The sequence below is a fragment of the Erythranthe guttata genome, chromosome 13 (genome assembly GCF_056151865.1).
Source record: "Erythranthe guttata isolate IM_541 chromosome 13, IM_541, whole genome shotgun sequence".
Lineage (NCBI taxonomy): Eukaryota > Viridiplantae > Streptophyta > Magnoliopsida > Lamiales > Phrymaceae > Erythranthe > Erythranthe guttata.
The window spans coordinates 687,344-811,331 of record NC_142545.1 but is presented as its reverse complement, the minus strand read 5'-3'; the positions used below and the strand labels follow the sequence as shown (position 1 = coordinate 811,331).

General features: G+C 36.0%; 21 protein-coding genes, 1 long non-coding RNA gene and 1 other non-coding gene across 31 annotated transcripts; 18 read left to right on the top strand and 5 right to left on the bottom strand.

Moving 5' to 3' along the window:
* The first annotated feature begins 11,488 nt into the window (after nucleotides 1-11,488).
* On the top strand, nucleotides 11,489-13,767 carry LOC105952685 (p300/CBP acetyltransferase-related protein-like protein). 3 transcript variants are annotated; one of them, XM_088811953.1, is made up of 4 exons: nucleotides 11,489-11,712; nucleotides 11,880-11,996; nucleotides 12,720-12,831; nucleotides 13,428-13,767. In XM_088811953.1, the coding sequence occupies exons 2-4, from the start codon at nucleotides 11,899-11,901 to the stop codon at nucleotides 13,605-13,607; spliced, it is 390 nt and encodes a 129-aa protein (XP_088668079.1). In that variant the 5' UTR covers nucleotides 11,489-11,712; nucleotides 11,880-11,898; the 3' UTR covers nucleotides 13,608-13,767. The 3 variants fall into 3 exon arrangements, with proteins under 3 accessions (XP_088668079.1, XP_012831724.2, XP_088668080.1); XM_012976270.2 differs by having other exon boundaries at nucleotides 11,509-11,683; XM_088811954.1 differs by having other exon boundaries at nucleotides 11,530-11,659.
* A 2,057-nt stretch (nucleotides 13,768-15,824) lies between these two features.
* LOC105951977 (histone acetyltransferase HAC1) lies at nucleotides 15,825-27,963 on the top strand. The gene is made up of 17 exons (XM_012975468.2): nucleotides 15,825-16,112; nucleotides 16,954-17,279; nucleotides 18,157-18,268; nucleotides 18,499-18,778; nucleotides 18,852-19,295; nucleotides 19,413-21,148; nucleotides 21,914-22,210; nucleotides 22,292-22,570; nucleotides 22,960-23,088; nucleotides 23,607-23,807; nucleotides 23,922-24,064; nucleotides 24,144-24,459; nucleotides 24,715-24,854; nucleotides 25,535-25,613; nucleotides 25,704-26,090; nucleotides 26,490-26,707; nucleotides 27,385-27,963. Exons 2-17 carry the CDS (start codon nucleotides 17,098-17,100, stop codon nucleotides 27,494-27,496), a joined length of 5,055 nt encoding a protein of 1,684 aa, XP_012830922.2. The 5' UTR covers nucleotides 15,825-16,112; nucleotides 16,954-17,097; the 3' UTR covers nucleotides 27,497-27,963.
* Nucleotides 27,964-31,188: 3,225 nt separating this feature from the next.
* LOC105951849 (AAA-type ATPase family protein) lies at nucleotides 31,189-33,135 on the bottom strand. Its single transcript, XM_012975309.2, has one exon. It carries the CDS (start codon nucleotides 33,072-33,074, stop codon nucleotides 31,503-31,505), a length of 1,572 nt encoding a protein of 523 aa, XP_012830763.2. The 5' UTR covers nucleotides 33,075-33,135; the 3' UTR covers nucleotides 31,189-31,502.
* A 3,389-nt stretch (nucleotides 33,136-36,524) lies between these two features.
* On the top strand, nucleotides 36,525-37,598 carry LOC105951870 (uncharacterized). The gene has a single exon (XM_012975329.2). It carries the CDS (start codon nucleotides 36,571-36,573, stop codon nucleotides 37,423-37,425), a length of 855 nt encoding a protein of 284 aa, XP_012830783.2. The 5' UTR covers nucleotides 36,525-36,570; the 3' UTR covers nucleotides 37,426-37,598.
* A 131-nt stretch (nucleotides 37,599-37,729) lies between these two features.
* LOC105951974 (putative UDP-glucose flavonoid 3-O-glucosyltransferase 3) lies at nucleotides 37,730-39,523 on the top strand. Its single transcript, XM_012975466.2, has one exon. It carries the CDS (start codon nucleotides 38,038-38,040, stop codon nucleotides 39,520-39,522), a length of 1,485 nt encoding a protein of 494 aa, XP_012830920.2. The 5' UTR covers nucleotides 37,730-38,037; the 3' UTR covers nucleotide 39,523.
* A 1,025-nt stretch (nucleotides 39,524-40,548) lies between these two features.
* On the top strand, nucleotides 40,549-42,364 carry LOC105955159 (protein FAR1-RELATED SEQUENCE 5-like). The gene is made up of 2 exons (XM_088811778.1): nucleotides 40,549-42,072; nucleotides 42,233-42,364. The coding sequence occupies exons 1-2, from the start codon at nucleotides 40,549-40,551 to the stop codon at nucleotides 42,362-42,364; spliced, it is 1,656 nt and encodes a 551-aa protein (XP_088667904.1).
* Nucleotides 42,365-46,829: 4,465 nt separating this feature from the next.
* TRNAN-GUU (transfer RNA asparagine (anticodon GUU)) lies at nucleotides 46,830-46,903 on the top strand. Its single transcript has one exon. It is a non-coding gene; the product is annotated as a tRNA-Asn (tRNA).
* A 2,530-nt stretch (nucleotides 46,904-49,433) lies between these two features.
* On the top strand, nucleotides 49,434-50,496 carry LOC148765563 (uncharacterized). Of its 5 annotated transcripts, none has more exons than XM_088811648.1 (2): nucleotides 49,434-49,791; nucleotides 49,891-50,496. In XM_088811648.1, exons 1-2 carry the CDS (start codon nucleotides 49,434-49,436, stop codon nucleotides 50,298-50,300), a joined length of 768 nt encoding a protein of 255 aa, XP_088667774.1. In that variant the 3' UTR covers nucleotides 50,301-50,496. The 5 variants fall into 5 exon arrangements, with proteins under 5 accessions (XP_088667774.1, XP_088667772.1, XP_088667773.1 ...); XM_088811646.1 differs by having other exon boundaries at nucleotides 49,858-50,496; XM_088811647.1 differs by having other exon boundaries at nucleotides 49,434-49,824.
* A 3,198-nt stretch (nucleotides 50,497-53,694) lies between these two features.
* On the top strand, nucleotides 53,695-54,372 carry LOC148765562 (uncharacterized). Its single transcript, XR_016029323.1, has 2 exons — nucleotides 53,695-53,808; nucleotides 54,081-54,372. It is a non-coding gene; the product is annotated as an uncharacterized LOC148765562 (long non-coding RNA).
* Nucleotides 54,373-55,873: 1,501 nt separating this feature from the next.
* Nucleotides 55,874-57,765, top strand: LOC105951976 (anthocyanidin 3-O-glucosyltransferase 2). The gene has a single exon (XM_012975467.2). It carries the CDS (start codon nucleotides 56,166-56,168, stop codon nucleotides 57,660-57,662), a length of 1,497 nt encoding a protein of 498 aa, XP_012830921.2. The 5' UTR covers nucleotides 55,874-56,165; the 3' UTR covers nucleotides 57,663-57,765.
* A 7,473-nt stretch (nucleotides 57,766-65,238) lies between these two features.
* On the top strand, nucleotides 65,239-78,353 carry LOC105951973 (anthocyanidin 3-O-glucosyltransferase 2). The gene is made up of 2 exons (XM_088811643.1): nucleotides 65,239-65,573; nucleotides 76,991-78,353. Exons 1-2 carry the CDS (start codon nucleotides 65,306-65,308, stop codon nucleotides 78,244-78,246), a joined length of 1,524 nt encoding a protein of 507 aa, XP_088667769.1. The 5' UTR covers nucleotides 65,239-65,305; the 3' UTR covers nucleotides 78,247-78,353.
* Nucleotides 78,354-78,417: 64 nt separating this feature from the next.
* LOC148765561 (pectinesterase inhibitor-like) lies at nucleotides 78,418-78,966 on the bottom strand. The gene has a single exon (XM_088811775.1). It carries the CDS (start codon nucleotides 78,964-78,966, stop codon nucleotides 78,418-78,420), a length of 549 nt encoding a protein of 182 aa, XP_088667901.1.
* Nucleotides 78,967-79,527: 561 nt separating this feature from the next.
* Nucleotides 79,528-81,111, bottom strand: LOC105951869 (anthocyanidin 3-O-glucosyltransferase 2). The gene has a single exon (XM_012975328.2). The coding sequence runs from the start codon at nucleotides 81,051-81,053 to the stop codon at nucleotides 79,599-79,601; it is 1,455 nt and encodes a 484-aa protein (XP_012830782.1). The 5' UTR covers nucleotides 81,054-81,111; the 3' UTR covers nucleotides 79,528-79,598.
* A 1,663-nt stretch (nucleotides 81,112-82,774) lies between these two features.
* Nucleotides 82,775-85,613, top strand: LOC105951972 (WD repeat-containing protein 26 homolog). Of its 2 annotated transcripts, XM_012975462.2 has the most exons (6): nucleotides 82,775-82,993; nucleotides 83,284-83,864; nucleotides 83,957-84,058; nucleotides 84,297-84,932; nucleotides 85,018-85,211; nucleotides 85,299-85,613. In XM_012975462.2, the coding sequence occupies exons 2-6, from the start codon at nucleotides 83,310-83,312 to the stop codon at nucleotides 85,345-85,347; spliced, it is 1,536 nt and encodes a 511-aa protein (XP_012830916.2). In that variant the 5' UTR covers nucleotides 82,775-82,993; nucleotides 83,284-83,309; the 3' UTR covers nucleotides 85,348-85,613. The 2 variants fall into 2 exon arrangements, with proteins under 2 accessions (XP_012830916.2, XP_088667763.1); XM_088811637.1 differs by lacking the exon at nucleotides 82,775-82,993 and having other exon boundaries at nucleotides 83,262-83,864; nucleotides 85,299-85,482.
* A 1,228-nt stretch (nucleotides 85,614-86,841) lies between these two features.
* On the top strand, nucleotides 86,842-89,693 carry LOC105951971 (WD repeat-containing protein 26 homolog). The gene is made up of 6 exons (XM_012975461.2): nucleotides 86,842-87,072; nucleotides 87,367-87,938; nucleotides 88,162-88,263; nucleotides 88,450-89,076; nucleotides 89,177-89,370; nucleotides 89,455-89,693. The coding sequence occupies exons 2-6, from the start codon at nucleotides 87,381-87,383 to the stop codon at nucleotides 89,504-89,506; spliced, it is 1,533 nt and encodes a 510-aa protein (XP_012830915.2). The 5' UTR covers nucleotides 86,842-87,072; nucleotides 87,367-87,380; the 3' UTR covers nucleotides 89,507-89,693.
* Nucleotides 89,694-90,763: 1,070 nt separating this feature from the next.
* LOC105951868 (WD repeat-containing protein 26 homolog) lies at nucleotides 90,764-93,445 on the top strand. Of its 2 annotated transcripts, XM_088811638.1 has the most exons (6): nucleotides 90,764-90,943; nucleotides 91,209-91,793; nucleotides 91,920-92,021; nucleotides 92,270-92,905; nucleotides 92,977-93,170; nucleotides 93,260-93,445. In XM_088811638.1, exons 2-6 carry the CDS (start codon nucleotides 91,236-91,238, stop codon nucleotides 93,267-93,269), a joined length of 1,500 nt encoding a protein of 499 aa, XP_088667764.1. In that variant the 5' UTR covers nucleotides 90,764-90,943; nucleotides 91,209-91,235; the 3' UTR covers nucleotides 93,270-93,445. The 2 variants fall into 2 exon arrangements, with proteins under 2 accessions (XP_088667764.1, XP_088667765.1); XM_088811639.1 differs by lacking the exon at nucleotides 90,764-90,943 and having other exon boundaries at nucleotides 91,156-91,793.
* Nucleotides 93,446-93,774: 329 nt separating this feature from the next.
* Nucleotides 93,775-95,854, top strand: LOC105951847 (WD repeat-containing protein 26 homolog). Its single transcript, XM_012975307.2, has 4 exons — nucleotides 93,775-94,484; nucleotides 94,561-94,662; nucleotides 94,753-95,423; nucleotides 95,506-95,854. The coding sequence occupies exons 1-3, from the start codon at nucleotides 93,924-93,926 to the stop codon at nucleotides 95,371-95,373; spliced, it is 1,284 nt and encodes a 427-aa protein (XP_012830761.2). The 5' UTR covers nucleotides 93,775-93,923; the 3' UTR covers nucleotides 95,374-95,423; nucleotides 95,506-95,854.
* A 242-nt stretch (nucleotides 95,855-96,096) lies between these two features.
* Nucleotides 96,097-99,715, top strand: LOC105951969 (WD repeat-containing protein 26 homolog). The gene is made up of 5 exons (XM_012975460.2): nucleotides 96,097-96,201; nucleotides 96,654-97,311; nucleotides 97,766-97,870; nucleotides 98,571-99,203; nucleotides 99,297-99,715. Exons 2-5 carry the CDS (start codon nucleotides 96,661-96,663, stop codon nucleotides 99,474-99,476), a joined length of 1,569 nt encoding a protein of 522 aa, XP_012830914.2. The 5' UTR covers nucleotides 96,097-96,201; nucleotides 96,654-96,660; the 3' UTR covers nucleotides 99,477-99,715.
* A 449-nt stretch (nucleotides 99,716-100,164) lies between these two features.
* LOC105951968 (WD repeat-containing protein 26 homolog) lies at nucleotides 100,165-103,097 on the top strand. The gene is made up of 5 exons (XM_012975459.2): nucleotides 100,165-100,298; nucleotides 101,047-101,609; nucleotides 101,729-101,830; nucleotides 101,976-102,611; nucleotides 102,790-103,097. Exons 2-5 carry the CDS (start codon nucleotides 101,076-101,078, stop codon nucleotides 102,946-102,948), a joined length of 1,431 nt encoding a protein of 476 aa, XP_012830913.2. The 5' UTR covers nucleotides 100,165-100,298; nucleotides 101,047-101,075; the 3' UTR covers nucleotides 102,949-103,097.
* A 1,546-nt stretch (nucleotides 103,098-104,643) lies between these two features.
* LOC105951866 (zinc transporter 5) lies at nucleotides 104,644-107,894 on the bottom strand. Its single transcript, XM_012975324.2, has 3 exons — nucleotides 107,254-107,894; nucleotides 105,348-105,497; nucleotides 104,644-105,266 (listed from the first exon to the last, which is right to left on the bottom strand). Exons 1-3 carry the CDS (start codon nucleotides 107,839-107,841, stop codon nucleotides 104,961-104,963), a joined length of 1,044 nt encoding a protein of 347 aa, XP_012830778.2. The 5' UTR covers nucleotides 107,842-107,894; the 3' UTR covers nucleotides 104,644-104,960.
* Nucleotides 107,895-111,951: 4,057 nt separating this feature from the next.
* On the bottom strand, nucleotides 111,952-114,437 carry PSBP-1 (photosystem II subunit P-1). Its single transcript, XM_012975322.2, has 4 exons — nucleotides 114,035-114,437; nucleotides 112,787-113,019; nucleotides 112,587-112,637; nucleotides 111,952-112,325 (listed from the first exon to the last, which is right to left on the bottom strand). Exons 1-4 carry the CDS (start codon nucleotides 114,303-114,305, stop codon nucleotides 112,065-112,067), a joined length of 816 nt encoding a protein of 271 aa, XP_012830776.2. The 5' UTR covers nucleotides 114,306-114,437; the 3' UTR covers nucleotides 111,952-112,064.
* Nucleotides 114,438-117,732: 3,295 nt separating this feature from the next.
* LOC105951967 (Reticulon family protein) lies at nucleotides 117,733-120,518 on the top strand. The gene is made up of 6 exons (XM_088811642.1): nucleotides 117,733-117,870; nucleotides 118,806-118,997; nucleotides 119,281-119,461; nucleotides 119,548-119,689; nucleotides 119,934-120,003; nucleotides 120,195-120,518. Exons 2-6 carry the CDS (start codon nucleotides 118,814-118,816, stop codon nucleotides 120,362-120,364), a joined length of 747 nt encoding a protein of 248 aa, XP_088667768.1. The 5' UTR covers nucleotides 117,733-117,870; nucleotides 118,806-118,813; the 3' UTR covers nucleotides 120,365-120,518.
* A 124-nt stretch (nucleotides 120,519-120,642) lies between these two features.
* Nucleotides 120,643-122,072, top strand: LOC105951966 (F-box/kelch-repeat protein At3g23880). Its single transcript, XM_012975456.2, has one exon. The coding sequence runs from the start codon at nucleotides 120,704-120,706 to the stop codon at nucleotides 121,793-121,795; it is 1,092 nt and encodes a 363-aa protein (XP_012830910.2). The 5' UTR covers nucleotides 120,643-120,703; the 3' UTR covers nucleotides 121,796-122,072.
* Nucleotides 122,073-123,988: the final 1,916 nt, after the last annotated feature.

Sequence of the window (123,988 nt, the reverse complement as noted above, 5' to 3'; positions counted from 1 at the left end):
CCGCGATTCTAACACTCTCCCCCTTTGGCATTGATTGGTCAGAACATTTACTCCCCCTAAATATATGATACATGCATGAACAAGGGTTAGCAAATTCAGAATAACATCTGCACATATAAACTGTTGCAACAGTTTATCAAACAGTTTAAGCTCTTAGCAAAAACAGCTTAGGAAAGCATATAGGTAAAATTGTTCAATTAAGCAGGGAACAACAAAAAAAAAATGCAGTAGCAGAATCAACTTCCCTTTACAATGAATTCCTCCTTAAATGACCTCCTCCTTGAATGACCTCCTATTTTTTTTATTGTTCCAAAAACTGTCGGATGAACTGTCTCAACAGTTGTCTGAACTCCCCATGTATTCCAGTACTGTTCCAGCAATTGTTTAGTGCATTGTGGCAACAGTTGTTTGAACTCCCCCTGTGTTCATGCCAACTTTACTGTTCTTTTTCTTTTCTCCCCCTTTCTGGGCAATCACCATGCATAGATAAATTAACATGGACTAATGATGTTGATGTGTCGAGCAATCTGTTCAAACACTTAACAAAAAGATCAAACGAAGAGAGAATTTTGAAAGTAAGTAAGAAGAATCACCATACATGACGTGCACACAAAATCACAAACTCACAACTCAATACCACACGATAATTGCAATGCGAAAATCAAAGGATAGTGATATCAAATCCAACATTAAATAACAAAGACTACAGACTTTGCCAAACTTCCTAAGAAACGTGGAGATGAGAGGAGTAAACTCAATAGATCCGGCTGCAACAAAAAAATAAATTTAACCGGCACATAAACAAAAATCCCGTCTCTCTTTCTCTCTCTCTCTTTTTTTTTTTTTTTTTTTTTTTAAATAATGCCTAATGCAAGACAAGAAGTAAACATGAGAAATAAACATGAGTGAAGAGACATATGTGAATAGGATACAACATGGGCTAACAAAACATATGGGATTTATCTTCACATTCACGATAAATGCAATCCCCAAAAATCCGACTGCCAATGCAACCAATAAATTTAATAATCCCAAGTCAAACACAAAGATGCTCTTATTAGGTAGCGTACACACACGTCTAATGGTAGCTTTTTCTCATGAAAAATAGAGCAATTAAAAGGAACGAGATTATGGTGGTCGTGCAATGTGTAGTCCCCTGGGCTTTCTAATTGAGCCTTGTAGTGAGTGTTCGGTCAAGTGGTTTACTAGCTCGACTCAACTAGGCTTCGAACTATTCACTGACCATATGTATAATTTATATTGGTCGTGCAATGTGTAGTCCCCTGGGCTTTCTAATTGGGCCATGTAGCGAGCTTTCGGCCACGTGATTTACTGACTCGACTCAAAAAGGCTTCGAACTATTCACTGACCAAATGGTTGTAGATATATATATTAGTAACAGTAGTTCAAGAGAGCTTTCATTCATTAAAAGAGGCAGATTTTCCCTATAAAAACATCCAACCATGACAAGACTATTCAGATAAATAAATAAGTTGGAGCCTTTTAAGTAATCATTTTGGGAATTGGTGAAGTTCTACCCCCACAAAGTTTAGAAGAACACGAAGTATCAAATTCACATTTGTCTCAATCATATGTAGTATGCTTAATGCAGGTCCTATATGAGATGCAAAAACATATGAAGTGTCCTACCACTAAAAGTTGCAAGTCTGGACACACAGACTGTTACAACAGTTCATGCAACTGCATCAGATTAAACAACATAAATTCCCAGCGATTTTCGCAAGGAATCAAATTTCTGTGCATCAAGGGTTTTTGCAAAAGCATCAGTTAATTCATTCTCCGTTGCACCATAATCAATTGAGACAACCCCCTTTTCGACCAAGCCCCTTATGAAAACATGACAAATATCAGTAAGTTTAGTTCTCGAATGCTGAATTGGATTCATAAACTTATTTTTCGCATACAAATTATCACAATTCAGATTACCAAGTTTTTTATTCCCCAAACTAGCTTTGTCACAAGAACTGTTGGAACAGTTAGTACTATCATCAGATGAGTTTAAAGAAGTAATGGCAGATAAACAATTAAGATCAGACTTCTTTACCCAGATTTTTTGTTGAGTTTTATTCACTAAATCAACCTTTATCTTGGGTTTTTGAGACGACACAAAAGTGTGATCAATTTTAGCGGAAAGTGGTGAGCGGGCCATTATTCTTTTAACCATTTTCAAGTACTTAAAACACCTGGGTCGTATATGACCAGGAACATGACAAAAATGACAGGTAGGAACAAAAACTTTTCTTTGAAATGGCTGTGTTGGTGCAACTGTCGCAACAGTCTGTGAAACAGTGGATTGCTTAACAAAATTGATTTTTCTTTTAGGATTTTCTTTCTGTTTCGATGCACCAGTAGATAGCTGGTTACCCCCTATACCTATACGACAGTAGTTCGGCTGATTTTTGTTCAAAATTTCATTCAAAGTTACTCTACCAGTATTAAACTTAGAAATAACATCTTGGGTTTGAGCAAATTTAGCCTGCAAGCTATCTATTTCTCTACTAGAAGAAATAACATTTTGTTCAAGAGTAGAAATTCTTACCTTCAACACTTTATTTTCCTCTATGAGAACATGCTTATCATTTTCAAGGCGCTTATTTACCTCAGATACTTCAAGCCACTTCCGGTACATTTTTTCATATACATCTTTCACCTCTTCAAGGGTTGACTCTTCATCATCACTACTGCTCTCAGATTCACCAGCAAAATTAAATGATGAAGTCAGACTATTGTCCTTATTTAAAGATAATTCATCATACCTGAAATCTGTCGGACAGACTGTTGCAACAGTTCCCTCGGTTCTGCTCATCGAAGTAGTACCACTGAATGCCATAAAGTTAGTGGTTTGATCTCCTTTGTTGTTCTCATCCTCATCACTGTCCTCTTTATCACTCCAAACAGTGGTGAGTGACATCTTATTTTTCTTCAAAGTGTTCGCACACTCGGCCTGAATATGTCCAAAACCCCCACACTCTCGACATTGTTTTCTCCTAGACTTTGCATCACCAAAATAACCATTATTAGAAAACTTTTTAAATTTGTTAGGGTTAACAGACTTACCTGATTGAGAGGAATTTTCTCTATTTTCGATTTTTTTACGCAGGCTTTCGAGGTTATTTGACATAATTGCTAAGGATTCTTCAACATCAATGTCACACTCATGAAATGTTTGGCCTTGTGAGATGCCATGGGAAGCTTCAGCTTGGAATGCCACATTCTTCACCTTTTTCTTTTCTCGAATATTTGCTCTAAAATTCATTTCTTGGGTTTGCAGTTTACCCATGAGTTCATCTAGCTTTAGCGTATTGATATCTCTCACTTCTTCGATTGCTGCAACTCTGTAAGCGAATCTTTCTGGTAATGAACGTAGTGCCTTTCTTACCAACTTTGTTTCCGAGTATTGTTCACCTAGTGCATACGATTCATTTGAAATATCACACAGCTTAGCGTGGAAATCAGCAATCGTCTCGTCCTCCTCCATATGAAGACTCTCAAATTTCGTGGCTAGCATCTGCAGCTTAGATGTTTTAACAGTTGATGTGCCTTCATACGTCACTTGTAGGATCTCCCATGCTTTTTTTGCTGATTCACACGATGCTATCAATTTGAACTGATTGTCACCAACGCCATTGAAAATTGAGTTTATCGCCCTTGAGTTGTAATTGGCAAGTAATATATCTTCATTAGTCCATGCTTCTTCTGGTTTTACCGTTTGCATACCATCCGTTCCTTTAGCCATGGGCGGGGTCCAACCAGTCACGATAGCACGCCAAGCTCGTTCATCAACGGACTTGATGAACATCTTCATCTTCGATTTCCAGTAAGAGTAATTTGTTCCATCCAAGAGAGGTGGTCGTACTGTAGACGCTCCTTCACGATGAAGCATATCTGCACAAAACAATTTAAAAAATTAAATCCCAAAATCTCACTAAGTGTATCTAGTGACAGGCTCTTGATGCCAATTGTTAGAATTTATTTCGTGCAGATATAAATTATTTGTGTCAGATTCAGTTTTTCGTTACTGTTGCGTGAAGTGTTGCAACAGTTCGTGAAGCAGTTCGTAAAAACAGAAATAAACGAGACACAAATTTTAATGTGGTTCGGATACAACTGTACCCTACATCCACGGGGACCTGCAAATAAAATTTACTAATTTTTAGTTTTACGAATACAATAATAGGACTTAATCAAAATACAAAGACTCCCTCTTTGTTGACGCCGTTCTTGTATACTACGCTGAATTATAAATCTTCAATTTGCAGCACGTCCCTTGCTCCGCACGGTTGAACTCCCTTCAACGTTGATTTCTTCAGTCGGCGGATCGATCTCCTCCCGAGATCTGTTTAAGCCCCTCTCCCGAAGAACCGGTCTTCTTTTTGTATAGAAGAAGCAAACTTGTGATACTCGTTGAATCTTGGTGTCTTCACCACAAAGCCTTGAAGCCGATATATTTTCTATGAAAATCACGTATCACGATGGAGCAATAAAAACGAGAGGAAAAAAATATTTCTCTGAAATCTTCTCTCGATAGAAAAACTCCGGAAGAGCAACAAAGAAAAGAGAATTATTTTTCTCTCCAAAAAGCCGCGCACAATCACGTTCTGATGTTTTCCTTTTTATACGTGATTGAATCTTCCTATACAAGAAATAAAGAAACCCATTAGGTTTTATTGTTAGACGTACAAAGAAGAGTTTTTAATAGAAAAGAAATATTAGCCCACTACTAATGAATACTTAATTCCCATAAAATATAAAATACCAATGAAATAAAATCCATTAGGTTAGGGATTCTTATTCACGTAAGGAAAAGGATTTGTATAACAAAGGAAGGTCTTAGTCATAGAAATTCCTTGTTAACACATCACTTTATGTAATTAAATAAATTAATGACAAAATAAGAGTTTAAAGCATTAAGGAAACTTCCCTAGCTTTAGACACACGTTTTTCACACACGTGCTGAAAAACCGAAATTAGAATCCTCTCGGATTCTAACAGTAGTTATTTGAGTTAGCTTTATAATCCAACTTAAATCAACAAGATTGAATATTAGGGGAAAAAATATGTATGAATCAACGAACATTGTTCACAACTTTGATGTTTTAATCAGATATCTAAAATTCAGAATGTGATTTATTCATACATAAACTTTCACCTGACATCGAATCTAGCTGATTCAAGTTGGATTAATGTTTTCATATTTTGAATTTTGCCAAAATTACGTTCAAAATCAATACGATATTAATAAGTTCGAAACGACATTTAACATTTCAGTTGATTATATCTTCCGCTAATTTATGCAAAAAATGTTTTCAAAATGATTAAAATGCACGATTATTTACTTTTGTTTGATTTTTTTTTTTTTTAAATTTGTCAAACTTTAAAACTATTTTCGAGCTCCATTTAATTTAGAGTGAAATATTTAATTAGGTTAGTAACTTAATATGTTTATGTAATGAAACGTTGAAGCTCGATTCATTATATTAACGATCGATGAAATTACATATATTCGAATTCATACTATATATACTTGTCGCTTTTTACGTGTTATTAAATATTATAATAAATATAGGAATTTAAAATAAAATCGAAATAAATTATGCAAAATGTTGGTGAGAGTGACAAAATTAATAGTCCCACAAAAACATTCATTAAAAACTCCGAACTAAAAGGGAGGCCATTTACTGATATTCTGAAATGTATTGTTATTATCGACTGGTCCCTCAAGCTTTTATTTACGTTGTTTAGTGGTTGGATATTTTCTATTTTGGATATTTTCAATTGTACTTTATTTTTTTCTCTTTCAGTATAATGCATCCATTTATTTATTTATTTCTTATTATTTTTATTATTTTTGTTGGCATGTAGAAAATTGTTTAAATTCATAGAATGAATTCAGATTCAGGGATGTGATAAATGTCGTTCGAGCTTTAATAATACTGTTACGACTTCAAACGTGATTTTGATCATTATTTTAATTCCAAATTTTGCCAAACCCAAAAAATAGAATTTGTAGTATTCTGAGTTAGTTTTCTAATCCAAGTTGAATCACCAAAATTGAATGTCGGACGAGAAAGATATACATGAATCAATGGATACTTGATACGCGTAAAACCTACGTATGAAAAACCTTTATGGATCGCGACCTGGTCTTCTGCGCCAACTTAAAATACCGTTTTGACCCTTTTGTATCCCGAATTTGACAATTTTGCATTTCACAAAAGTTGTAGATCTTGAAGTTAGTTTTCTAAGGACACTTGAATCAGCTCAATCGGAGGTCGTATGCAAAAGTTATGCTTGAAATACGAAACAGTGCCATAACCCGCGATAATGCACTTTTGCACGTGTTTGGTTTGATTTTCGGCTCTGCTTCCAAAATCGTTTCGAATCGGCAAAAATAGCCTCTTTTTACCTAAAATATAAATAAAACAAGAAACGCATAATATGTACAAATAAAGCCGAAAACTCGGACGAACGAAGACTAAAACTCGAAGATTCGATAAGTAAAAGTTGTGCAAAATGAACACTTATCAATACTGCCCACAACTTTGATATATTGAGGTTCTAACATTCAAAATGTGACTCATTCATGCATAACTTTGTCACACGGCATCCAATCTAACGGATTTAAGTTGGATAAGAAAGCTAACCCAAAGGACTACAGTTTTTGTGTTTCGAATTTTGCCAAAATCAAAATAGAAATATGTCAAAATCAGGTTCGAAGTCAAAACGACATTAGTAAAATTGAAACGACGTTTAACACTTCAGATTCAAATATCATAAGTGTTCAACTCAAGAAATGATTCTTCATCATTTATTAAAAAAAGAAATCCCTGTTATTTAAATTTTGTAAATATTCCATTGTGATTTTCTTTTATTTTTTATTTATAACGAAACAACTCACATCCAATCATATAGTTAGTTTTCGTAATCAGCACATGAATTATAATTAGTTTTCATATATATACTAACAAAAAAAAAAAAAACAATTATTGACCTCTTTAGAGGATATATAATCATATGATTGATTGCAAAAATGAATTAATTAAAGAAAATATTCGATTGTTTATGATTTGTACGTACGCTTCTATTCCTTAAAAAGGAATCCCTCGACAATATGATTCATTTATGGGGCGTGCTAAATCCCACACTAAAATTTAATAAATCCCGCACATAAATTAAAAAAATTTCTCTATGTATTCATATTCTCTCTAACTTCTCTCTAAGATGATTTTATCCAAGTCACTCAAAAATCATTTTTTTTTACGTGAATAATCATAAAACATGAGTTCAGTTTTAATTAATATTTATTCGATTTCATTAAGCCTATTTAATTATTCAAATATCAATTCGATTTTTTTCCTCAAATTCCAACTTTATTTTAGTTTGAACATGTGAAGATTTTTGTGAAATTCGAACTTGGAATGCTAGGGACGTTTTTAGTGTGTGATTTGGTGAAAAAAGTTAGGGAAAAAGAAGAAGAGTGGGGAAGGAAAGGAAAAGATTTTAGAGAGAGAAATAATTTATAGTTATGTGCATGATTTGGTAAAATTAGTGTGTGATTTAGCATTTCAGTTCATTTATTTGTGTACATAACTCGGTTCAAACTTGACTCGGAAAATAAAACATATATCAAGCATCGTGGCATTTTCGAACAATTACCGTAACTTCTTGAGATATTATAATTATCAAAAAAAAAAAAAAAAACATTTTCGAAATAGAAACATCAAATACAACCCAAATTATAAAACATAAGAACAACCAATGTGCCTTATGAAGCCAATTATTAAAAACAATAAAGCATAATAAAAAAATAAATAATTAAAAAAACTCCGATAAATAAATTAAACGAAAGAAGGGATTGCGTGCATGCGTATCTATATCTCAATGCCCCAAAACAACGACTTCCGGATTATCGTCATCGTCGTCGTCGTTGTCTTGATCATTGTCCTCAAGTTTCTTGAACGTGTCATCGTCATTGTCATCTTCAGAATCACGATGCACCGCGTGAATGGACACACCACCGTCGGTTTTTGGGGTGGGCCCATCGGTGCAAATTTCTTTCGATAGTAGAGGGTCGCAGCTCTCCGCACCGACTTCTCTTACTATGACCGAACAAACCAAGATTGTCGTCATAAAAAGAACGACGAGTCTTGTTTTCGACGCAAACATCGTTGATCTCGTGTTTTAATTGCTTCCTTTATAAAAAAAGTTGGTTTAACTTGGCAATTAGTTGCTAAGTAATTTTGTGTGTACTTTGGTTTGTTTGTCTTAAAGAGGTGGGATTTGAGATGTTGGGGAGAGGCATTTATGTATGTGGTTATGGTGATTGGATTTGTGTTGTTGAGGAGTTGTAGGAGAATAAATTAATTTGGTTGGTTTGAACAATTGTGTGGCTAGACTTGTTCCCACTTCCTATTTTTGGACAAATTAACTTGTCATTTTCAGATAACTATTATATTTCACTTCTTGTGGTTAGATTTAATCACATGGGAGAGGTTATTGTAGTTTTATTTGATGGGTAAATTACGGCCACACGCTGATGTAAGATTAAATTACGATAAATCCCTCGTGTTTGGGTATTTACAACAATTCCCTCAACTGTGAATCTTCTTACATATCCACATTTGCAAAGTTTAATTTACTGGATTTTTTTAGATTATGTGGAATATTCCAGTTTGTACAGGTTTTCGCCCATTCGAGTTTCACATTTTGAAACAAGATGATTATATAAGAGTGTCTTTTGGCTTGTAAATACCAGATTGTGGTGCACCAGAAACTGCATTTTTGTACAAAACGAGTACAATCTAGAGAAAATTTCACGGAATCTAGAAGATTATATTGAATTTGACACCACAAGGCGGAAGTGAAAGAAGATTCATAGTTGAAGGGGGTGGTTGTAATTACCCAACCATGAAAAAAATTTCATCTTAATTTGACCTTACCTCAGGGGTGGTCGTAATTTACCCAAATATTTGATTAAGGGTAAAAAGGGAATATCCAATAAACTAAAAAATTGAAAAGGGTTGAATATAAGAAAAACCAAACTTTGAGGTGGTGCGTGTAATTTCTCAAATCTGATGGAGTCCAAGTGTAATTATATAACCTCGTCGAGATAGGTATAATTTATTCGAAAAATACATATAAACTTTTAATGTCTCCTTAGTTTTGCTCTTAAAAGGTGGAAGTGGGATACTTGTAATTTTATGTAATTATCAACTTAAACAAGATTAATTAAGAAGTATATACGTTTGACCCTAAAAATAATTAATAGCACTTTGTACCCTCAAAACATGGTAAATTATTCACCATGCATCTTAAATTGAATTTTTTGAACATTATATTACGGACAATATAACCACTAAAAATATTAAATTACCTTCATTAGCTCAAAAAATTCAATCGGGGTGCATTGTGCATGATTTATTCTGTTTTGAGGGTGCACAATGCTAATATATTTTTTTTAAGGGTGCAAAGTACCAAAGTACTGTATTTCAAGGGTGCAAAGTGAGATATGATAGATTTTTGAAACTTAGGTCTCGAATTCTCAATCCACAAGAAATCATTGAACGGTTTTCTTTAACTAGTTATTTTAGTCCATAAAAATAACCAATCAAATGAATGGAACATATCTAAACTAAATTAATCCCTACACAAAACAACCCAAAAAATAAAACAAATAATTTATTTCCTAACTAATATAAAAAAAAAACATTTGAAGGTTCAAACATATATATGGCAAGGACGGTGGTGGTGGTTTGGGCCGCCGCGGTGGTGGTGGTGGCAATTGCATTTCTTTCAACACCCGTCGACGGAAACAAAATCATAAGTTACGGTGTGATGATGCCCGATGTTGTTATTCCAAGGCAAGAGCCGACAATCCAGCGTGCGAGAAACTACAATTGGGGAGTCCAATGGACGGCTGAGCCACCACTAGCACCGCCGCCGGAGGCGGAGGGTGGTGCAACATGACATTCGCCGCTAAAGGAAATCGATAAATACAATATTTGGATTCATATATTTGTTAATTAATTATTTGATTGATCAAACTCTTATTTATCTACGTTGTTCAATAATCATAACAATAATTTTATTAACAAGAATTATGGTTCGAGTTATATGAATTTTTTACGTTGCATTTTCTTCTTAAGCAGATACGAATATTGGTTTCGATTTTCGTTTCCATATCCCCATAATTCTTGTTTTATATGTGATCCGGTTGAAATTGCCCGGTTCGAGGAAACAAGAACATGGGCCGAAAAGCAATAGTACGTGGATAATTAGTTTGGCCCGATAAGTAAACACGGGCCGGACTAATTGAATCGTTTATCGTTAATTAGTTCGGGATGCCTTGGAATTGATTGTGCTGGTATTTAGCACGTTGCAAAACAACAAAACACTTTGAAGCATATGGAGAGCACGAAATAATATTAAAAAAATGAGTTTGTTAGTGGACGAGGCAATTTAGGGGTGAAAATCGGCAGGAACGGATCGGAAATAACTTTTTCGGAATTTCCAAAAACAAAATTCGAAATTTTAATATTGACTCTTGATTTCGTTCCAAGCAAATCGGAATTCAAAAACCCGTTCTGATTGCCTCGGAATCGGCGGAATTTCGAAAATTGCATTAAGTTATAATATTATTATTTTCTTTCCAAAATTTGATAAAATGGAAATTTTCATAAGTTTTTCCCTATTTTTTTTTTTTTGAAATTTTCCTACAAAATGAAAGAAAATCCACAAGGGAGTTCGACAAATGCAATAAAATCACATGCATGAACAACAAAATGCAACAGAGAGTTTCTTATACCAGCTAATATTTTTCTAGGATTTTAATTTACTTGGCCATTGGGTATTTTATTTTTCATATCATAAATTATATTATGTAATTACATGATATATCATAAAATTGTAATAATTGCTTGATTTATGAATCATAACCTATGTATTTTTTCTTCTAATTATTTATTTTTCGTCCTTAGTGCTTTTCAAAAGTCGATTGGACAAATCAAGAGTCATTGAGATTATGGAAGTAGAGAATGTCGAAATTCACTTCCACGTGTCCGATGTAGCCGAAGATTAAAAGATTGTTTGTAACGATTAATCTTTTACGTACATTGCTGAAGTTAAAAATAAGCAAAAAGCTTGTAAATTGCGAATTTATTTTTCATTATTGCCAAAGCAGCACGTTTTAGTTTTCATTATTGCCAAAGCAGCACATTTTATTTTTCATTATTGCCAAAGCAGCACGTTTTATTTTTCATTATTGCCAAAGCAGCGCGTTTTAGTTTTCATTATTGCCAAAGCAGCACATTTTATTTTTCATTATTGCCAAAGCAGCACGTTTTATTTTTCATTATTGCCAAAGCAGCGCGTTTTATTTTTCATTATTACCAAATTAGCACTTTTAGTATTTTTATAATTGCAAATTTAACACCCTAGCGCGTTATTATTAAATACCAAATTGCCCTAAAATTCTAAATCAGCCACTCCCTCCCCCCTCCAATCACCGTTTTCCACCACCGTAATCTTCCGCAGCGCTGCTTAGGTTCACGGCGGTCGCCGCCGGCTCGTTTCGTGTTCTATTTGCTTATTTGCTTGTACGTCGATTTGGTCGGAGCTCCTGCTCCTCGCGATTTAAATAGTTCGTCGTGCTCTTTGTTTTCCGGTGAGTGCGATTTATGCTTTACTGAAATTGTAATGCCCTTCATCATTTTGATGAGAAATTACGCCCTAATCTGATTTTTTCCCCAATTCGATTGAACCCTAGCATTTTCCGAGTTTATTGATTTTCATCCCAATTTTAGATTTGTCAAATGTAGTGTATTCATTTTATATAACTAAAACTCTGTATATATTCTCAGGCATAATCAAGCTGGTAATATGGTGCCTGGGCTACCGCAGCAGGCTGGAGATCCTGTAACCACACAGATGCATAATCCTGAAAATGGGGGAACACGCAAATATATGCAATTCAAGATGTAAGTATTTTTTAATTTGTCTATCGGAGAATACGCTTCCGATAATTGATTTAGACAATGTAATTGAACGAACAACGAATTAACGAAAAGACTACTTTCTCTGGCTACCTATGTTTATATTGCATGTACCTATGTTGTCTGTAAGTTGCATGGGATTATATCGTCTCGAATTTCTACGTGATCGTAAAATAACTTGCCATTAGTATATTAATGTTCGATTTCGTACAAGTGAATGTACAGGGATCAAGTATTGATAGCTGGGATTTTAGCCGTTAGGGACACACGTCTCTAGTTTTTGGACAATTGGTTTTTGTTTGTCCAACGTAAAATTCGTCCCCACAATTTGGTTATTGATGTGACCTAGTATAGTAACATTTGATAAAGTGATGATGAATTTGGATCGTAGAAGTCTTCGTAGTTGAAGTTGTTCTAGAAACATTCACCGGTCAATCGTATATGTTCGTAAATTCTTATGTGTTTATTTGCATGTTTTTCGGTTATTTCTACATACTTTACTTAAAACTATTTCCATAGAGGAAATGGCGTATCTTCCCTTTTCTGCTGCCGTGCTTGAATTTTTTTCGTTTGTTAAGTTCTCTATCGCCTATTTACGTTCATTGTTTAACGCACAAACTGCCAACGGTCACTTTGTAAATGCGGTCGTTTTTTGAAATTGCATGCTAACCGTACGCTTCTAAAGTTTTTAGAGTTTATGTTCTGCAGATTGGAATTTCTTCTGAATCGTCGTCAACAAACTCGGGAGGTACCAAAAAAGAAGATGGAGGATTTGGTGAGGCGCTTGGAAGAGGGTTTGTACAAGAGTGCTACGACGAAGGTGTGTTACTTCTACATTCAGTTTCTTCATGCAATTCTGTATTAGACGGAATTCACATTGTAGCTTTTAAAAATTTATAACCACCCCCCCTGGGGTATGGTCAAATTACGAAAACCCCCCTCTTGTTTGAGTAATTACAACCACCCCTCAACTATAAATCTTTTTACACGTCCACCCTTGCGGTTTCAAATTTAGTGGAATCTTATGGATTATATGTAATATTATCACTTCTGTACCCGTTTTATCCCATTCGAGCTCCACATTTTGAAGCAAGATGATCATAAGATGTGTTTTTTTGGCTTGTATATATCGCATTTTGGTACATCAAAAACTGTATTTTTACACAAAACGAGTACAAACTAGTGCACATTCTACGGAATCTAGATGATTATGTTGAATTTGACACCATAAGGGTGGAGGTGTAAGAAGATTCATAGTTGAGGGAGTAGATGTAATTATCCAAATAAGAGGGGTTTTTTGGTAATTTGACCATACCTCAGCGGTGGTTGTAATTTACCCTACTTATATTAAGGAAATTCTTCTGATAGTACTTTTCAAAGTTCGATTTCTCTTTATTGTATCGTTGATGTTTTCAGGACGAATATCTAAACCTGGAAACATTGGGAAGTCGTTTGTCCGTCATTATCAAACCCCTTATTACGAGGAGTCACAACCAGCAGAATTATTCAGCTTCTACAAGTACAATGATTCCGACTCCCGAATTTCAAGAAATTGGTAGTTCGAGCTTTGTTGGAAGTTCATCCATGGACGGCTGAGCCACCACTAGCAACCACCACTGGAGGAACATGACATTCGCCACTAAAGGAACTCGATTGATACAATACTTGGATTCCGTATATTCGTCTCTTCTATCTTTTATCTAACAAATTTTGAGTTGACTTAATCACTTTTACGAATTATTTTATTTGCGTTCCATTTTCTTCTTAGAAGCATATATAGAAATTGGTTTGGATTTCGATTTCCGAATCCCCATAATTCTCATTTTATCGCTATACGGCCAGAAATTTCTATTGTACACGAAAGTTTTTATTATTTATATATAAAATAATAGGGATTTGAGAAATATCGGATTGCCATGGCCGGCCCGCCCCGGCCCTAAGTTAGCTACGCTTGCGTCTGGTCGAGACGTAAAGTGGATGTCTTTTTGGAAGAAAAACAACTACATTGTCGTAGAGGGTTACGTCTGTATTGGATGCAAAGATAGATTACTTTCGTTTTTACTAGACGTAAATATGATTCCTCAATCTGTTTCAGTTGCAATTATGGCGAATCGTGCGTCTGATTCGGGTGGAAAAACTGACCGGAAAATAGATTTTATCATTTTAGTAATAATCGTGCAAATTGACCTTATATTAAACTGCAATTTTGCTTCAAATTCGATAACCCCCTGAACTTAGGCTAAATAACGAAAAACATCCCCATTTATTTGTAGTTACCAAAACCCCCTGAGATTTATTTCCGTCTTACACCAACACCCTCACAGTGTGACTTTTCACGGATTTTTTTTTTATTCCAGGAAATAGATTTTACACAATTTCAGATATTTTGTTTTATTACACAAGGTATAATAGATTGTACACATTTTCTGTTAAAACCCAATAAACAGTTAATCAGAGGGGGGTATTGGTTATTACTGATAGGTGAAGGTGTTTTTTGTTATTTAGCATAAGTTAAGGGGGGTTTCTTAATTTACCCTAGATTCGTTATTTTTATTTACGATGTCGAACCCTTCACTGAAAAATCTCTTCTCCCCAAAAAGCTATCAACATTGCAAAGACTAAAGTATCCTTTAACATCTAATTTACTCCAATTTTATTCTCAATCCCCATTTAATCAATATTACACGTTGACCCCAAATTTTGATCAAATTTAATCACAATTTAACTGATATGCAAATTTCGACCCACAATCCAATTTTAATTTTGTTCATATGAAAGGAACTTGTCTTTTATTTTACATATTCCACTCCAAATTACTACTCACCGGCCTGTTATTAACGACCGGAAGTTAGATTTTTTTGTTACTTTAGGCTTGTTTTTTCTTCTTCAAAAGCAAATCTCGATGTCGTGATCCATCATACCATCTTCATCAATGATCATTCAAAGAACTCGAAAAAGCTAAAAAAATGTGTTTTCGTAATCTCGGAGAACTCAAGCAACTATTTTATGTGTGCGAAAACGGTATTTGTTTGACAAATCTACCGACAAATGGAATATTGTTTTTTACGAGCTTTCTTGAATCAAATTGACAATCTATGTTTCATAGTAATAAATCAAAATTAATCTTTTTATTTATGAGTATTTAAGTGTATTCTACTTGTGAGCTATGTTAAAGTCTACAAATATTACCTATTTTATATTATTTTTTTCGAACACCTCTAACGAAAACATTTGGCGACGACACTGACATTAACGCTTCTCAAAAGTCGATCGGATAACCCAAGAGTTCTTGAGATCACGAAAGTAGAGAATGTCGAAAGTCACTTCCACGTGTCTGAAGTAGTCGAAGAGTAAAGATCGTTTTGTTAACCTACAAAAGAAATGAAAACACTAATAACTCGTGGGAAATGACTTACTGATTGTGCTCTCATTAAAGAAGTATTTCTTCGATATATTCCACGTGCGACGAAAACATTAATATTTCCTTACAAACCCTTTTCGGGGGCTTTTAGTTAAGTTTGAAAGAAGGTTATTAAAAAAAAATTAATTCCTTTATTTGATCATTTTGCTTTTAATAATATAAAGAGTTGATTTTCATAGATATTGAACTATTTTTTTTTTTACTAAAAAAAAAAACTATTTTTTTAGATATTAATATATAATAATTTCTATATATTAAAAATATATATATTAATCCAAATTCACCAAATATAAAATTATAACACATAAGATAAATAAAATGGGACGTATATATTATTAGTGCCAAATTGATATAAATATATTTATATTATATATAAATAAAATATTAATAATATGTAATTTGGTTACAGAAATGTACGGGAAAATAAATAGAGAGTATGTGAAATACCGCCCATTTATACACACCTGGAAAATAGGAGATTTGTCTTAAAATTGTAAATCAGCCCACTCCACCCTCCAATCACCGTTTTCCACCACCGTAATCTTCCGCACCGCTGGTTAGGCTCACGGCGGCCGCCGCCGTCTCGTTTCGTGTTCTATTGCTTATTTGCTCGTGTATCGATTTGGTCGGAGCTTCTGCTCCTCGCGCGTTAAATAGTTAATCGTGCTCTTTGTTTTCCGGTGAGTGTGAATTTTTCCTTTTTAATTTTTTTTTTGTTGTTACCTAGTTGTTGGGATGAATCGTGCTTTGCTGAAATTGAAATGCCCTATATCATTTTGATGTGAAATTACGCCCTAATCCGATTTCCCCCAATTCGATTGAACCCTAGCATTTTCCGAGTTTATTGACTTTCGTCCCAATTTTGGCTTTATCGAATGTAGTGTATTCGTTTGATTTAATTATATTCAGCAAGTATGCGTGCGTGATTGAACTCTGTATATCTGCTCACGCATATGATCAGAATTCTGGGGAACCCAATTGCATTGGTTTAGCTTTTGTTTGACATGGGTAAGTTAATAACCTAGATTTTAATTAAATAAATTGACTTTAATTTCAAATTTGGTGCCCCATTTTGCTCAAAGATAAAGGTGTACTCATGCTGCTCAGAAAATGAGGCTCTTTTATTTCTTGTACAGTTCCTGAGTTATAAAAAAGCTGAGCATTCAGATTGTGCAGTTACAAAAATCGGATAAAAAAGTTCAGTATCAAACGGGGATTGCGAAACTGACTGTATTTAGTTAACTGCATTTGATGAGTGGAACTCTTATTTTATAGGTTCTGCAGTTGAAACTTTCAACTATGCCAGGACATGGGAATAGAAAAAAATGGAGTACGGAGATAAACCGAAGGATTGTACTTTATGTTGGATTTTATGATTGTACTTTATGTGCCTTCGAATGTTTATGAGATGCCATTTTTTTAAAATCATACGGAATTGTTTTGCAATAATTTTCAGAATGTTGATTGATCATGCTTCTCTTTAATCTCTCTTTATTTATTTTTTTGGTATTTGCTCTGCAGGTTTTCTTGCCTACTTCAGAAATTGCCCTTGTTTTGCGTGGGACTTGATACTCGATTCCAACTATTTTATTATGGTTTTTGTATCTACATGTTGGAAGTCTGGTTCCATGTGGTGTATTACATATTTATCGGCCTAAAGTAAAGATGAATTTACAAACGCACCATTCACGACAGATTTCTGGAAAGGTACCTAACCAAGCTGGTAATATGTTGCCTGGGCTACCACAGCAGACTGGAAATCCTGTAACTAACCAGATGCATAATCCCAATATTCATCGCATGGATCCTGAAATTGGGAAAACACGCAAATATATGCAAATGAAGATGTAAGAATTTTTCTATTTTATATCCGAAATATGCTTTCAATAATGATTATCGTAGATAATGTACTAGGAATTAAGCCTCTACAATCTACATTAAAATAATCAAGAGTTAATGAAAAATTACTTTCTCTATCTATGTTTATATTGCAGGTAACTATGTTATCTGTTAGTTTCATGGCGTTATATCCTCTGGAATTCCTACGTGGTTTTAAAATAACTTGCCTTTAGTTTTATCTACTTCATTAAATTTTCATTACAAGTGAATGTACAGGGGTCAAGTCTCGATAACTAATTTCATTTGCAAAATATTGCTTTTTTTTTTTTTTTGTCATCTTTTCTGGATCGTTAACAATATTTGATCCGTTAGGTACATACGTCTTGTCCTTTTTTAAAATTTGTCCCCTCAATTCATTCATTACTAAGACCAAGTACTGTAAGTCTGAACATTTGATACTATGATGATGATAAATTTGGATCATAGTAGTCTTCATAGTTGAAAATGTTCTAGAAAGATTCACTGGTCAATCATATATGTTCTTAAATTCTTATATGTTTATTTGCATGTGGTTGGGTTATTTTTACATATTTCCTTGTGTACATGATTGATGTTTTGTTGTAAATTTAGATAAGTGGATAGTGTAGTTGCATCTGTTTCTAAACTCTGCCACTCTTCTTTCCATCGAGGAAATGGCGTACCTTCCCTTTTCTGCTGCCCTGCTTGAATTTTTTTCGTTTCGTTGATTTTTCTGTCCTCTATTTCCTTGGTTATTTTCATTTGTTTCATGCACAAAATTATGAGGATCAGTTTGTAAATGCTGTCGTTATTGAAATTGCATGCTAAATTCACACTTCTAAGGTTTTTAGTGTTTATCTTCTGCAGCTTGGAATTTCTTATGCATCGTCGTCAACAAACTCAGGAAGTACCAAAAAAGAAGATGGAGGATTTGGTGAGGCGCTTAGAAGAAGGTTTGTACAAGACTGCTACGACGAAGGTGTGTTACTTCTGCATTCAGTTACTTCATGCAATTCTTTTCCAAAATAATAGGCATAGAAGTTTTCTGATTGACCCTGAAATGTAAGAGCTTCCAATATTCATAAGATAATAGACTGGAATTCAAGTAGTAGCTTTTAAAAAGTTGTAAGCATTACTTATCGTAATGAAATATTCTGATGTACCTTTATACAGTTCTATTTCTCTTTATTGTATTACTGATCTTTTCAGGAGGAATATCTAAACCTGGAAACTTTGGAAAGTCGTTTATCCATCCTGATTAAACCCCTTACTATGAGCAATCACAACCAGCAGTTTTCACATGCTAATTCTTCAGCTTCTATCGGTACAATGATTCCGACTCCTGGATTTCAACAAACTGGTACGTCAAGCTTTGTTGGAACTTCATCCATGGACAGTTCACCTGTCGCCATCAATAGCTCCAACGCAACCAATCTCAGTTCTGGGAGTTTATTGCCAAGTCGAAATGGTTCTTTTAGTTCCTCCGATGGTATTTTATTCTTGTCATCTGTACTTGGTATGAATTACCTTTTCGCCATTGCCTCACAAAACGTGTTCTGCAGGAGCTTTGACTAGTGGATTTCAGCAATCGTCACCTGCTTTCTTGGTCAATAACAGGGGTAGTAACACAGCGACACCCTTGGCTGTACAGAGGATGGCCAGTCAAATGATGCCTACTCCTGGAATGAATAATTCTAACAACAATTACATGAATATTAATGCTAATAACCACACACTCATGAACGCAGAGTCATCAAATAGTCGTGGTGTTGAACCTACAAGTGCATCACAGCCTATGCTGCAAAAACAGCATGTGGGTGGCCAAAATAGTCGTATCTTACATAACATTGGTGGGCATATGGGCGGTGGAATCAGATCTACATTGCAGCAGAAGTCCCTTGGGATATCAAATGGGACATTAAATGGAGGGTTGGGAACTGGATATGGAAACCCCACCAAACCCTTGCATCAACATTTTGACCAACATCAACGACCAATAATACAGGGTATTGTGTCTCTCTCTCTCACCCACTCTCAGTGTATATTTCGGAACAGATTATGTAATACTATTGATCTCATCGAGAATTTTAAGATGTATGCTCAGAAGCTCTTCTGCGTGACAGGTGATGGATATGGAGTTGGTGCTGCTGATGTTTCAGCATCCGGAAACTTGTACGGGTCAACGATGAACAACCAGAGCTTGAATACTGGATCCATGCAATCCATGTCGAGAACAAGCTCTCCGTTGATGACAAACAATCAGTCAAATGTATACTTTACTCAACAGGGGAGAGCTATGGAGCCACAGTCAATTGATCAACCAGATAAAATGCATTTCGAATCACAGTATTCGGTAAAAGATAATCTCGTACAACCTCATCAGCACCAACAGTTTCAACACCCATCTCAACAGTTTCAGCGCTGGGAACTTGCTCAGCATCGTGTTCAACAGAAAAAACAAATGGAAGATCAGAGTTTGGCGACGAGCGATTCTTTCAATCAGTCCCAGCTATTATCTAATAATATAGTTTCCGAGGCAAAGTCTATGACTGGAATAGAGCATTGTCATGAAGGTCTACAGTCACAAGTCTCCAACGCTTTCCATCTTTCCGATATGCAGAATCAATTACAACAGAGCACTTTGGAAGACCATTCTAGAGCCACTCAGATTTTGTCAAATCAGTCTGGTCCGCAGGATGTCTTTTCAGCACGACAATTTGTTGCCAACCCTCACAGTGATTCTTCTGGTGGCATCCAACCAGATTTGGGATTCCATGGTCAACGGTATTCCAATTCCCAAGATGTACCTTTATCAGGCAGAAGTGTGCAAGACGAGTTTCATCAAAGAGTAACTGGCCAAGATGTAGCTCAGCCAAATAATTTATCCTCAGAAGAATCAATGATTGGCCAATCTGTTACTTCTAGATCAACAGAGCCTCTCAATACAAATGATGCTGTATGTCAGTTTAATAAGATGTCTCGTGAAAAGCAGTTCTTTAACCAACAGAGATGGCTGTTGTTTTTGAGACATGCTGGACGATGTCCTAGCGTAGCTGGGGAATGCTATGTTAACTGCTTAACAGCTCAGGAGCTGTTGAAACATATGAAAACTTGCAATGACAAAGGATGTGGATACCCTCGTTGTGATGTATCGAAGACTTTGGTCAATCATAATAAGTTATGTCGAGATGCAAAGTGCCCTGTTTGCATTCCTGTTAAGTGTTTTGTACGGGACCATGTACAGGTACGTGCTCGTTCTGATTTCGCTTCTGTGCTGCCTAGTTCAGTCAATGGATCTTGCAAGTCCCATGATATTGCTGAAATTCCGGGAAGGTCAACTGCAGAGACGGGCCTAGTTATAGCTGAAACTCCAGAAGATTTACACCCTCCTATTAAGCGCACAAAAACTGAACAAGGCTCCCAGTCTATCGTCTCAGAAAGTGAACGTCCTGTTGCTTTGACTTCTACAGTAAATGATAGCTATGTCCAGGATGCACAGCATACCGAACAGAAGTACGATCCTCATTTTCCATTGAAACCTGAAATTACTGAAGTAAAAATGGAGGTTCCTGGAAGTGTTGGACGGATAAGCCCCCAAAAGACCGAGATGGATGATGCCTACATACAAAGTCCTGTAGGTGATCCTATTGCACAGAGTAATCCTGCTGGATTTGGTGGGCGGGAGGTCATAAAGTCTGAGATCGAAGTGGGGCAGCCTAAACTGGAAAACAGTTCAGTACCTTCCGAGAATACATCCAAGTCTGGAAAGCCGAAAATAAAGGGAGTATCAATGATAGAATTGTTCACCCCTGAAGAAGTCCGTCAGCACATTATGGGTCTCAGACAATGGGTTGGCCAGGTCAGTCTTTTACCCGCACACATTGTCTATCTCTGTAGACCAGAGTTACATTGTTTTTTGCTTGATATAACTGCTGCAAACACGTTGCATGTAGATATTTCACAAGAAATGACCATTACTGTGCGCTCCTAAATGTCACTGTTAGCACCTCAAAACATTTTCATGAAATGAACATTATAATCGTAAACTATGAAGTTGACATGCAGTTACCTAAGAAAGTCGAATTAACACACCTCCCTTTCTCTTTCTTTTCCTCCCCGCTTCTCTCTCTTCCTCTTGTTTTTTTGTTTTTTGGATGGGAGGTAGAAATTGACAAACTTTCAGAAATGCGCTAGGCTTAGGGTGTTTGGTGAAATATTAAAATGTGCAAGGCTTGGTTACGTTTCTCTAGGAACTCTTACTGATTAAGCGTTGGCATATTAACCAATGAGTCCTTTCTGTCAAGACAAGGTAGCCCGTTGGTAAGCACCTTGCACCTAGGACCTATTTGGTCATGGGTTCGAGACACCAAGGAGGGGAATTGGGGAACCAGTAACTATCCTCCTTTGAATCCTTTCTTTTTTTTTTTTTTTTTTTTTTTTTTTTAAATTTCCATATTTAGTTTTGTTTTCTCTATTTTTTTTCCTCTGTGTTCTTACCCTGTTTGGCTTTCGAGAAGATTCAGTAACCTTCCTTCTCTATAAGAATGATGTGACCATATATGCTTTTCAAATTTGCCAGACACATTCCTCTGATGAACTTTTTAATTTTTGTTTTGGTCCACAGAGCAAAGCAAAAGCAGAAAGAAATCAAGCAATGGAGCATTCGATGAGCGAAAATTCTTGCCAGTTGTGTGCAGTAGAGAAGCTTAACTTTGAACCTCCTCCTATCTATTGTACACCTTGTGGTGCTCGCATTAAAAGAAATGCTATGTATTACACCATTGGAAGTGGTGAAACTCGTCACTGCTTCTGCATTCCATGCTATAATGATGCTCGTGGAGACACCATTGTAGTAGATGGGACTACTGTTCCAAAGGCAAGAGTTGAGAAGAAGAAAAACGACGAGGAAACTGAAGAATGGGTATTTCACATCCTACTTTCAATTGTTAATTATTTTTTGTGAAAATTAGTCCTAGAAGATACTAAAGTTCCATATTTGCAGTGGGTTCAATGTGACAAGTGCGAAGCTTGGCAACATCAAATATGTGCATTATTCAATGGTAGAAGAAATGATGGTGGACAAGCTGAGTACACTTGTCCAAATTGCTATATGGCAGAAGTTGAAAGAGGAGAACGTGTGCCATTACCACATAGTGCTGTTCTTGGAGCAAAGGATTTACCCCGAACAAATCTGAGTGATCACTTGGAGCAACGGCTATTTGCAAAACTGAAGCAAGAGAGGCTGGACAGAGCAAGGTTTCAAGGCAAAAGTTACGATGAGGTGATTCAATTCTACTTGTGTGTAGTAGGATCATATATATCTTCATATTTGAGATTGACTTGCTTAGATATGTTTCCGTCCTATTGTGAGTTGTTATGCATGTGTTGGAGAGATGCTGAAAAGAACATACATAGCATATAATTTGGTGGACTTGCTATGAAAATCCTACTTTCTAATTTGAAGGGCAGTAACTCAGCATTGGATTAAAACTTTTATGACTAATAAGATTTACATCTTTAGCAATATATAAGGGCTGCTAATGTTCATGTAAGTGTACTTTCTTCTAGATGTATATGCTCAATAGTTTTATTGTATTTCATGTATCTACTAGTGTGTATTTATCATTGAATTTATCTTTTAGTTGATAAATAATATGCCAATTTTGCCAGGTTCCCGGAGCAGAAGCACTTGTTGTAAGAGTGGTATCATCAGTGGACAAAAAGTTGGATGTTAAACCACGGTTTCTTGATATTTTCCAAGAGGAAAATTATCCAATAGAGTTCCCATATAAATCTAAGGTGATGCTTATGACTGATGAATTAACTGACCCACTGCCTGTGCAATTACGATTCATGCTTTAAAATTTACTACGCCATAAAAGAATTAAAAAGAGCTATGACCTGGATGAGTCTACTTATCATTTATTGTCTGTTTTTAGAAGAAACATGGAGGTTGTACAAAAATTAGTTGCTGCACTAATAGAAAATGTATTAGTTTTATTTAAATTCTATCTACTAAATATCGCGTATCAGTTAAAATTCCATGATTTATACCATGATTTTGTGACAGAATTGAAGATCTGCACAAACTAAGCTGCACTTAAGTAAAGTTTTTACTTTTTTTTTTATAATTCAGCCTGGGATTTATAAATCAGTGTTTACGTGACTGAGTGACCAGAATTCTAGAAGATTTTACCTGAAATTTGATGCTCCAGACAATTATTTATGGTAGTTTGTCGATTTTTTGTTTACTGAAGCTTGGAAAGGTAGTTCGGGTTTCTATAAAATTATTTAGACCTATATTTTCTATGTTTCAGGTTGTGCTATTATTTCAAAGAATCGAAGGTGTTGAAGTATGCCTGTTTGGCATGTACGTCCAAGAATTTGGATCTGAATGCGAGCAGCCAAATCATCGCAGAGTCTACCTCTCGTACCTGGACTCTGTTAAGTATTTCAGGCCAGAGGTCAGAGCAGTCACGGGAGAGGCTCTTAGGACCTTTGTCTACCATGAAATTTTGGTAAGTTTCTGGCTGTGTTGTTCTCTTGTGGTCATTTTGTTAGCCGATTCATTTGTTAGTGAAAATATTTCTTATCAATTGTTGCTCAAGTACCTTGAATTATGTCTGTTACAGATTGGATACCTCGACTATTGCAAAAGGCGAGGTTTTACTAGCTGTTATATATGGGCTTGCCCTCCATTGAAGGGTGAGGACTACATTTTGTACTGCCATCCAGAAATTCAAAAGACACCAAAATCTGATAAACTTCGGGAGTGGTAAGTTAAGTGGCTGTTGAATATATTGGGTGGTAATCTGTACCATTTTCTTGCCTTTTCTTAATTCTTTCCGTTTCAGGTATTTGTCGATGTTGCGAAAAGCGGCAAAGGAAAATGTTGTAGTTGATCTCACTAATCTGTACGAACATTTCTTTGTTTCGACCGGTGAATGTAAAGCGAAGGTAACTGCAGCTCGGTTACCATACTTTGACGGAGATTATTGGCCTGGTGCTGCGGAGGACATCATCTTTCAACTCCAGCAAGAAGAGGATGGGCGGAAACAACATAAGAAGGGCACTATGAAAAAGAGCATCATCACCAAAAGAGCTTTAAAGGCGTCTGGCCAAACTGACCTTTCTGGCAATGCAACAAAGGATCTCATGTTAATGCATAAAGTAATTTTTTTTTTTCCGATCTCTTCATTTTCTAGTCTCTTTCCAGTGGTAAAAACTTTTCAATGATTTGGTTATGAACTCATTTTGTCTATTTTTTTCACCGAAAAACACATCATTAGGTGCTTAATTTATGGCTATGATTTTTCAAGTAATTATTTTAGTCTGTCCAACCATTCTTTTTCTTTTCATTTTTATGATTCTCTTCTAGTACTTTTGAGATATATGAATATCACTAATTTTTATTTGTTTCCATAGCTTGGTGAGACAATATCACCGATGAAGGAAGATTTTATCATGGTTCACTTACAGCCCGCATGCTCGCACTGCTGCATTCTAATGGTTTCTGGAACTCGTTGGGCTTGTAAACAGTGCAAAAATTTTCAGCTTTGTGATAGGTAAGGATTCTTCCAACTTCTGTCTTATTACTGTGAAACTCCTCCACTCCTCCCAACTTTGCATCTTTTATTTTTCGACCATCGACCCCTGCACGAATGCTGAAATAGAGGTGGTGCTTTGTTGAAATGGTAGTGTTTGATAAGTCTGATATACTTTTGACTGGGAATATTAATTGAAACGGAACATAATGGGATTAAGTTGTGCGGGATTATGTGAGATTTCAGATTTCATATGCAATTTAGAAGTTTGTTTCTACTCCTTTTGGGTCATCGTTTTTATGTCTTGTCATTTAATTATTAGGTCTATCCGAGAGAATATGAAGGGCAATTTTGAATAATTGAACATCTTCTGTTTAGGTTTAGTAAAATGAAGTTTGCTGCAAAATGAATTACATATACAGAGCGACAAGAACCAACGGATTAGTTGTTATAATATTCCCTCAGATGAATGATGACGGATTTCTTCTTTAAAACATACACTTTCTATCTCATCAGATCCTGCTGTTTATTTTGTCATTATTTCAAACTACTATCTAAATATTATTATGAATGCATCGTATAGTGGTGCATTTTATGCTTATCTATTTTCCTTCGCCTTGTATTGTTATTTTTTTTTAATAGTTTACACGGCTCATGGTATGTTATGTCGGTGGACTACTCACTCAATTCACCCTTTTCAGGTGCTACGACGCCGAACGAAAACGCGAAGACAGGGAGAGACATCCTATCAACCAAAAGGACAAGCATGCACTCTATCCCGTAAGTCCGTAGGATCATAAGTTTTGCTGACGTGGCACTCTGTACTTTAATTTCTTCCGTATTAGGAGTAAGAAATTTACGGACCTGCAGGTGGAAACAACTGGAGTACCAGATGACACCAAAGACAATGAAAATCTCGAGAGTGAATTCTTCGACACAAGGCAGGCATTCCTTAGTCTTTGTCAAGGAAACCATTACCAGTATGACACTTTACGTAGAGCTAAGCATTCATCCATGATGGTCCTTTATCATCTTCACAATCCTACCGCCCCAGCTTTCGTGACGACATGTATTATATGTCACCTCGATATAGAAGCTGGGCAGGGTTGGCGCTGTGAGACATGCCCCGATTATGAGGTGTGTAATGCTTGTTATCAGAAGGATGGAGGAAGAGACCATCCTCATAAGTTGACCAATCTTCAATCTAGTGACCATGATGACCAGAATAAAGAAGCTAGGCAGTTGCGAGTTACACAGGTAACCGGTGCTTTTTTTTTTTTTTTTTTCCGTTATTATGTGGTTCGTGTTTTGAGAGCTCTTATTTTTATGGTCCGTCTTTCTATACGTGCATTTTCGCCATTTTGTTGTTCTTTATGTCTCTTTCATTCTTAACTTGAGAGAGGTTATAAAATTAGTTTCGTGAAATCCACTACCCCATTTAAATATGAACGGGCATCGTGAAATGTTGAGATCTCTTGCCCGGATGAATAAATTAGTAACAACTACAAATGTTTGGAAAAGCACCCGTCACTTACTACTAGCATTTAATTTCTTGATTTTTTAAATTGTTAAGATGTTTCATGTAAGATTACATGAAGCATTTAATTCTTGGGGTCAGATTTTGTAACATGAATTTCTTGGTTTGGCCCTTTTCAGCTGAAGAAAATGCTTGAGCTTCTGGTACACGCTTCTCAATGCCGGTCTCCACATTGTCAGTATCCAAATTGTCGCAAGGTCAAGGGACTTTTCCGACATGGTATGGTCTGCAAAGTACGTGCTTCAGGAGGTTGTCCTTTGTGCAAGAAAATGTGGTACCTCCTTCAGCTTCATGCTCGAGCTTGCAAAGAATCCCAATGCAACGTCCCCCGTTGCAGGTTTGTTCTGAAAAACCTTCTTCTAACATAGACTCAAACTTCCATTGTGCTAATAATGATCGGATCAAAGAAAACATTTGAGTAAAATAGTCGAAATGATAGGTAATATAGTTCGAATGCTTGTCATGATAAAATGTTAGTAATTTGATATTCAAACCTCGGGGGGGATTGGAACAAAAGTTTTTGTTTCCAACGATTCCGATCCAAAATTTTCCGACTGGATCAATATTTTTCATTTGGATCTGTACTGGAATATATATATATGAGATTCCGATTTCCGATCCGATTTAAGTTCCAAAACTAATTCTGAAAATTCCGATTTTTTTCCAAATATTACACTTCAATAACAGTATTATTAGGTATTTTATATTTTAGGTGACCAAAAATTGGAAATTTCAAAATTCCTGCGATTTCCATCCTAAATTTTCCAATTTTTGGACTAATTTTTTCTTTCCAATTTCAATTTTTGGAACGGAATTTGACTTATTTTTTCACTTCCGAAAAAATCGGAATTTTCCGGAAAGGGCTAATTCCGATCCGATCCGATCTGATCCGTCCGAAATACACCCCTAATAAACAATTTTGACTATTTTACTCCTTTTTCTTGATCCAATCACAACCCTTTGTTTTTTTACCGGAAATACATTGTATAAAATTTTCTTTCATATTTGATACAGAGACTTGAAGGAGCACATGAGAAGGCTACAACAGCAGTCCGATTCAAGACGAAGGGCCGCTGTAATGGAAATGATGAGACAACGTGCTGCCGAGGTTGCAGGTAGTTCTTGATCGCCCAGTTGTGTATATATAGAAACCCAAATTTATTATAGCTTGTTTTAACTTATTCCGTTTAAGAGTGAGCCAGAAAAAAAAAAACGATTTTCCAGAGTTGAGAACTACAATTTTTGAACTCACAATAGGATTTGAAAATATGTTAATTTTCTCATGGCGCCAAAAAAATTACAAAGAAAAAAAAAAGGAGAAAAGAGGAAATCGGGGGGTTACGTAATCGTTTGTCGTTTGGCTTACGATACATGCGTTTATTTATACATGTCGGTATGAGTTTGGTAGGTATGTTTATAGGTCAGAGACTGCTTGAAGCTACTCTATTTTAGATAGAGAACAGTGTATAAATTATCTCTGTACTTTCTTTTTTTTTGGGTATCAGTAAATTGTAATTTCATTGATCCTAATTGTGTATTATTTTTATACTTTACAGTCGATCAGATCTGCTTTCATTGCAGTAATAGCTAAAACATGAAGTCCAACTTAGACCCGACCCTGAACGAATCTGGTCGATAATTTGTTGAAGTGTCGTTGGTTCACAGTAGACAAAAATAAAAAAATAAACACTTTTTTTTTCTTGAGTTTTTTTAAGGGTAAATTACACGGCTTTGTAGTAAGGTCAAATTACGAAAAAATTCTCGTCTATTTGAGAGATTACAACAAATATGCTATAGTACACAGATTTGTATAAAATTGGTTGAACAATTAAAAACCTTTTTCACGATCAAAATCTCCTAAAACTGTACGCTATAATACACAAATTTTGGGTAAAATTGGTGGAACGTTTAAAAATAAAAAAATCACGATCAAAATCACAAAAAACTGTATCCTATATTACATGGATTTTGGGTAAAATTGGTTGTAAGTCCAAAAACTTTTTAATGGTCAAAATCACCAAAATTTGTATGATATATAGTGCACAATTTTTTTATAAAATTGGTAGATTGTCCAAAAAACTTTTTCACGATTAAAATCATCAAAAACTGTATACTATAATACACAGATTTGGGTAAAATTGGTCGAACGTCCCAAAAAAATTTCACGATCAAAATTACCGAAAATTGTACGCTATAGTATACATATTTTGGATAAAATTGGTGGAACGTCCAAAATTTTTTTTCATGATCAAAATCACCTAAAACTTTACCTATATTACACAGATTTTGGGTAAAATTGGTGGAACGTTCAAAAAACTTTTTCACGATCAAAACCACAGAAAACTGTATACTATAGTATACATATTTTGGGTAAAATTGGTGGAACGTCCAAAAAACTATTTCACGATCAAAATCACCTAAAACTGTATACCATAGTACACAGATTTTGGGTAAAATTGATGGAACGTCCAAATTTTTTTTTCATAATCAAAATCACAAAAAACCGATTCCAATTTTATCAAAAAATTGTGTACTATATAGTATACAGTTTTGGATGATTTTGATCATGAAATAGTTTTTTGGATATTGCACCAATTTTTACTAAAATCTAGGTAATATATTATACAGTTTTTTGTGTTTCTGATCATGAAAAAGTTTTTACACACACTACATCGAAAAACGAACACTAAAAAATACACACACTACACCGAAAACACACACTAAAAAGAATTGCACACACCACCTAAAACACACAATAAACAATTACACACACTAGAACGAAAACACACAATAAATAAATATACACACATTACACAAAAAACACATTAGAAAATATACACACACTACACCGAAAATACACACTAAAAACTATACACACACTACACCGAAAACACACCCAAAAAAAATACTTGCACTACACCAAAAACACACACTAAAAAGAATTACACACACTACACCGACATCACACACAAAAAAATATACACAGAGTACACCGAAAACACACACTACATTGAAAACACACACTAAAAAAATACACAAACTACACCGAAAACACACACACGAACCGAAAACACACACTTAAAAAATATACACTCACTACACCGAAAACACACACTTAAAAAATATACACATACTACACCGACAACACATACTAAAAAATACACACACACTACACTGAAAACACACACTAAAAAAAATACACACTACACAAAAATACACACACTACACCGAAAACACACACTAAAAAATATACACTACACCGAAAATACACACCAAAAAAAATTACACACTACACCGAAAACACTCACTAAAAAAAATTACATACTAAAAAATATACACACACTACACCGAAAACACACACTAAAAAGAATTGCACACACTACACCGAAAACACACAATAAACAATTACACACACTAGAGCGAAAACACACACTAAATAAATATACACTCACTACACCAAAAACACACACTAGGGCGAAAACACACACTAAATAAATATACACACACTACACCAAAAACACACACTAAAAAAATACACACACTGCACCGAAAATAAACACTAAAAACTATACACACTACACCGAAAACACACGCTAAAAAAAACATGCACTACACCGAAAACTCACACTAAAAAGAATTACAAACACTGCACCGACAACACACACTAAAAAATATACACACACCACACCGAAAACACACACTACACAAAAAACACACACTAAAAAGAATTACACACACTACACCGAAAACACACATTAAAAAGAATTACATACACTACACTGGAAACACACCCTAAAAAGAATTTCACGCACTACACCGAAAACACAAACTAAAAAAATACACACACCACACCGAAAACACACACTACACCAAAAACACACACTAAAAAGAATTACACACACTACACCAAAAACACACATTAAAAAGAATTACACACACTACACCAGAAACACACCCTAAAAAGAATTACACGCACTACACCGAAAACACAAACTAAAAAAATACATACACTACACCGAAAACACACACTAAAAAAATATACACACACTACACCGAAAACACACACTAAAAAATACGCACTAAAAAAATATACACACACTACACCGAAAGCACACACTAAAAAAATATACACACACTACACCGAAAACCCACACTACACCAAAAACACACACTAAAAAATATATACACACTACACAAAAAATACACACTAAAAAGAATTACACACACTACACCGAAACACACACTAAAAAGAAATACACACACTATACCGAAAACAAACACTAAAAAAATATACACACACTATACTGAAAACAGACACTAAAAAATATACACTACACCGAAAACACATACACTACACCGAAAACACACACTAAAAAAATATACACACACTACACCGAAAACACATACTAAAAAATATATACACACTGCACAAAAAATACACACTAAAAAGAATTACACACACTACACCAAAAACACACACTAAAAAGAAATACACACACTACACCGAAAACAAACACTAGAAAATATACGTACAATGTGTATTTTTTCAATGTAGTCCATATTTTATTTTTCAATGTGTGTTTTTGGTGCAATGTGTATTTTCTCCAGTGTATATTTATAGTGTAGAGAACATTTCACGGAATCTAGAAGATTATGTTGAATTTGACAACATAAGAGTATACATACAAGAAGATTCATAGTTGAGTGGTGGTTGTAATTACCCAAACAAAAGGGGAGTTTTTGTAATTCAACCGTACATCAGAGGTGACCGGTATTTACCCCTATTTTAAATTAAAAACACGGTTAATCGCCGAAAAGTTGGAATCGGAAATCGACCATCACTAGGCCGTTAACTTAGGTCAGTCCTAGTACAAACGCTTAAATCTTGTAGATATATAAAACAGTACCAGGTGTATGAATCTCATCTGAGTATAGCATCTACAAGACCATAATTCATTTTCCCGGCAAAAAAAAAAGGTAAATTCATTTTCCCTGCAAAAAGCGACACGATTTTCACAATGCAAGTGCTTATACGAACACGTTTTTTTATCTACGAGCACCGCAGACGGAAAATAAAATCAGAAACTTACAAAAGAACACGACGATTTCAATCAAACACCTCACCCGTTTCTCTAAGGCCAATCGAGAAACTTATAACCTTCAAGAGACGGAGGCAAATAACTCTGCGATCCCGATTCATAATTATTATCGGGTGGATAAATATACCCGTCACCGTAACCAAGATCCTTCATCAACTTAGTCGGTGCATTTCTCAAATGCAACGGCACCCCTTCATTCCCACCCACGGATTCCTTCACCACTTTCTGCGCACACCGAATCGCTCGATAAACGGAAACCGATTTACGGGCCAATGCCAAGTAAGCCACACACTGCGCAAGAACCACATCGCACTCGGGCATTCCTATGAAATGGCAGGCTTGATAACACGACACCGCCTGCGTCACAGCCATTGGATCGGCCAACCCCACGTCTTCGCTCGCGAACCTAATTAGCCTCCGGGCGATGTAGAGGGGGTCTTCGCCCCCTTGGAGCATTCTCGCTAGCCAATATATCGAGGCGTTTGGGTCACTCCCTCTCATTGACTTGTGGAGTGCGGATATGAGATTGTAGTGTTCGTCGCCCGATTTATCGTAGGCCAAATGCTTGCATTGCAGTGCTTCTTTAACGTCGTCCACGGTCAAAATCGGGGTTGACTGCGACGGGCGGTCAAAATTGAATCTTGTGGCGGCAATTTCGAGGGCGTTTAGCGCCACGCGGGCGTCGCCTTCGCAGTGTAGGGAGAGGAAATCGAGGGCTTCGGATTGGGATTGGATTCTTGAAAGTCCGTTTTCGGGGTGGGATATCGCTCGATTTAGGAGGGTTTTGATGTGGTGGGGGTTTAGGGGGTTTAGGGTTAGGATTCTGCAGCGGGAGAGGAGTGGAGTGATGAGGTGGAAGGAAGGGTTTTCGGTGGTGGCGCCGACGAAGATTATGCTGCCGTCTTCTATGGCGGGGAGGAAGGAATCTTGTTGGGATTTGTTGAAGCGGTGGACTTCGTCGAGGAAGAGGATGGTTCTTTTTTTTTGGGATTTTCTGGCAGCGTCGACGGCGTCGCGGACGTCTTTGACGCCGGAGGTGACGGCGGAGAGGGGGACGAAGCGGAGGAGGGGGGAGGAGTTGGCGATGGCTCTGGCGATGGAGGTTTTGCCGGTGCCGGGTGGGCCCCAGAGGATGAAGGAGGGGAGGCGGCCGCAGGCGATGGCGGAGCGGAGGAGGGAGTCTTTTCCGAGGAGGTGGTCCTGGCCCACTACCTCGTCCAGCACGCGCGGCCGCATTCTTTCGGACAGCGGCGCGTGAGGCGGCGCCGCCGCCGAGGGTTTGTGGGTGTTTTCGTAGATTTCGGCTGATTTCTGACGCTTTTTTCGATGGAGATGAAGAGGGGAATCTTCGTCTCCGTCGATATTGTCGTGCTCTTGGTGGGTTTGATTTTTGTTGGAGTGGAGGTGGAAAAATTGGTTGATTTTGGGTTGGATATTTGGAGGGGTGGAGCTGGACGGCGGCGGAGAGTGGGTTTGGGCGTTTGGAGGAGGATTGAGGAGCCAATCGGTGGCTTTGAGGAGGTCGCCGCCGCCGGCCGACAGGGCTTGGGCGGCCATGGCAGAGGGGAAGCCCATGCTTACAAGCTGCTGAATTTCAGTCTCCATTTGCCGTATGCGAAAAGGCGCTAATTTTTGCCCGCCCTTTTCTCTCTCCTTGAAGAAAATGGGGATCACTGACTCTGTCTTCCCGCACTTTCCGTCTTTAGTTAATTATTTTTGTTAATTAATTAATTATCTATTAATAAATTAATTAATTAACTAATTTAAGGGCTACATATATAGTACAATGCCATAATGAGTTCGGAGCAAGAAGATACAAATAGAGATAATTTCAACACATGGAGCTGTATTAGATACATAATGGCTAAGTACCCTTATATCGTCTAGTCCTTTGTTCAAAATATCCAAATGGAAGCGCACCGACATGTTTCAGGTACGAAGCACTCACCTAGACTCAGAAAATCCTAAATCTACCTCAACATACGATTGAGTTAATTCATCAACACGCGCACAGTGCCAATCAATTAACAGTAACACTCTCAACCACTTATCATACCCTGTGTTTCACTCAGGTATAGTCAATTGACTCACAAAAGAAGACGATTGAAGTCAGGATATGATTTGAGTACGACAGACGTGTGTTACACTTATCCCTCTCTTTAACAACAGTATAAACAGAAGAAAGCAATGGTCTGAAGCATTGAATGTGTTCTAGAGTCAATGTCTTCCATCGTACAACGAAGACTGTAAACTGTTGCCGGAAAAAAAGAGATATGAACAATGAGGACTAGTCAAGGAAAATTGATAGTCTAGATCACTTTGAGCTTAACTTTCTTGAATCTGGACTGGATTCAACGTTACGCGACACCTAGGATACAAGTGGGATTGAAACCGGTCAAAAATAATTTATTGTAGGCCAAAAATCTTCACCATTTTGCATATATAGGGTACTTGATTACATACCAAAAAAAAAATTAAAAAAAGAAAAAGAAAAAGAAAATGTAGAGTAATGGATCTCGAATTCTTTTGTTAAAAAAATCTATATTGTTTTCATTGCCGACAACCTAACCAAGATTTATGCTCTCTTGATTTACACATGGACAAGATTGGGATATTAGATGTTACACTTAGTTATTTACACTAGTGGATTTAAACCATAAATTTACACATAATCACACACAATCACATGTATGTATACTTCAAATCATGGGTGGTTACTTACTCAAATCTACACTGTATAAATAACAATGCATAACATCCAACTTCCCCACAATATTTGGACTTTGGAGTAAATTCCATTGAAGTACACGTAGGAAAATCTTCCTAGGATTTTTGTCCTTGCCGAAATGATATATATATATATATATATATATATATATATATATATATATATATATATATATATATATATTATGGAAAATAAAAAAAATAAAAAAAGTGGTTAACGCAATTTTTGGAAATTGGATCAATCACGGGATAATAGTCACTATATGTCAAAAAAAAAAAAAAAACGTTAATTTCAATTTTTTTCCGATTTCATTGTCTTGCAAAGTTTGAATTTTGGAGCCAAAAAATATAATTCGGCCCCACACAATTTGGAGCTTAATTACAAAATGGTGTTTGTGGTCTTCCTCCAAAGTCAATCAATGAAGACAATCCAATTTAAGTTTGAAAGATCCAAATTATGATAATAGTGGCTATGGTTTGGATTGAAGTATATAGATGTCGGTACATCTTTAGAGGTGCTTGAACTACTAAGGTATTATAGCAGTGGCTAAGGGTGTAAATGAGTTGAACTCGAGCTCGAGTCAAATCTGGTGAACTCGAGCTCGAGCTCATTGAGCTTTCATTTGATGACTTCGAACTCGAGTTCGAGCCATATTTGCTGAGCTCGAGCATAGTTTTTCTTATTATAGTGGTAAGTATTCCCGCCTGTCACGCGGGTGACTCGGGTTCGATCCCCGGCAACGGCGCCAAAAACTTGTTGGGGCTAAATACCTAACACGCAAGTGCACGTATCGCAAACAAGTAGTAAAAGTGGACTCGTGAGAGTCGGATGTCGATCCCACATGGAATACTCAAATTATCTAATCCTAAGTACCAAATTCTAACAACTATGATTTTTATCCAGCCTACGCAAGTTTGTCAGATCTAATTAACTAAATAATTAAACTAATTATGAAAGCAAATAAACACGGGAAAATATCAATAAAAACGGACCTAAGATTTTATCTTCCCCCTATGCAAGAATTGCTCACCCAAAACCCCTCAATTATGAAATATATGATTCATGATTATTAACCCGAGACACTAATTTACTCATAACCCGCTGTCGCGTGTATTATGAGTCTATTATTCATAAACGATTCACTATATGTCTATGCAAACCAATTATAAATAAAACATTAACTAACAAGTCTCGTAAATGGCTACCTAAGGTGATATCTGTATGTCTACGACACCACATGCAATTGACACACTCATCCGGTGAAAATTACTCGAAGGTTCTTATACTTACCGTCTAATTATCAAAATAGCTCTGTCGAGTCAATCCCAATAATCACAGATAAAGCACATAAATTGATCAAGTTCATGCACTAACAATCATAACAAGTAGAAGAAATAATCATAAAATCATAATTGCATAATCTCAAGAAAACGGGTTCACCATCCCCACATAGGGTTCCAACAAAATCCTAGATTAAAAACTTAGCTACTCGTAATTCTTATGATAAATAAAATAAATAAGAACAACTATGCTTGAGTCTTCGTTGATCTTCGTTCTTCACGTTTTGTGGTGTAAAATTTCGTGCTTATGGTGTAGAGACATGTTGCTTTTATAGGCTTTTCTTGATAAGGAAGTAGTGGAAACCTAATAGGAATCAATTTTCGCCACTTTCCCCCATCAGGATTTGTTCGTCGATTTGTGCCTTGTTGGAGTCCGAATTTTGGAATGTTGTGTAAATAAGAATTGAAGACCTTGAAATTAGCTTTCCAATGCCGCCAAAATCACCTAATTCGGAGTTTGTATGAGAGAGATATGCTCGAAATGGTGGACATTGTCAAAGCTGTGGCGAGATTCCTTCTTCCAATTTGATTTGTTTCCTTATTTGCAACTTTTTCCTTTCTTTTTGATCTTTTTTCCTTCATGGACACCTAATTCTCGTTTTTTACCTATATAACACAAAATCAATCAATTAAAGCACAAATATAATTAAATATAAACAAAAGATCCACGTAAAGTAAACGTATTGCACTCAACAAGCTCATATATAGAACTTTCATTTGATGACCCTGAACTTTAGTTCGAGCCATATTTGCTGAGCTTGAGCTCATAGAACTTTCATTTGATGAGCTCGAGCTCATAGAGCTTTCATTTGATGAGCTCGATGAGCTGGCTCGAAAAAAGCTCGAGCTCGAGCTCAAATTTGTCGAGCTTGAGCTATACGACAAAACTCATATAAATCCTCTTTGCAAAATAGTGGGACCCCAAAATATCCTCTCACTAAATGGGGTCACTTGTTTTTTGGACATAAAACATAGTATTTGGTCTATAAAACCTCTCTATTCTTACACTCATTGTACCAACACATCTTTAATCATGGCCAAACACAATACAAATTCTCAAACCCTAATAATCTCTCTCCTCAATTTAGGAACTCTATTCATCTCTCTAGCATGTCCGGAATGCCACTACCCAACTCCTCCAATCAATCCACCAAAGCTACCGCCACATTTGCCGCCGAAACACCCGCCGGTAAGAAAACCACCGTCCTCCTCCACGCCACTCCCTCCGGTCGTCGTAAATCCACCACCGTACGTCCCAAAACCACCGCCCGTCGAGCCAAAACCTCCGGTAGTCAAACCACCAACCGTACCTAAACCTCCAATTGTGAACCCTCCGATTGTTTATCCCACGACCATACCTAAGCCACCGGTTATCCATCCTCCAATCAAACGTAATCCACCGGTACATATCCATCCTCCACTCATACTTAGTCCACCCGTTGTCCATCATCCAATCACACCTAATCCACCCGTTACAACTCCTCCAATCACTCCAAAACCTCCGATCATGCCAAAACCGCCGGTCGTACCAAAACCACCACCGGAAACTCCATGTCCTCCACCGCCACCGCCACCGACACCGAAAGAAACACCATGTCCGCCACCACCGCCGCCAAAAAAGTCGCCCGAAAAATGCCCGATCGACACATTAAAGCTAGGTGCATGCATGGACGTATTAGGCGGGCTAGTGCACATAAGAATCGGGCAGAGCCCGAAGAATGCATGCTGCCCGGTACTCGAAGGGCTGGTCGACTTAGACGCGGCCCTTTGTCTTTGCACCGCCATTAAAGCTAAGCTGCTCAACATCAATATTCTAATACCTATTGCTCTACAAGTTCTTGTGGACTGCGGCAAAACTCCACCTTCCGGGTTTCAATGCCCTGCCTAAGCTTTCTTACAAGATTTAATTTAAAGTTTCCTATGTTTTTAATAAATTTTACGTGGGACGATGTTATTGTGTAGTAACATCGGTAAATTTTCGATTTTTTCGTCGAATGTGAAAATCAATTGTAATTGCAATAATGCATTTTGAATTGTAATTTATTAAGTTCCAATTAATTATATCTATATGTACACAATTTTTTTTTTTTTTTCTATAGATTTGAAAATTGTTGGGGGTCATGGCCCCACGACCTTATGTTTGCTCCGTCACTCATCTTGAAGTAATGAAAACATAAGGAATTGTTTATAATATATGAAAAAGAAATGTTTGATTTTTATTTAGAGATCATTACCTAGAAAATTCCTAGAAAGAAAAAGGGAGTCAAAATGTAGAAAGATCAATTGCATCATTCAACATATATAATCCAAATCCAACCGTTGATTAACAAACATAGACCCATGATGCAAGATTGCAAGTCTACATTTTGCAACTTCGCCCCTCACCTTATCTTATCCCCTTTATAAATCAACCCCTATAATATTTTATTTCATCAAACCAACACCCTACACCCCCTCAACACAACGAATCTTGAAAAGATTCCATTGAAGAGATCAATAAATGGAGAAAACCGAATTGGTATTCATCCCTTCACCGGGGCTGAGCCACCTCATCTCCACCGTGGAGACGGCCAAGCTCCTCCTCGACCGCGACGATCGCCACCGCCGCCTCTCGATCACCGTCCTCATCATGAAGCTCCCCAACGACACCACCGTCGCCAGCTACATTGAAAAATTCTCCGCCTCGTCGTCGTTGTCTCATCTACGCTTCGTCCACCTCCCCAGCGGCGAAGAAGATCAAGCAACCGGCGGCACACCTTCCGAGACGTTCAGGTTCGATTTAATCGACAGGCAGTCGACGAACATCCGAGAAATAGTCTCGGATCTCGTCGAGCAACCTCGTACTTCTCGAATGGGCGGTCTGGTGCTCGACATGCTCTGCACAAACTTCACCGAGATCGCGGACGAGTTCGGGATCCCGGCGTACGTTTTCTTCACGTCCGGCGCGTGCGGCCTCGGCCTACTCAGCCACCTCGTCTCGCTGAAGCTCGATCACGGTCAAGACCTTACGCAGTATAAGGGTTCCGACGAGGAGATGTCGGTGCCGTGCTTCTCGCTTCCGGTTCCGGCGAAGACCCTTCCGGTGGTGATGGTCGAAGGCGGTCCGGTGGCGGATGTGTTCATGAACTACTTCAGAAGATTGAAGGATATGAAAGGGATCATGGTCAACACTTTCTACGAGCTCGAATCCTACGCCGTTGACTCTCTACAGTCCGACGGAAAAAGTCAAACCCCGAAAATTTACCCCATCGGACCTATTCTCAACTCCGGCGGCGGCGGCGGCGATGAAAAAAGAACCGAATCGGACGAAATCAAGAAGTGGCTGGACGAGCAGCCGGAGAACTCGGTGGTTTTCTTGTGTTTCGGGACAATGGGGAGTTTCGAGGAATCCCAGGTTAGGGAAATAGCGGCGGCGTTGGAGAAGAGCGGGGAGCGTTTCTTGTGGTCGTTGAGGAAGCCAGGGGTAAAAGGGTCAAAGATACCGTTTCCGACGGAGTACGAATCTTTTGACGAAGTTCTGCCGGAGGGGTTTCTGGAGAGGACTGAGGGTATCGGGAAAGTGACGGGGTGGGCGCCGCAGGTGGCGGTGCTGTCGCATCCGGCGGTGGGGGGTTTCGTTTCGCACTGCGGGTGGAATTCGATTTTGGAGAGCGTTTCGTTGGGTGTTCCGATAGCTACTTTTCCGATGTACGCTGAGCAGCAGCTGAACGCGTTCCAGCTGGTGAAGGAACTCGGAATGGCGGAGGAGATTAGGATAAACTACAAGATTGATTTTAAGGGGGACAGTCCGCCGGAGATTGTGGGAGCGGCGGAGATAGAGGCGGCGATACGGCGGCTGATGGCGGCGGAGGAGGAGGGTGGTGGTGGGGTGAGGGGGAAAGTGAAGGAGATGCAGAGTAAAAGCAGGGCGGCTTTGCTTGAAGGTGGTTCTTCTTACAAAGCTTTGTCTCTTTTTATTGAGGATGTTATTCAAAATGCTGTTTAATTAGTTAATTTATTTAAGTGGATAACTGCAAATCTCAACTTTTACTTAGTTCAATACAAAAAAAATAAAATTAAATAATTAATAGTAAATTACTTTAATACCGTTAATAAAAATCAAAACTAAAAAAATATTACAAGTATTATTTTTCTTTCTTCAATACCAAATAATCAAAACTCTTCAAAACCCATCAAAACCTATTTCCCTCCTCACTCACAAACCTCTCACCTCCTCCTTCTCCCTCCCCCCACAAACCCTCCTAAAAAACCTCAAAACTAAAGAAATCAAAACCTTACACAACTTGCAAAATGACATCAAATGACAATAGAATGGTAGTTTACAAGCAAGGAGAACTCATTAATGTATGTATCCATGTATTTTTTGAGCTAAAACGTCGATTTTGATTTTTTATTTATTTTTTTAAATCCGCCATTAAATTTCAACACATACAGGTCGAAATTGTACTTATTTTTCGACATGTATGTGTCGAAACACATAATAATTGATATTATATGTTTTCGACTAATAACTGTCGAATTTATCCTCATTTTCGACACTTAAGTGTCGAAAATAGTGGTCAAATTCGACAGTTACCCGTCGAAAACATATAATATCAATTATTATATAAGTCTTATTTCGACACTTAATTGTCGAATTTGTCCCCTATTTTCGACACTTAAGTGTCGATTTTTTCCTGTTGCAAATTTACTTGTTTAATCTTCTCCACTTTTGTGTAGATCGATTGCACCCATTCATTTACCACGTCAGAAAAATTCCCAACAAAAGAAGCTTTATTGGCATGGGTTCATGAAGTATGTAAAAGAATTAGAATGGTGTTAATGATTGCGGGTTCGAGTGACAGGAATAGAGGACGTATGACACCGTATGTGATTGTTTGTTGTGAGCGTGAGGGCCTTTATGCTGGCAAGAAGATACCCGGTGTTGATGATCAAAGACCGGGAAAAAGGAGCACCGGTTCAAAAAAATGCAATTGTCCGTTTAAATTCAAGAGGACAAAAGAACACAAGGATGATGAAAAAGGCTGAGTGGAAATTGGATGTTCATAATGGTATTCATAACCACAACTTGTTTGAAAACTTGCACGGGCACTCTTATGCCGGAAGATTATCAAATGAGGAGACTTCACTTGTTCACACTTTGAAGAAAACAATGGTGAAACTAAGGGCAATTTTAAGATTATTGAAGCAAAATGACCCGTCTAATGTAACTGGTATGAAGACAGTTTACAATACCATCCAACAATTAAATTTCAATGAATTATCTGAGAGATCTCAATTACACCTATTGTTCGCCAAGTTGAAAGAAGATGAATACCTCTCGTACCATAGATCGAACGAGTTTAATGAGATTACCGACTTGTTGTGGATCCACCCGAAATGCATTAAGTTAGCACAGTCGTATCCGTATGTATTCATCATGGATTGCACGTACAAAACCAATTGTTACGGACTCCCATTTCTTGAGATTGTGGGTTTTACTTGTACCAACATGACGTTCTCCATTGTCTTTGCATACTTGGATCACAAAAAGACGGAAAATATCGAATGGGCGTTGCGTTATTTGATGGAGGCCATGACAAGTTGTCATCGACCTAATTGCATAACAGATCGAGATTTGACTTTAATGAAAGTAGTAGCTAATGTGTATCCATCGAGTCATCACTTGCTGTGTCGGTGGCATGTGAACAAGAATATATTGGCCAGTTGTAAGAAAATGTTCACAAAGGACAACACCAAGTGGAAGCAATTTCAGTCGGATTTTTCGGCTCTTATTGAAATAAACACTATAGAGGAGTTCAATGAGGATTGGGAGTCAATGAAAAGAACATTTGTTGGTTATCCGACGGCTATAGCATATGTAGCTAATTCATGGTTGGATCCGTACAAGGAGAGACTTACATTGGTGTGGACAAATAATTGTACTCATTTTGGAACGTACACTTCTAGTAGGGTGGATGGGGCACACGAACGAATGAAAATGGATGTGCGTAACTCAACTGGCACCTTTGTGAATTTGTATACGAAAGTCCACAACCAAATTCTCGAACAACACAATGACATCAAAGCTTCTTCTGAAGTAAGTAAAAATACTTATGAACACACTTTCAAAACATTGATACACAATGAGCTTCGTGGAAGTATTTCAAAATTCGCTCTGCAACTACTGAAAGTTGAGGTGGACAATGCGAAACTATTGCAACCGAGTGATATGGGTTGTAGTTGCGGCATCCGAACAACCCACGGTCTACCATGTTGCCATGAACTTCATGAGTATGTTGTTATGAAAAAATGTCCTATCCCACTTGAGTTAATACGCTCGCACTGGAAACACATGAGCATGGAGCCCGTCGCGACCACAGACGAAGTCATTCTACCAACCATCGACGAAGAATTATCAGAATACCAGAAACTCTTTGAATCTGCCGATCTCGATGAAAAGACTCAATTGCGCAACCATTTGAGACATTTTACCCACCCAGAGAAGACTAACCTTACGGAGCCAAGTGAAAAAGTTGTTAGCAAAGATCGACCGGCAAAAAATAAGAAAGCTAGTTGTTAGCAAAGTTGTTAGCAAAGATCGATCGAAGCAAGCTAGTTGTTCTCCAAAGGTAAATGTCGCTATTATCATCTCATTTCATTATTATTGTTGCATTTTATAATTGTGCTAAGTAATTCTGGTTAATATACTGCAGCTTATACCTTTCAAGAAACCTGTACAGAAGAGATTTAGAGTGCCCTCGAATGATTCTATTAGCAACTATACCAACTCAAGAGTCAGGGAAAAACACTATACCGACGCAAGAGTCGTTCAAACCATTATTTGAAGATGTAGATGTAGGATTGCCACCAGGTTTGATCGGCAAGAATAAGTACATTGAGACGATCCATCCACGATTTCGTATGCATGTTCGAGAAATCATCAATGTCGGTTCATATGGCCACTGTGGATTTCGGGCAGTTGCCTCTATGATGGGATTTGGGGAAGATGAATGGGGTCGAGTACAAGATGGCATGCTACGGGAGTTGACTGCCAATTTTTCCATTTACACGGACATGCACCATGGCAAAGAAACCGTTAGAACAATGCAAACTATTGTGAGTAACTGGGATGTTCCTGCCACGCGTGACCATTGGATATCTTTTCCAAATATGGGTCATGTAATTGCTTCAACATACAATATTGTCTTGAACAACAATTGTTCAATACCTCTTATCGCCGATTTTTGGTACCAATGCCATAATCATAAAGCTGATGGTTGGAAGCCTACAGAAATGTATGGTCGGATTACAACATTCCGAGAATTAACCCCTCCTATCGCCGATGTTTTTTTCATAATTTGGAATTTTTTTTTTTTTTTTTTTTGTGAAATTAACCCCGAATCTATTTCATTGTAACATAAAAAACATATTCTCAGGGTTTTTGGACAAAAAAAATCAAAATTGCAAATTATCAAAAAAATTGCATTTAAAACAAACAAAATCCATATAAAACTAAATTTAAGAAAAAAAACATCTAAACCAAACAAAATTCATCTAAAACAAAAATAAATAAATAAAAAAAAAACATCTAAACCAAACAAAATCCGTAAAAAATACATAAACTCCTAAAACACACAAGACTAATCCTGTGTTTTCTTTCTTCCTAATAAACACGCGTTTCACAACTGTTTGTGGGGCATCCGACGAGCTCGATGGTGGTGGAAGTGGCTCCAACGAGCTAGCTGGAGGTGGTGGTGGGGCATCCGACGAGCTCGATGGAGGTGGAAGTGGGGCATCCGGCTCGATCAATCTAACAATATCATTTAGGGTCCCCCCACATGACTGTATGAGCGTTAGATGGCGCAAGTCCCCGTACCTCGCTAAGTGTACCCTTCACCAACTCTAAAATTTGCAAAAGTTGGACCTCCTTGTCGAGACCACCCCCTGGACGAGCTTCACGTGGTCGAGGTCGATCTGCTTGGGGTTGAGATGGATGAGCTCCATGCCTACTGAGTTGTAACATGTATCTGGGCCGGAACCAATCCATGTAGTCCAGCGAAGTGTCCGCCTCCCCAAGTTCAACTTCAACGGACCTCGACTCCTCGTCCAGACAATACTCCTCCCACCGATCAGAGAATCGTTCGCCATACGCACCGAATACTGAGTTCTGGACTGCTCGACCTTTGTTAACTAGAGCTTTGTACATATCCTTTGACATGTATACACGACCTGGAATAATCTGGATCCGGTTGAACTGCATCAACACTCTGTCCGGATAATATGCCTCGAAGTGGTCCATGCAGCATATCATCCCACTAAACCAAACAGAATCTGGCATCGGGAAACGATCACGAAAAGCCGTGTACGGTGACCATAAAACTTAGTAAAATAAATAAAAAAGTAGATTTAGAAACCTACTTAAGTAGTAATAACAAATTATTAAACTTGTATTTTACCTGACCGGGGATCAATCATCTAATCGAGATCGCAAGTACGACGCTCGTTTAGGCGTCGAAGTAGTCTTTGACTGAGGCTCCCATCAGCTGGCTAATGGCCCCTCGAATTCCGTCTGCAATGTGCCACCCGCCAAATAAGGAAAGTGCTCGTAAATCCATGATTGAAAGAGCGTCAGCCAGCCAGCCATCGAGTTCGTTGAATTTTGTGAGGCTGACGATAGCTCATCGTACAACCGTCAAAGACATGCATTGCCCCAAGCATACTCGCCGATCCGATCCAAATCTGAGACGAGATTTAGATACTGCACGCTTACCATGTTGCCGGTCTTGTCGCACAGTATAGTGTACCCCAACAAAAATAACAAATACGCCTGAATGGCGTATGTCCTCTTCTCCGCACTATCTCTCATGGTCACCTTGCTAAATTTAGCCTTCAACCATTCCAGCTTGACCGCTTTCTTCTTGTCTACATCGTCCAGGTACTCACCTAGCAACTTGAACATCAAACTACTAGGCTTCGTTTTGGAATCACGAATCAAACGCTCGCAAGATACAGTACGCCCAACAACTGGCAAACCGACCAACGTACTCACATCATCAAGTGTGATGGTCATCTCTCCAACAGGTAAATGAAATGTGTTGGTAGATGGCTGTCATCTCTCTATGAAGGCTCTATGTAGATGGTCGTCCACAGTGTTGTACGATGCTTGTACAACTGACATTAATCCAGCTCTTTGTAGGACCTCTACAATAAATGGCGCCGGCGCTCAGCCTTTCAAAGTTCCTGTGTGATTCCGAATTCGAAATTCTGAGCCGCACTCCGAGCGCTCTGGACCTCCGTTCACAATATGATAAGCAATGTGCTTATCAAAGTTTGTGTATAATTCCGATATCTCGGGACCTCGGACCGGTTCGTTGCTCGAATCATCAACTTCTACAGTCGAAGGTAGAGCCGGCACCGAATTCGTTGAGGAAGAACCCTCTCCAGACTTCTTCTTGGTCGTTTTCTTGGTCGTGGTCTTTTTCTTGGTCGTGATTACCTTGTTGCCCTTGCCCTTTATCGGATAATTCCTCCTCTTCTTAAGGTTCGAAACAATCGGGGGTATACGAGGTTCACGTGGTTCTTCCACTGCAAAAACCTGAAATAACACACGAATAAATAAATAAATATACATAATATATAAAACAAACAAATAAAAATAGGAAAGAAAAAAAATAATAATAAAAAAATTAATACAGTAACAATTCGACAGCAACCTGTCGAATTAAGAAAGTATTAAATTTCAAAAATTTCATAAAAATCGATAACAAGGTGTCGATTATTGCATAAATTTCGACAGCAATCTGTCGAAAATTTTGAAAAAATCGACACTTTCAGGTCGATTTTTGTGAAACGAAGAGCAAATAGAGATGTGTAAGTTTGCTACCAAATAGAGAGATTGATCATGAGATCGATTTTCTTTATACTCCTTGTGATAATTTTCCGGATTCGAGGACGAATCCTTTTAAAGAGGGAGAGTATGATACGACCCTGACAAGCTCCAAGAGGAAGAACTGGAAGAAGAGAAAGCGAGTGAGATTAATGGAGCCGTTCGTGTTGGAATTGAAGAATAAAGGCTTGAATCAGGCCTTTGAAGAGTCTTTGTTGAGGAATTGGAAGAAAAGGAAGAGGATAATTCGTTGGACAAGTCGAATTCCATGTATCCCGGATTCTCGCATATTTCTGGCAGTTTTACCATTCGGGTTATAACTCTCTCATATAACGTCCAATTAAGGTGATTCGAATTACTACGGAAATCCAAGTTAAAGATCTAAAACATCGCTATTTTGATCCAAGATGGGTTTGGAGTGGATGATGTCAGAAATCGAGCTTGAAGTCAATACACGTGCACAACCAAGTGTCTACTCAAATTATGAAGAGTATTCGTGTCGTCGACTTGATGTTTGGAGTTTATATTTTGTAAAATTACGTTTTTATTTAGTATTTATTATATTTTATTTTTTTAGAGTTCTTTACGATTAGAATTTTCTTATTTACAGGTTTCGATCTTATAGTTTAGGTAGGAGCCCTTTTCCTTGTGAAAATACAGTCCTTTTAGATCTTATAAATAGGTTGCCAATTTGGCTTATTTTAAGGGACAAATGTTAATGAATTAATTGATTTTTTGAGGAATCAATTCTCCTTCGATGTTCTACAGTAATTCGGAATTTTACAAGTGGACTCTTGTAACTTTCTTAGGGACATAATATTGGTTTCTTGATCGTTGTAATCACGGGGTCCATATTCCATCTTGATAATAATGGTTTCTTGCTCTTTATACCTATGAGATCATTATTCCTTGTTTTCTTCAACTTGATTCATTTGTTTTGGACGTTCCGTGTTTTTGCTTCCGCGTAAGATATAGGGTCTTGTAACAAGTTCTACGGGGTTCGGATCACCACCTCCACTCTCTCTCACTCGGCCGACCACCCCGGCTGCTCCCATTGTCGCGCCTCCGATCTCCAAGCCGCGTAGCCGGTTGTTTTCTTATCCCTCGTTATTTACTCCATTATGTTTTAATCATCTCGTATCTAGTGTTGCGTAGGTTGTGATTTATCAGATTGAGGAAACTGTAGAGATAGGAACTTCCCATCAAGCCAAAGCGCGAAGAAGAGCGCCACAAGACAAAGAGAAGGGGAAGAAGGGCGTTCTAACCATGTGCTGGGATCAGTTGGCAAGCAAAATCCTAACTTGAGATCTCCTAAAAAGACTACAAATATCAAACGAAATGTTAGACTGCCAATGATTCATTTACTATTAAGTGTGCATTGATTTATTTACTTTTTCTTCACTAAACAAATATCAAACAAAATTGCTGGAATAGCTCAGTTGGTTAGAGCGTGTGGCTGTTAACCACAAGGTCGGAGGTTCGACCCCTCCTTCTAGCGAAATTATATCTTATTAATTTGGTTTTTAAAGAAAGAAAATTGCATAGTTTTTGTGATAATGAATTGATCATAATTGATATATTTTAACTTAAAAGCGAAATTATATCTTACTAATTTGATTTTTAAAGAAAGAAAATTGCATAGTTTTTACGAAAATGAATATGATCATAATTGATATATTTTAACTTAAAAGTGATTTGTGTTTAATTGCTCATTCTATAATTTCATGTTTAATTGCTCATTCTATAATTTCAAATTTATGATTATGTTAATGTTTAATTTCTTACATGATTTAAATTTTTATTAAAGAAAGAAAATTGCACAGTTTGATTTTTAAAGAAAGAAAATTGCATAGTTTTTGCGATAATGAATATAATCATGATTGATATATTTTAACTTAAAAATAATTCGTGTTTAATTGTTCATTCTATAATTTTAAATTTATGATTATGTTAATGTTTAATTTCTTACATGATTTAAATTTTTATTAAAGAAGGAAAATTGCACAGTTTTATTGTGGTCATCTAACTTCTTGGCCATCACAAATTTAAAAAGTACATTTTCGGGAGATTATAAGACATTGTTTTGTTGTTAAAAAGGAAAAATAAATTGAAGAATAGTTAGTTACTAGTTAGTTACCTCTATTTGAGATAATGAATATGATCATAATTGATATATTTTAACTTAAAGGTGATTTGTGTTTAATCGCTCATTCTACAATTGCAAATTTGTGATTATGTTAATGTGAAAAATTAAACGTTATTTACAATCCTTAATATGCAATTAAATGTTTAGGCCTATATTTTCATATAGTCCTAATAATAAATATTGAATTTTAATAAAATATATTGGTCGAATCTTAGAGCAACTCCAATGGGTTATCAAACATGGTATTCAAACCGTTAACCACTATTTATATATATCAAAAAATAGAAATTTTTAACTCTAACGGGGATATCAAATTAGGGTTCTATTTTGATAATTCAACTTTTGGTATGTAAAAATACTTGCTGAAAATCGAGTTATCAAAAGTATAACTATCTAAATATCCAATTAAAAGTGGACATGTGGCAATTACAAATAAAATCACCCATAAACTTCCAATTGACATCTCTATTTAGTGTAAAATTTGCTGGAATTGGTGGGAGACCAAATGCACTATTTCTTCACAAAAAGTAGTGAAATTATAGAATGGTGTGCTAAGAATGGGAGATAAACCCACTTTTCACCACCAAAAATAGGATTTGGTGAAAAAATGGTGATTAGGGTGGAAGATGCTCTTAATCACACCAAATCCTATTTTAATTTCTATATTTGATAGAAAATATAGGATTTGGTCAAAAAAATTGTAAAATGGTGGTAGGGTGGGAGTTGCAAATTTTTTCACCAAAAAAATTGGTGAAATATAAGATTTGATAATATGGTGATATGTGGTTTGACCACAATGGGAGACTAAAACCAAATCGTCATAATTTTAAGTGTAATGCCGATTTAATGATTTAAGTTGAGAGGTTAAAAACACCTAAATTATGTGGAAAAAATGGGATATAGAGATGGGTGGAAGATACCCCAACTTCCCCACAATATTTGGACTTTTGAGTAAATTCCATTGAAGTACACGTAGGGAAATCTTCCTAGGATTTTTGTCCTTAGGAAATGATATTATATTATTATATCCTCACAAAGTAAGAATATATATATATATATATATATATATATATATATATATATATATATATATATATATATATATATATATATATATATATATATATATATATATATATATATTATGGGAAAAAGAACACGAAAGATAAAAAATTAAAAAATTAAAAATAAAGTGGTTAACGCAATTTTTGGAAATTGAATCAATCACGGGATAAATAGTCACTGTCAAAAGAAAAAGTTAAAATTTCAAACGCGTTTTTTCCGATTTCATTGTCTTGCAAAGTTTGAATTTTGGAGCCAAAAAAATCCATAATTCGACCCCACACATTTTGGAGCTTAATTACAAAATGGTGTTTGTGGTCTTCCTCAAAAGTCAATCAATGAAGACAATATAAGTTTGAAAGATCCAAATTATGATAATAGTGGCTATGGTTTGAATTGAGGTATATAGATGTCGGTACATCTTTGGGGGTGCTTGAACTACTAAGCTATTATAGCTGTGACTAAGGGTGTAAATGAGTCGAGCTCGAACTCGTGTCAAATCTGGTGAACTTGAGTAAAATCTTATTGAGTTTTCATTTGATGACCTTGAACTCGAGCTCGAGCCAAATTTGCTGAGCTCGAGCTCATAAGCTTTCATTTGACGAGTTCGATAAGCTGGCTCGAAAAAAGTTCGAGCTGCTCAAATTTGTCGAGCTCGAACTATTCGACAAAAACTCAAATAAATACTTTTTGCAAAATAGTGGACCCCAAAATATCCTCTCACCAAATAGGTCACTTGTTTTTTGGACATAGAACATAGTATAATTGGTCTATAAAACCTCTCTAGTTTCTTACACTCATTGTACTAACATTTGTAATCATGGCCAAACACAATACAAATTCTCAAATCCTAATAATCTCTCTCCTCAATTTAGGAACTCTACTCATCTCTCTAGCATGTCCGGAATGCCACTACCCAACTCCTCCAATCAATCCACCAAAGCTTCCACCACATTTGCCGCCGAAACACCCGCCGGTAATAAAACCACCGTCCTCCTCCACGCCACACCCTCCAGTCGTCGTAAATCCACCACCGTACGTCCCAAAACCACCGCCCGTCGAGCCTAAACCTCCGGTAGTCAAACCACCAACTGTACCTAAACCTCCAATTGTGCACCCTCCGATTGTTTATCCCCCGACCATACCTAAGCCACCGGTTATCCATCCTCCAATCATACCTAATCCACCGGTTGTCCATCCTCCAATCATACCTAATCCACCGGTTGTCCATCCTCCAATCATACCTAATCCACCCGTTATCCATCCTCCAATCATACCGAAACCTCCGATCATGCCAAAACCACCAACAGTCAAACCACCGGTCGTACCAAAACCACCACCAGAAACTCCATGTCCACCACCGCCACCACCACCGACACCGAAAGAAACACCGTGCCCGCCACCGCCGCCGCCAAAAAAGTCGCCCGAAAAATGCCCGATCGACACATTGAAGCTAGGGGCGTGTGTGGACGTATTAGGCGGGCTAGTGCACATAGGAGTCGGGCAGAGCCCGAAGAATGCATGCTGCCCGGTACTCGAAGGGCTGGTCGACTTAGACGCGGCCCTTTGTCTTTGCACCGCAATTAAAGCTAAGCTGCTCAACATCAATATTCTTATACCTATTGCTCTACAAGTTCTTGTGGACTGCGGCAAAACTCCACCGTATGGGTTCCAGTGCCCTGCCTAAGCTTTATTACAAGATTTAATTTAAAGTTTCCTATGTATTTAATAAGTTTTACGTGGGATGTTATTGTATAGTAACATCCGTAAATTTTCGCATTTTTCGTCGAATGTGAAAATGAATTGTAATTGCAATAATGCATTTTGAATTGTACTTTATTAAGTTCCAATTAGTTATATCTATATATATGTTAAATCTAAAAGCTCTTGTCTTAGTTCACTTCACATAGAAGACCACATGTAATTAAGCAAAGATTTATAAGTCATATATATATATATATATATATATGTGACTAAAAAAATGTGGAAAATCTGCAATGTGACATGGATTAAGGAAACACTTACTTGATATTTAAAAGGAGTCGATAATAACCACGAGTTCTCCCCGTTTGAACTGATTCAGCCCGTAGAAAATAGGACAGCTCGCCTTCAGCAGACATGCAACTTGAATTAATCACGTCACACCCACGTGTGAGTATGATCAGAGACTGAAGGGGAGCCCACCACCCCGTTCCTGAGACATGTATAAATACATTATAGAGAAGCAAAGAAGAGGAACTGGTATTCCAACTGCATCTTACTCTTGTTATGTTTCTTTAATTATACACACACGATTTCTATTGACTTGACCGTCGGCCGAAACTAATTAACCCGACACTCCTTTTTACAAGTTTCTTTTCTTGAGACTACGTGGGCTTCTTTTATTCTAGGCCCATTTGATTTATTTATTTTAGGATCAACCATATATATATATATGGGGCTATATGCCAAACACCCTTCATTGTGATTTTAATTCTTGATAAATTATTTATTCATAAATGATATTTGATATAAATTCAATGGGCCTGAAAAATCATATATGCCACCACTAATTATTAATTAGTTTAATAAAAAAAAAATTATACCCATAATCTATACCCAAATCTTCTCCAAAAATTATTCCCCTCATCATACCAATTCAGTTTTTTTTTCTTTTCTTTTTTATTTTGTTTAATGGTTTTTTTTTTTCAATTTAAAAGAAAATTTTGTAATTATTTATTTATTGTTTATTTTTATTTTTTTCGGTTTCTTATTTTAAATTATTTTTTTTCTTATTTATATTTTTCATGTTTTTTATTTTAATTCAAAAAAAAAATTATTTTTATTTTATTTTTTTCATGGTTTTTTTTTTTCTTAATTTCGAATTTTTTTTAAATGGTTTTTTTTTTATTTTCTTTCCAGTTTTTTTAAATAAAAATCACTTTAAATAAATATGAAAACCGCTCTGTATAAACAGCTATATAAACATGAAAACCACTCTATATAACAACTATATAACATGAAAACCCCTATGTATAACAACTATATAAACTTGAAAACTACTATGTATAACAACTATGTCAACATAAAAACTACTCTGTATATAGAGTTGTATAAAAATCTGTACAAAAGATATTGAAAACCACTATAATTTTTTTACAGATTTTTATAATGATTTATGTAAAATATTGAAAACCACTATAACAATATGTACATAATTATTGAAAACCAATATAAAGTTCTGCAAATAATTATTAAAAACTACTCCACCTTTCCAGTTATTAGTTTCTGCTGTGAGGCTAACGCAAACTTAAAACCTCGTATTGCTCAATCAATCCAACGCAACTCTTTGGAAAAACTTTCATAATCTCACGGACACGATTGTGATTTTTCAGATAATTAGCCAATTGCTTCACAAACCCCAACACTGCATAGTCTAAATTCAGCCCCACCACATTGCATCCCCGAAATTCAAATCAATTCAAAACTCAAACCCCTCAGAATAATATTGTAAATCATCAATAAAATGAAATGAAATGAAGAAATTAAAGAGTGAAAATTAACCTTTTCCTCCCGAAATTCGGTACAACTTGCGGGTGAAAACTAATGGTCCAACACACAAAAGATATCCATCCCAAAACATTGTAAATCACCTTCAGATTAACTGAATTCCACTACGCCATTCTAGTTATTTTTTTCTTTTTTCCTCCGCCGGATCCGGATGCGGCCACGGTCGAATCAGAATCTCGTGCCTCCCGACCACCACTCTGCTACCATCCAAGTGGCGGAGACATTCCTCTACGGCGACGGCGCGGCGGCGGTGGAGAAAGGTGGAGTTGCTCAGAGCATAGTGGTGGTGGTGGTGGTAGTAGTGGTGGAAGGGGACGGGAACGGGGAGGTGGCGAATAAGAGGTTGTGATTTTTTTTTTTCTATTTTTGAGTAAGAGGGGGCGATTATTGTACGTAATAAAATTAGGGGTGAATAAATAATTAAGGTGGTGTTTGCAAATGATTATTTAAAAGCAGAAGTTAGTGATTGTGAGTTAAGTCAGTTTTAAGTGCTTAGTTCTAAAAGTTGGGGGTGTTTGCAAATATTCCGGAAAATGAACTTAAATAGAAAAAGCAGGGTTATGGGTGCTTTTAAAAAAATAGCTTAAAGCAGATTTTTTTAAGAGAAGCAAAAGCAAAAGTTGATTTTGCAAACACCTAATAACAGATTATGAGAAGAAAAAAAAAAACCACATAATTACTTTCAAAAAGCATTTGCAAACACCACCTAAAGGGTATAATGGTAAAACTTAACTTTTTTTAATTAATAAAAGACTTTTTGAATTTATCTTAAAATTGATAAATTTTTTTGGACCTAATGTAACTGGACTTGTGGGACTTTTGTGAAATAATTCACATATATATATGTGTGTGTGTGTGTGTGCTTGGAGCTGGTTCAAGTTGGATGGATGATCACAAGAGAAGCAGTTGATGAAATCAGCACGTGGAAGGTGGCAGCTCCAGCTGGCAAAAGCAGTTAACTTGGACGTGAAGATAATGTATAACAACAAGTTGACATGTGACTAAATTTGAAGGATCTATTGACATATACATTAAATTACAATGATTGAGAAGAACCCGATTTTTTTTAAATTATATTAAATTATCAAACTAATAATTTTGTACATTTTTATTGAGTAGAGAACGGAAGAAATTATTATTTAAGCAAACAATAATTTCAAATTTAAGCAAATAATAAGAACGGAAGAATACAGTCATGATTAGAAATTATTGTTATTGATTATATGAAAAATCATCCATCAATTAATTTCAAATTTTCCCTTGATTTATTTTCTTATACAAGGCATCATTCAACATTTTATAGGAAAAGCTAAAATCTTTGAGAATCCTCAAGAAATATTAATGCTAATTTAATTTGCAATTTATATCAATCATCAACGTTAACAAATCATATAAAATCTCTAGTAATAAATGTTATTTTAATTGTTTTGACAAAAGGTATCAATCTAAGGATCTTGTCTTAACCCTCCTAATATTTAATAGGAAAATTAAATTATTAAAACCATCAATTGGCTGTAATATATATATATATATATACGTACACCTTAGCTTGTCAATAACTTACACTCGCAAGAACAACACTTTGAACATGGGCAATGTTAGAGTTTTGCAGTTGATTCTTATTGCATTTTTCTTGGTCTCAACAGGTTTGTTTTTTTATTTATTTAATTATTTATTTATTCATTATTCTTGCATTTTTCATGGACAATGTTAGAGTTTTGCAGTTAATATTTGCATTCTTAATTTATTAATTAGGACTTTAAAAAAAAAAAAATTATCATCGAAATTTCTAGCTCAGATAAGATTTGGACCGGATCGATTAATCTCGTAACGAAATACTATTTGTTGATTGGTCATTTTTGTACATTCACATATAAAAGTATATTAATTCACTCTTCATATATATGATTATTTGCAGTTTTACCATCACCGAAGATGCTTGGAGTAGGTGGAGAAGCGAGAGAGTTGACTCACCGAGTCAACTCGAGATCACCCGCGCAACAACACTGCCCAGATGGTTGTAGCAGCGACCACGAGTGTGTCGAAGCCAATTGTGGCTACCGATGTTTAAGAGTTTCACCTGTAAAGAAATATTGTTCCGACATTTAAAAGTCGTTACTAGAGAAATATAAACTTATTTGTTCCGACATTCACAACTTCTCGTTTATGTACGTAATTGAAAATTTATTTACCCTACTTCTTGTTTCAAATTGTGAAAGAAACCTTAGTACAACTAAGTAATTGACACTTAAACATCAGTGAAGCCAAAATTTTAAGTTAGGTGGTCGAACGAATTAAAAAAAAAATTAAGGGAGGATGTTAATACTATTGTACACAATTTTCTTTTATATCTTTTTATAAATTAATAAAGATTTGAGAAATGTTGGGGGCCATGGCCCCACGACACTGCTTTTGAAGTAATGAAAATATAAGGAATTGTCTATAATACAGGAAAAAGAACGGGCGTTCGTACACGCCTTGGGCGTTCTAACATGTTTTTGCGAAAAAAAAGCCCTATAAATCGATTTGTAGGGCTTTTTAACATGAAATTGGTTCCGTAATCGACCTGCCCAATGCATATTACACATGAAAGGGTCGAAATTACATTAAAAAATCGAAGTCCAACCCTTCTTCAAGCTTGGTTTGAATTTTCGAATTTTTTTTTTTTTTTTTTCTTTTTGCTATTTGAAGTTTGGGGGGGGGGGGGGGGGGTTTTAATTTTTTTGGAAAGTTTTGGGAGGTTTTTAAAAAAAACCACAAATAGCAATTTTGTAACCCTAAATAGCATTTCATAAAAGAAATGTTTGATTTTTATTTAGAGGTTATTACCTAGAAAATTCCTAGAAATAAAAAGGGAGTCAAAATGTAGAAAGATCAATTGCATCATTCAACATGTATAATTCAAATCCAACTTCTCAACATACTTTTGTGATTTATTCTGAACCGTTGATTAACATATACGTTAAAACGACATCTCTACCCATCTTGCCATGGATACCACAACTTTAGCTTATATACTTTTAATGTTAAAATACCAAATTATTTCATTTTCATTAGTGAAATATTTCATATAATTTTTTTAAAAGGATCGTGTTAAAGAAAATCATCTTGAGTAGGACTCGCAGTTGAGCCGGGCCTAACCCAAGCCCGATGACTCGGTTCGATTATATTTGAACTGAACTTTTTTTTAATGGATCGGATCGAGTTTGAGTCATTTTAGTAAATCTAATTTATTTATGAGCCGAGTTTGAGTTTATTATAGCTTAATCTGAATAAAATCCGACCAATTAAGTTAATAAAATATATAATATATATTCATTATTTTACTAATACGCCCAAATACAAGTTATAAACATATAAAAATAAGAATCAAATGCAACATACTCACCCAAATCCAACTGCTGAAATTTATCATTAAACTTTGAAAATTAAAAATGTTTCAAATAATAAAATATGCATTTTTTTTTTTTTTACTTATTTCAGTCTTGTTTCTAAGTTTTCCACTAACTTACAATGATCGTTTAAGGTTCCTTTGGATTGACATTAATAGGGTAAATCTTATTTATCACTTACTTTCATAAAATATAATTTTACTCGTCGCAGTTATATAGTAATGAAGTCCGATATAAACCCGAAACTCGATACAAATCCCAACAGTATGTTAATTTGAGTCAGCCCAAACTCGACTCACACGATTGCGAACCCTACTCATAATTGATTTATTTATTTTTTTTTCCAAAAAGAAAAATTTGCTTTTAGCAATTGGATGGAAACAACACTTGCAATAAGCTTGGAACACTAATAATTAAAGACAACCGTTGGCAAATTCTTAGCCGCAACAAATAGTCCCAAATTACGACAAAACATTGGCCCATGATGCAAGATTGCAAGTCTTCATTTTGCAACTTCCCCCCCTCACCTTATCTTATCCTCTTTATAAAATCAACCCCTAAAATACTTTATTTCATCAAACCAACACCCTACACTTGAAAGAGATCAAGAAATGGAGAAAACCGAATTGGTATTCATCCCATCACCGGGGCTGAGCCACCTCATCTCCACCGTGGAGACGGCCAAGCTCCTCCTCGACCGGGACCACCACCACCGCCTCTCTATCACCGTCCTCATCACTAAGCTCCCCAACGACACCACCGTGGCAAACTACATTGAAAAATTCTCCGCCGCCGCCTCCGCCACGTCGTCGTCGCATCTCCGCTTCGTCAACCTCCCCAGCGAAGATGAAGACGCCGCAAAAACCGGCGGCACGCCTTCGAAGACGTTCACCTTCGATTTAATCGACAGGCAGTCGACGAACATCCGAGAGATAGTCTCGGATCTCGTTAAACAACCTCGTACTTCGAGAATGGGCGGACTCGTGCTCGACATGTTCTGCACGAAGTTCGTCGAGATCGCCGACGAGTTCGGGATCCCGGCGTACGTTTTCTTTACTTCCGGCGCGTGCAGCCTTGGGTTACTCAGCCACCTCGTATCGCTGAAGCTCGATCATGGTGAGGACCTGACGCGGTACAAGGGTTCCGATGCGGAGATGTCGGTGCCGAGCTTCTCGCTTCCGGTTCCGGCGAAGATCCTGCCGGCGGTGATGGTGGAAGGCGGTCCGATGGCGGATGTGTTCATGAACTACTTCAGTAGATTGAAAGATATGAAAGGGATTATGGTGAATACTTTTTACGAGCTCGAATCCTACGCCGTTGACTCTCTCCGGTCCGGCGGAAAAAGTCAAACCCCGAAAATTTACCCCATCGGACCTATTCTGAACTCCGGTGGCGGCGGCGGCGGCGACGATAAAAGAACCAAATCGGACGAAATCAAGAAGTGGCTGGACGAGCAGCCGGAGAACTCGGTGGTTTTCTTGTGTTTCGGAACAATGGGGAGTTTCGAGGAATCCCAGGTTAGGGAAATAGCGGCGGCGTTGGAGAATAGCGGGAAGCGATTCTTGTGGTCGTTGAGGAAGCCAGGGGTAAAAGGGTCAAAGATAATGTTTCCGACGGAGTACGAATCTTTTGATGAGGTTCTGCCGGAGGGGTTTCTGGAGAGGACTGAGGGTATCGGAAAAGTGACGGGGTGGGCCCCGCAGGTGGCGGTGCTGGCGCACCCGGCGGTGGGGGGTTTCGTCTCGCACTGCGGGTGGAACTCGACGCTGGAGAGCGTGTGGTACGGAGTTCCGGTGGCTACTTTTCCGATGTACGCCGAGCAGCAGCTGAACGCGTTCCAGCTGGTGAAGGAATTAGGGATGGCGGAGGAGATTAGAATAAACTACAAGATTGATTTTAGGGGAGATAGTCCGCCGGAGATTGTTGCAGCGGCGGATATAGAGGCGGCGATACGGCGGCTGATGGCGGCGGAGGAGGAGGGTGGAGGTGGGGTTAGGAGGAAGGTGAAGGAGATGCAGAGTAAGAGCAGGGCGGCGTTGCTGGAAGGTGGTTCTTCTTACGAAGCTTTGTCTCTGTTTATTGAGGATATTATCAGAGATGCTGTTTAGTGTTCAGTGAATAATCTTGAAGTTTGCAAGAAGATCCTTGGATATTTGTATTTTTTGCACTTTAGACCCTTATAAGAATTAATAGCACTTTGTACTGTCGAAATACAGTAAATCATTCACGATACACCATGAATTGAATATTTACAACAGTGTCATTTTATTTTATGTCTTTTATTCCCAGATTGCAAAATAACTTAGTAAATTTTCATTTTCTTCTTTATCACTAAATTATTCAATTGGTGGATCTTTTATTGTAATTTGCTAAAAATATTTTGTATAAAGTTTTGGAAGAAAATCTAAATTTCAAATAATTTGATAACAAAATAGCTGAATTTTTTATTCTTTCTCTTTTTGCCTTTTTATCATTTTTTTTGTGATAAAAAAGTTATTTTTTAAAAATGTTGATGATATTTATCTTTATTTTTTCACTTTATAGTTTCAAAAGGATTGATAAATATAAAACTTTTGATTTGACATTTGGCGCCATAAAAAATACCATTGAAAATACTAAATTATCTTCATTAGTTTTAATTTTTTTATCGGGGGTGTGTTGTGTATTATTTATTATGTTCCAAAGGTGAAAAGTGGCAAAAAATATATTTCAAGGTGCAAAATGAGATTAAGTTAAATAAAATGAGATTAAGTTAAAGAATTTGATATGAATTTCTTTTTCTCTTTTTTTGAGAATTTGTTAAGAAACTAAAATATGTTTGTATTTTGAGAAAAAAAATTCCATATTTTATTCTAGAATGTGTTATACAAATATATTAGGATAACAAAATCACCACGTAGTCCTACACAATTAACGGCTTTTCATACCCTACACCAGGTAACAAGGAATATGATAACAACTGCTCTCCTATTTCACAATATTTGTCTCTTTTAAGAATTTTTTAATATTTTTTGTTTCATATTATCTGTCACTTTACAATTTCAATGCTGCATTAATTACATATTTTTCAATTATACCCTTATTAATTCTCCAATATTCTTTCTGCATTAGTTAGTAAACAATGGTATTTTGGTCTATTTATATATATTTTCCTAAAATCAAGACATATTTATTGAAATTTTTAAGATTCGTGCCAAGGTGAAAAACGACACATATTTAGGAACAGAGGGATAAACTACTAATTTTAATGAATAGTGCTATTTGATTGTAGGCAACAACTTGTATGGCGCTTTAAATAGTTTGAATCATGTCAACTAAATATGTTACCATTAACTCCTATTTAATCAATATGATTTAATGGCGGTAGCAAATAATAAACACATAAAAATGGACCCCATTCAACATCTAACACGTGTACATTTTTAATTAAATAGGGTAAATTACATTTATCCCTGATGTAAGGTTAAAAAAAAAAAAAAAAAAAGAAAAAAAAAAAAAAAAAAAAAAAAAACCTCTTCCATGTTTGGGTAATTACAACCGCTCATCAACTCTGAATCTTCTTACACGTCCACTCTTGTGGCATTAATTTAGTGGAATTTTCTAGATTATGTGGAATAGTTGTAGACGCATAAAATTAATTAATTGGTTAATTAAATTAGTCAATTAAATTGTGTCTAAATTAAATTATACCTTGTCTTGCAAGACAAGTCATGGGGATAATTATCAATTAATTATTGGCCAATAGGATTATTTCTTCTCTTCCAAGTTATAAGATATAAATATCAATTTAAAGAGAGCCAATCAAATCGCGCCACGTCATCAAGCAGACTTTAAGTAGGACTCTTATTCTACCACTATAAATAGGGACCCTCTCTACACAATTCAAAACACAACTCAAGAAGAAGAAAAACCGTAGGAGAAAATTCTCTCTACAATATTCAAGTCGTTCTTCATCAAATTCAAGACGTTCTTCATCAAATTCAAGACGTTCTTCATCAAATCGAAGGAGTTCATCAAATCGAAGGTGTTCTTCATCAAATCAAGGCGTTAAAGCGTTTAATTCGAGATTACGGTGCTAAACCCTCGAATTAACGTTATTAACATCAAATCAAGACCGAAGGAAGATTGAAGGGCCAAATCCATCAAGAACTCCAAGATCTTCAAGTCAAAATCCGTCAAAGTTCAGCGTTCGATCCGAGATTCAAGTCGCAAGACCCTCGGAAGACGTTATTCAAATCCAAATCAAATCCGGAGAAGATCAAGTCAACGACCCGTCTCCGAAATTCAAAGTCAAACACATATTGTTCTTGAGAGAATAATCAGAGGATTAAATTAGAGTTTGTAACCCGCGTATATTTTATTTTAATTCAATAAAATTATTTTTGTGCACCTTTTTCTTGTTTGTCTAAATTTGCAGATAAGAATTTTGTTGTTATAAATTTTGGCACGCCCAGTGGGACATCTCTACCTCTCATCTCTTCTCTCTCTCGAAGATCCTCGAAGTGTTGCAGTGACTGCTCTACGTTCACAATGAAGATTGCTACTTCGGATTCATCAAGTGTGGGCTTAGGTACAAGGAGTATGGCTAAGAAGCTGCAAGCATCCTCCGAGACTAACCCGACGCCTCAAACCATTCAGAAAGGCTTACCACCTCTTGTCAACACAAGCGCATACGTGGAAGGTTCAAAACGAGAGATTTCACAGCCCACCCCTCGTTCAACATCAAGCTACTCAGAGGTGGCATCCGTCATGACAACAAACGCTACAACCATGGAGGAGCAAATTGCAAGTTTGACAAAGGCCATTGAGGGATTCGTAAAGCATGTTCAACAACGAGATTCTCAAATTGCCGAGTTGATCAACAAGATGGACAAAGCCGATGCTAGTCAAGCTGTGGACAATCAGATAGAGGTTCAAGACGAAGTCGAGACATCCACAAAGCAACAACCAGTTGAAAACGAGAAGGCTCCAGCTCAAGAACTTCACGTTTCTCCAGAAGGGATGATTCATGTAGATCAAGTGATGACGCTGATCAGTGGAACCATCAAAGACAAGTTGAAAGGAAGCTCGAAGTCTCCATCAACCTATGTCAAGTCATACACGCAAAGGATTGATGATCTAAGGATGCCAATGGGCTATATACCTCCAAAGTTTCAACAATTTGACGGCAAAGGCAACCCCAAGCAACATGTGGCACACTTCGTCGAGACTTGCAATGATGTCGGGACGTACGGAGATCACCTCGTCAAGCAATTCGTCCGATCGCTCAAAGACAACGCGTTTGATTGGTACATTAATTTGGGGGCAAAATCCATTGATAGTTGGAAGCACTTGGAGGAAGAATTTCTCAACCGCTTTTACAGCACTCGAAGAACAGTCAACATGATTGAGCTCACCAATTCCCGCCAATGGAAGAAGGAACCTGTCATCCACTACATCAACCGTTGGAGAAATTTGAGTCTTAATTGCAAGGATCGACTGCCCGAGACATCAGCTATTGAACTATGCATCCAAGGAATTAGGGGTGGGCATTCGGGTCGGGTCGGGTTATTCGGGTTATTCGGGTCGGGTTATTCGGGTTTTTTTCAAAAAAAATATTACCCGAACCCGACCCGAGATAACCGGGTACCCGGCAACCCGGGTACCCGGTTATCTCGGGTCGGGTTCGGGTTTTCCTATTTTTTTTTTTTTTTTTTTTTCCATATTTGAAAAATAAATAGTAAAATTTACTTAAGATATATATATATATATATATATATATATATATATATATATATATATATATAGACATACAGACATACAGACATATATGTATATATATACAGACATATATGTATATATATACAGACATACGTATATATATATATATACAGACATACATATATATATATATACAGAGATACAGACTATACATATATATAGACATATACATACATATACTGATATATATATATATATATATATATATATATATATATATATATATATATATATATATATATATATATATATATATATATATATATATATATATATATAAAAAAAAAAAAAATTCAACCGGGTACCCGATCGGGTAACCCGGTAGGATTTCTAATACCCGGACCCGACCCGGTTTGGGAGCACCGGGTACCCGAACCCGGAAAAAACCCGGTTTCATAAAAAATTACCCGATTCGGTCGGGTAATACCCGACCGGGTCGGGTTATACCCGAATAACCCGACCCGAATGCCCACCCCTACAAGGAATGCAATGGGGACTCCGATATATCCTTCAAGGAATTCAACCTAAAAGTTTTGAAGAGTTGGCCACTCGTGCACATGATATGGAGTTGAGCATAGCTGCAAATGGATTCGAAGAACCTTCATTCCAAAAGTCGTACCAGCTCAATGAAGAACATGTCGAAGAAGAACAAGAAGATCATGAGGATGGGGGCAAGTCTTTTGAAGAAACAACACCCTATGCAATATGACAAGTCAAATCAAGTGAAATACTCCTTGACACGAGTTTAAAAGGTCTACATGTCCAAATCAAATGAAGCACTCCTTGACACGAGTTTAAAAGGTCTACAAGTCCAAATCAAGTGAAATACTCCTTGACACGAGTTTAAAAGGTCTACATGTCCAAATCAAATCAAGCACTCCTTGACACGAGTTTAAAAGGTCTACAAGTCCAATGAAATACTCCTTGACACGAGTTTAAAAGGTCTACAAGTCCAAATCAAGTGAAACACTCCTTGACACGAGTTTAAAAGGTCTACATGTCCAAATCAAATCAACCACTCCTTGACACGAGTTTAAAAGGTCTACAAGTCCAAATCAAGTGAAATACTCCTTGACACGAGTTTAAAAGGTCTACATGTCCAAATCAAATCAAGCACTCCTTGACGCGAGTTTAAAAGGTCTACAAGTCCAATGAAATACTCCTTGACACGAGTTTAAAAGGTCTACAAGTCCAAATCAAGTGAAACACTCCTTGACACGAGTTTAAAAGGTCTACATGTCCAAATCAAATCAAGCACTCATTGACACGAGTTTAAAATGTCTACATGTCCAAATCAAGTGAAACACTCCTTGACACGAGTTTAAAAGGTCTACATGTCCAAATCAAATCAAGCACTCATTGACACGAGTTTAAAATGTCTACATGTCCAAATCAAGTGAAACACTCCTTGACACGAGTTTAAAAGGTCTACATGTCAAAATCAAATCAAGCACTCCTTGACACGAGTTTAAAAGGTCTACATGTCCAAATCAAACGAAGTACTCATTGACACGAGTTTAAAAGGTCTACATGTCCAAATCAAACGAAGTACTCATTGACACGAGTTTAAAAGGTCTACATGTCCAAATCAAACAAAGTACTCATTGACACGAGTTTAAAAGGTCTACATGTTCAAATCAAACAAAGTACTCCTTGACACGAGTTTAAAATGTCAACATATACAAATCAAACGAAGTACTCCTTGACACGAGTTTAAAATGTCAACATATCCAAATCAAGTCAAGGCTCCTTGATACGAGCATAAACTATCTATATATCCAAATCAAGTCAAGGCTCCTTGATACGAGCATAAACTATCTACATATGCAACTCAAATCAAGGCTCCTTGATACGAGCATAAACTATCTACATATCCAAATCAAGTCAAGGCTCATTGATACGAGCATAAACTATCTACATATCCAAATCAAGACAAGGCTCCTCGATACGAGCATAAACTATCTATATATCCAAATGAAGTCAAGGCTCCTCGATACGAGCATAAACTATCTATATATTGAAATCGATTCAAGGCTCCTTGATACGAGCATAAACTATCTACAAATTCAAGTCAAATGCTCCTTCAGCACGAGCTTAAATAGCAAATGTTTCTCCTTGTCCACATGAGTGTAAACTGTGCATGACATCCCTCAAAAGGATATATTTTGAACTACGTTATGACTTGATCCCTTTATAGGGTACGTAGGCAACTTAGAATCTCTCTAAGTCCAATCATGATTTCAAAAGTTATATGTGCTTTGCTAGATCAAGCTGCAATTGAAGTTGAGCAATTATCGAGACTCATCCACTCCAAGATGCATTGTCCGTGAACAAGTCTCGGGGGGGCATTTGTAGACGCATAAAATTAATTAATTGGTTAATTAAATTAGCCAATTAAATTGTGTCTAAATTAAATTATACCTTGTCTTGCAAGACAAGTCATGGGGATAATTATCAATTAATTATTGGCCAATAGGATTATTTCTTCTCTTCCAAGTTATAAGAGATAAATATCAATTTAAAGAGAGCCAATCAAATCGCGCCACGTCATCAAGCAGACTTTAAGTAGGACTCTTATTCTACCACTATAAATAGGGACCCTCTCTACAGAATTCAAAACACAACTCAAGAAGAAGAAAAACCGTAGGAGAAAATTATCTCTACAATATTCAAGTCGTTCTTCATCAAATTCAAGACGTTCTTCATCAAATCGAAGGAGTTCATCAAATCGAAGGTGTTCTTCATCAAATCAAGGCGTTAAAGCGTTTAATTCGAGATTACGGTGCTAAACCCTCGAATTAACGTTATTAACATCAAATCAAGATCGAAGGAAGATTGAAGGGCCAAATCCATCAAGAACTCCAAGATCTTCAAGTCAAAATCCGTCAAAGTTCAGCGTTCGATCCGAGATTCAAGTCGCAAGACCCTCGGAAGACGTTATTCAAATCCAAATCAAATCCGGAGAAGATCAAGTCAACGACCCGTGTCCGAAATTCAAAGTCAAACACATATTGTTCTTGAGAGAATAATCAGATGATTAAATTAGAGTTTGTAACCCGCGTATATTTTATTTTAATTCAATAAAATTATTTTTGTGCACCTTTTTCTTGTTTGTCTAAATTTGCAGATAAGAATTTTGTTGTTACAATAGTTTCCAATTTGTACCCGTTTTACCCCATTCGAGCTCCACATTATGAAAAAAGATGCTCATAAGATGTGTGTCTTATCTTGTAAGTATCAGATTGTGGTGCATAAAAAACTGCATTACTGTACAAAACGTGTACAAACTAGAGAACATTCCACGAAATCTTAAAGATTTTGTTGGACGTGCAAGAAGTTTCATACTTGAGGGAAGTAGTTATAATTATCTAAACATTATGGGTTTTCTTTTTCCGTAATTTGACCTACTTTAAGGGTAGTTGTAATTTAATTTAGGGTAAATTACAACCACCCCTCTGAGGTATGGTCAAATTACGAAAACCCCCTCTTGTTTAGATAATTACAACCACCCCCTCAATTCATCAAATTTAGTGGAATCTTCGAGATTATATGGAATATTATCACTTTTGCACCTGTTTTATCCCACTCGAACTCTAGATTTTGAAACAATCTAATCATAATAAGTGTTTTTTGGCTTGTATATATCAGATTGTGGTGCATCAGAAACTGTATTTTTACACAAAACGAGAACAAAGTAGAGCACATTCCACGAAATCTAGATGATGATGTTGAATTTGGCACCATAAAGGTGGAGGTGTAAGAAAAAAATCATAGTTGAGGGGAAGATGTAATTATCCAAACAAGAGGGGTTTTTTCGTAAATTGACCATACCTCAAGGGGGTGTTTGTAGTTTACCCTTTAATTTACACTAAAATATTTAGTTTAAAATATCCACGTGTCATAAGGTGAATGGCGTCCATTTCACAAACAATCACCTCCCTTTCCCTTTAAAAGTCAAACCCTGGAAGCTCATTTGGTCAACCAACCAACAATGGAGAAAACCGAATTGGTATTCATCCCGTCACCAGGGCTGAGCCACCTCATCGCCACCGTGGAGATGGCCAAGCTCCTCCTCGACCGGGACCACCACCACCACCGCCTCTCCATCACCGTCCTCATAATGAAGTCACCCAACAACACCGCCGTAGCCAACTACACCGAAAAAATCTCCTCACCACCACCAGATTCCTCCAATACGACGTCGTTTCGTCGTCCTCGCTTTATCAACCTCCCCGGCGAAGAAGAAACAACCACCCCCATGATGCAATCTCTTGTGTATCATAAGATTTCTTTACTGAACGTAAGAAAACTCTTCTTTATTATTTCTCTTCATTATAAAACCCTAGCACAAAACGACTATTTAAAGAGAATAAAACCCTAGAATCCTAATCTAACTAGAAAAGATAATTACCTATACTAATAAAATACTAAATAATCTCCTAACTAATCTCCTAACTCACGGCCATATATATATATCTAAATATACTAATCTATAAACTATTAATTAAAATAATACTTCAATAATATATTAAATAATAAAATAATAACTAACGAATAAATATACGATATATTAAATATATATCGTATCAAACCACCCCTCTTGAAATGAACCTTGTCCTCAAGGTTCGAATATTTGCAGCTCTCTCTTTTTTGCGCTTCCATCTATGCTTGATGCCATCCAATTTCTTCAAAAATAATTTGTTCTCATGTAGGATGCTGAGAACACGAATCTCAATCAATTGATCGACTACTTCATCACATGTCTCCACCATCGTTGACTCTTTAACGTATTGTTTGTTATGGTCAAACAATTCATTAAACATCATCGAGGAAATATTTGACACTTTTAGTGATACCTCAATCTTCTCAATAGCAATGTTGGATTTCTTAATCTCCTTGAAAATCGTCAATACTCCTTCGTCTTCTTTGTTTTGAAGATCATTGAAATCTCCCAATATCCATCGTAGCTCTTCGTTCTCCTCCCTTGTTAATTCCTCGTCTTCGTCCCAAATTACCTCAAGTGAATCCGATAATTCTTCTTTCGGCTCTTCGTCCCACTTTATCTCAGTGGAATTCGATTCTTCTTCTTCCGGCGAACTCACAAAAATCTGGGGTTCTTCGAAAAAATCATCGTCGTCCTCTTCCTCTTCCTCCGACGATAGGCTCGACAACGGCGGTGGTGATGGTAGCAGTGGCGTTGGCGGTGATGGGCGGCGGTCCCTTCGGCTTTTGTGTTGGCGTTGACGTCGTCCGTGACTTTGTTCGAGCAATTTCTGAAAGTCAATCCGTAATCTCTCTACGGATTTCTCCAATCGCTCCAACCGTCTTGTTTCTGACATCATGATTTTCACAAAGTTTTGATGTGATCTCAACTTTGCTCCAGCGTAGCTTTGATGTAATCGCTGCCTTGCTAACGAAGCGTTGGTGTTAATCGCAACTTCGCTCTGATACCATTTGATACGATCTCTTGTGTATCATAAGATTTCTTTACTGAACGTAAGAAAACTCTTGTTTATTATTTCTCTTCATTATAAAACCCTAGCACAATACGACTATTTAAAGAGAATAAAACCCTAGAATCCTAATCTAACTAGGAAACATAATTACCTATACTAATTAAATACTTAATAATCCCTAATCACTAAACACACGGCTAAATATATATCCTAAATATACTATTCTAATTAATTAATAATTAAATACTAACTAAACAATCAATTAAATAATATATTAAATAATATATCCCAACATTCCACCCCGCTTGAAATGAATCTTGTCCTCAAGGTTCGTCTTGCGTTTCCATCTATGTTTGACTTCATCGACTTTCTTTCCGAATGAATCCGAAAAACACAATGAACGATCGAGCTCTTTAACACATGGTTCTTGCTGACCCCAAGAAATTCCAAGGGCTACTTTTGCGAAAATACTCAATTTTTTTCCCGATAGATAAACTTTTTTAATCGTCTTTTTAGATTTTGTCTCCTCCAAACTGACCATCGGTTCTTCGTCTCCTTTCTTTTGAATTGATGCGATCTCTTGAGTATCATAAGAATTCTTTACTAAACGTAAGAAAACTTTCTTTAATATTTTTCTCTTCATTATAAAACCCTAGCACAATACGACTATTTAAAGAGAATAAAACCCTAGAATCCTAATCTAACTAGGAAACATAATTACCTATACTAATTAAATACTTAATAATCCCTAATCACTAAACACACGGCTAAATATATATCCTAAATATACTATTCTAATTAATTAATAATTAAATACTAACTAAACAATCAATTAAATAATATATTAAATAATATATCCCAACATTCCACCCCGCTTGAAATGAATCTTGTCCTCAAGGTTCGTCTTGCGTTTCCATCTATGTTTGACTTCATCGACTTTCTTTCCGAATGAATCCGAAAAACACAATGAACGATCGAGCTCTTTAACACATGGTTCTTGCTGACCCCAAGAAATTCCAAAGGCTACTTTTGCGAAAATACTCAATTTTTTTCCCGATAGATAAACTTTTTTAATCGTCTTTTTAGATTTTGTCTCCTCCAAACTGACCATCGGTTCTTCGTCTCCTTTCTTTTGAACACCATGGAAATCTCCGAATATCCATAGTAGCTCTTCGCTCTCCTCTCTGGTTAATTTCTCGTCTTCGTCCCACTTTATCTCAATTGACTCCGATTCTTCTTCTTTCGGCTCTTCGTCCCACTTTATCTCAGTGGAATTTGATTCTTCTTCTTTGGGCGAACTCACAAAAATTTGGGGCTCTTCGAAAAAGTCATCGTCGTCCTCTTCCTTTCCCTCCGACGATAGGCTCGGCAGCGGCGGTGGTGGTGATGGCCGTGGCGGTGAAGGGCAGCGGTCCCTTCGGCAGCGGTCCCTTCGGCTTTTGTGATGGCGTTGACGTCGTCCTTGACTTTGTTCGAGCAATTTCTGAAAATTAATCCGTAATTTCTCTACGGATTTTTCCAATCGCTCCAACCGTCTTGTTTCTGACATCATGATTTTCACAAAGTTTTGATGTGATCTCAACTTTGCTCCAGCGTAGCTTTGATGTAATCGCTGCCTTGCTAACGAAGCGTTGGTGTTAATCGCAACTTCGCTCTGATACCAATTGATGCGATCTCTTGAGTATCATAAGAATTCTTTACTAAACGTAAGAAAACTTTCTTTAATATTTTTCTCTTCATTATAAAACCCTAGCACAATACGACTATTTAAAGAGAATAAAACCCTAGAATCCTAATCTAACTAGGAAACATAATTACCTATACTAATTAAATACTTAATAATCCCTAATCACTAAACACACGGCTAAATATATATCCTAAATATACTATTCTAATTAATTAATAATTAAATACTAACTAAACAATCAATTAAATAATATATTAAATAATATATCCTGGTATCAATTGAGGTAAAGTGGGATGAAGACGAGAAATTAATTGATACGATCTCTCGAGTATCATAAGATTTCTTTACTGAACGTAAGAAAACTCTTGTTTATTATTTCTCTTCCTTCTAAAACCCTAGCACAATACGAACTATTTAAAGAGAATAAAACCCTAGAATCCTAATCTAACTAGGAAACATAATTACCTATACTAATAAAATACTAATAAAATATTAAATACCTATCCTATACCTAGAATACTACGGCTCCTATGTAAACTAAATAAACTAATACTTAAATAATATATATAAAATATACTAATCTACTTAATTAATAATAAATTATTAACTAAACTAATAATTAAATAATATATTAAATAATAATTCGTATCAAACCACCCCTCTTGAAATGAACCTTGTCCTCAAGGTTCGAATATTTGCAGCTCTCTCTTTTTTTTTTGCGCTTCCATCTATGCTTGATGCCATCCAATTTCTTCAAAAATAATTTGTTCTCATGTAGGATGCTGAGAACACGAATCTCAATCAATTGATCGACTACTTCATCACATGTCTCCACCATCGTTGACTCTTTAACGTATTGTTTGTTATGGTCAAACAATTCATTAAACATCATCGAGGAAATATTTGACACTTTTAGTGATACCTCAATCTTCTCAATAGCAATGTTAGATTTCTTAATCTCCTTGAAAATCGTCAATACTCCTTCGTCTTCTTTGTTTTGAAGATCATTGAAATCTCCCAATATCCATCGTAGCTCTTCGTTCTCCTCCCTTGTTAATTCTCGTCTTCGTCCCAAATTACCTCAAGTGAATCCGATAATTCTTCTTTCGGCTCGTCGTCCCACTTTATCTCAGTTGATTCCGATTCTTCTTCTTTCGGCGAACTCACAAACAATTGGGGTTCTTCGAAAAATTCATCGTCGTCCTCTTCCTCTTCCTCTTTCTCCGGCGATAGGCTCGGCAGCGGCAGCGGCGGTGATGGGCGGCGGTCCCTTCGGCTTTTATGATGGCGTTGACGCCGTCCTTGACTTTGTTCGAGCAATTTTTGGATACCAATCCGTAACTTCTCGACGGATTTTTCCAATCGCTCCAACCGTCTTCTCTCGGACGTCATAATTTCACAAAGTGTTGATGTAATCTCAACTTTGCTCCAGCGTAGCTTTGATATAATCTCTGCCTTGCTAACGAAGCGTTGGTGTTAATCGCAACTTCGCTCTGATACCAATTGATGCGATCTCTTGTGTATCATAAATATTTCCTACGAAACGTAAGATCTATTCTTTAATATTTTTCTCTTCATAATCAAAACCCTAACACAATACGACTATTTAAAGAGAATAAAACCCTAGAATCCTAATCTAACTAGAAAAGATAATTACCTAAACTAATAAAATACTTAATAATTCTCCTAACCTAAACACACGGCTATTATATAATAAACCTAACAAACTATTCTAATTAATTAATAATAAACTATTAACTAAATCAATACTTAAATAATATATTAAATAATAAAATACTAACTAACTTATAATTAATCGATATATATAATATATCGTATCAAACCACCCCTCTTGAAATGAACCTTGTCCTCAAGGTTCCAATAATTGCAGCTCTCTCTTTTGCGCTTCCACCTATGTTTGACTACATCGAATTGCGTCCCGAGTGAATCCGAAAAACATGACGAACGATCAAGATCTTTACCACATTGTTTATGTTGATCGAACGAACTCCTCAAGGCTTTTGGAAAAATTCTCAATATTTTTCCCGATAAATAAGCCTCTTCAATTACCTTTTCAGATTCCGGTTCATTCACAATCACCAATTCTTGTTCGTCCTTTTTTCTTTCAACAACATGGAAATCTCCCAATATCCATTGTAGTTCTTCATTCTCATATGTGGTTAATTCCTCATCTTCGTCCCAAATTACCTCCGTTAACTCCGATTCTTCTTCTTTCGGCTCTTCGTCCCACTTTATATCAGTTGAATCCGATTCTTCTTCTTTCGGCGAACTCACAAAAATTTGGGGCTCTTCGAAAAAGTCATCGTCGTCCTCTTCCTCTTCCTCTTCCTCCGGCGATAGACTCGGCATCTTTGGCGGTGGTGGTGATGGCCGTGGCGGTGACGGACAGCGGTCCCTTCGGCAGCGGTCCCTTCGGCTTTTGTGATGGCGTTGACGTCGTCCTTGACTTTGTTCGAGCAATTTCTGAAAATCGATCCGTAATTTCTCTACGGATTTCTCCAATCGCTCCAACCGTCTTGTTTCTGACATCATGATTTTCACAAAGTTTTGATGTGATCTCAACTTTGCTCCAGCGTAGCTTTGATGTAATCGCTGCCTTGCTAACGAAGCGTTGGTGTTAATCGCAACTTCGCTCTGATACCAATTGATGCGATCTCTCGAGTATCATAAGATTTCTTTACTAAACGTAAGAAAACTCTTGTTTATTATTTCTCTTCATTATAAAACCCTAGCACAAGACGAACTATTTAAAGAGAATAAAACCCTAGAATCCTAATCTAACTAGGAAACATAATTACCTATACTAATAAAATACTAATAAAATATTAAATACCTATCCTATACCTAGAATACTACGGCTCCTATGTAAACTAAATAAACTAATACTTAAATAATATATATAAAATATACTAATCTACTTAATTAATAATAAATTATTAACTAAACTAATAATTAAATAATATATTAAATAATAATTCGTATCAAACCACCCCTCTTGAAATGAACCTTGTCCTCAAGGTTCGAATATTTGCAGCTCTCTCTTTTTTTTTGCGCTTCCATCTATGCTTGATGCCATCCAATTTCTTCAAAAATAATTTGTTCTCATGTAGGATGCTGAGAACACGAATCTCAATCAATTGATCGACTACTTCATCACATGTCTCCACCATCGTTGACTCTTTAACGTATTGTTTGTTATGGTCAAACAATTCATTAAACATCATCGAGGAAATATTTGACACTTTTAGTGATACCTCAATCTTCTCAATAGCAATGTTAGATTTCTTAATCTCCTTGAAAATCGTCAATACTCCTTCGTCTTCTTTGTTTTGAAGATCATTGAAATCTCCCAATATCCATCGTAGCTCTTCGTTCTCCTCCCTTGTTAATTCTTTGTCTTCGTCCCAAATTACCTCAAGTGAATCCTAATCTAACTAGGAGACATAACAATATATTATTCTCGAGTCAATTGAGGTAAAGATTGATACGATCTCTTGAGTATCATAGGATTTCTTTACTAAACGTAAGAAAACTCTTCTTTATTATTTCTCTGCATAATAAAACCCTAGCACAAGACGACTATTTAAAGATAATAAAACCCTAGAATCCTAATCTAACTAGGAGACATAATTAACTATACTAATAAAATACTTAATATCTAACCTAACCACTAACTCACGGCCATATATATATTATAAATATACTAATCTAATTAATTAATAATAAACTACAACTAAACTAATAATTAAATAATATAGTAAATAACATATCGTATCAATCCACCCCTCTTGAAACGAACCTTGTCCTCAAGGTTCTGCCCAATAATCGTCTCTCTTTTCTGTGTTTCCATCTATGCTTGACGCCATCGAATTGCTTTCCGATTGAATCCGAAAAACATGATGAAAAATTGAGCTCTTTTCCAAATATGAGTCCATCTGCCCGAACGAAATTTCTCAATCTCTTACCCGACAAATCAACCGTCGTCTCAATTGTCTTTTCAAATTTTGTTTCCTTCACAATTACTGATGCTTCTTCATCTCTTTTCTTTTGAGCACCATGGAAATCTCCTAATATCCACTGTGTCTCTTCGTTCTCCTCCCTGGTTAATTTCTCGTCTTCATCCCACTTTACCTCAGTTGACTCCGATTCTTCTTCTTTCGACTCTTCGTCCCACTTTATCTCAGTTGAATCCGATTCTTCTTCTTCCGGCGAACTCAAAAAAAATTGGAGTTCTTCGAAAAAATCATCGTCGTCCTCTTCCTCTTCCTTCGGGAATAGGCTCGGCAGCGGCATCGGCAGTGGCGGTGACGGGCGGCGGTCCCTTCGGCTTTTGTGATGGCGTTGACATCGTCCTTGACTTTGTTCGAGCAATTTTTGAAAATCAATCCGTAATTTCTCCACGGATTTCTCCAATCGCTCCAACCGTCTTGTTTCTGACATCATAATTTTCACAAAGTTTTGATGTGATCTCAACTTTGCTCCAGCTTAGCTTTGATATAATCTCTACTTTGCTAACGAAGCGTTGGTGTTATCGCAACTTCGCTCTGATACCAATTGATACGATCTCTTGTGTATCATAAATATTTCCTACGAAACGTAAGATCTATTCTTTAATATTTTTCTCTTCATAATAAAACCCTAGCACAATACGACTATTTAAAGAGAATAAAACCCTAGAATCCTAATCTAACTAGGAAACATAATTACCTATACTAATTAAATACTTAATAATCCCTAATCACTAAACACACGGCTAAATATATATCCTAAATATACTATTCTAATTAATTAATAATTAAATACTAACTAAACAATCAATTAAATAATATATTAAATAATATATCCCAACATTCCACCCCGCTTGAAATGAATCTTGTCCTCAAGGTTCGTCTTGCGTTTCCATCTATGTTTGACTTCATCGACTTTCTTTCCGAATGAATCCGAAAAACACAATGAACGATCGAGCTCTTTAACACATGGTTCTTGCTGACCCCAAGAAATTCCAAAGGCTACTTTTGCGAAAATACTCAATTTTTTTCCCGATAGATAAACTTTTTTAATCGTCTTTTTAGATTTTGTCTCCTCCAAACTGACCATCGGTTCTTCGTCTCCTTTCTTTTGAACACCATGGAAATCTCCGAATATCCATAGTAGCTCTTCGCTTTCAAAGAGAGACGATTATTGGGCAGAACCTTGAGGACAAGGTTCGTTTCAAGAGGGGTGGATTGATACGATATGTTATTTACTATATTATTTAATTATTAGTTTAGTTAGTAGTTTATTATTAATTAATTAGATTAGTATATTTATAATAAATATTACCGTGAGTTAGTAGTGGTTAGGATATTATTAAGTATTTTATTAGTTAGGTCATTACCTTTCCTAGTTAGATTAGGATTCTAGGGTTTTATTCTCTTTAAATAGTCGTCTTGTGCTAGGGTTTTATTATGAAGAGAAAAATATTAAAGAATAGATCTTACGTTTCGTAGGAAATATTTATGATACTCGAGAGATCGCATCAATTGGTATCAGAGCGAAGTTGCGATTAACACCAACGCTTCGTTAGCAAGGCAGCGATTACATCAAAGCTACGCTGGAGCAAAGTTGAGATCACATCAAAACTTTGTGAAAATCATGATGTCAGAAACAAGACGGTTGGAGCGATTGGAAAAATCCGTAGAGAAATTACGGATTAATTTTCAGAAATTGCTCGAACAAAGTCAAGGACGACGTCAACGCCATCACAAAAGCCGAAGGGACCGCTGCCGAAGGGACCGCCGCCCGTCACCGCCACCGCCGCTGCCGCTGCCGAGCCTATTCCCGGAGGAAGAGGAAGAAGACGACGATGACTTTTTCGAAGAGTCACCGCCACTACCACCGCCGCCGCCGTTGCCGAGCCTATTGCCGGAAGAAGAGGAAGAGGACGACGATGATTGTTTCGAAGAACCCCAATTTTTTGTGAGTTCGCCAAAAGATGAATTATCGGATTCACTTGAGGTAATTTGGGACGAAGGTGAGGAATTAACTAAGGAAGAGAACGAAGAACTACAGTGGATATTAGAAGAGTCCCACGATATTCAAAAGAAAGGAGACGAACAAGATTTGGTGACTGTGAATGAGCCCGGATCTGTTAAGACGACCGAGAAAAATAAAAGCATGATATTGATTGTGAAGGAGATGAAATTTGAAAAGGCAATTGAGAAGGTTGATTTGTCGGGAAAAAGATTGAATATTTTCGCTAAAGTAGCCTTTGTTATTTCATTGGATCAGCATGAACAATGTGGTAAAAAGCTCGGTCGTTTATCGTGTTTTTCGGAGTCAATCGGGAAGCAAGTCGATGAAGTCAAACATAGGTGGAAACGCAAAGGAGAGAGACCAAATTGACTCGAACCTTGAGGACAAGGTTCATTTCAAGAGGGGTGGTTTGATACGATATATTATTTAATATATCGTTTAATTATTAGTTTAGTTAATAGTTTATTATTAATTAATTAGATTAGTATATTTATAATAAATATTACCGTGAGTTAGTAGTGGTTAGGATATTATTAAGTATTTTATTAGTTAGGTCATTACCTTTCCTAGTTAGATTAGGATTCTAGGGTTTTATTCTCTTTAAAGAAGCATCAGTAATTGTGAAGGAAACAAAATTTGAAAAGACAATTGAGACGACGGTTGATTTGTCGGGTAAGAGATTGCGAAATTATGTCGTCCGAGAGAAAACGTTTAGAGCGATTGGAAAAATCCGTGGAGGAGATACGGATTGGTCTCCAAAAACTGCTCGAACAAAGTCAAGGACGGCGCCAACATAAGAGCCGAAGAGACCGCCACCGCCGACCAACAACACCACTACCAGAGAGCTGCAATTATTGGAACCTTGAGGATAAGGTTCATTTCAAGAGGGGTGGTTTGATACAATATATTATTATTTAATATATCGTTAATTATTAGTTAGTCATTATTTAATTATTAAATAAATAGAATAGTTGTTTAGGGTTTTTACAATGAAGAGAAAAATATTAAAGAATAGATCTTACGTTTCGTAGGAAATATTTATGATACTCAAGAGATCGCATCAATTGGTATCAGAGCGAAGTTGCGATAACACCAACGCTTCGTTAGCAAAGCAGAGATTATATCAAAGCTAAGCTGGAGCAAAGTTGAGATCACATCAAAACTTTGTGAAAATCATGATGTCCGAAACAAGACGGTTAGAGCGATTGGAGAAATCCGTAGAGAGATTACGGATTGATTTTCAGAAATTGCTCGAACAAAGTTACAGACGACGTCAACACCAACACAAAAGTCGAAGGGACCGCCGCCCATTACCGCCAACGCCACCGCCGCTGCCGCTGCCGAGCCTATCGCCGGAGGAAGAGGAAGAGGACGATGATGATTTTTTCAAAGAGCCACCGCCGCCGCCGCTGCCGAGCCTATCGCCGGAGGAAGAGGAAGAGGACGACGATGACTTTTTCGAAGAACCCCAATTTTTTGTGAGTTCGCCAGAAGAAGAGGAATCGGATTCAACTGAGATGAAGTGGGACGAAGAGCCGAAAGAAGAAGAATCGGAGTCAACCGAGATAAAGTGGGACGAAGACGAGAAATTAACCAGAGAGGAGAGCGAAGAGTTACTATGGATATTGGGAGATTTCCATGGTGTTCAAAAGAAAGGAGACGAAGAACCGATGGTTAGTTTGGAGGAGACAAAATCTACAAAGACGATTGAAAAAGTTTATTTATCGGGAAAAAGATTGAATATTTTCGCTAAAGTAGCCTTTGGAATTTCGTTGGATCAGCATGAACAATGTATTAAAAAGCTCGGTCGTTCATCGTGTTTTTCGGAGTCAATCGGGAAGCAAGTCAATGAAGTCAAACATAGGTGGAAGCGCAAAGGAGAGGGATCAAATTAACTCGAACCTTGAGGACAAGGTTCATTTCAAGAGGGGTGGTTTGATACGATATATATTTAATATATCGTATATTTATTCATTAGTTATTATTTAATTATTTAATATATATTATTTAAGTATTAATTTAGTTAGAGCCGTAGGCTTAATGATTATAGGATAGATATTAAGTATTTTATTAGTTTAGGTAATTATCTTTCCTAGTTAGATTAGGATTCTAGGGTTTTATTCTCTTTAAATAGTCGTATTGTGCTAGGATTTTATTATGAAGAGAAATAATAAAGAAGAGTTTTCTTACGTTCAGTAAAGAAATCTTATGATACACAAGAGATCGTATCAATTGAGGTAAAGAAAACTCTTGTTTATTATTTCTCTTCATTATAAAACCCTAGCACAATACGACTATTTAAAGAGAATAAAACCCTAGAATCCTAATCTAACTAGGAAACATAATTACCTATACTAATTAAATACTTAATAATCCCTAATCACTAAACACACGGCTAAATATATATCCTAAATATACTATTCTAATTAATTAATAATTAAATACTAACTAAACAATCAATTAAATAATATATTAAATAATATATCCCAACACCCCACCACCACCTCTTCTTCCGAGACATTTATATTCGATTTCATCGACAGCCAGTCAACCCACATCAGAAAAATCATCTCCGATATTATTATCGCCGGTCAACAACAACAACCTCGTACTTCCCGACTGGGCGGTCTGGTTCTCGACATGTCCTGCACCAAATTCGCCGACATCGCCGACGAATTCGGCATCCCGTCGTACGTCTTCTTCACCTCCGGCGCGTGTAGTTTCGGCTTCTTCTGCCACCTGGCGTCGCTTAAATTCGATCAGGGTCAAGATCTGACTCAGTACAAGGATTCAGACACGGAGCTGTCTGTCCCGTGTTTCTCGGTCCCCGTTCCGGCGAAGGTCTTTCCGGCTACGTTGGTCAAAGAAGGTCCGATGGCGGATATTTTCTTGAATCGCTTCAGAAGATTGAAAGATACCAAGGGTATTATGGTCAACACTTTCTACGACCTCGAATCCTACGCCGTTGACTCTCTCCAGTCCGGCGGAAAAAGTCAAACCCCCAGAATCTACCCAATCGGACCCATTCTGAACTCAAACAATAGCACTGTTGATGATGGCGATGATGACGTCAGCAAATGGCTGGACGAGCAGCCGGAAAAGTCGGTGGTTTTCTTGTGCTTTGGCACCATGGGGAGCTTCGAGGAATCCCAGGTTAGGGAAATAGCGACGGCGTTAGAGAATAGTGGGCAACGTTTCTTGTGGTCGTTGAGAAAGCCAGGGGCAAAAGGGTCAAAGAGACAATCTCCGACGGAGTACGAATCATTTGAGGAAATTCTGCCGGAAGGGTTTACGGAGAGGACTAAGGGGATTGGAAGAGTGATCGGGTGGGCCCCGCAGGTGGCGGTGCTGTCGCATCCGGCGGTTGGGGGTTTCGTTTCGCACTGCGGGTGGAACTCGATTTTGGAGAGCGTTTCGTTCGGTGTTCCGATAGCTACTTTTCCGATGTACGCCGAGCAGCAGCTGAATGCGTTTCAGCTTGTGAAGGAACTAGGGATGGCGGAGGAGATTAGTATAGACTACAAGATTGATTTTAAGGGAGATAGTCCGCCGGAGATTGTTGGAGCGACGGAGATGGAGGCGGCGATACGGCGGCTGATGGCGGCGGAGGAGGAGGAGGGTGGAGGTGGGGTGAGGGGGAAAGTGAAGGAGATGCAGAACAAGAGCAGGTTGGCTTTGCTTGAAGGTGGTTCTTCTTACAAAGCTCTCTCTCTTTTTATTGAAGATGTTATTACAAATGCAAATGCTATTTAGTTAATTTTATTTAATTATGTATTTTTAATTGGTGAAATAAAGAAATTAGCTTTTATAAACAAAATTGAAATATTTTCACAAATAAAGTGACTTTTATTTAATTTTTATTTATTTTATTACATGCTTATGCGCATCATAGTTTTCGAGCCTCGAGGTGAGTCGCGGACACGGTCACTTCTTATGTAAATTGTCCGTCATAGCCTTGACTATGCTAAGAAGAAATTTGACGTCCTCGATTTTGTTCTTCAAATGTGCACGATCACTTGATCCCCTATGGAACAATTTAATCTCGCAGCTTTTATTCTCTTCAAATGCATTTTTCACTCGATCAACGAAACCCGATTTCACGTTACTCTTAGCAATTACTTCGAGGTCTCGAATAATATCGTTATAACTTTTCGAGCAAAAATTATATATATTTTTGGATCGAGAATCATGTGTCGCCTTAGCTAGGGAGTTCAGCTCCGAAAGGAGTTTCTTGACATGGGTAGAAGCTAAATTGATCGAGATTTGAGCAAGCCCTTTTGCATCTGCATTTATAATCCGATGGTCGGATTTCAAGAGTTTGAAGCAACGGTCGGGATTGCTCGTTTTGGAGCATATATGTTTTATTTGTGCATCGGTCACTTTAAGGCCAAGTGATAGTGGTGAAATTGAGATGAAGATGATGGATAGAAGAATCAATGACATAGAGGAAGAAGTACTATGAAATATAGCCATGTCTTTAATTTGTTCTTTATTGCAATTTAATTTGTTGTTTCTTGCAATTTTTTGGAGGGGATAGAAGAATATAGAAGAATGTCTTTAATTTGTTCTTTAATATATAGGAGATATGCATGAAGCCAATTTTATATGATAGTAGTTTTGAGTTAATATTTAAATCAAGTTTTTTTTTTATGATATTCTTTTTTTGGGAATTGGTTTATTAGATTATTGGGAATTGGTTTATTAGGCATAAGAACATTATATTGTTATATAATAATTATGCATTGTTCATAAACTCAACTAGAAATAATAAGTACAATAAGACATAGAAATGAAGGGGGTAAAAAAAGAAGAAAATTATCATAATGGATATCTCTTAAAGTTCTTGAGGTGGAATTGCAACATGGCGCTCATGAACTGAGCCGACTCGATAAATTTTGAGTTCGATCTTTCTGACGAGTTCAAGCCCATCTGTAAGTGTTTATGAGGCTCGCAAAGGGGCTTCATATGATTACGAAATGCGTAAAAGAAATCGTTTTTTCTTATGGTTTTCAAGCTATTATACGAGAGTGTAAGTTTAATCAGTGCAACAAAGAAAACATCATCATCAATCATCATTTTGAATTTAATATAGATATGGATACAAGTTAATTATCCATGATATCTGCAATCAAATCACCCAAGAAGTTGTAAGAAGACCCTCCTTCCATCAAAGCAATTCTACTCTTCTCCTTCAACACTTCAACCCTAACCCTAGCCTCGTTCTCCGGGTCCATCAACCGTCCGATCGCCCCCTCGATGACATCAGCCGACACAATCACACCGTTTATCTTCCTATAGTCCATCTTAACATCAACACCCACGCCAATCTCCTCCACCAACTGGAACGCATTCGCCTGCTCGACGGCCAGGGGCCACGCCGCAATCGGGACCCCACGAGAAACACTCTCCAGAACCGAATTCCAACCGCAGTGCGAAACAAACCCCCCCACCGCACGATGTGACAAAATCGCCATTTGTGGGGCCCATGCGATCACCCGCCCGATCCCGACCGTCCGTTCCAGGAACCCTTCGGGCAGTACCTCCCGGGGATCCTCGTACTCCCCGGGACACCCCAATAATTCCTTTACGGGAGGCTTTCGTAGGGCCCACAAGAAAGCTCGCCCGCTCCTCTCTAACGCCAATGCAATCTCCTTCAGTTGATCACACACCTCGAAATAACCGCTACTACCGAAGCAGAGAAAAACGACAGACGAGTCGGGCTGCTCGTCGAGCCACCCGATGATCTCGTCGTATTTCTTATGATCGCCGTCGATTTCTCGATCTTGCATTGTAATCAACGGGCCCACGGGATAAACGGGCGGGATTTTCTCGTCTTTTTCACCGGAAAACGACAAAATTGCGTGGGGCTCGAGTTCGAGAAATGTGTTGACTATGAAACCTTTCGCTTGTCTCGACTTCCTCATGAGGCCGAGGAATCCACTCGTGTGCCCTAATACTAACTCCGGCAAGAGTTTTGCCGGAAAAGGGGCGGCGTATGTCGGAGCGGATATCGTAACCGATGAATCCTCGTACTCCGACAGGTCCTGGTTGCGATGGTCGTTGAGTTCTTGGAGATGGAACATTAACCCTAGGATTGCTGCACCGGCCGAAATGTAAAGAAGGTAACTCGGTACCTCAAACTCAGTGGCCAAATCCATCATCGAAATGCAAACCATGTCAATTATAAAAAAGCCAGCACATCTCGAATTCTTCTTCTTCTCCTCCGTTAAAATATCCGAAACGGCGTTTCGGACGAAGCCCTTTTGGCTCTCGATGAACGGGATCATGAAAGTCGCTGGAGATTTCAGCAACTCGGCGGAGACGGACTCGTTTTCCGGCATGTGGACGAAGTTTATACGAGAGTGTACTGAGTTAGTACTGTTGTACATGTTGATGTAGGAACTGATCTTCGTGTCGAACGGCATCTTTATGACGAGGACCGTGATGGAGAGGCGTCGGTCTCGATCGGAGAGGAGCTTTGCCGCCTTCACCGCCGCCACGAGGTGGCTCATTACAGGGAAAGGAATGAAAATCAGGCTTGCCTTTTGCTCCATAGACATTTTTATGAGCACAATTGATGAGAAATTTCATGAATGTAATTATAAGTTATAAGTTATAAGTTATAAGTTTATAAGTTGTAAGTTATAACTAACGGTTAGCTTATATTAATTAGTTGACTTAAAAAAAAATTGGGGGAAGTGAATTTAAGAGACTTAAATTGAAACCTAACTAATCTTTAGCTTCATGAAAGATTGGGTTGAGAGAGACTTTTAACTAATAATAAGTATTAAATAGTAATTAAGTATTTTTTTTTCTCCGGATAGCATTTATTTTATTTTAGTTAAATAATACAAATAAATGAAATATAAAATGCCCATGATATCACTCATGAAACTCCTTTAACTTTAGAAATTATGAATTAAATTGGTATTTTAATTTTTAGGGGAGCAAAAATGCATTCAAGATATTAATTTTCTTTGCCTATTAATTACTCCCATTAATTAAACTTGTCTAAAATTTGAGCCCAAAATCTATAATAATCTTGTCTTTGATTAAAGTCTTTTTAGTTAAATGCTTTGATTGCTTATATAATGAGCCAAAACAAAATAAACAAAAGCAAATAATAGATATGCCTAACTTTCTTATTACATCATTTGTTTCTATTCTTTTACCCATCATCATATTCATATCAATCTCACCATTACCATCCATTGGTCATAAAATCACAGATCTAGAAATCAAAAAGTTATGCTCGAAAACGAGCAATCCCGATAACTGCTACAAACTCCTAAAATCGGACCACCGAACGACAAACATAGACGAAAAGGGGCTTGTTCAAGTTTCGATTGATTTAGCTTCTAAAGTGGCCAATAAAATCCATTGGGAGCTCGAATCCGAGGCTAAGGCAACAAATGATTCCCGATCGAAAAATGTGTACAATGTGTGCTCGAAGAATTATAACAATATCATTCGTGACCTTCGACTTTCTAAAAATAACCTTAAATCGGGTGTTGCTCGAGTGAAGAACATATCGGAAGAAATCGAGAGGTGTAAGAAGGCGTTTAGTGGAGCATCCGCACGAATCAAGAAGACGAATGAGGCTGCATTTGGTTTTGTTCTTAGTATTGTAAGGATTATGTTGGATAATTTTGTAAAGAGGTATTAAGTTATATATGAAATTAATCATATGTAATGAAATAAGTGGCTTCTTGTGAGAATATTATTTCAAGGTGTTATTTTCTTTATCTTCTTGAATATAATAAAAACTTCCGTGATTTATATTTATTTTTATTTTATTTTCTGGCATAATATTTATTTACGATTGTTGTTAGGTTAATTACACTATCAATCGCTCCCAAGATTATTCGATGTTCATTATTATTACTAGCAATTCTCCCCATGCGATGCACAAAAATGCATAAATACACAAAATTTAAATATATAATAATTAAATTGTATTAACAAATAAATTGATTGATTTCTGTAAAAGAGAGAGAAAAAAATATATATGTCACTTACCCTCTCAAATCCATGTACTGAGCTAAAAAAATGTAAAAAGACTGAATTAACCTTAGAAAATGGTGGGAAATAGGTAATTATTATCCTTGGGATGCAACCTGCCTAATTAATATTAATTTGTGGGTTAAGATGTTATGTTTTATTGTTAAGGGTGGACTATGCAAATACGATCATAGTTTAGGGTCCAAAATATAATTTAGCCTTTCTTTTTTGATATAAATGTAGTACAGTAGTGAGTAGTCAGTACTCAGTACACACTCATATTTTTCCTTTGGAGGGAAAAAACAGTTTCAGCTTCAAACTCAAAAACAGCTTCATAAAATTCAACTTTTCGAATCCCAATTTCATTTTCTTTTTCTCCATTAATTTCTTCACATTCGCTGTCGATTTGTTTCAAGAATCGCACACACAATTTATTGTTGTTCTCTGAAGATTTTGGAAAATTCTGGAATTATCAGCCGGTTGAAGTCTAATTACGCAGGTCGGAAATCGATTCCCTTAATCTTCTTTACGGCGTTGTTTGATTTATAAATTACTGTGTTTTAGTTTGTTTGCGATTTTGATTTCTGAATTTGATTCTATCGAAGCTTAATTGAGTAGCATGTGTTCCAAAAATGTTTGCGATTTTGGGTATTTCAGATTTGGGGAAGAATTGTTTTCGTGGATCTGCCCTAATAAATCAATTTGTGCATTTTTGTTCATTATTCTGTATGGAACTGTATCTTGTAACTCAAAGATTCAGCACTTAAATTGAGGTGTATTTCATGGCAGGTGATTGTACAAGGGTCAGTTGCTCCATGGATTTGCCCTCTACATCATCTCAAGGGGGTGGCAATGAAGTTGTTCGTTCGAAAGCTATTAAGAGAACTAAACTCGTTCGAGGTATAAAGAGTCTGTTATATTCATTCGGCTATGATAGGAAAGGGAAGAGTCTCGAGAAAGGTCCCGGAATAGAGTTGCATAAAGAACTAGTAGATTTGTTTATCGAACAAATAATTGATCGTAAATGTGATGAAAGTCAATCTACACTGCTTGATATTTGTAAAGATGCTGACAAGAAATCCTTGCTTATATTGGAGCGAAAATTTTACGAACTTTTATCTGATGACAAAGTCATAGAAGCTTGTAAGACTCTCGGGCTCGAGATCGCTCCACTTGATAACAGTGATGAAATAACTCGTGAGCACTCTACTCTGATTATATCTCCATCCGAGAATTTATGCGGTCAAGAATCGGGAACCAGGTCTCGAAAGAGAGTATTAAAGAATTTAGGAAATCTGTTTCTCCCAAAAAAATCATTGAAGCCTAATCATCCACTTGTAAAAGGCAAGGTTCCGTATAAAACTGTACAGGTGATTTTACTTAGTGATCTTTTTCGGTAGAAAGATATTATCCCGTCACTTATGTATTGATCTCTCTTTTGGTTTTTTTTTGGGTATTATAGACATTAATGAGTCACGGGCCGGGTGAAGTGTGGTTCACGCAATTTTCTCACTGTGGGAGATACTTGGCTGCTACCAGTGGCAATGATGTGAACATCTGGGAGGTAATGCGGCTTCTTTTTTCAAACTTATCTGTTAAATGTTATTTACAATTAATATGTACTCGTCTTCAAATTTACTGTGTTTAGTGTTCACATCATATTTCATATATTTCATATTTAACTTTCGACTGCGTACCGTTTTTCAACTCATATTGTTTGAAATCATTATGCTCTGTTATACGAAGCTTTACTTAACCGTCTTCCCTTTTGTTGTTTGTTTTTGCGTGTGTGTGTGTTGTAGTTTCGGGAGTCTGGCGAGATTACGCGTCTGAATCCATTAGTGGGCCACGTCCAACCTGTGTCGTATATTACATGGAGAATATCCAATGATTTTCAACTTCTGACCTGTGGTGTAGAGGAGAATGTGAAGCGGTGGAAAATTTCTCCCACAGGAGACGTCTTCTGTCTCCACACGTATCGAAAAGAGAATCTTGGTACAGTCTCGTGCGTGTGGGACCGAAATGGGGAGAGTATATTCGCAGGTCTTAATAACGGCAGTATTATCAAGTGGAATCTAGAAGGAGAAGAGGTTGGATTATGGGACGGCACTAGGACCACGATGATTGCTGACCTGGCAATCACTCTTGACGGGAGTGAGCTCATAACTACCTGTGAGTACGATACGATACTTTTCTTCCGATGGGAAGACGAGGCCGAGAGATTCATCTACGAAGATGCCGATATAGTTTCGTTTTCAATGTCGGAAGATGGTCGTTATTTGCTTGTTTGCTTGGCCGATGAAAGAATTAATCTGTGGGACATACGAGGTGAAAATCCGTGGTGGGTGATGACTTACGAGGGGTATAGATGTAATAGATACGTTGTGAGGGCTTGTTTTTGTGGACAGTTTATTGCCAGTGGAAGCGAGGACTCCATGGTATGTATATTATCAATTCATTAAAAGTTTCCGTAATTTTTATTCACAGAACCGAGTGACCGGTTATATGTATGTATATGTATAGGTACACATATGGTGTACGGTAACGGGAAGGCAGATTAGTCAGTTTGTTGGTCATTCGGGCACTGTGAACTGTGTGAGCTGGAATCCAGCTCGTCCACTTATGCTGGCTTCTGGAGGTGACGATCATATCGTACAAGCATGGGATTTTGATCCCTACGATTATCTGAGTGCTTTGGCAAGAGAATTTGATTTCTGGTGAGTAATAATCTGTTCTTTCGACGCAATTTATTATGTTTTTACCAGTGAAATCGCTTTGAAACTTTCCCTTGACCTGATATACAGGAGTCTGGTGCAATTCAATCAAAGGAGGAATGAAGAGATGGATCAATAAGACAAGAAAACTACACTCTTTTGCAGTTGTTTCATATGTACAGTTTTTTTTTTTCAATTAATGTTAGAGGAATGTGATGACTTTTGAATGGGTGAAACTAATTTGGTTCTATGAAGTTTGTAAAATTCTTGACCATGACACTGAGTCGAAATTAGCCGGGGTCAACGAGCCGTGGACCTAGAACCGAGTTCATACCGATTAAGGGTTGAATATCGGTTTTTCTATTTTTTTTTGGGAATTGAAAAACTAACTCCGTTCCAAACAAATTCAAGAAAATCGGAAATTGGAACAGAAAAACACTTAATTCCAAAATTGGAAATTTCGGATCGAAAATAGGCGAAATTCGGAATTTCCAAATTCTAGTCACGTACAATGTAAATTGTGCAATAATCGGAAATTGGAATCTAATATATTCTTTTTTTAGTTCGAAGAAACTTTCGAATTTCAGATTCAGATTGAAAAACTATTTGCATAATCGGAAATATTTGGATCAGAATCGATGGAATGAGACAACCACGTGTCCTCCTCGGATTGGCTGCAACCAATTTGACCTAGCCAACTAACAGACTCAAAGAAATAGCGCTGTATAACCCCACACGACGTCGTTTATGGCATCGTTACACTAAACAAACAATAATCAAGACCACAACATTAAATTCTGACGTTGCAACAAATTTAACTCAGTAGAGTTTTATTAAATTAATATATCAAAAGAAAAAAAAAATAGTTTCTGAAATAATGTGAAAAGACAATTATAGAGCATGCATGCTGTCTATTAATCTACTCACTTTATTTCCGCCCTCCTCCTTCTCCGTCGAGGTGGAGAGTTGTCGCCCTCAAAGGAGTAGGTACAGTTCGGAGAGATTGATCGAGGAGGAAGATAGAGATGTGGTTTCGTTTTGTTTATCGGACAATGGTGATTTTTTTCTCGTTAGTGTGTCGAACGAAGAGCTTCATTTATGGAATATAGGGCTCAAAAAACCCATAATGACGATGAAGTTCAAAGGGCATAAACGTCAACTTTCTCGTTGTGATCAGGTCTTACTTTGGTGGAACGGGACAAGTGTTTGACACCATAAAAAAGATTCATAGTTAAAGAAGATGGTTGTAATATTACCCAAATATGAGGAAAGTTATCGTAATTTGACATTACCTCAGGCTGGCTGTAGTTTACCATAGTCATTAAATAACCATTTTGGCATAGATTTAGTCAAACATGGAAAAACAAAAACTATGACATTTACCCTCTCAAATCCATGTGTTGGGATAAAAAAAATGGAAAAGGACTATATTAACCTTAGAAGTTGGTGAAATATAGGTGTTTTTTTTAACCTTGGGATGCAACTTGCCTAATTAATATTAATTGTTGGGTCAAGATGTCATTTGTGATTTCTTAAGGGTGGAATATGCAAAGACGGTCATAGTTTAGGGTCCAAAATACAATTTGGCCTTTCTTTTTTAATATAAATAAACGTAGTACAGTAGTGAGTACTCAGTAGACGCTCATATTTTTCCTTTGGAGGGAAAAAACAGTTTCAGCTTCAAACTGAAAAACAGCTTTATCAAAATTCAACTTTTTGAATCGCAATTTCATTTTCTTTTTTCTCCATTAATTTCTTCAAATTCGCTATCGATTTGCTTCAAGAATCGCACGCACAATCGCAGTTCTCTGAAGATTTTGGAAAATTCTGGAATTATCAGCCGGTTGAAGTTCTAATTACGCAGGTCGGAAATTGATTCTCTTAATCTTCTTTCTTTACGGCGTCGTTTGGTTTATAATTTATTGTGTTTTAGTTTGTTTGCGATTTTGATTTCTGAATTTGATCTATAGAAGCTTAATTGAGTAGCATGGGTTCCAAAAATGTTTGCGATTTTGGGTATTTCAGATTTGGGGAAGAATTGTTTTCGTGATTTTGCCCTAATAAATCAATTTGTGCATTTCTGTTCATTATTCTGTACGGAAATGTATCTTAATTCCTCAAAGATTCCTTTTCAAGAGAGATTGTTACTTCGTGGCAGGTGATTGTTACTCCATGGATTTGCCCTCTACATCATCTCAAGGGGGTGGCAATGAAGTTGTTCGTTCGAACATGGTTCTTAAGAAAAATAAACTCGTTCGAGGTATAAAGAGGCTGTTATATTCGTTCGGCTGTGATAGGGAAGGGAAGAGTCTAGAGAAAGGGCCCGGAATAGAGTTGCATAAAGAACGAGTAGATTTGTTTATCGAGCAAATACTCGATGGTAAATGGGATGAAAGTCTATCTACACTTCGTGATATTGGTAAAAAATATGTTGACAAGATATCCTTGCTTATATTGGAGCACAAATTTTACGAACTGTTATCTGGAGACAAAGTCATAGAAGCTAGTAAGACTCTTAGGTACGAGATCGCTCCACTTGAGAACAGTGATGAAATAACTCGTAAGCTCTCTGCTTTGATTTTATCTCCATCCCAGAATTTATGCGGTCAAGAATCGGGACTCTGGTTTCGTAGTAGAGTATTAGAGGATTTGGAAAATCTGCTTCTCACTACAAAATCATTGAAGTTTAATCATCAACGTGGAAAAGACGAGGTTCCTTATAATACACAGGTGATTTTACATACATGACTGTCAACTAATATATTTTGTAAGTTCTTAATATCGATACATATCCGAGAATCTACTATAGTAGTGATTTCTTATGTGTAATGCCTTTAAAAGTTCAACTCGTGTATGCCTTCGTTATGTGTATATTCTGTCTTTTTCGGTAGAAAGATATTATCCCGTCACTAATGTATTGATCTCTCTTTTGGGGTTTTTTTTGGTATTATAGACATTAAAGAGTTCCGGGCAGGGTGAAGTGTGGTCCATGCAATTTTCTGACTGTGGGCAATATTTGGCTGCCACCAGTGGTAATCGTGTGAATATGTGGGAGGTAATGCGGCTTCTTTTTTAAACTTATCCGGTAAACGTTATTTCAGATGAAGTAGAATCAGTGATTTTGTCTATTGTTGTACTGAAATATGAAACTTTACTTAACCGTTTTCCTTTTTGTTTTCTTTTTTCTTTTTTTTTTTTCTTTTTTGTGTGTGTGTGTGTGTGTGTGTGTGTGTGTGTGTAGTTTCGGGAGTCCGGCTCGATTGTGCCTTGGAGTACATTAGTGGGTCACATACAACCAGTCTCGTATATTACATGGAGAAGCAATGCTCTTCAACTTCTGACCTGTGGTGTAGAGGAGAACGTGAGGCGGTGGAACACTTCTCGCACAGGAATCTGTCTCCACACGTACCGAAGAGAGAATCTTGGCACAGTCTCGTGTGCGTGGGCCCCAGATGGGGAGAGTATATTCGCTGGTCTTAATAACGGCAGTATTGTCATGTGGAATCTACAAGGAGAAGAGCTTCGAATTTGGGAAGGCAGTAGAACCACAAGGATTGCTGACCTGGCGATCGCTCGTGGCAGTGGGGAGCTCATAACTACCTGTAATTACCGTACGATACGTTTCTTCGGATGGGAGACCGGCGCCGAGAGATTCATCAACGAAGATGCCGATATAGTTTCGTTTTCAGTGTCGGAAGATGGTTTTTATCTGCTTGTTAGCTTGGCCAATGAAACAATTGATCTGTGGGACATACGACCTGAAAATCCCGGGTTGTTGAAGACTTTCGAGGGGCATAAACGTAAAAGATACGTTGTGAGGGCTTGTTTTTGTGGACTGTTTATTGCTAGTGGAAGCGAGGACTCCAAGGTATATGTATATTATTAATTCATTAAAAGTTTCTGTAATTTTTTTTTTAATACACAGAATGAGTGACCGGTTTTTATATGTACGGGTTTTATATGTATAGGTATACGTGTGGCATAGGGGAACGGGAAGGCTGGTTGGTGTGTTTGTTGGTCATTCGGACACTGTGAACTGTGTGAGCTGGAATCGAGCTCGTCATCTTATGCTGGTTTCTGGAAGTGACGATCGTATCGTAAAAGGCTGGGATGTTCTTGAGACCACGTACTCTACTGTTTTGATAAGAGAACGTGATTACCTGTGAGTTGTAATCTCAATTTATTTCAACACAATTTTATTATATATTTGATGAAATCTCTTTGAAATTTTCCCTTTACCTGACAGGGTGCTGCAAGTGAGGCAATTGATTGAAATGATGAATCAATTGCAGATTTAAATCACATGAAGTTGTGTCTGGAAAAAGGAAGAGATGAGTATACATTCAATCATATGTTGTTTCATATGTGGATTTTCTTGATTAGTTGTATAGTTTGTTTACACTTTTGCTATTTTTTTTTCTTTTTTCTTTTGTAAATTGAATTCTACACATTGGAAATTGACAGTATTTCTTTCCAATTTACACACACTGTCTCTACAATTTTTTTTTTTTTTTATTTCTCAAAGTGTGTCTCTAGTCTAGGGATGTAAATCGGAAGGATCTGATCGAAGTTAACACATTTGGAAAAACCCCAATTTTTATACGGAAGTGAAACACTAATTCCATTCCAAACAAATTCAAGAAAATCGGAAACTGGAATTTCAAAAATTGGAAAGCAAAAAAGCTTGTTCCAAAATCCGATTTTTTTATCGAAATCAGCATAATTCTTAATTTCCAAAATTTCAGTCACTCATAATGTAATATACGTAACCAACGCTTATTAGAAGAGTTGGTATGTCTAAGGTTCGAGTCCCCCCCTCGGCCCTTCTCTCCTTCCTCTTGTAATGAACTTGAATTTGCTCAAAAAAAAAATAATAATAATAATAATAATATAATATACGTAATAATCAAAAATAAAAAAAACTATAATATGTTCTCCAATTTAGTTATAAAAAAATTCGGAATTTTGTATTCAAAGTGAAAAACTATTTCCATAATCGGAAATATTTGGATCGAATCGATGGAATTCGAAAATTTCGCTTTATATATTTTTTTTTTTCGGAATTGAAAAACTAATTCCGGTCCAAACAAACTCAAGAAAATATATAATCGGAATTTCAAAAATGGGAATGAAAAAACTTGTACGAAAATCGATTTTTTTTTTAATAGAAATCAACAGAATTCTGAATTTCCAAATTTCATAATCAAAAAATAAAATCTAATATATTCTACAATTTAGTTATAAAAAAAATCGGAATTTCATATTCAGAGTGAAAAACTATTTGCATAATCGGAAATATTTTTATCGTAATCGATGGAACTCAGAAAATATTTCGTTTTTATTTGTAAGAGAGAGAGAGAGAGAGAGAGAGAGAGAGAGAGAGAGAGAGAGAGAGAGAGAGAGAGAGAGAGAGAGAGAGAGAGAGAGAGAGAGAGAGAGAGAGAGAGAGAGAAACTGTTTCTTTAGGAGGGAAAATAACAATTTAGCCTTTCTTTTTTAATATAAATAAATGTTGTACAGTAGACGCTCATATTTTTCCTTCGGAGGGAAAATACAGTTTCAGCTTCAAACTCAAAAACAGCTTTATAAAATTCAACTTTTCGAATCGCAATTTCATTTTATTTTTCTTCACATTCGCTATCGATTCGTTCCAAGAATCGCGCACACAATCGCTGTTCTCTGAAGATTTTGGAAAATTCTGGAATTATCAGCCGGTTGAAGTTCTAATTACGCAGGTCGGAAATTGATTCTCTTAATCTTCTTTACGGCGTCGTTTGGTTTATAGTTTATTGTGTTTTAGTTTGATTTGCGATTTTGATTTCTGAATTTGATTCTATCGAAGCTTAATTGAGTAGCATGTGTTCCAAAAATGTTTGCGATTTTGGGTATTTCAGATTTGGGGAAGAATTGTTTTCGTGGATCTGCCCTAATAAATCAATTTGTGCATTTTTGTTCATTACTCTGTACGAAACTGTATCGAGGCGTACTTTTTCGCGGCAGGTGGATTGTACAAGAGTCAGTTAATCCATGGATTTGCCCTCTACATCATCTCAAGGGGGTGGCAATGAAGTTGTTCGTTCGAACACGGTTCTTAAGAAAACTAAACTCGTTCAAGGTATGAAGAGTCTGTTATATTCACTCGGCTACGATAGGAAAGGCAAGAGTCTCGAGAAAGGGCCCGTAATAGAGTTGCATAAAGAACTAGTAGATTTGTTTATCGAGCAAATAATTGACGGTAAATGTGATGAAAGTCAATCTACACTGCTTGATGTTTGTAAACATGCTGACAAGATATCCTTGCTTATATTGGAGCGAAAATTTTACGAACTTTTATCTGAAGACAAAGTCATGGAATCTTGTAAGACTATCGGGCTCGAGATCGCTCCACTTGATAACAGTGATGAAATAACTCGTGAGCTCTCTTCTCTGATTATATCTCCATCCGAGAATTTATGCGGTCAAGAATCGGGAATCAGGTCTCGTAAGAGAGTATTAAAGGATTTAGGAAAACTGCTTCTCCCAAAAAAATCATTGAAGCCTAGTTATCAACATGGAAAAGACGAGGTTCCGTACATAACTATACAGGTGATTTTACATATTGATATATTAGTGATTTATTATGCCATGAAGAGTGTCACAACAAAACCTATATTCCATCACTTATGTATTGATCTCTCTTTGGGGGGTTTTTTTTTTTGGTATTATATATAGACATTAAAGAATCACGGGCTGGGTGAAGTGTGGTGCGTGCAATTTTCTCCCTGTGGGAGATACTTGGCTGCCACGAGTGGTAATGATGTGAATATGTCTGAGGTAATGAAAGATTATCTATTGGCCGTACTGTGGTAAAAGAATCAGCTCAAGAAAAACCACCAACTGTGTACCGTTTTTCAACTCATATTGTTTGAAATCAATCATTATGCTCTGTTTATATGAAGCTTTACTTAACCGTCTTCCGTTTTTTTTGTTTGTTTGTGCGTGTAGCTTTACTTAAATTTACTTTCCTCCTTAAATGCTGGGGAATGGGGATCAATCAATTTTTTTTTTTTGTGTGTGTGTAGATTCGGCCGTCTCGCGGGATTGTGCGTCTGACTCCATTAGTGGGCCACATCCAACCTGTCTCGTATATTACATGGAGAGACCCCAATGATCTTCAACTTCTGACCTGTGGTGTAGAGGAGACCGTGAAGCGGTGGAAAATTTCTCCCACGGGAGACGTCTCCTGTCTCCACACGTACCGAAAAGAGAATCTTGGCACAGTCTCGTGTGCGTGGGCCCGAAATGGGAAGAGTATATTCGCTGGTCTCAATAACGGCAATATTGTCAGGTGGAATCTAGAAGGAGAAGAGGTTGGATTTTGGGACGGCAGGAGAACCACGATGATTGCTGACCTGGCGATCACTCGTAACGGGAGGGAGCTCATAACTACCCGTGATTACAATACGATACTTTTCTTCAGATGGGAAACCGGGTGGGAGAGATTCATCTACGAAGATGGCGATATAGTTTCGTTTTCAATGTCGGAAGATGGTTGTTATCTGCTTGTTAGCTTGGCCGATGAAAGAATTAATCTGTGGGACATAAGACCTGTACCTCCCCGGTTGGTGAGGACTTTCGAGGGGCATACACGTAAAAGATACGTTGTGAGGGCTTGTTTTTGTGGACTGTTTATTGCTAGTGGAAGCGAGGACTCCAACGTATGTATATTATTAATTCATTAAAAGTTTCTGTAATTTTTTTTAATATACGGCCGGTTTTATATGTATAGGTACACGTATGGTGTAAGGCATCGGGAAGGCTGGTTGGTGTGTTTGTTGGTCATTCGGACACTGTGAACTGTGTGAGCTGGAATCGAGCTCATCCTCGTATGCTGGCTTCTGGAAGCGACGATCGTACGGTAATTAGATGGGCTGTTAATGCCCACACGTATCAGACTGTTGTGACAAGAGAACTTAATTACATGTGAGTTGTAATGTAATCTCTTCTTTCAACACAATTATTATTATTATTTATTTGATGAAATCTCTTACAATTTTCCCTTCACCTGACAGGATTGAATGAATCAATACTAGAAAATCTCATAAAGGAAGAGATGTAAAGGATTGGCAGTTGTGTAAAGGATTTTCTTGATCGTACTTTTTTTTTTTTTTCCAGCTCAAAGTGTTTTTAGTTGTAAAGGAATGTAAATCGGACGGATCTGATCGAAATTAACACTTTTGGAAAACCCAATTTTTCTACGGAAGTGAAACAGTAATTCCGTTACAAACAAATTCAAGAAAATCGGAAATGGGAATTTCAAAAATTAGAATAAAATAGCTTGTTCCAAAATCGGATTTTTTTTTTTTTTATCGAAATCAACAGAATTCTGAATTTCCAATTTTGTAGTCAACCATAATATAATATACGTAATAATAAAAAATCAAAATCTAATATGTTCTCAAACTTTGTTGAATACCGTTACACTGAATTCGTTTTACCCGCTCTTAATTAATTAACCACAGAAAAATAGCCAAAAGAATTGGCAGGTTTGTTACATATGGACAACTCTGTTGTATGATTAAAAACTAGGGTTTCAAAAAATGTTTTCGATTTTGGGTATTTCTTGATTCGTATTAATTAATTAATTAATTATTTGACCTAATAAATCAATTTGTGTATTTTTGTTCCATAAAGATTCCTTTTTTTTTTCTTTGATCAAGATTCAGTTAATCCTCCATGGGTTTGCCCTCTGCATCATCATATCAAGAGGGTGGTGGTGATGCATCAGTTTTTTTTTCAAAGAGGGTTGTTAAGAAAACTAAACTCGTTCGAGATATAACCAAGTTGTTATATTCACTCGACAAAGGGCCCGGAATCGAGTTGCATAAAGAACGAGTAGATTTGTTCATGGAGCAAATAATCGATGGTAAATGGGACGAAAGTCGATCCACACTGCGTGACATTGATAAGTATGTTGACAAAATAACCTTTGTTATATTGAAGAACAAATTTCACGAACATTTATCTCGAGACGACAAAGCTGTTGATGCTTATCTGATGCTCAAGCACGAGATCGCTTCACTCGATAACGGTAATAAAATAACTCGTAAGCTGCTCCCTGCTTTGATCGTGTCTCCATCTCCATCGCAGCACAACTTCTGTGGTCAAGATCAATCAGGACTTACGATCAGCTCTCGTAAGAGAGTATTAGAAGATTTGCGAAATTTGTTTCCCCCGAGAAAAAAATACTTCGGTTATCCTCAACATGGAAAAGGGGCTCCTTATCGAATTAAACAGGTGACATTTTTTTTCCCTTTTTTTTAATACGTATATATTGATCGATGTTTATGTATTGATCGTTCCTTTATTATAGTTATTAAAGGGTGACGGAGCGGGTGAAGTTTGGTTCGTGCAATTTTCTCACTCCGGGAAATACTTGGCCGCCACCGGTGGTGCTGATGTGATCGTGTGGCCGGTAATTAATGCGTCGCGTCGCGGTTTTTTTTTTTTCTTACAAACTAATTTGTTAAATGTTATTTAAGATTGACTTCAAAGTTTTTGGTAGATTTTCGAGGATCTGTGGTTTGGGCCTATGACGACAAAATTAGTGGGCCACACCAAACCGGTCTCGTATATTACATGGAGACACGACGACGTTGAATTACTGAGCTGTGGTGTAGGGGAGACCGTGAAGCGGTGGAACATTCCTCCCACAGGAGGAGATGATCATCACTTGATCTCCTCGTGTCTCCACACGTACGAGGGAAAAGAGAATCTTGGCACAGTCTCGTGCGCGTGGGGCCCACATGGGGAGACTATATTCGCTGGCCTCAATGACGGCAGTATTGTCATGTGGAGTCTACAAGGAGAGGAGCTTCGATCTTGGGATGGCATATTGGGAATTACGAGGATTATTGCTGACCTGGCGGTCACTCTTGACGACGGGGGGAGGGAGGTTGTTGTAACTGCTTGTGAACGCAATACGATACTTTTATTCAAATGGGGAACCGAGTCGAAGAGATTCATCTACGAAGACGGAGATATAGTTTCTTTTACGTTGTCAGGAGATGGTAACTTTTTGCTCGTTAGCTTATCGAACGAAGAAATTCATCTATGGAACATAGGGTTTGAAGATCCCGAGATTGTGACGGTTTACAAGGGGCATAATGTACTAAATACGTTGTGAGGGCTTGCTTTTTCGGACGGTATATTGCCAGTGGAAGCGAGGACTCCTGGGTAAATTAAATTATTCTTTTCAAAAAATTCGTATTTTTATTATACGGAATGAGTGATCGATCGACCGGTTTTATATATATAGGTATACGTCTGGCATAGGTGTTCCGGGGAGCTGCTCGGTACGGTTCATGGTCATTCTGACACGGTGAACTCTGTGACCTGGAATCCAGCTCATCCTCTACTGGTGGCTTCTGGAAGTGACGATCATACTGTACGTATTTGGCGTTAAAAGTATACGTAAACGTGTACGTATACGCGTGTGTTACTACTTACAAGTTACTACTAGTCAAGTAATTCCGTTACAAACAAATTCAAGAAAATCGGAAATGGGAATTTCAAAAATTAGAATAATATAGCTTGTTTCAAAATCGGTTTTTTTTTTTATCCAAATCAACAGAATTCTGAATTTCCAATTTTTTAGCATAATATAATATACGTAATAATAAAAATCAAAATCTAATATGTTCTCAAACTTAGTAATTCTGAATTTCGTATTCATAGTGAAATACTGTTTCCGTAATCGATTTTTTTATTTTTTATTTCTAGAGAGAGAGAGAAAGAGAGAGCTGTTTGTTTAGGAGGGAAAATAACTGAATACTGTTTCAAACTTAAAAACAACAATTATTATAATTATAATATAAATATAAATAAATAGCAAACCCCCATTCATTTCATCAACTTCAGCAAACACCCATTCATTTCTCTCAACAATCGCGAATCTCTGCTCTCCTTCAGGCCCGAAGTTTTGGAAATTTCTCGAGCAATCAGCCCGTTGAAGGTTCGAAATCGATTTCTTCTTTATTGTGTGTTTTAATCGATTTGTGATTCTGTGTTTTTATTTAAATCGTGATTGAGTAGCATGTACGTAGATGATTCGAAACTGTGGTTTCAGATTTGGGGATTTATAACTTGTTATCTCATTTTATTCTCTGCTCTTCTTATTCATGTGTTGCGCTAATATATCAACTCATTCATTTTTTTTTTCTGTACATAATCGGAAATTGATTTATTGTTTATTGTATTTTAATTGATATATGATTCTGATTTTTATTTTTTTTGTAACCCTAATTGAGTAGCATGTCTTGTAGAAATTGTGAGTTCGAAAACGTTTCGTGATTTTGGGTATTTCAGATTTGGGGACGGAGTGGTTTTTCTGTACAGAATTGTATCTTATTACACTTTAATCGAAGCGTATTTTTCATAACGTGTTGTGAATTTTACTTGATTCAGTTACTCAATGGATTTGCCCTCTGCATCATCTCAAGGGGGTGACGAGTTTGTTGGTTCAAAACGTGTTATCAAGAAAGTTGAACTGGTTCGAGTTATAACCGAGGTGTTGTATTCGCTCGGCTATGATACGGTGGGGAAGTCTCTAGAGAGAGAATCGGGAATACATTTGCATGCCGAACGAGTGCATTTGTTGATTGAGCAAATTATTGCTGGTAAATGGAATGAAAGTCTTGCTACAGTGCGTGATATCGGTAAATCTGTTGACAAGATATCTTTGCTTATATTGAAGTACAAGTTTTCTGAACTGATATCCGAAGGCGAACTCGAAAGGGCTTTGAAGACTCTCCAGAAAGAAATCTCTCCACTTTCTAACAGTGATGAGATCGTGCGTGAGGCCTCTAGTTTGATTATATTTCCACCGCAGAATTTACTTGGTCAAGAACCGAACCCCAGATCTCGTACGGAAGTATTAAAGGAATTACGAAAGTTGTTTCCCCCAGAAGTGATGGTTCCAGATAAAAGATTGGTTGATCTTGTCGAACAGGCTATCGAATTTCAAAAGGGTGCTTGTAAGTATCACAACTCCTTCGTTAGGGAAGTGTCATTGATCACTAATCATCAGTGTGGAAGAAATGAGGTTCCTTCGATAATTCTCAAGGTAATTTTTTTTTTTTTTGGTGTAATGCTAGAATATTCATTTAAAAGGATATATTCCTTTAGAATCGTGATATACTTTCCTCAAGCAGAACACATGAACGTATAGTCACAAGAAAACCTATATTAACCTTGTTTACGTGATGATTACCTTCTTCCGCTACAGAAAACGAAATCATAGAAAACGAAGTAAAAGATGAAATGATCCTTGTTTATGCAAAAGTGTGGAAGTACACTCAATGTTCTGTCTGAATCTGTTTATATATATATATATATGTGTGTGTGTGTGTGTGTGTGTGTGTGTCGGTGTGTCTGTGTGTGTAGGATAAGTAATATGGTTTCGAATTGATTTCTTTATAGCAGTGAAAGTAATACGGTTTCGAAATGATTCGCAGTTATTTCTGTTTTTTTTTCTTATAGTGTTGTTTATCCCTCTTTTACTTTTGTAAATGCTGTAGAAATTATATGGACTATGGTCTCAAATCAAGTTGTTGAAATTTTCTCACGATGGGGAATACTTGGCCGCAGTATCACCGACCGATCCTTATGTGAATATATGGAAGGTAATGGTGCTGCTTCTTTCGATTTTTTCTTTAATTTTTGTTTAATATTGAGTAAAAATTACTGTGCAGTGATGATTCTTAAACCATTTGATGTTGGTGACTGTATATGTAGTAAGATATTTCAGCATAGAAAAGACAGTAAATTAAGAGAGACACGGGAAAAAATAGCACACCGGCAAAGATTTGATGCCCGATTCAGACAAACTGTTTTTCTTCTTTCTTTTTTTTTTTCAATATCAGTCAATGTTAGCAATACTAATTCAATTCTGGTTAGCATGTGATTAATCCATAGAATGTGATATAATGCAGATATGAGTACATGACTACGACTTTATCACCAAAACTAGTGTAGGAATTTCAGCGAAAGATCCATGTGGAATCTGTTTTATCGTGCGTGACATTTCCAAAGTCTATTGTATTTTACCATGCACGACACTTACTTTGTTTTCCCCTCTTTGTTTTATAAATTGAAGTAAGCTAATCGAGAGGGAAAAAAACACGAAGAAAGGAAAACAAAAGGAGAAATTAGTCATACGTGAACACGATGAAGTGGATAAACTATTTCTGCGCTGTTGGCTGAAATGAAATATACATACTGTTTTAAACCGCTATGTTATGTCACCTAGTGTACGAATTTCAGCGAAAGATGCATGCGGAATCCTTATATTGTTTTGAATCGTCATTTTATTCCATTTTGTAGGTTGAAGCGATTGACTCATTAAAGTGGAAGGGTGATTTATTCGATCGCCAAGCACCCGTCACCAATATTACATGGAGCCCTGATAATACACAACTTCTGACCTGCGGTTCACATGAGGCTGTTAGACGTTGGAGTATTCCTTCTTGCGGTTGTCTCCACACGTATAAAAAAACGGGTGTCGGTATGGTCTCGTGTGAGTGGGCCCCAGATGGGCAGAGTATATTCACTGGTGGTAACGACGACAGTATTGTCATGTGGAGTCTTGAAGGCCGAGAGATAGGATGCTGGAAAGGGGATAAAACCACGTTGGAGGCTGACATGGCGATCACTGGTGACGGGAGAGAGGTAATAACTACCTGTAATCAAGATAGGATACTGTTGTTTAATTGGAAGCGGGGTACCTCGAGATTCATAACGGAAATGGGACGTACTATAATCTCGTTTTGTTTATCGGAAGACAGTAAGTATTTGCTACTGAGCCTATTGAATCAAGAACTACATCTCTGGTGCATTGAAGTTCCTCCGAAGCTGGTGAAGGTGTACAAAGCCCATAGGCCTCCTTCTTATTCAGTGAGGGCTTGTTTTGGTGGGCCCAGACAAATGTTAATTGTCTGTGGAAGTGTAGACTCCCAGGTGGGTATTATTATTATTATTCAATTTTTTGAAATTTGTGTTAATGAAGTGATAAAACAGATATATACATACTGTGTGTGTGAGGGTGTGTAGGTGTACATATGGGATAGGGAAACGGAAGGGCTGATAGGCACGTTGGCTGGTCATACGAAAAGAGTGAACTGTGTGAGCTGCCATCCGGTTGATCCGTATATGTTGGCTTCTGGAAGTGATGACAATACCATACGTATTTGGGGAAACACAAATGGTGATGAAGAGTTTCGACCGAATTAATCAAACATGTAAAAAAGAAAAAGAAAAAGAAAAAACGAGGAATCGCTTTTACTTAGTATATAATCAATCAAACATGTAAAAAAAGAACACATCTATCTACTTTGTTGTTCTCTTCATAGCATTGGCGGTTGTTGTTTCATTCATAGATAGGTGCATGGTTTAAACTGTAAACAATTTTCTTGGTTTAAACTTGTTAGTAAGCAGTGGCAAATTCGAGATTTTACTCATTTTCATTTTGATATATGTCTTTTTTTTTTTCTTGCTTTGGTTCTTTGTTGTTTTTGGCGAGTTTTTTTACTCATTTTGATTACTCAAAATTGAATTAAATTTTTAATTATAGATATATTTACATAAACTATAAAAATGAGCATAAGTTCCAAATAATAATAAGAATAAGAATAAATAAATAAATAAAAATCCAAAAGATGAGTATAAAAACTTATCGTCTAAATAATAGCAAAAAACTCCCTCAGAAGATATTTTATTCAGCACACAACCCCTAAAAGATGAGTATTTACTATTTAGGGTTAGTTTGCTAATAAAATTGAATCAATGAGGATTTTTTTTTCTAAAAAAAATAATATAGGGTTTTTTTAACAATAATAACAAAGTACAAGGGTACCAAATGCAATAACCCGTTCCTGTTTTTTTCTTGGGAGGGAAAATAACTGATTCCGCTTCAAACTTAAAAAACAGAGCATCACCAACCCATTTCAGAAACCCATTTCTTTCAACAACCGCAAATCTCTGTTTCTTCAATCGCTGTTCTTCAATCACTGCGAAATTTCTTCAATCAGCTGTACAAGTTCTGAAAAAACGCAGGTTCGAAATTTGTTCATGTTTATTTTTACTCATTTCGAATCTTCTTTTACGGAATTCGTTGCTTTATTTTTCTTACCCTAATTTAGTAGCATGTTTATGGAATTTATTGGAAATTATGAGTTCCAAGATGTTTGTGAGATTTAGTATTTAAAATTTGGGGTAAATTGATTACTGTGTTTATCCGAGACTAGGGTTTCTGGCTTTCTTCGATCCATTCATTTTAGGATTTTTGTTTGGGTTTTTTTGAAGCGTAATTGAATATCACGATTAGAAATTATGAGTTCTAAAATTTTTGTGAGATTTAGTATTTAAAATCTGGGGGAATTGATTACTGTGTTTATCCGAGACTAGGGTTTCTGGCTTTCTTCGATCCATTCATTTTAGGATTTTTTTTTGGGTTTTTTTGAAGCGTAATTGAATATCACGATTAGAAATTATGAGTTCTAAAATTTTTGTGAGATTTAGTATTTAAAATCTGGGGGAATTGATTACTGTGTTTATCCGAGACTAGGGTTTCTGGCTTTCTTCGATCCATTCATTTAGGATTTTGATTTTGGTTATTTGAAGCGTAATTAAATATCAGGGGAAGTATGTAGACGATTAGAAATAACGAGTTCTAAATTTTTTGTGATTTTGGGTATTTTAGATTTGGGGAAGAATTATTGCCCTAATAAATAATTCATACCTTTTTCTATTCTGTACAGAAATATTGCATTTTAATCGAAGCGGTACCTACTTTCCGTGGAAGGTATTGTGAACTGCTCATTCAGTTACTCGATGGATTTGCCCAGTACATCATCTCAAGGGGGTAACAGATTTGTTGGCTCGAAATATGTTTTTAAGAAAGACGAACTTGTTCAAGTTATAACCGCTGTGTTATATTCACTTGGCTATAAAGAGACAGGGAAGTTGCTAGAGGAAGTCTTGGGAATACAGTTGCATTCCGAACGAATAAATTCTTGTATAGATCGTGTAAAGGATGGTAAATGGGATGAAGTTCTAGAAATTTTGCGTGATCTTAGTTCAAGTGTTAAGAAGATGTCCTCGGTTATATTGAAGCGAAAAAAATTGGAACTATTATATGGGAGGGACGAAGTTGAACTCGTGTCTCGTGATGAAGTATTAGAGGATTTGAAAATTTTGATTCCCCCAACGCTGATGATTCGAGAAAAAAGATTGATCGATCTTTTCGAACAGGCTCTCGACTTTCAAAAGAATTCTTGTAGGTTTCACAACTTGTCGGTTGGGGAAGTATCATTGTTCACTAATCATCTGTGTGGAAGAGAGGATATTCCTTCTATTGGTTTAGAGGTGATTTACTTATTTAGAACTTGTTGGTAAAAGAAATTATTTACTAATTCTGATGTGTTATGTCATCGTCTGCAACCAATTGACCTCTCGTTTATTTTATTTTTTTGTAAATGCTGTAGAAAATAGAGGGTTTGTGGGGTGAAGTATGGTTATTGCAATTTTCTCACAATGGGAAATACTTGGCCGCATCAACCAGAGATTGCTTTGTGATTATATGGACGGTAATGCTGCTTTCTTGTTTCAAACTAATTATCTCTCAAGTGTTATTTAAGATCATTGCGCTATGTTGTGTGAATCTTTATATATGTATTTCATTTGATCAAGCAATACATTATTACCCTGTGATCATTTTTTTCGTTTTTGTAGGTTCTGGAGTCTGGCAGATTTTCGTATCTGACTACATTAATGGGTCACACCAAACCAGTATCCAATATTGCATGGAGCCCCGACGATAATCAACTTCTGACCTGTGGTGTAGAGGAGACCGTGAAGCGGTGGAACATTTCTCCCACAGGAGTCTGTCTCCTCACATACGGAAAAGATTGTGGTACAATCTCGTGTGCGTGGGGCCAAAATGGGGAGAGTATATTCGTTAGTTTTACTGACGGCATTATTGTCAGGTGGAATCTACAAGGAACAATGGGGCAACAATGGCGACCGATGAAGCCCACTAGGATCGCTGACCTGGCGATGACATGTGACGGGTCCGAGATTATAGCAACTTGTAAAGGAAATGAGATAATGTTCTTTGACTGGAGGTGGGAGTGCGTGAAATTCATAAAGGAAGATGGAGCTATAGTGTCGTTAACTTTGTCAGAAGATGGTAATTTTCTGCTTGTTAGCATGTTGAACGAAGAAATTCATCTGTGGAACATAGAAGATTCTGCTTTTCCAGTGATGGTGATGAAGTACAAGGGCCATAGACGAAGACGTTTAGTTGTGAAGGCTTGTTTCGGTGGAATCGGTCAAGGCTTTATTGCCAGTGGAAGCGAGGACTCCAAGGTAGTATGCTATTTTTGAACTATTTATTCATGTTTCTTGATTGGATGAACATGTGTACTTAAAACACATATGCTTTGATCTTATTACTAGTCATCAAAGCTAAGCCTCGTATTTTTTTTATATACGGTCGAATGAGTGACCGACCAGTTCATATATACGGTTTTATCTATATATACAGGTATACATATGGAATAGGTGGTCGGGGGAGCTGATCTGTACGTTGGAAGGACATTCTGCAGTGGTGAACTGCGTGAGCTGGAATCCAGCTAATCCTCATATGCTGGCTTCTGCAAGTGACGACCGTGCTATACGTATTTGGGGAAACTCCCACATTTGACAGAATTAAAAGATCGTATTTCTTGTAATAGTACTTTTGCTTCTTTTTTTTTTTTTTTTTTTTGTTTTTTTTTGTGTGTGTGTGTGCAAATTATGGTTTACTTTGATGCTGATAACGAGATTGTGAAACGTGGAATATCGGTTCTGATATAAGCTCGATATAATGCTCTAAATGCTTGGTGTGAATTTTTTTTGGACGAAACTCAATTTGATATGAACAGCGTTCGTGTTCGTGTTCGTGTATTTGTTCTTTTTTCAATTAGATATGAAGAGCAATGACGGATCGGATTATGCATAACATAGGAATTTTCATATATAGCAAATTCGAAATATCACAAGAGAGGATTTTCGCAATTCACTCGATTATTTTAACATAAAAGTAGCTATCTAGCTAGACTTATTCAATTACAGATCGAAAATGGATCATGACTTTCTAGGCTTCTAGCTATACAAACATGTATTACACAGTAAGAACGAAATTGAAATCATCGTTTTTCTTTTTAATGTGCGAATGATCCACACGGAACACTTCCTCGCATTGTTTATTATCTTTCGATGCATCCGCCACCTGTACGCCACCCGATTTTAGGTTATTCTTCGCAGCTTCTAAGTGACGAATAGCATTATTATAATTCTTCGAGCAACGGTTGTACATTTCTCTTAATCGAGCACTATGCGTCCCCTGAACCAAAGCGTTATAAGCACTAAATGGATTTCTTTCGCATTTTTCGAAGCTAAGTCGATCGAAATCTGTGCAAGGCCTTTTGCATCTACGTTTGTAATCCGATGGTCGGATTTTAAGAGCTTGTAGCAACGGTCAGGATTGCTTGTTTTCGAGCATAGATGTTTTATCTCTTTGTCTGTGATTTTGTTGATGATATTAAGATGGTTGATACGAAAATGAATACATGGGAGAATGTAGTAAACAGATTCATTTTTTTTTTCTTTTTTTTCTTTTTTGATTTTTGTTATTTGTTTTGGTGTGATTTTTTTGCCTTTGCCTTAGCTTCTATATATAGGAGTTAATTAGCAAGTTTATTAGGAATATAATAATTATTATTATTATTATAATATCGTATTTGTTGATTATTTTAACAAGAAATATTAATTGTTATTTTCAATTACATACAATATAGTATATAGTATACAATATATGCACAAGTCACACACTAAACAATAATCAAGAGTTCAAGACCACAACATTAAATTCTGAGGTTGCAACAAAATTAACTCAGTAATTTTTTATTAAATTAATATATCAAAAGGAAAGTAAAAAAGAGAAAAAAAAAAATGGTTTCTGAAATAATGTGAAAAGACAATTATAGGGCATTGCATGCATGCATGCATGCAGCGGTCTATGAATCTAACCAATTAGTAAGAAAAATAATATATATATATATATATATATATATATATATATATATATATTATATATATATATATATATATATATATATATATATATATATATATATTATATTGTGAATACAAGCTTATGGATGAATACATGAGAAGATGTAGTTTATTGTTCGAACAACTGATCAACAAGAAATATTAATTGTCGTTTAATTTGCAATTAATTCCCATTCTTGATTACAAAGAAAGAAAGATGACTTGATCTTGCTATACAGAAAATCAGAGTGAAATTAAAATAGTATAAATTAAACATAACAACTGATCATAATAGATCATAAAATTCTTGAACAAAATAAATCACCGTTATAAAATATCGAAAAAATCGAAACCTATAACAAAAAGAAAAATGTCTTTTGAATCCTCCGAAAATGAAAAAACATAGCATTTCACTCCACTCTCAAATCTTAATTAGCACATATATATAAAATATATGTGCAATTAATTAGCACACCAAAACAAGCAACAATCAAGACCACATAGATCTGAGGCTGCAACAAATTTGTTATTAATAATAATATACCACAAGAAAAAATCAAATAAATTTGGTTTAATTTTTCAAAATATTATTTGAAAAAAACTTTATATATAGAGAGGAGGTCAAGCCCACTTGGCTAGGAGAGACATGCAACCAGCACCAATTAGAAGTGACAAATTTGCCCCTAATTGTAGTTTTCCATTACTTTGCAGTTTCGGGCTCATAAAATCGGCAGCAAGAAGATCGACGAGCGCCATGTAGACCAATATTCCGGCCGATGCTGCGTTGAAAACTCCTTGTACAATCAGAGCCGTTGAGCTCGTCTCACTGTAGATGTTTGTTATTCCGATTCCGATTGCGATTCCAACTGGGGTTGTTAGGGAGAAGAATAATGCCATTATTGTTACTGCCCTTACTTTAAACCTTGCCTGTAACAAGGGTAAAAATGTAATTAGTGCTAATTAATAGATAAATTAATTAGTATTAATAAGATTAATTAAATAAAAAACCTGGGTAATGCAGCCACCAAGACCAATGCCTTCAAAGAATTGATGAAAGGACAAAGCTGCAATTAGTGGTCTTATTGTTTTAGGGCTTTGTGAAGCTCCTAATGCAATTCCAATTATTACAGAATGTACTATGATTCCCAATTCCAACACCTGAATAAACATTTAAAAAATTAAATCAAATTTAATAATTAGTAAAAGGAGATATAATTAATAAAGAAATTAAATAATATATCACGAAAAAAATTTGATTTTTTTATTAAAATTCAAGATTCATATACTTTTTGAACATATATACTTTTAACAACGTTGTCTAGTTAATAAAGTTACCCTAAAATGTTAAAAAGTTGCCCTAAAAGGATATTATATTCGAAGTCAGCATCCCTTCTTTTATGGGTTAATTATAAAAAGACCCATGACAAGGCAATTAATTAAAATAGTGACATTAAACTTTTTTGTCTTTCAAATAAATCCAGCTCATTCAAACTTATTTGCAAATAAGGAAAATCTTTTTATATATACTAAAATTACCTCTAATTCATTGAAACTCAATTCAACTCCAATTTCATGATTTACACCACAATTTAGTCTAATTTCATCAATTAACCAATTTTAACCCTAATTTCAATTTTGACCCGCCACCATCGGAGACCGCCGGTCGCCGCCGTTGAGCGCCGGTCTCCGACGTTGACTTTTTTTTTTTAATAATTTTATTTTTTCTTACAAAAAAATTAAAATTAATACTACTGTCTTGATCGGCAGTTATTTAACTGTCGGAGACAATAATTTAACTATTAATTGACTTTTTTATTTCTTCAAAAATATTTTAATTAATATTACTGTTTTTGCTGCTAAATTACTGTCTCCAGCAGTTATTTAACTGTCGGAGACAGTAATTTAACTGTTTATTGACTTCTTTTTTAAATATTTTAATTAATATTACTGTATTTGTTGCTAAATTACTGTCTTCAACAGTTATTTAACTGTTAATTGACTTTTTAATTCTTAAAAAAATATTTTTAATTAATATTACTATATTCGTTGCTAAATTACTGTCTCCAGCAGTTATTTAATTATCGGAGACAGTAATTTAACTGTTAATTGACTTCTTCTTTTTTCCTTCAAAAAATTATTTTAATTAAAAATATTATTGCCTTGCCTGCTAAATTGCTCTCTCCAACAGTAATTTAACTGTCTTAGACAATAATATTAATAATATTACTGTTCGGGAAAATAATATTCATAATATTATCGTCTGAAACAGTAATATTACTGTCTGAGACAGTAATTTAGTAGCCAAGACAGTAATATTAATTAAAAAATTAAAAAAAAAATCAACGCCGGAGACCGGCGGTCTACGGTGGTTGACCGTCGGAAAAAAAATTCAGAAAAAAAAAATTCAAAAAAAAAAAAGTCAACGCTGGAATCTGGATAGAAAAAAAAATCATAAAAAAAATTAGTTTCTGAAAAAAAATTTGGGGGTTAATGTAATATATTTGTTTAAATCCGAGGTCAATGTATAATATTAAGGAAGTTCGAGCATAATGGACGGAATTGATAAGAATTATATTATAGCGGGTATTTTAGACCAAAGACATGGGGATGAGTTTAATTAAGTCTCATGTGATGGGCATTTTTGCCGTTCACCCTTCTTTTATTTGCTTTCTTAAATTTTTTTTAATTAACAAACTCGTAACTCTCTATTTATATTCACAAAATAATAATTAATTAATTAAATAACTACTTTAACAAATTGCCTAATACAATGTGAACCTTCAATTTATCACTAAAAAAACTATAATATTGACCCTCTTTTAAAAATAAAAGATTAAAAATTAATAATAATAATAATAATAATAATAATAATAATAATAATAATAATAATAATAATAATACATAAAAGAATTACCTGAGAAATGACACGGTGGCGAAGGAGATCAGTCTCACCAGAATCCGGTTCCAAAGAAACCGACCCGTGTGCATGTGCATGAACCGGAACAACCGCCGCCCCTCCCTCTTCATCGCCGCCGCCCTCCACCGCCTTCACCCCCGACCGACGCCGGTAGTACGAGGTTGCGTACGTGTCAACCATCAGCGTCCCAATGGCGGAGAGCATGGCGATAAACCCGGTGAACGGAAAATCCCCCCACGGGCTCGCCGGAATACACGGCGAAGTCAAACTCTCGAATGCATCCGGCAGCACGTGTATGAACCCCGTCGACAGAATCACCCCGGCGGCGAACGCCTTAATCACGAAGAAGAAATTCCTCTCCGGACTCAGCGCCGGAACCCTCCTCCCGACCACCGGCAGCATCACCCCGACGGCGCTCGCCACCAGAATGGCGGCGATCGCCCCCACCTTGTACTTGAGCGCCAGGCTCTTGCTCTCATCGCCTTCCTCCTCCGGCTCGCAAGTGCACTCCCCCAGCACCGCCGCCGGGAGAAGAACCACCGCGGCCCACACGAACAAATTCTTATAAGGAGATGACATTTCCATTGATCAATACAATACTATACAAATAGTACCAAAATTTATAATATAAAGTTTGAATTGCAAAAAAAGGTTTAATTTGTTGGTACTCATTTATAGATCTTTTTCACAAATTAAAAGTCAAAGAAAGCAAATGATGACAACATAATTTAGGTTTAATTAAGTCAATAAATTAGATTTAGTTTTCAAGAATGTCGACATACTTACAACACTCTCAAACTTTCACTTAAGCACGAAAAATTTCAATTAATTTAGACTATATATTTTATTAACGTACGTAGTATACAGATGTACTAAATAAACCTAAAATGTATACATTATATTATAATAATACATATGAAACACTTAAATCAAGCCATGTAGCCGGTCGTGGAGCCAGTATATTATAACTATGGGCCGAATAATATACACTAAAATAATTAAATTTCAGGGGTTCGATTTTTGATTTTTTTTTTTGGCATTTATTCGGACTTTGGATGAACTAAAAAATAAAATTGTTGGACTAAAGAAATATATATATATAATCTAGTGGATTTTTTTTTCAATTAGTAATACTCTCAATTTTATTTTTTACATTAAACTAAATTGTTAAAAATCATCCGAATACTATACCAATATAATAAATTATATATAGTAGTAAAAAGATTTAAATTTTAAGAGAGACCATTCGCCCCGACCCTAGGCCGATTTCTCCACAACATGTAGGCGTACCGTTAATAAGTAGATTCAAATTTGAATCAATTAACGTAAATTGATGTGCTCTAACTGTTAGGTCGTGCGTCGGACAGAAGAGACGAATTAAATGATTTTTGTAATTATTGAATTGGTGGTTTTTTCGATATATGTAAGTCAAATCAAATAATGTCGATAGCATGTGCTGGGTCTTTCCCTCTGTACTACGGCCAACCGCGTAACGCTATTTCCAAGGGGATTTTCTTTTTAGGTAGAAATAAAATGCATTTTTGGCATACTAGGTAACATTTATTTATTTATTTATTTTTTTATTTGGATGTGGTCATATGATGAAATTGCAATAAATAATCGAAATTTGCATTGTAACAAATCATATCCTCGATTTGACTTGATCACATCTATTTTAGCTAAATTAGAACCACCCCTAAATTATGGTTAAATTACAAAAAAAACTCTTATTTTTTAGGTAATTACAATCAACTCCCTCGACTATAAACCTTCTTACATGTCTCACTTGCAGTGTCAAATTTAGTGGAATCTTCTAGATTATATGGAATATTCTCAATTTTGTACCAGTTTTATCACATTCGAGCTCCACTTATTGAAGCAAGATGGTCATAAGATGTGTTTTTTTGCTTGTATATATCAAAATTGTGGTGCATCAGAAACTGCATTTTTGCACAAAACGAGTACAAACTAGAGAACATTCCACGGAATCTAGAAGATTATGTTGAATTTAACACCATAATGATGGACGTGTAATTATCCAAACATAAAGGCTATGTTTGTAAGCTTTTGGGCTTCCATTTCCATTTTATTTTGGAGAAAGATGTTTTGGGAGAATAATTTGAAAATTAAATAAAGTTTGTTTGTGTTTTGAGAGGAGATAATTTTTACTGTAGCAAGTCAAATCATGTGTGAAAGGTGTTGGGAAAAAGTATTTTGGAAGAAGAATTTAAAAGATAAAGTGATTTGATTTTATATTTTAGTGAAGACAATTTTCACTGTAGCGGTCAAATCATGTTTGTTAGAGAGAGAAATATTTGAATTTGTTTTGGGGAAAGTTTTTGGAAATAGTGTAGAAAGATAATTTTTATTTTGGGGAATTGTGAAAAGAATTTGAAAATGTTACCAAACATAGCCAAAGGGTTTTTTTTTCATAATTTAACTATACCTTAGAGAGTGGTTGTAATTTACCCTTCTATTTTTATTGATACACCAAATAAAACGATAAAGTCGAAATTGAAGAGTCAGAAGTCACAAATTTCCTCTTGGTTGGGGAATTTTTCATTGATGGAGCAACTAAATGAACATTAAAAGAGGGACCGTACTCACAAGTTGCGAAAACCGAATTAAATAAATAAATAAAATGAGAAGATATTTCGTAAAAGATAAATGATTGGGGGCAAAAAAAAAATTGTATACATATCAATCTTTGTCATTCAAAACATTGCAAATTTGTAGAAACGTTTGAAAAGGATGAGTTGCCTTGATTTATTGGTAATGATTTAGTTATAATTTAGTTATGAATATGTTATTAATTTGTCAATAATATGAATCACCTAGACAAGAGTACGAAAATCAATTAGTGAAATGGTAAAATAATATAGGTCCTAACAGCGGAAATTGTCGCACCAACCTTTTACTTATTGAACGAGCTAAGCAGTGTTTGGATTTGCTATGGCCGTCAAATACTGCAATATTTAAAAATTAATAAATAACAATACATGAAAGTATGGGAAAAATACATTTTTCGTCACTTGAGTTTATCTCGATTTTACATTTTTGGTCTCTGCTCATATATTTCAACAATTTAACACTTTTTGCCATCTCCGTCAATTTAACGTTAGTCCGTCAGTTAAGATATATAGTGACAGACACATGCTTGATTCCGTTCGTACTGACGAAAATTTAACGGAAATGACCAAAGCGTTAAAATTTTGAAACATGAGGGACTAAATCAATTTTTTTAAACAATTAGGACACTATGTGAAACTAACGTAAACTCAAGGGACCAAAAGCTTTTTTTTTTCTTCCAAAATATTATATTTTTTAAATGATGAGGAACAATGTCTTAGTGACAAAATAAATAAAAAAGGTTATAATAATATATATATTTTTTTTAAAAGGAATTTATAAGGTCTTGGATTATGCCGGTTTTATAGAATATAGACCCGTTGAAATACACTATGTAGCTTTAAACAGTAGATATACGCATAATAACACATACATACGTATATGTGTGCTTAGTGAATAGTTATTTATGCAGATCTATAATTTAAAATCACACGATAAATTTCAGGCGATGTAGAATCTCGTAAGCCGATTTATTACGGCTAGATATTTTGTAGTGGATAGACATGATCATCAACTTATATAGACTTTTTTAGTCTTCTTGGAAATTATCTAATATACGTACGGTCAAAGTCAACGCATGTAGCTAAAAACACAATCACAAGGGGCGAATAGCAAAAGGTCACCAAAGAATTCACTACACCCATAGAAAATGAATTGGAATCTTGTCAAAAACTTTACTTCAAATTAATGATGTGACAATGCATACAGGCCAATCCCACACCACTCCTTTAATAATAGTGAAATCATTACAATATCTTTTATTAATGATTGTACTATGTTTTATTTCAATCACACAAAATGAAAAAAAAGAAAAAGTGATTTCATAAATTAGTTTGGTATTACGGGCAAAACAGACCGACCAAACTAATAATAAGTTTATAGTTCAGTATTTCTTTTTTGTTGAGAAATTCAAATCATATTACAGATTTAGGGTTTGAACCCTAAATATGTACTCTGGAGTAGATGATATGCATCGACTGATCTTCTACTACGAGTTGGTAAGTTTACAACTTAATTTGATTGGTCGAGTGTCTAATTACTTCAATACATTTTTTTTTACTATGATTCAAATTGATCTCAAATGTTATGAAAAATATCACTTATTTAAAAACGGATGAAGTATTTATTAAATCCGAGATTTTCAGACAAAGAATTGGTTTGCTTTTCCTAGGAACTAATTAAAGTTTATTGGTAGCAACTTTTACCTAATAGTAATTCATTTAATTTCCATTTATTTTGGCTTATTGAGAAAGGGACCAATTCTAAGTCTATTAGGGGCATATTTATTATTTAGTATTTATTATTTATTATTTATTATTTACTCCACTCCAAAGAAAAAAGGACATAATAAAGTCAAAGTAGCAGCTGAAGCCATTCAATTTGTCCGACAATTTTGACTGTGGCCTTATAGACTCGTTTACTTTAGTGTATTAATTGACCAAATTTTGGATCAAATTGGGTAGTTGTTTAATTAATAGACTATCAGAATAATATAAAGTTGAATAACATATTAAATGAAATATTAGACCTCATAAACAGAAAAAAAAAATCCTAGCTCGTATCCTATTTCTTCTTAATAGTACTTTTGATTCTAATAAGCCAACATCGAAAACGATAATGTGAAACGTGGAATATCGGTTTACGAAACAAAACTCAATTAAGCTCGATTTTTCTTGCTATTAAGCAACACTGAAAGAAGTAATTGCACTTTCGACGAACTTCTTAGCACCTTTAAACCATCTCTTGTCCCCGGCTTGAGCTTTGCATATGTAGAGCTTACCGTCTTTGACGGTGGCGGTGATGAGTTGGTGTTTGCCGCCTTCATCTCCGTCGGCAGTCCTCGTCAGCACCGACAGGAAGTAGTATTGCTTACCCTCAACCACCGGAGTTGATGTCTCCAATATATTTGCAGTTGCAACCGCACCCGAATCAAATCCACCCTAAATACAAAAGGAAAAAATAAAAATAAAAAATAAGCTCTTACATAAGACATAATCAGGGTGCTTATAAGATATTTAAGAGCTTATAATTAATCATTTAAAAAATAGATTATAAAGTTCACTATCTAAATACTTTAAAAACTAATTCTAAAAAATAAGACATACCAGCTTATTAGCTCTTAAAACAGCTTATCAGACGTAAGAGTTTATCAATTGTTTAAAATAAGCTTAGTCAAACAGGCTCGAGTACTCGTGATTTACCTCTGAGTCAGTTTTGCCAAAGTAAGATTGTTTCCCTAGTAGATAGTCCACCTGAACAACAGCAGTGGCGAATTCATGATATTTTTTACTCAAAATATAATTATACATATAATATATATATATATATATATATATATATATATATATATATATATATATATATATATATATATATATGCATAATGTGTATGTATGGTTACTTGAGAGAGGAAGTCTTCAGGGGAACCATAGTCTGTGATGGATTTTTTGTCGGTGGGAGTAATAGTTACGGAGAGATTGCTCGTGGCGTCGAAATTATCCTCGTACCGGAGAACTTGACCGGGGAATTCCCGTTCTTTGCTAGGGTTCCATTTCGAAGGGATAGATACCTTAAATCCATCTCCAATGTATGGCTTGAAATCTGTGTTTGTTTTTGGCTTTCCAAATATGTTTGCTGCATTTTTTTTTTATTATTATTATCTAAGTATGAGAGATGGATTGAAACCCTAGTAGTTGCATCTAGTGAAAAAGGTCATATGTTGTATGTAATATTTAGCGGCGGAAATCGAACGGATTAGCGTTTTCGGATTTTTTTTAGAGTAAAAAACCAATTCTAATTTCGATTAAAAAAATGGAAAATTGGAAAATCGAAACTATGGAATTAGAGTTGTTCGGAATATGGAAATATTCGACTTGGGACGTCGATTTTTTCCGTTTCTATTTTGTAAAAAAACATTAAAAAAAAAGGGGGTAAATTACAGCCACCCTCCCTGAGGTAAGGTCAAATTACGAAAAAGACCCTCATGTTTAGATAATTACAACCACCTCTTCACTATGAATCTTTTTACTGTAGTGTCAAATTTAGTGGAATCTTCTAGATTATGTGGAATATTCTCCAGTTTGTACCCGTTTTATCACATTCGAGCTCCACATTTACGAGATGATTATAAGATGTGTACATTGGCTTGTAAATATTAGATTGTGGTGCATCATAAAATGCATTTTTGCACATAACAAGTACAAACTAGAAAATATTTCACGGAATCGAGAAGATTATATTGAATTTGACACCATATATAAGGGTGGACGTGTAGGAAAATTCATAGTTAAAGGGTGGTTGTAATTACCCAAACATGAGGGGTTATTTCGTAATTTGACCTTACCTCAGGGGTTGGCCGCAATTTACCCAAAAATATATCTTTTGAAGAAAAAAAAAATCAGATGTTAAAAATTTTGTTTCTGGGAAAAAAAATTGATCAGAAATATATCATAATTAAATTGAAAAATTATATGTAAAAAAATATTTTTTTGTTGGGAAAACATAAAATCTCAGAGTCAAAAAAAAAAAATATTGCAAAAAAAAAAAAAAAAAAATATATATATATAAGATCAAAATCGACAGAGTTCGAAAATTCAGTTCCAATTTTTATGGTATTAACTTAAATAAAGAAAAAGAGTAAGAAGAAAACCAGATTCTCCATAAGCAGCATCAGCAGGTGAAACCTTTGAGCCAACAGCAGCCGCGCCGATCAGGACAGTGATAGCCAATCTCCGGGAAACGACGACGGCTGAGCCACCTTCATCTTCTTCAGCCGCCGCCTGCTTCTGTACTGATAGGCAGACCAGCTGGCTCGGCTTCACTGGTGGCGCGTAGCGCTGAGTACTAGTCGAAGAAGAAGAAGATGAACAAGTTCTTATTGCTGCTGTATGGTGATCCAAAAAACATGCAATTGATGCCATTTCTAATAATTATATTATAATAATTAACTTTAATCTTATTTAATTATTTTTGGCTTTTAGCTAGTTTCTTGATTGTTTGTGTGTGTGTATTTGATGGTGTTTTGTGTGTGTGCTGCATGCTGACGTGTAATATGTGAAGGGGGAATGGTTGGTTGTGGATATTGGAAAGGATAAGGTTGAGGAAGATGTAATTGGTCGAATTATGCCATGTCATATTTTTGTATCATGGTTCAAATATCTAATTATTGAATATATAAATAGCGTAAACTACGAAAACCCCCTGAACTTAGGCTAAATGACGAAAAACATCCTCACCTATTCGTAATTACCAAAAACTCCCTGAGGTTTGTTTCCTTCTTATTACACCAACACCCTATGATTTTTTACGGACTTTTTTTATTCCAAGGAATAGACGTTACACAATTTTAGATATTTTCTTTTATTTCTCACTTATTTAACATAAAGTATAATAGATTGTATACATTTTCTGCTAAAAAACTCAATCAACAGTCAATTAGAGGGGAATTTTGGTTATTACGGATATGTGGGTTTTTTTTCCGTAATTTACCCTATATAATATAAAAAGGGCAAATTACCAAAACCCCCTGAGGTAAGCCTAAATAACGAAAATCCCCCCCATGTTCTCGTAATTACGTAAACCCCCCTTGACTAACGGTTGACCGAATTTTTTTAACCGAAAACGTGAAATGTCTATTATATCCTTCTGTTAAATATGTAAAAAATAAAGGGCAAATTACCAAAACCCCCCTGAGGTAAGCCTAATTAACGAAAATCCCCCCTGGCATCCCTTTCAGTTGATGATTTATTGCTTTTATAAATTTATTTATTACTTTGTAATTTGTATTGATAATTTGATATTATAATTTTTTATTTTGTCTATTTATATATTTTAATTGATTTTATTTATCTAGAGGAGTATTCATACGGATTTATGCTTTTAGCTTGAATGATGCATGGTTGTATTTCTCGAATTGTAAAATATTTAATTTTATATATAAAAAATAATTAAATTTTGAAATCTCATTCATTGATTTTTTTTAATCCAATAAAAATACATTGTACATTCATAATGATTGATTATATTTGGGTTTAATTTAAGAAAAATAAGTATTTTGCAGACACTTATATATTATTTTATTTATATATTTTAATTGATTTTATTTATCCAGAGGAGTATTCATACGGATTTATGCTTTTAGCTTGAATGATGCATGGTTGTATTTCTCGAATTGTAAAATATTTAATTTTATATATAAAAAATAATTAAATTTTGAAATCTCATTCATTGATTTTTTTTAATCCAATAAAAATACATTGTACATTCATAATAATTGATTATATTTGGGTTTAATTTAAGAAAAATAAGTATTTTGTACATTCATAATGACCCCTCATTAAATAAAATGCTTACAATTATCCCCCTAAGGTTAATTTCGTGTACAAGGGCAAAATTGGTATTATCGGAGGAATATTCGGGAGAATCAAAAAATTCTATCGAGTCTAACACCGTTAGAGCAATTTGTAAAACGTCTGCATACCTCAGGGGGGTTTTCGTAATTACGAGAACATGGGGGGGATTTTCGTTATTTAGGCTTACCTCAGGGGGGTTTTGGTAATTTGCCCAATATAAAAATGTAATACTTAAGTCCCAATTTTAATTTATTTAGAAAAAAAATGAACTTGTGTTTTGAGATAATAAGAATAAGGCTAGTGGGGCTTTCGTCTTTAGTTCAATTATTGGGCCTATTTAGATTTTGCCAATTTACCTACATCACTCAAAATTTGGGCCTTTATTTAATATTGGTTATATCGTTTTAATTTTACGAATATCGTTTCAATTCTTAGAAACTTTACCTCTCTCTAGAGCTTAGAAATATTCGTTTTCTTTTTGTCCATTCACGTCGGAAACCGGCGTGAAATAGCCGATTTCAGTCCCCAAATAGATGCGAAAAAACGCCACACACGTTCATGTTGGGTGGGTGTTCTCTCCTCTTTTTTGTTTTTTGTTTATTTGTTATGTTTTAGTTAATTAGTTCTTATTTAATTGTCAATGAATAACTAATAATAAATATTAAATTTTTTATTTTTAATTAATTAATTGGTTAATAATTAATTATTGATCAATAGATTTTAGTAATTAAATAATAAATATTTTTTAAAGTAATTATTGAATAGTTCATAATAATTGGTTAACAATTTGTAGTAATAATTAGTTGATAGTTAATGAATATTTAATAAATGTTTTTTTTTTTATTTGTTACTATGGAAAATTTATTAATTTTATTCATATATTTTTTTTCCATAATTATGACTTGATCTAAAAAAACTCTTGAAGAAATCAAAAATCAAAGGAAATTCAATAATATAAAAAAAAAAATCAAAAAAGGAGTTCCACTATTTTGAGTTTGACATGTTCTATAAATAAATTCAATAAACTTGACCATGGATAAGAAAAAAAAGTCATCTCTTTTCAAAATTGTACAATTAACTAAAAAAATAAAATAAAGATAACCAAACGTGACAAATTTGGTCAATTGTACCTAATATAATCCCTAATTCACACGGATTCGTGTGTGGTCTATTGTGAATATTATTGTAGTGGTCACGTGACAAACAATGAGCATCTTATCCCTTTTTTTTTTTTTTTTTTCTGCTTATCCAAATAAAATACGGTTTTGTAGATGCTACGATGAATTCAAATACATCAGATGATTCAGCATCATTGATCTACATGTAATAATGCACACATTTATGTATATATGTGCTTAATAGGTGGTTACTTATATAAATTTATGATGCAAAATCACCTGATACTTCTCACTAGGGGTGTAAATGAGTCGAGCTCGAGCTCGCCAGATTTTTTGGGTTCAAGCTCAAATTGAGCCGAGCTCGACCCATTTATTTATATATATGTATTACAACCAACCACTTCTTTTTGAAAAATTACATCCAGCCCCCTGCAGTTTGTAAATTTCTTACATTAACTTTCTACAAAAGAGCGTTAATATAAGAAATTTACTAATTGAGGGTGAATGTAATTATATCAAAGAGATTCTTTCGTAAATAAAATTTACACGAGAGGGAATTTGTAATTTATCCAAATTCCAATTCGTCCTCGTTGCTCATAAATTATTTCAATTTTAGAAAAAGGAAAAATAAAATAAAATAAATTAATGGAGAGAGAAATAGAGGGGACAAACATTAATTAATCATATTAATATATGTTTGTGTGAAATCTAAATATATTTATTAATATCATTAATATGTGTAAAGAAAATTTAATGAAGGTAGGAACCAATGAATATGCAGTAATAAAAACAGGAGGTGGGTAGGTGAAAAGCTGTCACTTTGTATTTCTGTATCTATATCTATACATATAAAATATAATATAATTGACACTGAAATGAATTGAAATTAGGGTATATATATAGCAGTAAAAGAATCTCACACTTTCCAAAGCAAGTCATCCCCTTTTCCTCTTTGCTGCCATTTTTACATATATTTAAAACCTACCTTCTTCCGTTCTTCAACGTTTGCAGCTCAGGTAAAGTTTTGATTTTTATTTCAATTTATGTTAATCTTAGTTGATTTTTTTTTATCATTTAAATCTGTAGTTATTTATTATTATCTTTTACTCGTGAATTTTTTTTTTTCTTCTTGTTTGACCTTTGTATGCTGTTTATATGCAAATTTGTGTTCTGGGTTTTAGTGGAAATAAATATCCCTGCTTATTTGGTTTGATGTTTGGTTTTTTTTTTTTTTTTTTTTTTTTTTTTAAATATATTTGTTGGGTTTGATGTCTGAAGTTCACGTGTATAGAAGTGTTAGCATAGTCTTGTTAATTAATCATCATAATTATTATATTGTAATGCCGTTTGTTGTATCTATTTGAGTTTGCATTTCTTCTTTATTTTCAACAACTCTGTGTTTTGATGTGCTAATTATTCCCTTCTTTAATGGATACAACAAACGGACATCCCCTGAGGTAAGGTCGAATTACGAAAATACCCCTCATATTTGGGTAATTGCAATCACTCCTCAACTCACGAATCTTCTTACATGTCAATCCTTGTCGTGTCAAATTTAGTGGAATCTTCTAAATTATGTGAAATACTCTCCAATTTGTATTCATTTGAACCTATCTGAACTCCACATTTTTTAAACGAAATGATCATAAAATGTGTCTCTTGGCTTGTAAATATAAGATTGTGGTGCACACTGCACTTTTGCACAAAACGAGAGAATATTCTGTTGAATTTGATGTGTAAGAAGATTCATAGTTGAGGGGTGGTTAGAACTTAGAATTACCCAGACATTAAAGGGTTTTTTTTCGTAATTTGACCTTACCTTAGAGGGCGGCCTAATTTACCCTTATCTTTATTTTCTTAAAATCCCGAAAGTATACTTGATAACTTGTATATATATACATGCATATAAATAATGTCCTAATTTTTTTATTTTTTTTTCTCGAGTACAGAGAAAAAGAAATGCCAGAGGGTATAACAGCAGAGGATCTGGTAAGCAACATCAGGGAAACATTTTCAGACAGTATATCGAGGCACAAAAGTGGCTCGTTTTTCGAGGAGGACAAGTTGGATTCCGTCACTTCTCAGTTCAACCGCTTGTTTGGGCGCGAAAAACCAATTCACCATATCTTGGGCGGGGGCAAATGTACGAATTTTTTTTTAGTTTCTCAAACACCTTCAGTTTCCGTATGCATATTGAGTCACTATCCTCATTATTTATTTGACTCGTATAACTACAGTTAAACCTCTATAAATCAATACAGTCAGGAATAGTGAAATTCTATTAATTTAGCGAATTATTGAATTATCGAGTTAATAATTTAACACGTTTTCACTGAGTCGGGACCGAGAGAAACTATTATTTAATCGAGGTTATTAATTTATCGAGGTTCTACTGTAATTTATTTCAATTGAATTTGTATGTATAGCTGCTGATGTGCTACTGTGGAGGAACAAGAAAATCTCGGCTAGTGTTCTAACCGGTGCTACGGTCGTTTGGATTTTATTCGAATGGCTAAATTACAATTTGCTTACGCTTTTAAGCCTTGTTCTTGTTATGGGGATGGTTGCTCAGTTCGCCTGGAAAAATGCTTCCGGGATATTAAATAGGTAAAAAATATTTCAATGTGGATTTTTCGTGTGATTTTCAAGATTTTTTAATTAAAGAAAAATAATTTTTTTTTAATGTACGATAGGTCTCCATCGAGAGTGCCTCGTGTTGTTTTGCCCGATGAGGTTTTCGTCAACATTGGAAGGGCGATCGGGTATCAAGTGAATCATGGTCTGAAATTCTTGCAGGATGTTTCTTGCGGTGGAAATATTAAGCAATTTCTTGCGGTAATTTCAATTCTTTTACTTTTATTCGGCTTCATTTTTATTTTTTTATTGTTTTTCCTTCGAATATATTGTGGATAATAACCGATTAAAATGAGTTCGATTATAGTCCTTTCTCTTTTGTTTGTGTTCTTCTCGATTTTTTTCGTAAACTGTTAAAATTTCCAAAAGTTGCTAATTAATTATCATCCTAAATTATTTTTTTTCTATTGTATAACGAAACAATTTGCTTAATGATATTTTGCAGGTTATTGCTAGCTTGTGGGCTGCTGCTATTATCGGAACCTGGTGCAACTTTCTGACCGTGTTATATATCGGTAAGCCTTTCGAAAACGAGAAACGAAAATGGTTGTAAAAATTCAATTTTGCAACTTTCTGATCTTGAAAATTGATTTTTGTGTAGAAAATATTTTCCGTAAATTTCTTTACTTATTACTTATTAGTAGTGCATGTGAAAACTTGAGCGCCGATTTATTTGATAATTCTATGAAAAATTGTTGTTCGGAAGGTTTCGTTGGGGCCCACACATTGCCGATACTGTATGAGAGATACGATGATCAAGTTGATGGGTTTATAAGCAATGTTCTTGAACAGCTTCAACACAACTACCGAAAGCTGGACAAGGGCGTTCTTGGACGAATCCCTAAGGGCAATTTCGGGGGTAAAAAAGTCGAGTAGATTTTTTTATTTTTGTCTAATTACAACTAAAATTGTGAGATATTCGGACAAGAATTTATTTGTTTGAAAAATAACAACGATGTCCATTTTTATGTGCTAGAAACGATATATGTATTGATGTTACTCTAGTAGTGTTTTTGCATCGTTCGAATTTCACTGGTATCGAATTTCATCTTAAATATAGTAAATGTCACATATATCTTGTTTGTTATATCTCAAATGGAAGGTTTAAATTTGCAAGTTAGTTAAGTTTCTCTCTCTTATTATTTGATCCTATAAATAAATTCAAAAAAAAAAAATTCAAAAAAAAAAAAATTCAAAAAAAAAAAAAATTGAAGAATGAGTCTACCAGAAGATGTAATTGAAGAAATATTATCAAGATTACCAGTATTATCATTGATTAGATTCAAATCTGTTTGTAAATCATGGAAAATGATTATCAAGAATCCTGCATTTATATCCAAACACCACCAAACGATTGCGTCAACGGAAGGTTCCGAGACTCTACTAGTCAACAGGCGCGACAATGCTACGAACAAGAGGGTCGTCTCGTTGTTGAGAAAGGAGGGAAAAGACGCTTTCGCCCTCGACCAAGATCTTCCGACAGTTTTCAACAACATGTTCAACCATGTTAGGTTGATCGGCCCTTGTAACGGAATCGTTTGTCTCTACGGATATCCGGATAACATTGCCCTATGGAACCCTCGCATTCGAGATTTCAAGATATTACCCATATCGAAAATCCCGCGTAGTTCGAAAGTGCTCGGTGGTGATATCGGACTCGGTTTCGATTCCGAAACCCGTGATTTCAAGGTAATGCAAATCTTGTTTTGCGGTTCTGTTAATCGAGTCGAGATATACTCGTTAAAAACAAATTCGTGGAGAAAATACAAGGGTATTTTGCCTGCAGATATTATGTACAATAATCTTTGGAGTATGGTGCACAAGAATGAAATATTTTGTTGGTTGGCTCAAGATATTAGTAAAATTGATGTGATTCTTTCATTTCATATGATTAATGAGATATTCCAAATTACACCATTACCACCACTAATTAGTACTAATGATGTTTTTGGAGGGATTACTCGAGCTATTATGCCACTAAAACAATCATCAATTGGTTTGATTGTGTATCCAATCAAAGATTCGGACAAAGTTTTCGATGTATGGATTGCGAACGAGTTAGGAGGGAACGTCGATTTGTGGTGTAAGATAGCAAGTATTGGCCCTATCTCGAGTGTGGAGAGGCCGCTGGCGTTGTGGGAAAACGACGAATTTGTTTTGGAAAATAGTAGAGGAGAGTTGGTGATGTATAATTGTTCTAATCAAGAAATTAAAAATCTTGGATTTTATGGTAAACGAAGTAGGTTGGAGGTACTTGTTTATAAGGAGAGCTTATTTACGGTTAGTAAGATTTATACAAATTTGTAATCTCGTCTTTTTTTTTTTTCTATATGACAAATAAATCTGTAGTCATAAATGCGCACTGGATAAACCTCGGCCACGTGCAATAGCTAGTAAAATATACGAGATTGTAAATCGCAATGAACAGACTTTGTGCGGCGGCGAGTTCAACTTAAAACGTGTCGATAGTAGAATCTCGAGAAAAAAAAAATCTATCTTTTGCTTCATATTGATGAAGCTAGTTGAATCTATGTATTGAACTTCTTGGGTATTTTTGTAATTTTGTTCCACCTTCAATGTTTAAGGCTTTGTAGTTCTTGATTTATATACTCATTTTCTGCATACCAAATTCTTTTTTTTTTTTTATATATATAATTAAGGGCGGCGGTTATATGCAAGCCCATTTTTTTATTAGTTCAAGACCTTTAACATAAAAATACTAATTTACCCTTAATGAAATTTAAAATCAAATAAAAAACACAAAACATTAAAAAAATAAAAAAAAAATCACTTCCTTTGTGCAAGACCAAATAAAATACATAAATCCAGAAACCCCTCTTCCTTATTTCACGACTTAAAACTCTCATTTTTCTCCTTCTTCTTCACAAACCCACAAAGAAATCCTACACACCAAAATTATCAAATACATACCAAACATTCACGATGGAACCAGAAAACAATGATATGGTGGTTTACGAGGGTGGAGAACACAATGAAATATGTTTTAACCCTTTATTTTTACTTTTGGGTCGTTTTTTTTTTTGGGAAAAAAATTCGACGATACAAAAAATCGGTCTGCAAATACCGATTTTTGTTACTAAAGTCGGTAACCACATTCCGATTATTTTAATAAAAATCGGTACTTAAAAACCGATTTTTGTAGTAAAAATCGGCATGACAACACCGATTTGTTTTTGTATTATCGGCATTGTCATGCCGACTTGTACTACAAAACTCTGTTTTTAAATACCGATTTTATTATCTGTGTTTTTTAAGACCGTTTTCTCATACTTTCGTGCATCAACCTAGGGGATTGATGGAGGATTATTCAAATGAATTATCTAACGAATAAATATTTGAGATACGAAAAGCTCTACTCGATTGGGTTAAAGGCGTGGTAGACGCCACCGAATGGTGATAAACATTTTCGTTTCAAATATTTAAAAAATATCAATTAACCAAATATATAATGTATTATTTAAAAAAAAATCAAAAAATATCGGTATTCGCAAACCGATTTTGTACTCAATAATCGACATTAGAACGCCGATTTTGACTTGTAAAGTCGACGTTGTGTCGCCGATTTGGTTAACAAAAATCGGTATTATGACGCCGATTTTCGTGTACAAAATCGGTCTGGATAAACCGACTTCGGAAACCAACGAAAAAAAATAAAAAAACCAATTTCAATATCATTTTTTTTTCCAAAATCGGCCAAATCATTGCAACCCAACAAGAAATAAACATAGATTAATGTTCATTCATACATATTTATCAAGAATCGATGTTCGATTAATGTTTTCGAATTTACAAATAAAAATTTCGTAAAAAGGACATCGATGTTCGATTAATGTTTTCGAATTTACAAACAAAAGTTTAGTAAAATGGACTTACTTGTTGGTGGTGGTAATGGTGCGGTGGGTGGGTCGCTGGTCATCGCCGGTGCGGTGAAAGTCTCGCTGGTTGGCAGTCGTGATATATATATATATATTTTTTTTTTTTTGGTCTTGAACAAATTAAAAATAAGATATATTTGTATTTGAGTATTATTTGTGGATAATGGTATATTTGCCATCTTTGGTCTTGATGTAATAAAATTAGATTAATTTACGGGCTTGAACTAATAAACTCTTTTATGTGGTTTTGAACTAATAAAAAAATGGGCTTGCATATAACCGTCGCCATAATTAAGTTGTTTTAACATTATTTGTACAAGTATTTGTTTTAAGGGGCCTTAAGATATAGGTCCCTCGTGACAAAATTAATTAGAACTAAATGACAAGTCCAATTAAATCTTTGCTTCACATCCTTTATTAAATTCATTCCAAAAATGCCCCTCCACTTACAAATTTAAAATTTGCATTAAATAAAATTCAAACTGTATTTATCATTTTTTATTATGCATTCCATCTAACATATTCTTTTTCGTTTTTCACTCTAGCATTTTTACATTATTATAAGCAACTTAGGTTTTTTTCCTTATTTTTAACATTTTATTAA

Excerpts from the sequence above, each read along its gene's own strand:
- LOC105951847 (XM_012975307.2), top strand. The coding sequence starts at position 93,924 with ATGGGTTTGCCCTCTGCATCATCATATCAAGAGGGTGGTGGTGATGCA. Across the intron at positions 94,485-94,560 it reads CTCCTTATCGAATTAAACAG|TTATTAAAGGGTGACGGAGC; the intron begins GTGACATTTTTT and ends CCTTTATTATAG. Across the intron at positions 94,663-94,752 it reads CTGATGTGATCGTGTGGCCG|ATTTTCGAGGATCTGTGGTT; the intron begins GTAATTAATGCG and ends AGTTTTTGGTAG.
- LOC105955159 (XM_088811778.1), top strand. The coding sequence starts at position 40,549 with ATGATGAAAAAGGCTGAGTGGAAATTGGATGTTCATAATGGTATTCAT. Across the intron at positions 42,073-42,232 it reads TTGTTAGCAAAGATCGACCG|CTTATACCTTTCAAGAAACC; the intron begins GCAAAAAATAAG and ends AATATACTGCAG.
- LOC148765561 (XM_088811775.1), bottom strand. The coding sequence starts at position 78,966 with ATGGCTATATTTCATAGTACTTCTTCCTCTATGTCATTGATTCTTCTA.
- LOC105951977 (XM_012975468.2), top strand. The coding sequence starts at position 17,098 with ATGAATTTACAAACGCACCATTCACGACAGATTTCTGGAAAGGTACCT. Across the intron at positions 17,280-18,156 it reads AAATATATGCAAATGAAGAT|CTTGGAATTTCTTATGCATC; the intron begins GTAAGAATTTTT and ends TATCTTCTGCAG. Across the intron at positions 23,089-23,606 it reads AGTTCCCATATAAATCTAAG|GTTGTGCTATTATTTCAAAG; the intron begins GTGATGCTTATG and ends TCTATGTTTCAG.
- LOC105952685 (XM_088811953.1), top strand. The coding sequence starts at position 11,899 with ATGGTGCCTGGGCTACCGCAGCAGGCTGGAGATCCTGTAACCACACAG. Across the intron at positions 11,997-12,719 it reads AAATATATGCAATTCAAGAT|ATTGGAATTTCTTCTGAATC; the intron begins GTAAGTATTTTT and ends TATGTTCTGCAG. Across the intron at positions 12,832-13,427 it reads ACAAGAGTGCTACGACGAAG|GACGAATATCTAAACCTGGA; the intron begins GTGTGTTACTTC and ends TGATGTTTTCAG.
- LOC105951973 (XM_088811643.1), top strand. The coding sequence starts at position 65,306 with ATGGAGAAAACCGAATTGGTATTCATCCCGTCACCAGGGCTGAGCCAC. Across the intron at positions 65,574-76,990 it reads AGAAGAAACAACCACCCCCA|CCACCACCTCTTCTTCCGAG; the intron begins TGATGCAATCTC and ends CCCAACACCCCA.
- LOC105951849 (XM_012975309.2), bottom strand. The coding sequence starts at position 33,074 with ATGGAGACTGAAATTCAGCAGCTTGTAAGCATGGGCTTCCCCTCTGCC.
- LOC105951974 (XM_012975466.2), top strand. The coding sequence starts at position 38,038 with ATGGAGAAAACCGAATTGGTATTCATCCCTTCACCGGGGCTGAGCCAC.
- LOC105951976 (XM_012975467.2), top strand. The coding sequence starts at position 56,166 with ATGGAGAAAACCGAATTGGTATTCATCCCATCACCGGGGCTGAGCCAC.
- LOC105951968 (XM_012975459.2), top strand. The coding sequence starts at position 101,076 with ATGGATTTGCCCAGTACATCATCTCAAGGGGGTAACAGATTTGTTGGC. Across the intron at positions 101,610-101,728 it reads TTCCTTCTATTGGTTTAGAG|AAAATAGAGGGTTTGTGGGG; the intron begins GTGATTTACTTA and ends TAAATGCTGTAG. Across the intron at positions 102,612-102,789 it reads GTGGAAGCGAGGACTCCAAG|GTATACATATGGAATAGGTG; the intron begins GTAGTATGCTAT and ends CTATATATACAG.
- LOC105951870 (XM_012975329.2), top strand. The coding sequence starts at position 36,571 with ATGGCCAAACACAATACAAATTCTCAAACCCTAATAATCTCTCTCCTC.
- LOC148765563 (XM_088811645.1), top strand. The coding sequence starts at position 49,434 with ATGGCCAAACACAATACAAATTCTCAAATCCTAATAATCTCTCTCCTC. Across the intron at positions 49,825-49,857 it reads TGTCCATCCTCCAATCATAC|CTAATCCACCCGTTATCCAT; the intron begins CTAATCCACCGG and ends CTCCAATCATAC.
- LOC105951966 (XM_012975456.2), top strand. The coding sequence starts at position 120,704 with ATGAGTCTACCAGAAGATGTAATTGAAGAAATATTATCAAGATTACCA.
- LOC105951972 (XM_088811637.1), top strand. The coding sequence starts at position 83,277 with ATGGCAGGTGATTGTACAAGGGTCAGTTGCTCCATGGATTTGCCCTCT. Across the intron at positions 83,865-83,956 it reads TTCCGTATAAAACTGTACAG|ACATTAATGAGTCACGGGCC; the intron begins GTGATTTTACTT and ends TGGGTATTATAG. Across the intron at positions 84,059-84,296 it reads ATGATGTGAACATCTGGGAG|TTTCGGGAGTCTGGCGAGAT; the intron begins GTAATGCGGCTT and ends TGTGTGTTGTAG.
- LOC105951866 (XM_012975324.2), bottom strand. The coding sequence starts at position 107,841 with ATGGAAATGTCATCTCCTTATAAGAATTTGTTCGTGTGGGCCGCGGTG. Across the intron at positions 105,498-107,253 it reads GCCACCGTGTCATTTCTCAG|GTGTTGGAATTGGGAATCAT; the intron begins GTAATTCTTTTA and ends ATGTTTATTCAG. Across the intron at positions 105,267-105,347 it reads TTGGTGGCTGCATTACCCAG|GCAAGGTTTAAAGTAAGGGC; the intron begins GTTTTTTATTTA and ends CCCTTGTTACAG.
- LOC105951869 (XM_012975328.2), bottom strand. The coding sequence starts at position 81,053 with ATGTCTATGGAGCAAAAGGCAAGCCTGATTTTCATTCCTTTCCCTGTA.
- LOC105951971 (XM_012975461.2), top strand. The coding sequence starts at position 87,381 with ATGGATTTGCCCTCTACATCATCTCAAGGGGGTGGCAATGAAGTTGTT. Across the intron at positions 89,077-89,176 it reads GTGGAAGCGAGGACTCCAAG|GTATACGTGTGGCATAGGGG; the intron begins GTATATGTATAT and ends TTATATGTATAG. Across the intron at positions 89,371-89,454 it reads ATAAGAGAACGTGATTACCT|GGTGCTGCAAGTGAGGCAAT; the intron begins GTGAGTTGTAAT and ends TTTACCTGACAG.
- LOC105951868 (XM_088811638.1), top strand. The coding sequence starts at position 91,236 with ATGGATTTGCCCTCTACATCATCTCAAGGGGGTGGCAATGAAGTTGTT. Across the intron at positions 92,022-92,269 it reads ATGATGTGAATATGTCTGAG|ATTCGGCCGTCTCGCGGGAT; the intron begins GTAATGAAAGAT and ends GTGTGTGTGTAG. Across the intron at positions 92,906-92,976 it reads GTGGAAGCGAGGACTCCAAC|GTACACGTATGGTGTAAGGC; the intron begins GTATGTATATTA and ends TTATATGTATAG.
- LOC105951967 (XM_088811642.1), top strand. The coding sequence starts at position 118,814 with ATGCCAGAGGGTATAACAGCAGAGGATCTGGTAAGCAACATCAGGGAA. Across the intron at positions 118,998-119,280 it reads TATCTTGGGCGGGGGCAAAT|CTGCTGATGTGCTACTGTGG; the intron begins GTACGAATTTTT and ends TTGTATGTATAG. Across the intron at positions 120,004-120,194 it reads TCTGACCGTGTTATATATCG|GTTTCGTTGGGGCCCACACA; the intron begins GTAAGCCTTTCG and ends GTTGTTCGGAAG.
- LOC105951969 (XM_012975460.2), top strand. The coding sequence starts at position 96,661 with ATGGATTTGCCCTCTGCATCATCTCAAGGGGGTGACGAGTTTGTTGGT. Across the intron at positions 97,871-98,570 it reads CTTATGTGAATATATGGAAG|GTTGAAGCGATTGACTCATT; the intron begins GTAATGGTGCTG and ends TCCATTTTGTAG. Across the intron at positions 99,204-99,296 it reads GTGGAAGTGTAGACTCCCAG|GTGTACATATGGGATAGGGA; the intron begins GTGGGTATTATT and ends GAGGGTGTGTAG.
- PSBP-1 (XM_012975322.2), bottom strand. The coding sequence starts at position 114,305 with ATGGCATCAATTGCATGTTTTTTGGATCACCATACAGCAGCAATAAGA. Across the intron at positions 113,020-114,034 it reads TGCTGCTTATGGAGAATCTG|CAAACATATTTGGAAAGCCA; the intron begins GTTTTCTTCTTA and ends AAAAAAATGCAG. Across the intron at positions 112,638-112,786 it reads CTGAAGACTTCCTCTCTCAA|GTGGACTATCTACTAGGGAA; the intron begins GTAACCATACAT and ends GCTGTTGTTCAG.